Source organism: Oncorhynchus kisutch, linkage group LG15, assembly GCF_002021735.2.
Source record: "Oncorhynchus kisutch isolate 150728-3 linkage group LG15, Okis_V2, whole genome shotgun sequence".
NCBI lineage: Eukaryota > Metazoa > Chordata > Actinopteri > Salmoniformes > Salmonidae > Oncorhynchus > Oncorhynchus kisutch.
Window position 1 is genome coordinate 48,571,689 of NC_034188.2, and position 121,197 is coordinate 48,692,885.

General features: G+C 43.8%; 6 protein-coding genes across 7 annotated transcripts; 3 read left to right on the forward strand and 3 right to left on the reverse strand.

The window, feature by feature from the left end:
- Window positions 1-1,861: 1,861 nt before the first annotated feature.
- On the reverse strand, window positions 1,862-64,839 carry sik2b (salt-inducible kinase 2b). The gene is made up of 15 exons (XM_020502698.2): window positions 64,399-64,839; window positions 52,045-52,161; window positions 50,164-50,227; window positions 33,826-33,987; window positions 23,801-23,925; window positions 22,852-22,975; window positions 15,147-15,361; window positions 13,634-13,786; window positions 12,866-13,027; window positions 9,430-9,661; window positions 8,059-8,358; window positions 6,840-7,006; window positions 5,150-5,260; window positions 4,826-4,920; window positions 1,862-4,743 (listed from the first exon to the last, which is right to left on the reverse strand). Exons 1-15 carry the CDS (start codon window positions 64,534-64,536, stop codon window positions 4,173-4,175), a joined length of 2,736 nt encoding a protein of 911 aa, XP_020358287.1. The 5' UTR covers window positions 64,537-64,839; the 3' UTR covers window positions 1,862-4,172.
- Window positions 64,840-66,176: 1,337 nt separating this feature from the next.
- On the reverse strand, window positions 66,177-75,206 carry laynb (layilin b). Of its 2 annotated transcripts, none has more exons than XM_031790412.1 (7): window positions 74,916-75,206; window positions 73,676-73,973; window positions 72,758-72,915; window positions 72,168-72,212; window positions 71,541-71,627; window positions 68,087-68,117; window positions 66,177-67,769 (listed from the first exon to the last, which is right to left on the reverse strand). In XM_031790412.1, exons 1-7 carry the CDS (start codon window positions 74,989-74,991, stop codon window positions 67,439-67,441), a joined length of 1,026 nt encoding a protein of 341 aa, XP_031646272.1. In that variant the 5' UTR covers window positions 74,992-75,206; the 3' UTR covers window positions 66,177-67,438. The 2 variants fall into 2 exon arrangements, with proteins under 2 accessions (XP_031646272.1, XP_020358288.1); XM_020502699.2 differs by having other exon boundaries at window positions 68,087-68,201; window positions 74,916-75,202.
- Window positions 75,207-85,891: 10,685 nt separating this feature from the next.
- On the forward strand, window positions 85,892-90,594 carry LOC116353697 (zona pellucida-like domain-containing protein 1). Its single transcript, XM_031791405.1, has 11 exons — window positions 85,892-85,973; window positions 86,263-86,370; window positions 86,785-87,011; window positions 87,543-87,733; window positions 87,959-88,031; window positions 88,298-88,395; window positions 88,685-88,768; window positions 88,900-89,071; window positions 89,326-89,425; window positions 89,616-89,642; window positions 89,764-90,594. The coding sequence occupies exons 1-11, from the start codon at window positions 85,892-85,894 to the stop codon at window positions 89,922-89,924; spliced, it is 1,323 nt and encodes a 440-aa protein (XP_031647265.1). The 3' UTR covers window positions 89,925-90,594.
- On the reverse strand, window positions 90,592-92,424 carry LOC109905373 (uncharacterized). Its single transcript, XM_020502700.1, has 3 exons — window positions 92,211-92,424; window positions 91,970-92,069; window positions 90,592-91,743 (listed from the first exon to the last, which is right to left on the reverse strand). Exons 1-3 carry the CDS (start codon window positions 92,257-92,259, stop codon window positions 90,930-90,932), a joined length of 963 nt encoding a protein of 320 aa, XP_020358289.1. The 5' UTR covers window positions 92,260-92,424; the 3' UTR covers window positions 90,592-90,929.
- A 15,034-nt stretch (window positions 92,425-107,458) lies between these two features.
- Window positions 107,459-110,355, forward strand: LOC116353698 (multiple epidermal growth factor-like domains protein 6). Its single transcript, XM_031791406.1, has 4 exons — window positions 107,459-107,603; window positions 107,799-108,022; window positions 108,766-108,927; window positions 110,057-110,355. The coding sequence occupies exons 1-4, from the start codon at window positions 107,459-107,461 to the stop codon at window positions 110,267-110,269; spliced, it is 744 nt and encodes a 247-aa protein (XP_031647266.1). The 3' UTR covers window positions 110,270-110,355.
- A 476-nt stretch (window positions 110,356-110,831) lies between these two features.
- On the forward strand, window positions 110,832-120,347 carry LOC116353699 (uncharacterized). Its single transcript, XM_031791407.1, has 7 exons — window positions 110,832-110,952; window positions 111,058-111,147; window positions 112,222-112,399; window positions 112,678-112,840; window positions 113,052-113,240; window positions 114,560-114,734; window positions 120,202-120,347. The coding sequence occupies exons 1-7, from the start codon at window positions 110,832-110,834 to the stop codon at window positions 120,345-120,347; spliced, it is 1,062 nt and encodes a 353-aa protein (XP_031647267.1).
- Window positions 120,348-121,197: the final 850 nt, after the last annotated feature.

Here is a 121,197-nt window from a genome sequence, read left to right on the forward strand (position 1 = left end):
GAGAGAAGTGGCTTCTTTGCTGCCCTACTTGACACCAGGCCATCCTCCAAAAGTCTTCACCTCACTGTGCGTGCAGATGCACTCACACCTGCCTGCTGCTATTCTTGAGCAAGCTCTGTACTGGTGGTGCCACGATCCCGCAGCCGAATCAACTTTAGAAGACGGTCCTGGGGCTTGCTGGACTTTCTTGGGCGCCCTGATGCCTTCTTCACAACAATTGAACTGCTCTCCTTGAAGTTCTTGATGATACGATAAATGGTTGATTTAGGTGCAATCTTACTGGCAGCAATATCCTTGCCTGTAAAGCCCTTTTTGTGCAAAACAATGATGACGGCACGTGTTTCCTTGCAGGTAACCATGGCTGACAGAGGAAGAACAATGATTCCAAGCATCACCCTCCTTTTGAAGCTTCCAGTCTGTTATTCAAACTCAATCAGCATGACAGAGTGATCTCCAGCCTTGTCCTCGTCAACACTCACACCTGTGTTAACGAGAGAGTCACTGACATTGATGTCAGCTTGTCCTTTTGTGGCAGGGCTGAAATGCAGTGGAAATGTTTTTTGGGGGGATCCAGTTCATTTGCATGGCAAAGCGGGACTTTGCAATTCATTGCAATTCATCTGATCACTCGTCATAACATTCTGGAGTATATGCAAATTGCCATCATACAAACTGAGGCAGCAGACCTTGTGAAAATTAATATGTGTCATTCTCAAAACTTTTGGCCACGACTGTATAGGCTACAGTAGACTTGAGTGGAGCAATAGGAGGGAAATGCAGCAATGTGGGGGGCAGTGCACTAATGGGCGGACATGGCATCTCTGGGTTCACTCAACAAATAGCAAGGGCATCAGCCTAGTAAGGGGAGCAATGCTTGAACAAATCGAATAATAACCTCTGAAGCTTGTTTGTGTTGACAACAATCCAGGTAGCAACTGAGACGGACACCGATGGGAACGGGAACTGGTTGGTCTAGTTATAAGTGGAACTCCTGTAGGCGATCCTGATGTAATTCTAGACGAGAACCAAGAGGGATATAGACTACAGTCATGTTGAGAGACCTTTTTGGGAAAAGAGGAACCATTCACTCAGTCCGAGTCTCTATTCACACCCATTCCTGGGCCACCTTCATAAAGCATCTCAGAGGAAGAGTGCTGATCCAGGATCAAGCTTGGCCTTTTAGATCATATGAATATTATATTGACAGGGGGACCTGATCCTAGATCAGCAGCGTTATGAATACAGGCCCTGATTTACTCCACACCTAGCGATGACAAATGTACCGTGCTGTTGAGGGCGGACATTTCACTCCAGGAGTTTAGACCATTAACTCTGGTCCAATCATTTCGTTAATTAATTACTAGGACTGAGTCAATGGTGTTAAAAAGAACCCTGAACATATTTATCAACACCATAATGGACGCCACATGGCCATCGGTTAAGAGTGTTTTTACAAAACCCATGCCACATTACCGATCAATTTGGATGTTGAACCGAGTTTGGGTAATGAAGTGTTATTAATAACTGACAATGGAGACCTTGGATATTTTAGCTGAAACGATTTCAGGCTCATGTACTGTGTGACTCAACTGTTTATTATAAAAGGGCTACGTGTGATTCACCCATCCAGTTCATTACTTCACGCCTACACAGGTTATACTGGTACAATAGAAGATCCGCTGATGTCTCTATTTGGGCTGTTGTAATGGAATCTGAAATAGTGAGCTGTGTTTTGGGGAATGACAGTGCCTATTATTCAACCATGGCCATAAATAAATTCATCATTGGATCCAACGCAATATCTGCGTAGTCAGATTATTTTGGGAAAAAAGTAGATGAAGAAATACTCACACGCACGTTGTTCGAGAAACCTTTTTTTAATCTCAACAGCAAGTTAGCTTATGTGTGGTCAACATCAATGAAGGTAAATATAAAATTGGATTTTCTAAAGACAGGCATTTGTCAGCAGGAAGTGAAATTATGATACTGAAACACATCCACTCCTAATCTTAATTATTTTCTTTACATCTTCAACTATTACTTAGAAATATTGCTATAATACTTTTTTAAAATGGCATATACTGATGGACCAAAAAAAGCACTGTCAAGAAGCTAAAACCAAGAAGCTCCTAACTCCACATGGTGTGGTTGGACTGGGAAACGTCTGAGGGGACTTTGGTTTCGTACCTTTGTAAAAACCTGGGTCTACTTATTTCCGGAAAGGATACCCCAAAATAAAAACATAACGGGAATTAAAACTATAAATAAAACGCTAAAATACTCTAATCTTCAACAAAACAAGTAAAAAAAGGCACACTGAACACTATTCACACTCAACACAATATTTGTTGCATCTTGAGAGCACTCAAGTCTCTAAACCCCAATTTTTTTTCCCCCAAAGCACAATGAACAACCAATAGTGTTATTCTCTGCTCTTTCTTTGATAGAACCAAATGTTTTGTGTCCATTTATTGGGATAACAGAGAGTGAATGGTTCCCTCGCTTTTGTTTTAGTCTCCCGGGGAAGCAGCAGACTAGGCTAAACACCATTCTGACTACCACCACCACCACCTCGCTTTCGCTATATTTCCTTTTTTTATCTTGTAAAAGTGCTCCAGTAATTCAGCTTCCACAGACAATCCTGTAGTCTAGTCTATGGTAGTGTCCCAAATGGCAGCCCTCAAAAGCAGTGTAACTATGTAGGGAATAGGCTGCCATTTTGAGAAGCAGACTTTGCCTCGGACCTCGACCACTTCTGTTTTTCATCCTATTTCATGAAAAGTAGAGTTCTATGTCTTCATCAGAGACCTGTATGCTTCAAGTAGATTCAAAAGTGAAGTGTTCATTCTAAGCTTGCTGTGAGAGAGCCATTGTGAAACTTGACACAATTAATCCAGTGTTGTGTGACTAATGTTCCGTTCTTACATTTGTCTTTTCCTTCATCTCATTATATATATTTTTTCTACAGCAACCTTTAGGTTAGAGAAACACATTCCTTCAGAAACCCAGTAGTTATTTAGGTATATTACACCACAGAATCATGATTAGACATTTTCTACCTCAACACGGTTAGGCCCACATCAGCTGCACATCCCAGAAGGTATAAGGACAAGATCTGGAGATAAAAACCCTCACCTAACACTAGTGCAGCAAACTGATTTGATGGGACTTAACTTATTCCTTTTAGCGGCTAGTGAAGGGCTTCCCAAACTGATGTGTGGTTCGTTGGATATAACTACCCCATTTATAAGGAACGTGAACATAAATCATGTTTCTCTTCATTAAATATAGATTAGAGTACTGTTTATGCATTTCTCTCTTCCCTTTTATCTGCTTCGATGGGATTGGTGGGGGGGATTATCTCCCGATTACGTCATCGCTGTCTACGCGGTGATGAGCTGTCACTGTGGATGTTGGCTGTGAGTCATCATACTGGAATTCTCCCGAGAAACGTCACATTAAAGTACGACTTTCTGGTGAGGAAGTTGCCCGTGCGGCTCCCTAGTCCCAGATGGATATATTGCTTCAATATTGCCACGATAAAATATTGACGAACACTGCACTTATCATGCGCGCATTAATTCATTACTTTGTCTCTTGTTCGTTTCCTGTTTTACTATGTCAAACACGCAATGTGTCTTTGAGAGTTCTTGTCCTATTTCAATACAAAATAGCATGGTTGTCGTTTGGATTGTGCTTTCGGTAAGCCAAGTTCCATTGTGCATGTCTTCCAAACGACCAAACTGTGCTAAGTCCAGCTCTTCTCGACGAGGCTGCTGCGGCTGCTGTCAGCTTTGAGGCAATTTGTGTTCCTGTGGAGCGATATCACTTCACACGTGACACCTCCCATCATGGCAACATCCATCCACATATACCCAGCCAGCCAGCCATGCTGGCACGCCCTTATCGCCCAGGCAACCACCAGGCCTGGGTCCTAGCATAGGGCTGATGGGAACAGAGGAGTGGGAAGAAGGGAGATGGGGATGATTTTGGTAGAAAGGTTCTGAGGTCGGTTCACCACAACAAAAATAGTATTCATTGATACAAAAAAAAAAAAAAACACTTTCCCATGTACCTTGACCCCCATCTCCTCTCCATCATATCTACGACATAATGCTGTGTAGGTTTTCAACTGTCGGTAATACCGCTTTCTCCCCACAGTTCCACCGGCTTCAGTTCACCAGTACGAAGCCGTGCTGCGAGTCTACAGTCTCCATCATCTCGCTGTCCAGAAAGGAGTCCTGGAGTTCGGCGGGGAGTGCCAGCCCCTCGTACCCGGCCACAGGTGCCTCTCCTGGGCCAGGCGGGTGTGGCTGCCCGGGCTCCAGGGGGAACTCGTATTGTTCTGGATAAAGTGCTTCTTGAGGGGAGTGAAACTGTCCCTGCTGGTCACACAGCTGGTAGCTGTAGCCCAGGGCCTCGGGGGGGTGATTCTGCAGCTGGCCGGCCAGGCCGGGGGGCATGAGTACTGGGCTGAGGTGGGAGTGAGGGTGGGGGTAGTGGTGGGCCAGGTATGTGTCGTAGACCAGGTTGTTGCTGGGCTCCATGAGGGGGCTGAGGGCCTGGGTGTAGGGAGGGGAGGACTGGGAGCTGCCCTGCTGCTTGTGGGCCCCACCCATTGCCCCCAGCTGCTGTGGAGGGGCCCCTGGGTCCCCTGGATAGGAACCCTCTACTATCTGCATCTGGTTGAAGTAGGTTTGGAGGTGTGTCTGCTTCTGGAGGTACATCCTCTTCTGGTGCAACCTGAAGATAAAGCGATATAGGTTATAGAGACAACCAGGAAAACAAGAAGTCGGTGGGATCTGTTTGATAGCTAATAATGTACCTATGCTCCTGCAGCTGTTGCTCTAGACTCCGAGGATTCTCCTTACAGAAGAGCTGGCAGCTAGCAGGACTCACATTAGCCATGACACTAGCTTTCTGTAACGGAGAGAGAGGGACATATGAGGGATTCAATAACTATCTTACCAGTCTCAAAATGTGCCATCCATAATCATTGATAGGTATAAAATGACAGTGAAATTGAGAAAATCTTACAGTGATGCAGACAAACTAACATTTTATTAGTCATTGTTTAATTGTAATTGATTACTCCTTTAATAAATATTTGAGATACATACAGTATAAGACAGATTGAATGGTGTAGTACCTGTAGTCTGTGTGTGAGATATTGCGTCTCGAGACTTTGTCTTCGGGACAGTAGAGGTTGGGCACCACCCTGGTATAAAGCCAAGTTATCCTCGTGCTTGGATGCCTCTCCCTGAAACGCATAATACACACAGAAGAGTTCAGAGGAGGTTACACTCACAATCTCACTGGGTTACAGACGAAAAGCAGATCAAATTGTTGGCGACCAAATTTACCCGGAGGGGGAAAAAAACAATCCCGTTGTAAAAGATTGCTTTTTATTCAGTCAATGGAAATACATTTGACCGTCATGCTTATCGGTCTTTAGGTTAATTTGCTACATTTAGGGGAATTCATTTGGGAGTGTGCATTTTCGTTAGTCGCAATTTATCACACGAGCACAGCATACACAGCCTATTTTGAGCGGAATATCACTTGTCAGACAGCACTAGACCTGCTGCTGCGGTTCCTCAAGCACGTTGCTGCTGGAGTGAAGCATGCTTTTATAAGCCCAGTCATTGCACAATAATTCTATATGCAATCGCATGTTAAAAACAGTTTTGATCGCCATGATTAAAAAAGAGCTACTATTTTTATTATTCAACTGGTAATTGAAGCACGCCTTCCAATTCGCCATTCAAGTGCATAGGCAACGGTAGGCAGGCTATCAGCACATCACCCACCACTTTGCAACGTAAAGCTGGATGCAGTATGCATTTTGAAAACATATACAGTGCCTTGCGAAAGAATTCGGCCCCCTTGAACTTTGCGACCTTTTGCCACATTTCAGGCTTCAAACATAAAGATATAAAAAACACACACTCACACAGCTCCACTGAGTAATGAAGTCATTGCCACTCTTGTATACAGGGCCAGTGTGTTGCTGTTGTTGTTTTAATGTTGTTGCTGACTGTGTATAGTGATTGTGTGGGAAACAACTATAGGGACCTTGTGGACAGACAGGCATGCTGCCAATAAGCCCTTTCGACCACTAGGGCTTTGTCCCAAATGGCACCTATTCCCAATCCCTATTAGTGCACTATTTTCGCCCAGAGCCCTGGTCAAAAGCAGAGCACCAAATGGCTAGGGTGCCATTTGAGTCACAGACTAAGCCTCTGTGTATATACCACCACAACCAACCAACCAACCACACACACAGGCCTTGTGTTGACACGCAGCAACCACAGGACGCACTGTTCTAGGGCAAGGGAGATGGATGTACCGATTCACAGATGGATCGTGCCCTCTCTCTGTCCGTCTTAGCGGCCATTCAATTGACTCATTGTTGTTGCCCGTTTACAAGCGGCAGCCGGTACATTCTACTTCCCAGATTTGGCGATTCAGTTTCAGTCAGTCACACAGTTACTTCTAAGATAACTCGATTGCCTTTCTCTCTCACAGGCACAACACTTTCCCTCTAACCTCACTCTCCCTCTTTCTCTCGCTCCCTGAGCGAGTGAAGGCCCAGTGGGCACCAGTCATTGCTATGGGCAGCAGTATTACCTCAACAATGGCTGTATTCACTCTGTGCAGCTCCAGGGGCTGACTGACAGTCAACAAGGAGACAATTGGCCTCTTCGTCCGGACGGATCATTATATAACCAGCCTGGTCTGTGATTCACCGGCTGGCTGGCTAACTAATCACTGGTGAGGTCAGGAGTGGTGCTGCTGGGTGGGATCTCACTCTCGGTCACTGTGGAGCCAGTACTGACCTGCAGCTTGGGGTCCAGCAGGTTCTGCAGGTTTGCATGGGGCCCCAGGGTCCTCATGGAGGATGGGTCCTCCCCAGAGCCCATCTGCTCATACATCTGTTTGTTCAGCTCTAGGATGCCTTTGGTCCGCGCCAGGTTCTGGAGATGCTGCCGGAACGCAACCAGACCTGACAACAGAGAGTTGGGATTATAGCATCCAAACTAATTGTTATAACCTGGTTCCCTTGCATCTCCGACTGAAATGACATGGCCATCACTTCTAGCCCTACCTTCACCGCCTGCAGGGAGAGAGTATGTACGTCATGAGTGTGTGTGTGGGTGGGTGGGTGGTAACAGTGTGTGTGTAATGGTGATTGTAATAAAAATCCATCTCCGGCTCCTAAAAGGCTGGCTGACTGTTCATGATGGCGTGAACCATGGGACCTGACTCATCCTAATAATACGGCTATATAAAGATTTGAGAAGCTTCTCCACATCTCCTCCTTGCAGCAGCACGCAGAACCCAGCCGCTTCAAACAGCCATTACAAAGAAGTGGGGCTCCGGTGACTCTTAGCTCCTGCTGTGCGTGTGTGCAGACTGAAGAGGCAGCTGGGGGGAGGGGAAACACACACACACACACCTCCTGTATATACATTAAGCGCTATTAATTAAGTTACTTTACAGGGTGCTTTTTCTGCTGCTACGGAATTAAACATTAAAAACAGAGCTATGTGGGCCAAACCTTCAAAGCGCAGTCTGATTCACAAAATGAATCATCAGAGAGAGAGAGAGAGAGAGAGAGAGAGAGAGAGAAAAGCGAAAGACAGAGTGGGTGGGTGAAAGAGAAGAAAATAAAAGAGAATGAGAGCCAATTTCAGCTTGAAAATGTATGCGTACAGGGGTGTGAATGAGCTGCGGTTCACAGGGGTGTCGTGTCGTCTGTGCAATGATTAGAGACCGAGACCTTGATGATGGCGTCTCTCAGGGGCCTCATGTTCAGGGGTTGAGGGAGGACAAGATGCTCAGATGGAGACCTGAAGTCAATTGTATTTTTCATTTAGCAAATGACACCCCTATTCCCTGGTGTATATAGTGCTCTACTTTGGAGCAAAGTCACACCGGGTGTCTTATGAGACGGAGGCTGACGACAGAGAGAAAGATGGAGAAAGACGGAGTGAAAGAAACAGGAAGACGGAGAAGGAGATGAGTAAAGATCGAGAGACAACCAGTGGATCTCACCTTGTGTGAGGGAGGTGTCGGAAGCGCGGCGGCCCTCCCTGAAGCTGATGGGCGAGCGATTGTGGGCCTCCCTCCTTTGGGAGCTCAGGCCCTGCATGGTGGGGTTGGGGGGCCGCTGGCTCATGAAGGGGCCCTGGGTCATGTGGGGCCCCGAACTGTGGGTGTTGGCCAGGACCACCTCGCTGAGAGACGGAGCGTCCTCCAGCAGACCCAGGTCACTGTGCAAGGAGCCCATGTCGTAGCCCATGTCAGAGTCCACGCTGCCCAGGGACGGGTTGTGGCCCATGGTGAACAGTTTACCTGTTGGTTCACAGCAATACAGGGTTCAGGGTACAGGGTTCATTGACAGTACTACCGGTGTATTGGATATTGCTCTAATTAGGGCCACAGGTTTTTCCAGGTAGGCCTGGCACAATTATCATATAAACGTGTAACCGACACTATGGACAATAACCGTGAACAAAAAAGAAATGTTGTTGTCAAAATCGTTTTTCATACAGTCATGTTATGATAAGAGGGGATTCAACTTTACATTCAAGTAGATATAGTTTACCCAATAGGATGAATTTGATGATTATAATTTTTTTTTACATGAAGTGGGTAAAGTTAGCAATCATTTTACGAGCAGAACGACATGGTTGGGTGGAGACCCTTCATTTCGAAAAGCTCAAAAGCAGTCAAAACCAATAGTTAGAGACAAGGGTGTCACTGAAGCTGTCTTGTATTCATTAGGTATGTGATAGCTACATTTTCAAATGTATTAAGATGCATTACAAGCTAAAAAAATATATATATATAATAATTCTGAATATAACAGTGACCATTTGCATGACAATTAATCGTTACCCCAAATTCCATAATCGCCACAGCCGGGTAAGGTCGCTGGAAAGATTCCTGAGAGGTATGCTACAAAGCAAGACCAATGACTTAGCCAGTTAACTTACCAGAATATTCTGAAATAACTATTTATTTTTTAAGAAGATAAGCATGAAATGGGCATGGTCTAATTGCCTCAATAACCAAAACACACTAAGTTTAGCTTTCTTAAATTAACCAGAAAATCAAGTTATTTCAGTTATTAACCTGTTGATCCTGCTTTGTAGTGTACCCCTCTAGCCTCAGCTAGATACAATAAATAAATAAAACCAGTCCATCCACGCATTCATTTATCCATTCATCCACCTATGAACAAATGGGGTGCCTTTAAAATAACAATTTGCACTGGAAGCGCACATTTTCACCATTCACATACGCAATACTTTCTGGCTTAGCAGATCAACAACCCATCGTATGAACACAGGCCTATGTCCCCTATCTAGCCAATGACCTATATGATTCTCTAACGTCCCAAAGCCGTGGTCCAGTTCTGACCTTGGTTGATGACGGGGCCCAGCTGGTTAGTGACCTCGGACAGGGTGTGTCGGCGCTGGCCGAAGCGGGCCGTCTGGAAGGCGGAGAAGAGGTGGGCGGGGTCGTCTTCGGTGTCGGGCTCCTCCGTCTCTATGCCCTCGTCGATGGACGTCTCCATCATGTTACTGGGTGACGACGCGCTGGACTTGCGCAGCACTGTGGGGGGCAGGGGGTCCAGCATGCAGCCATTCACCTAAAGGCAAAGACCGGGAGAAGCACAGTGAGTTGTTTGCTGGAGCAATCCATTTACGAAATGTATTTCACAGGGACAGTGGACATTAATTCCCTTTCCACATCAATGCTCAAGTGCCAGCTGTTTGCAAAAGAGCTAATTTTCATCCCATAGTCCTTGGGAACTCGCTATAGAGTTCAAACTGGGTTACCAACACAGACTCTCAGGGCATTCTCTCTGGGGAGCTAACGTGAGTTTCCAGCACCCAGGCAAGGTCTCACCTAAACACTTCCATTACACTTTGCTCTCCCCATTTATCTTCATGCCTATGGGGCAGCATGAGACTATGACGTGAATGGGACCTCCTCGGTCTCACACACACACACGGTAAATGGCTCCTCTATTAATTCATGACCAGGCAGCTTTCCCCTAATGTGCACATCCAGAGGGCTCTCTCCACTTGTGTTATTGGAGTGGACAGCTCTGCACCTACAATCCTGCAAGGCTTGGGGACTGGATGAGTAAACCAAATGTGTCTGCCATTTCTTTCTACCCCCCCACCGTTGCTCAGACACTGTAAGAGGGGAGAGGGGAGGAAGTCTGGTATGCATGTACAGGAAGTATGCTTTGGCCGAAAGTGCAGCAAGAGACTCTTCCACAGAGACAGACGCAATCAGGCTCGCTCGTCACACACGCCTCTCGCTCAGTGTCTCTCTCGCACACAAATGTCTCCCTCTGACACAAATCTCTCACGCACTCGCACGCACACACTCGTCTGCCTCTCTGACACACCCCCCCGCTGACACGGATCATCTGGATGAGTTGCCGGGGTAACCAGAACCCCGGGCTCCTCCAGTCAGAGCCGCTTCGTACAATTCCTGAACCCAGTCCCCTGAAGCGTGCTAGGCCAGGAATGCTGCCTGTTTCTCAACACACTGGGGACGGAGAGGGGCTGGCTGCATGAACCCAGGCCACACCAGCCTATTACTGCACTAGTGCCTAATGTGCATCCAAAAGGGGCGGCAGGCAGCCTAGTGGTTAGAGCGTTGGACTAGTAACCGAAAAGGTTGCAAGATCGAATCCCCGAGCTGACAAAGTAAAAATCTGTCGTTCTGCCCCCTGAACAAGGCAGTTAACCCACTGTTCCTAGGCCGTCATTGAAAATAACAATTTGTTCTTAACTGACTTGCCTAGTTAAATAAAGGTGGGGAAAAAAGGCACACTATACCCTTATTAGTGCACTAGTTTGACCAAAAGTAGTGCACTAAAATAGGTAACAGGGTGCCATTTGGGATTGATTCCTAGTCCCTACAGTGCTTAGAGCCAGCAGGGGCTCAAAGAGTGAGGGAGGGCAGAGGGAACGGCCTCAACAAGCAGCATCCTGGTCATGTGTTCTGCTGGTGCTCCTGCTGCTGGTGCTCCTGCTGCAGAGATCAGGCTAGTTCCTTGTTTTTGAGGGGCCACGCCGTGTTCCCTCACCAAGATAACACTTGAGCGTTATTTTGATTTAATCTCTCGCAAGCCTGCTGGTTACACAGCATTTTTTAATGAGGGTTAATATATATTTTTTAAGTATAGTTCCTAAGTTAAGAAAAAAATTGGTTGTAAAAGTGATAAATAATGGTCAGAATAAAACTAAGGCAGCTGTTCAACACACAGCAGAAAGCAGGGGAATGGTAGATTGCTCAACGTAGAGTGCTGACGTCAGGAGCGAAGTCGAATGCTAAAGCCTGGCCAGGCTGGAAGAAAAGGTCACAGTCTGGCACAGATAAAGACAGACACTTAGCAGAGGAGGAGGAGGAGGGGAGTAAGGGAGAGAGTCTGGATCCAGACGTGCAGGGACAAGAGTACAGCAGATGTCACATGGTCCAACACTAAGTGTGTGTGTGCTCCTAGTGTGTGTGTGTGAGAGAGGGAGAGAGGTCTCTGATTGTGCCCGAGCTGTAAAGAACTGGCAGCTGTCATATCAGATGTGTGGCTCCAGCCAGTGACAGACAGACAGAGGGGAGTGAGTGTAGTGGCTTACGTAAACTAGCGAGGGGCAGCTGGCCTTGCGGTTACTGTTAGACCCAGCCAGCCCAGTGCCTAAGCCTTAATGGCTCTGGGGACCTGCTCACAGGGCAAGACCCATCCCTCCATTCCCCCTCTGATAACCAGGCTGTGGCTAGGGCAGGGTGCACAGACAGAGTGCATCTCAAATAGCACCCTGTTCCCTATATAGTGCACTACTTTTGACCATGACCCATAGGGAATCTATGGGACCTGATCAAATGTAGTGCACTATATAGGGAATAGAGCGCCATTTGGGATGCAGAAGAGAGAATGGGGGCCAGCCAAGTAGCATTAGCAGCGGGTCCAGGTCAGGAGGGGTCAGAATAGGACAGGGGATTTGAACGAGGTTAACACACAGACACACCGTCACGGTCCCAGCTTATGTACTCTCCCTGTGGAGCCCCGACCTCAGTGAAATGTGAGTCAGAGCTCTTTCATAACATAACTGTGACGCAGTTACCACCATCCATCACTCAGGCAGCATCCCATATGGTACCATATTCCCTTTATAGTGCACCACTGCTGACCAGGGCCCAGGTCAAAAGTAGTGCACTACTAAATAGGGAGTCGGGTGCCATTTAGGATGCAGACTCAGGTGGAACTAACTAGAAGTTCCCACACAAGGTATAAAAGGGGGTAAGAGGGGATTGGGGCTGGACTGTGTCAGTCCTCAGCTGATTTTGTGTTGTTGTTCTATTGAGTGCCAAACTGGCAACGCTCTGTTCTCTCGCTGCCTGGCTGTGGGGCGTTGGGGACAGCCTTGAACAAAGAGCCCCCTGGGGAGGAAAGGAGAAGGCAGCATGAGTGGGCTAAACTAAATTAAATACAGACAAGAGTCCCCTCTTGGATAACTCAACTGCAGTGGCCAGTCGGGGTTGGGGTGGCCTGGGGGGGAGGGGGGGGGGGAGGGGGGGGGGGAGGATCGGTCCTCTGTAGCGTCACCACTGCCCAGTTGCAATAAGTGCACCACAGGGTCGTGTTCAGTAGGAGAAAACCTTTTGAAACGTTTTCAAACAGGGGAGGTTCTCCCTGAGTTTGTTCAATATGAACGTAAATTTGTTTGTATCCAGCTGGAAAACTGGATAACACTCCACATAGTGGGTGTCCACAGGCCAGGGTGGTTCAGAATAGCTCGTAACCTTAGATTACATGTTGTTTGGCGTCGTGACTTACTTTAGGAGTGGCCACGTCCTCGACCATGAAGCTGTGCTCAGGCAGAAGAGGCGACTGCGGGAAGTTAAAGGCTTCGGCCGAGGCTTGGGGCAGGGCCGGGGAGCGTAGGAGACCCCGCACCCCCTGGGGCAAGAGACCCACCTGGGGGGAGCCACCGCTCGGCTGTAGGGGACATAGATGGAGGGGTACAGAGAGAGCGAGAGAGAATGAGGGAAGAAGATCAGGAGAAAGAGTTAAGGATAAAAGTTGGAGAGAGAATCAAAGAAAGAGAGGAAGAGGGTGAAAGGAATGGATAGAGAGCGAATCAAAGACAGAGGGTGAAAGGAATGGATAGAGAGCGAATCAAAGAAAGAGGGTGAAAGGAATGGATAGAGAGCGAATCAAAGAAAGAGGGTGAAAGGAATGGATAGAGAGCAAATCAAAGAAAGAGGGTGAAAGGAATGGATAGAGAGCGAATCAAAGAAAGAGAGGAAGAGGGTGAAAGGAATGGATAGAGAGTGAATCAAAGAAAGAGGAAGAGGGTGAAAGGTAACAGAAGAGAAAAAAAGGAAGTTGAATGGATAGAGGGGGGAAAAAAAGATGGCAGCGAAAGGAAGAGAAAAGACGCTTCATTAATGAATTAATGAATACATGATGTTCTTTGAAAAGCCAGGTGTGTGAATGGAAATGTCTTTGATCATTAGGACCACAGACAACCATACTAATGCACCACACAGACAGATCTGCTTTGTGGCGCTGAAAACCGGCGACGAAGATAGCGGGGGTTACCTTGACGACAGTCTGCTCGGCGCTGGTGCTGGGCCGGCGCTGGTGTACGTCAAGCCGCTGCTCCACAGGAAAGCTGCAGCGGTGGGATTTGAGACGCTCCACCAGCAAGTAGTAGATAGCAGCAAAGTGGTTGTAACTCTTGTTCTGGAGCGACTGGACACAGGGAGGGACAAACCATGTTAAAGCTGCAATATGTAACTTTTTGGGAGACCCGACCGACCAAATTCACATAGAAATCTGAGTTATAGATCTGTCACTCATTGAAGCAGTAGATTTGTTCTATGTGCACCACTTCTATGCATCCCGTACTTAAGTTTAGTTTTTTTTTGTTGGTAAAAAATATATTTCACAGCGGTTTAGATCAGTGGTTCCCAACCAGGAGTACTTGGCCTATCCACAGGGGGTACTTGAGAAGACTCAAGGCCTGCTGGTAAAATGCACGAGCGGGGAGTACTTCAGGGGTACATTGGACAGAGCAAAATGCAGTTGGTGGTACAGTAACCAAAAAAAGGTTGGGAACCACTGGTTTAGATGGTACAATGGAGTCTCTACACGACACTTGCTTGTTTTTGTCACAAACTGAAATAAGGCGAACTATTAGAATTTCTGCATAGTGCATCTTTAAAGGGATAGTTCAGTATTTTATAACTTGATGTTAGATTGTTCCTCACCCTGAATGTAATATATGGTTTGGTTTTCTTGAAACAGCCACTACACATAGGGCAGCATGTAGCCTAGCCGTTGGGCCAGTAAGTGAAAGGTCGCTAGTTCGAATCCCACTATCCTGGCATTGCAAGAGCCATGTTTTACCAGCTGAGCTAGAGGACCACAGCTGTGCCAACATCAATACTCATAATAGGGTGTGATTAAGAGATACAGCCAATATTCACTCTGGCACACTACTTTGAATCCGTGCACAACACCAGTATTTCTACTTGCACATCATCATCTGCTCATCTATCACTCCAGTGTTAATTTGCTAAATTGTAATTACTTCACTACTATGGCCTAGTTATTGCCTTACCTCCTCACGCCATTTGCACATACTGTATATAGACTTTCCTTTTCTCTATTGTGTTATTGACTGTACACTTGTTTCTTCCATGTGTAACTGTGTTGTTGTTTGTGTCGCACTGCTTTGCATTATCTTGGCCAGGTCGCACTTGTAAACGAGAACTTGTTCTCAACTAGCTTACCAGGTTAAATAAAATCTAAAATAAATAAAATAACACATTGCTTCATTCTCTTTAGTTTGCTAGTGTAGGGGCCGGTTCCAGACATAAGCGACTAAAAAAGGAACTCAGCCCGGGTCTCAAAATAGTGTTGTTTTGCCACGAGGTGGGTGCCGTCCAACCAAATCTTGCTTAGGGCCACCAAAAGGCTAAAGCCGGCTCTGCTAGCGTAGATATTGCCTGCGTTCTAAAATGGCACCCCTATTTCCTTTACAGTGCACTGCTTTTGACCAGAGCCTTATATAAGAAACAAGGCGCCATCTCTCTCGGTCATCTTTCACCTCAATTGTCTTGTGTTGGTCGATACCCAGGCTGTGCATGAGCCGCAGAACCTGCTCGCTGTACTCGCCCACGCCCAGGTCGCTCTCCTGCTGGTACAGCATGGGCCTCTGCACCGGCACGTCCAGTGCCATCCACTTGTGCTCCTTGATCTGGGCTACCGACAGACGCTTGGACGGGTCCAGCACCAGCATCCTCCGGATCAGATGCTCGCAGTCTGGGAGAGGGAGGACGAGAGGGAGAAGGGGAGAGAACAAAATAATAAAGACGGAGACAGAGAGAGAAAGGGGAAGAAAATGTATGTACAATCCCTGGTACTCAGAACCATTACAGAGAGCCCTCACTTGAGACATTGTCTGATGACAGAGAGGAGAGTGTTCTCTTGTCACGTCTGACTTTACACATTTTCCCCTGACACATCAGACCATACACAACAACACGCAGCCCGGGACAGTGATACTGAGTGTACTGTGTGTACCATGTACTGAGAGTACAGTGGGAAGAAAACCCTCATTTGAGTGAAGAGAGAGCTCCAGCTGAAACGTTACGTTGGGGGAAACAAAGCGGTTCTATTGAAGCAGGGCAGGCCACAGGGAAGGAGTGAAGGAGCGCCTCCACTACTCACGCTAAGAAAAACAAATGATCTCAGGCAGGAATGCACAGTGGGCTCGTCCCCTCTCCTTTCTCTAGCCCCCCCCCCCCCCCCCCGTTGTCCTCTTTCTATCCCCCTCTCATTCGTACTCTCTCTGACTTAACTCCATCCCTCTCCTTCTCCCTCGTCTCTCATAGAGGAGGATGGAGAGGACTCTTAACCTTCAGTTAGCGGCTAAATGAGCTTGACGTCACTAACCGCAGGGTCTTAATAGGATTACCGCCCACTGGGCTGAGGCTGTGCGTGTGTTTACATCTGTGTGTTTCTGTGCGCGTGCGCGCCAGTCTGCGTCTCTCCTCTTCTCACCTCTTCAGCCCGAGCAACCTACTCATCCTCATCCTTCGATCTACGGTCTTATTCATGATGACTGCTCTGCTGCCAAATGAGCACTTCTCTGGGAGAGAAAGCCAGCAAGAGAGGTATGAGAGAGAGAGGGATGAGCGAGAGAAAGAGAAACTATGTAATCCACATTGACCCTCTTCTTTTCTCTTTTGTACATTATGACACTACCATGGAAATATTCAGGGCTGGGACAGTTAACACTTCCTTTCTCCCCCCCCTGCTTTCTTTATCTCGGATTTATGTTACACCCAATAGCCCAGGGCAACTTCAATACTGACTTCAAAGAATGTACAGTACTGGAGGTAAAAACAAAGCAGTGTACTAACAGTACAGTGCTGCCTGATTTGTTATAGAGAGCCTCTGTACTGTACCGTACTGTGTGTGCGTGCGTGCGTGCGTGTAGCAGAGTGTGAGAACATGTAGGGAGGAAATGGAGGAGGAAACGGCACTCTGTTCTTCTCATCTGAAGCAAAAGGAGGGAACAGGACCGGAGCGGGCCAGGGGGCTGCAGGCAGGCAGGCGAGGGGGCTTAAGTAACACTCCTACATTCTCAACAAGGACTAAATAGTTCCCTGAACAAAGCCTGTTGACCCCCACAACAATAATATTAAGGGGTTAGAACTCCAGGGCTTAAAAACAAAGGTGTCATTGTACGCTATTGATTCATGTTCAAATTATGATTGGTGAACTTTATTTACGTACACAAAAAAATTCAACTTTTACATTACCGTGTAGTTTACCAATAAAATGGTCTGACAGGGATGTGGCCATACTCGGTATACATATCCCGAAAGAAAGAAATGATCTCACTCCAATACCTTTTTACAGAAAGTTAGCAAAAATAGATAGGTATTTTCCTTTCCATGGAAGCAAGATCTTGTCTATTTGTAAGGGGGGGGGGAGAGAAATCACCCTGATTAACTGTAGTCATATCCCAGTTTACCTACAAACAATAGTACGCAAGTATAAACACCACCGGACCATGCAGCCATCATACCGTTCTGTCTCCTAGAGATGAACGTTTTTTTTTTGTGCGAAAAGTGCAAATCGGAACAACAGCAAAGGACCCGATGAAGATGCTGGAGAAAGCAGGTACAAAAGTATCTATATCCACAGTAAAACGAGTCCAAAATCAACATAACTTGAAAGGCCTCTCAGCAAGGAAGAAGCCACTGCTCCAAAACCGCCATAAAAAATCCAGACTACGGTTTACAACTGCACATGGGGACAAAGATCATACTTTTTGGAGAAATGTCCTCTGGTCTGATGAAACAAAAATAGAACTGCTTGGCCATAATGACCATCATTATGTTTGGAGGAAAAAGGGGGAGGCTTGCAAGCCAAAGAACACCATCCCAAGTGTGAAGCACGGGGGTGGCTGCATCATGTTGTGGGGGTGCTTTGCTGCTGGTGGTTCTCTGATCCACTTCTACGCAAACGACACCATTCTGTATACTTCTGGCCCTTCTTTGGACACTTAACTAACCTCCAGACGAGCTTCAATGCCAGACAACTCTCCTTCCGTGGCCTTCAACTGCTCTTAAATGCAAGTTAAACTAAATGCATGCACTTCAACCGATCGCTGACCGCACCTGCCTGCCCGTCCAGCACCACTACTCTGGAAGGTTCTGACTTAAAATATGTAGACAACTACAAATACCTAGGTGTCTGGTTAGACTGTAAACTCTCCTTCAGCATCTCCAATCCAAAATTAATTCTAGAATCAGCTTCCTACTTCGCAACAAAGCATCCTTCACTCATGCTGCCAACCATACCGTCGTAAAACTGACCATCCTACTGATCCTCGATTTCGGCGATGTCATTTACAAAATAGCCTCCAACACTCTACTCAACAAACTGAATGCAGTCTATCACAGTGCCATCCGTTTTGTCACCAAAGCCCATATACTACCCACCACTGCGACCTCCACGCTCTCATTGGCTGGCCTTCGCTTCATACTCGTCGCCAAACCCACTGGCTCCAGGTCATCTACAAGTCTTTGCTAGGTAAAACCCCGCCTTATCTCAGCTCACTGGTCACCATAGCAGCACCCACCCGTAGCACGTGCTCCAGCAGGTATATTTCACTGGTCACCCCCAAAGCAAATTCCTCCTTTGGCAACCATTCCTTCCAGTTCTCTGCTGCCAATCACTGGAAATAACTGCAAAAATCACTGAAGCTGGAGACTCATATCTCCCTCACTAACTTTAAGTGCCAGCTGTCAGAGCAGCTCACAGATCACTGCACATCTGTAAATAGCACATCCAACTACCTCATCCCCATACTGTATTTATTGATCTTGCTCCTTTGCACCCCAGTATCTCTACAGTATCTCTACGCACATTCATCTTCTGCACATCTATCACTACAGTGTTTAATTGCTATATTGTAATTACTTCGCCACCATGGCCTATTTATTGCCTTACCTCCCTTATCTTACCTCATTTGCACACACTGTATATATGCTTTTTCTACTGTATCATTGACTGTCTGGTGCACTTCCCAAAATAGATGGTATCATGAGGCAGGAAAATTATGTGGATATATTGAAGCAGCATCTCAAGACATGAGTCAGGAAGTTAAAGCTTGGTCGCAAATGGGTCTTCCAAATGGACAATAACCCCAAGCATACTTCCAAAGTTGTGACAAAATGGCTTAAGGACAACAAAAGACAAGGTATTGGAGTGGCCATCACAAAGCCCTGACCTCAATCCTATAGAAAATGTGTGGGCACAACTGCAAAAGCGTGTGCGAGCAAGGACTTCAAACCTGACTCAGCACTGTCAGGAGGAATGGGCCAAAATTCACCAAATGTATTATGGGAAGCTTGTGGAAGGCTACCCTAACCGTTTAACCCAAGTTCAACAATTTAAAGGAAATGCTACCAAATACTAATCGAGTGTATGTAAACTTCTGACCCACTGGGAATGTGATGAAATAAATAAAAGCTTAAATAAATAATTCCCTCTAATATTATTCTGACATTTTACACAATAAAGTGGTGATCCTAACTGACCTAAGACAGGGAATTGTTACTAGAATTAAATGTCAGGAATGTGATAAACTGAGTTTAAATATATTTGGCTAAGGTATATTTCAGCACATTCCCAGTGGGTCAGAAGTTTACATACACTAAATTAGTATTTGGTAGCATGGCCTTTAAATTGTTTAACTTGGGTCAAACGTGCTTCATGGTTGGGATGGTGTTCTTCAGCTTGCAAGCGTCCCCCATTTTCCCTCCAAACATAATGATGGTCATTATGGCCAAACAGTTCTATTTTGTTTCAGAGGACATTTCTCCAAAAAGTACGATCTTTGTCCCCATGTGCAGTTGCAAACCGTAGTCTGGCGGTTTTGGAGCTGTGGATTCTTCCTTTCTGAGCAGCCTTTCAGGTTATGTTGATATAGGACATGTTTTACTGTGGATATAGATACTTTTGTACCGGTTTCCTCCAGCATCTTCACATGGTCCTTTGCTGTTGTTCTGGGATTGATTTGCACTTTTCGCACCAAAGTACGTTCATCTCTAGGAGACAGAATGCGTCTCCTTCCTGAGCGGTATGAAGGCAGCGTGGTCCCACGGTGTTTATACTTGCGTACTATTGTTTGTACAGATGAACGTGGTACCTTCAGGCATTTCAAAATTGCTCCCAAGGATGAACCAGACTTGGAGGTCTACAATTTTTTTCTGAGGTGGATTTCTTTTGATTTTCCCATGATATCAAGCAAAGAGGTACAGAGTTTGAAGGTAGGCCTTGAAATACATCCACAAGTACATCTCCAATTGACCCAAATGATGTCAATTAGCGCATCCGAAGCTTATAAAGCCATGACATAATTTTCTGGAATTTCCCAAGCTGTTTAACTTCTTGACGCACCCATCCCTTTAGCGGGATCATTTTCATCAACACCTGCTGAAATGCAGCGAGCCAAATTCAAATTAAATTACTACAAATATATAATTTTCATTAAATCACAAGTGCAATATAGCAAAAACACAGCTTAGCTTGTTGTTAATCCACCTGGCATGTCAGATTTCAATACAGTTTTCGGCGAAAGCATAACAAGCTTTTATGTAAGAACATCTCTCTCAGTAGACAAAATATTACAAACACTAGCAGCCAAGTAGATTGGTCACAAAAGTCAGAAAAGCAATACATTAAATCTCTTACTTTTGATGATCTTCGGATGTTTGCACTCACGAGACTCCCAATTACACAATAAATGTTCCTTTTGTTCCATAAAGATTATTTTTATATCCAAAATACCTCCATTTGTTTGGCGCGTTATGTTCAGAAATCCACAGGCTCGAGCGGTCACGACATCGCAGGCGAAAATTCCAAATAGTATCCGTAATGTCCACAGAAACATGTCAAACATTTTTTTTATAATCAATCCTCAGGTTGTTTTTAAAATATATAATCCATAATATATCAAACGGGACTGTCGCTTTTTCAATAGGAGAGAGAGAGACAATGGCTGCCCCACTCTGTTGCGCAAGCAAAACTCTGCGAACACCCAGCTATCCACTGACGCGATGTTATCTTTCTCGCTCATTTTTCAAAATAAAAGCCTGAAACTATGTCTAAAGACTATTGACACCTTGAGGAAGCCATAGGAAAAGGAATCTGGTTGATATCCCTTTAAAATGGAGGCAAGGCATCCAATGGAACAAAGAGCTTTCAGGAAAAACAGTACTTTCTGGTTTGATTTTACTCAGGTTTTCACCTGCAATATCAGTTCTGTTATACTCACAGACAATATTTTGACAGTTTTGGAAACTTTAGAGTGTTTTCTATCCTAATGTGACAAGTATATGCATATTCTTGTTTCTGGGCCTGAGAAATAGGCAGTTTCAAATGGGTACGTTTTTAGCCAAAAACAAAAATCCTGCCCCCTACACTCAAGAAGTTAAAGGCACAGTCAACTTTGTGTATGTAAACTTCTGACCCCCCGGAATTGTGATACAGTGAATTATAAGTGAAATAATCTGTCTGTAAACAATTGTTGGGAAAATGATGTGTCATGCACAAAGTAGATGTCCTAACCAATGTGCCAACACTGTAGTTTGTTAAAGATACACTTCTTGTTAATCCAGCCACTGTGTTAGATTTCAAAAAGGCTTTACGGCAAAAGCAAACCATGCTATTATCTGAGGATAGCACCCCATCAAACAAAGACAGACAATCATAATTCAACCCGCCAGGAACGACACGAAACTCAGAAATAAAGATATAATTCACGCCTTACCTTTGACGAGCTTCTTCTGTTGGCACTCCAATATGTCCCATAAACATCACAAATGGTCCTTTTTTCCCATTAATTCCGTCGTTATATATCCAAAATGCCCATGTATTTGGTGCGTTTGATCCAGAAAAACACCGGTTCCAACTCGCACCACATGACTACAAAATATCTCATAAATTACCTGTAATCTTTGTACAAACATTTCAAACAACTTTCCCAATACAACTTTAGGTATTTTTTTACGTAAATAATCAATACAATTTAAGACGGGATAACTGTGTTCAATACCGGAGGAAAACAAAGTGTAGCGAGCTTTTAAGTCGCGTGCCTCTATCAAACACTACACTTCACTCGACCCTCGTTCTGGACAGCCTTACTTCTTCATTACTCAAAAGAAAAACATCAACCGATTTCTAAAGACTGTTGACATCAAGTGGAAGCGAAAGGAACTGCAAGCAACTGCCTTAGAATTCTAGATTCCCAATGAAAACCATTGAAAAGAGAGTGACCTCAAAACTTTTTTCCTGGATGGTTTGTCCTCGGGGTTTCGCCTGCCAAATCATTTCTGTTATACGCACAAACATCATTCAAACAGTTTTAGAAACTTCAGAGTGTTTTCTATCCAAATCGACTAATATATGCATATCCTAGCTTCTGGGCCTGAGTAGCAGGCAGTTTACTTTGTGCACGCTTTTCATCCGGACGTGAAAATACTGCCCCCTAGCATGAGAGGTTAACAAGACATTTGTGGAGTGGTTGAAAAACAAGCTTTAATGACTCCAACCTAAGTGAATGTAAACTTCCGACTTCAACTGTATATATTTCCAAAAATAATATATGGGGGATTGGAAATGATGCAGCCAATTACATAGATGGAAGCAACAATCTATCTGCAATAGTAAAGCTGATCTACCGCCTAAAAAATAAATCTAATACAAAATATATATATATATATATATTGTATTGTGATGTCCCTGGCAATTCCCTGCCCTAGTAGTAGATGGGTTCCATTTTGGACAGGTGTTTCGAACAGGTATTTATGCAATGCAGTTGAGCCTCATGTCAAAAGTGGTCAATGTATTCCTTACATGCTAGACCCCTGTGCAGTGGTGAGACACAACAGAGTGGATTCTGAAGAGCTCCAAGCAGCCAGTTAAAGGGGTAATCCGGGATTGGTATATACATTTTTGGGGACTATTAAATTAACTATGTCGCCATTGATTCAAGGAGATAAAAATTCTACAGCCCCATCCCTCAGCAGTTTACCAAAACAAGCGGTGGAGTGACCATTTTGTTGTTTTTCATATCCCGTATTGCCCATTTAATGTCCTCTACTGGTATTCACCAACAAACAAAAACCTTTCTAACACAGACTGCTGTTTGGCTTCGGATGTGTTTTTCCATAGGAGCATTGGTGTTACTTCAGGCTTTTTTGGGGTGTAAGCACTATGTTATTGAGTCTCACCTTCTGTCATGAAGTAGGGGATGCGGAAGCGACCCTCCAAGACGCGCTGTCGGAGCACGGGCAGGGTGGGGCCATCGAAGGGCAGGGCGCCACACACCAGCACGTACAGCACCACCCCCATACTCTACATTGAGACAGCCAACCAGCAAGGCATGCACGCAGACAGACAGACACACACTAGGTCAGGGGCTGCAGTGGAAAAAAATCACTCACATAACTAGATCAATCATGTACAAAGGCACCTAGATGTATGCGAGGGCGAGTTCAATATGCCGTAAAACAGGGAGGGCTATAAAAAGAGGTTGGGAAATCTTATGCTCGCACATGATGTTTTCAGGGCACCTTTGAAAAAGAGGGTAGGTAGGGCTATTTGGTTTATGGCAAGATGTAATTATCATAAACTTATCACTGCAAGGCTTAGAGGGAAAGCAAACAATTGATCAGCAGACTAAGGTTGTTGATTCACAATCAGATCCCCCAACGCAATCATGTCCAGTATCTGTAAAAAAAATCTTGCCTCTCAGTTGAGAACTTTGGCTGCATCCCAAATGGCAACTTAATCCCTATACAGTGCACTGCTTTTGATAGGGCTCTGGTCAAAGGTAGTGCACTATGTGGGGAGTAGGGTACCATTTGGGACGCAGAACTTTGCCCCAGTTTTCTCTTTGTTTAATCTGATCGGAAGCACATTGGTTGGCCTCGCTATTGCTTCTAATGCCCATGATTAGAGTAGGTCCAGTTTCAAAGACAATGTACAGTCAGTTCTGTGACACTCGGTGTGTAATACCAAGGTACTAGTAGCAGTATTTGTGACTCATCGTAGAGCAGGTGTGTCCCCAAAATGGACAGCCCATTCCTTATATAGTGCACTAATTGGGAACAAGACCAATAGGGCACTATTGAGAGAATAGGGAGGCCATTTAGGATGCAAACAAGAGCATTGTCTTACCCAGATGTCCAGCTGGGGGCCCTCGTACTGTTGTCCCTCGAACACCTCCGGAGCGGCATAGGGTGGGCTGCCGCACCACGTGGCCAGGGGCTCTCCGGGCTGGAAGAAGTTCCCGAAGCCAAAATCTAACAAAGGGGAGAATGACACGGTTAACTTCATTATTACACACCTTCACCTTGAGTTTTTCTGACCATAGATAGTATGGAGGGTTCTGCCTGGGCACATTTGGCTGGCTGAGTAATTGAGCAACGGGTGGTAAGAGGTGAGGGAAGGATGGAAGGGAACGGCTCGGAACAGAGGGAGATGCAGACAGAACAGTGACTACTCAGGGAGAAAGAGAGCGAGGTAGAGGGAGAAAAAGCAGACGGGTCAGGGGATCAGAAGGTGGCTGAGTCACTGACTACCTATGCACAGGGGTAGCTTTAAAGCTAGCTCCAGATTAGAACAAACAAATGTGTGTGTGCATGCGGTCAAAATATAGTGTGCACTACTCTGGTCAAAAGTAGTGCACACTATTTAGAGAATAGGGTGTTCTTTAGGACGCACTGTAGAACAACCTGACGCTGCTTTTTTTTGCCAATGCGATATGTAATGCGCAATATGTAATGCGCAATATGTAATGCACTGAGCCTTCATGAGGTCATCTCCCAGGAGACTGACTTTAGCTCATAGAATGACTGTTCTGATTGTTCCAAGGAAGGGAGAGCGAGACAAACTTACAACTTGATCTTAATCATAACTCGAAAAAAAAGTCTGCCTTCCATTAAAATTCAACTTCCAACAACGTGTTGCCAAATCTTTTACCAGTATGAAGCTGCTCGCTTTTACTTTTGCAAATTGCCCCCACCCCCCTTTCATTCTCTATCTGTCTCACTCCCTCGCGTGTCTGTTCCTTATGTTTAAGATTCTATTTGAATACATTTCAGTGTCGTTGCCCTCGAGTATGAGAATGGAGAGACCGTTATCTGTGGAGCCCGACGGTGTTAAAGGACCCTGTTGTAACAACTAACATTTATCAGATGAATAACTAGCTATATAGCTATATAAAGCCAAGGGAAGAAGATGCGTTGCAACAAATACAAATATTAATTCTGGCTTACATAATGGGGGCAGGTAGTGTTGTACCTCGTGGCACAAAGCAGTGTTCAACAGCTTTTCAAATTGATTTAGTCTCTTCATTGCTCCGGCCAAATTATGCGCTCACCCCTCCCTGAGTGATTGTCGACCCCGTGAGATCCAATGTCCAAGATCAACCCGTAGCAGTGTCCCTGTCTGCATCCTAAACGCCAATCTATTCCATTTCTAGGGCACTACTTTTGACCAGGGCCCATTGGGAAGCCCATAGGCAGTACTTCAGACTAACATTTGACTAACACGAACAGGAAGTACCATTGACACAATCAATTTGGAAGGGTTCCGATGAAGTGGATGCTAAGCTACAGGACTGTTTCGCTAGTACAGACAGGAATATGTTCCCGTGATTCAAACGATAACATTGAGTAGTTTACCACATCAATCACGGACACTTATAACAAATCCCGCTAAGACTTCCGACGAGCCATCAAAGAGTAAAAATGTCAAAACAGGACTAAGATCAAATCCTGCTATGCCGGCTTTGACGCTTGTTGAATGTGGCAGGAATTGCTGCTGAGTTTCTCTTTGTAATCCGTAATAGTTGCGAGCTGTCCAGTGATGTGAGCATACCAGACAAACTAAATTCCTTCTATGTTCACTTTGAGGCAAGCAACACTGAACCATGCATGAGAGCACCAGCTGTTCCCGGACGAGTGTGTGACATTGTTCTCCGTAGCCGATGCGAGCTAAACCATTAAACAGGTTAACATTCACAAGGCTGCAGGGTCAGAAGAATTACCAGGACACATACTCAGAGCATGCGCTGACCAGCTGGCAAGTGTCTTCACTGACCTTTTCAACCTCTCCCTGACCCAGTCTAACATCTACATATTTCAAGCAAACCACCATAGTCCCTGTGCCCAAGAACGTCAAGGTAACCTGTCTAAATGACTGTCGCACCGTAGCACTCACATCTGTAGCCATGAAATGCTTTGAAAGGTTGGTCACAAGTTACATCAAAACCATCATCCCAGACACCCTGGGCCCACTCCAATTTGCATACCGTCCCATAGACGACACACTCTCTATTGCGCTCCACACTGCCCTCTCCCACCTGGACAAGAGGAACACCTACATATGAACGCTGTTCATTGACTAAAATCAAAATAACATTTTATTGGTCACAAACACATGGTTAGCAGATGTTAATGCGAGTGTAGCGAAATGCTTGTGCATTTCAAAATACAGTGCCTTGCGAAAGTATTCGGCCCCCTTGAACTTTGCGACCTTTTGCCACATTTCAGGCTTCAAACATAAAGATATAAAACTGTATTTTTTTGTGAAGAATCAACAACAAGTGGGACACAATCATGAAGTGGAACGACATTTATTGGATATTTCAAAGTTTTTTAACAAATCAAAAACTGAAGAATTGGGCGTGCAAAATTATTCAGCCCCCTTAAGTTAATACTTTGTAGCGCCACCTTTTGCTGTGATTACAGCTGTAAGTCGCTTGGGGTATGTCTCTATCAGTTTTGCACATCGAGAGACTGACATTTTTTCCCATTCCTCCTTGCAAAACAGCTCGAGCTCAGTGAGGTTTGATGGAGAGCATTTGTGAACAGCAGTTTTCAGTTCTTTCCACAGATTCTCGATTGGATTCAGGTCTGGACTTTGACTTGGCCATTCTAACACCTGGATATGTTTATCTTTGAACCATTCCATTGTAGATTTTGCTTTATGTTTTGGATCATTGTCTTGTTGGAAGACAAATCTCCGTCCCAGTCTCAGGTCTTTTGCAGACTCCATCAGGTTTTCTTCCAGAATGGTCCTGTATTTGGCTCCATCCATCTTCCCATCAATTTTAACCACCTTCCCTGTCCCTGCTGAAGAAAAGCAGGCCCAAACCATGATGCTGCCACCACCATGTTTGACAGTGGGGATGGTTTGTTCAGGGTGATGAGCTGTGTTGCTTTTACGCCAAACATAACGTTTTGCATTGTTGCCAAAAAAGTTCAATTTTGGTTTCATCTGACCAGAGCACCTTCTTCCACATGTTTGGTGTGTCTCCCAGGTGGCTTGTGGCAAACTTTAAACAACACTTTTTATGGATATCTTTAAGAAATGGCTTTCTTCTTGCCACTCTTCCATAAAAGGCCAGATTTGTGCAATATACGACTGATTGTTGTCCTATGGACAGAGTCTCCCACCTCAGCTGTAGATCTCTGCAGTTCATCTAGAGTGATCATGGGCCTCTTGGCTGCATCTCTGATCAGTCTTCTCCTTGTATGAGCTGAAAGTTTAGAGGGACGGCCAGGTCTTGGTAGATTTGCAGTGGTCTGATACTCCTTCCATTTCAATATTATCGCTTGCACAGTGCTCCTTGGGATGTTTAAAGCTTGGGAAATCTTTTTGTATCCAAATCCGGCTTTAAACTTCTTCACAACAGTATCTCGGACCTGCCTGGTGTGTTCCTTGTTCTTCATGATGCTCTCTGCGCTTTTAACGGACCTCTGAGACTATCACAGTGCAGGTGCATTTATACGGAGACTTGATTACACACAGGTGGATTGTATTTATCATCATTAGTCATTTAGGTCAACATTGGATCATTCAGAGATCCTCACTGAACTTCTGGAGAGAGTTTGCTGCACTGAAAGTAAAGGGGCTGAATAATTTTGCACGCCCAATTTTTCAGTTTTTGATTTGTTAAAAAAGTTTGAAATATCCAATAAATGTCGTTCCACTTCATGATTGTGTCCCACTTGTTGTTGATTCTTCACAAAAAAATGCAGTTTTATATCTTTATGTTTGAAGCCTGAAATGTGGCAAAAGGTCGCAAAGTTCAAGGGGGCCGAATACTTTCGCAAGGCACTGTAGTTCCGACAGTTCAGTACTGTCTAACAAGTAATCTAATAATCCCCAACAACTACCTAATAAAAAACAAATCTAAAGGGATAGAATAAGAATATGCAGACAACTATATGGGTGAGTGGCATAGGCAAGATGCAATAGATGGTAGAAAATACAGTATATACATATGAGATGAGTAATGTAAGATATGTAAACATTATTAACGTGGCAATGTTTAAAGTGACTAGTGAGTTTATGTAGGCAGCAGCCTCTCTGAGTTAGTGATAGCTGTTAATCAGTCTGATGGCTTTGAGATAGCTGTTTTTCAGTCTCTCGGTCCCAGCTTTGATGCACCTGTACTGACCTCGCCTTCTGGATGGTAGCGGGGTGACAGTGGCTCGGGTGGTTGTTGTTCTTGATTCTCTTTTTGGCCTTCCTGTGACATTGGGTGCTGTAGGTGTCCTGGCAGGTAGTTTGCTCCCGGTGATGCGTTGTGCAGACTGCACCACCCTCTGGATAGCCTTGCGGTTGAGGGCAGTGCAGTTGCCGTACCAGGCGGTGATACAGCCCGACAGGATGCTCTCGATTGTACATCTGTAAAAGTTTGTCAGGGATTTAGGTGACAAGCCAAATTTCTTCAGCCTCCTGAGATTGAAGAGGCGCTGTTGCGCCTTCTTCGCCACACTGTCTGTGTGGGTGGACCATTTCAGTTTGTCTGTGATGTGTACACAGAGGAACTTAAAATGTTCTACCTTCTCCACTGCTGTCCCTTCGATGTGAATTGGGGGTGCTCCCTCTGCTGTTTCCTGAAGTCTACGATAATCTCCTTTGTTTTGTTGAGTGAGAGGTCGTTTTCCTGATACCACACTTCGAGTGCCCTCACAACGCACCCTTGTGGGGCCCCAGTGTTGAGGGTCAGCGAAGTGGAGATGTTGTTTCTTACCTTCACCACCCGGGGGCGGCTCGTCAGAAAGTCCAGGACTCAATTGCACAGGGCAGGGTTGAGACGCAGGGCCTCCAGCTTGATAATGAGCTTGGAGGGCACTATGGTGTTGAATGCTGAGCTGTAGTCAATGAACAGCATTCTTAAATAGGTATTCCTCTTGGGATAAGGCAGTGTGATGGTGATTGCATCGTATGTGGACCTGTTGGTGTGGTATGCAAACTGAAGTGGGTTTAGGGTGGCAGGTAAGGTGGAGGTGATATGATCCTTGACTAGTCTCTCAAAGCACTTCATGATGACAGAAGTGAGTGCTACAGGGCGGTAGTCATTTAGTTCAGTTATCTTTGCCTTCTTGGGTACAGGATCAATGGTGGCCATCTTGAAGCATGTGGGGACAGCAGACTAGGATAGGGAGAGATTGAATATGTCCGTAAACATACCAGCCAGCTTGTCTGAGCATGCTGAGGACGCAGCTAGGGATGGTGTCTGTGCCAGCAGCCTTGTGATGGTTAACATGCTTAAATGTCTTACTTACATCAGCCATGGAGAAGGACCACTCCTTGACTGTTTGCGGGCCGCGTCGGTGGCACTGTAATTCCTCAAAGAGGGCAAAGAAGGTTAGTTTGTCCGGAAGCAGTACGTCGGTTTCCGTGACGTGGGTGGTTTTCTTTTTGTAGTCCGTGATTTCCTGTAGACCCTACCACATACTTCTCGTGTCTGAGCCGTTTAATTGCGACTCCACTTTGTCCCTATACCGACATTTTGCTTGGTTGATTGCCTTACGGCTGGATTAACTACACTGTTTATATTTGGCCATATTCCCAGTCCTCTTTCCATGGTTAAATACAGTGGTTCACACTTTCAGTTTCGTGCGAATGCCGCCATCCAAAGGTTTTTGGTTAGGGTCGGTTTTAATGGTCACAACATCTCCAATGCACTTCCTTATAAACTCACTCACAGAGCCAGCGTATGTATAGATTAATGTTATTCTCTGAGGCTGCCTGGAAGATTTCCCAGTCCATGTGATCAAAACAATTTTGAAGCGTGGTCAGACCAGCATTGAAATGGTTCTAGTCACGGGTACATCCTGTTTGAGGACGGTAGGAGCAAGATTGAGTCGTGGTCAGATTTGCCGAAGGGAGGGCTCCCTATAGCTCAGCATTCAACACGATAGTGTCCTACAAGCTCATCACTAAGCTCAGGATACTGGAATTGAACACCTCCCACTGCAACTGGATCCTGGAATTCTTGACAGGCCACCCCCAAGTGGTGAGGGTAGACAACACCACATCCGCCATGTTGACCCTCAACACGGGCCACTCAGGGGTGCGTGATTAGACTCCTCCTGTACTCATTTGAGATTTTAGTCACTTAGCAGACAGTGTTATCCAGAGCAGCTTAGTGCATTCATCTTAAGATGAACACCCCCCGTTTCTCTGTCCTGATAATGTTTTAGGGAGCCTGAGCACGCAGGTACGACTACCTGGCCTGCTGCTCGGTAATGTAGGAAAGGTTTTTTTAACATCCATTGCAAATGACAATATATTAAAACTATAATTCCTCACAGAAAGCTATTTAAAAAATACTTCATTATTGAAATGGAACAGTTCCATGAAAATGCACATATAAAATAATAACTGGCACACAGAACAGTAGAATAAATTGTAATCTTCCCCAACCTTGAAACTCATGCACCGTCTATGAAGTCTTTATAAAATAATTACCTTCATGTCCATGGTCGTATTTTTCCTATAGGCGACTTTGAAGCAAGGTAAGCCATGCCTCATAACATGAAACAAAACTGTCAGCTTTCAAACAATTACATATCATTTCAAAGTGCATACTGCCTCCAGCTCACATTGTAAAGTGGTGGGTGACACGCTGATATGACAGCCTGTTGCCTGCACTTTAATGGGAGGTGTGTTTCAATGAACAGTTGAGAAATAAAACGTAGAATTTTAATTGTGCACCAAAACTGTTAACAACATGCCTTTAGAATGGTTGCGCAATGAATTGGCTTATAAAAGCACGTGTTTTACTCCAGCAGCAATCAACTGGGAGCTGCAGCAGAAATCCCACTCAAAATTGTCTCTGTATGCTGTGCGCGTCTGATAGTTGTGCTGGATAAATAAGATAGGCCTACATTATGACTAACGGAAATACACAGGCCAATTTAATTCCTCTAAATTATGCAAATTACCCTATAGCCCGAAAAGCATGACGGTCAAATGTATTTATATCAACTGGTATTTCCATAAATGAATAAAAAGCATTTTTCTCCCAGTCATTTTGGACGGGAACAGATTTATTTAAATAGCCTTTTCATAAAGGCAAAAGCGGGCAATTGCCAGCTAAAGGAAACACTGTGTGATGTATACCAGACTGCACAGCACACACTTAACAGCAGCAGGGCAGCATTGCCATTGACCAGCCTATCTAAAAACACAAGGTTTCTTAACCGTCATCTAAAATGTACACGAATCCATCCCATGCACGTCTGGATTATAGTCTAGTAATACTGTGAATCTGGGTTTACTGAACGATAGTAATCTGAAATATGCTTCTCCCCCCTTTTTTTTATACCTCACATGACAAATTGGCTCTAGCAATGCAATTGCATCAAGGTTCAAATGTGACAATGAGAGGCAAAGGCATGGTATACGTACGTCTAGATTTAGCCTTGGCTTTAGCCTACATTTGAACTAGAGACAAAAGAAGCGGTCAATCCTACACCTCAAGCCTATAAGTAAGTTGTAGAGTTTGGGGCAGCAGGTAGCCTAGTGGTTAGAGCGTTGGACCAGTAAATGAAAAGTTGCTAGATCAAATCCCTGAGCTGACAAGGTAAAAATCTGTCGTTCTGCCCGAGACCGTCATTGTAAGTAAAAATTTGTTCTTAACTGACTTGCTTAGTTAAATTTTTACAATTTTTTTATAGACTAGGCGAGATAATGATATGACGGTGAGAGTCACGGCAAGGCAGTCTAAGGAAGGAGTGAGGGTTTATCAGAGGAGCTGACCCACTTTGCCGGCTGCATACTGAGCAGCACGGCTGGCTGACGTCAATGTTCCCAACAGGCCAGGGGCTCGCTATGTGTGGACGGTGGGCTGTGCAACGCCGCGCCCAGCCCCGATCACCCTGTGTCCCAAATGGATCCCTTTTCCCTATTAAGTGCACTACTTTTGAGCAGGGCTCTCTCAGCAGGGCTCTCTCAGAATAAAGTGTAATATGGGATGTAGACACTATCTAGACTACTTCCTGTTCCAAATATGGGGGGGGGGGGTCAACGCTAGCTAGTAGCCAACAGTGGTTGTGTGTTTATAATGAGGGATAATGCGATGTGTCCTTGCGCAAGTTGATACAAGTGCATAGAGAGCTCAGCTTACTATGGAGATTGATACAGCTGGGGAAATGTGTGTGTGTGGTTGAGTATTATCCTGTCTGAGGTACAAAAGCATACATTTTGGCCATATCAAATGACTTCCACCACTGGGGAGGATGAATGAGGGGGTGGCTGAATGATGATATAACACCTGCACCATGAACATGTTATTCTGTGTAGAGGGTGGCCTTTCAGCTTGGTCCATGAACAATAAAACAAGACATACTATGGGTGGGGGTGGGGGGGGGGGGGGTGAGCAGTGTACCCCTGTGATCAAACGTTGTTTTCTGCAGCAGCAGAACCAATCCATTTAAGAGGCTTCCTGATAAGTGCATGATCTGGCTGCTTCTTAGAACGTGCTGAGCTCGCTTACACACACACACACACACACACACACACACACACACACACACACACACACACACTCTTTGAAGTGGAAACAAAGGCAACACCCCCCGCTGCCTGGCACTTGGGTGACCTTTCCTTGACTGACCATCAACCACCACAGCACCACAGAGCTTCTGAGCGATTGACCACCAGGGCAGTTCTGGGTATACAAAAGGAGACCTTTAGAAAGGGGGACTAATGTGGCAGTAAATCCTCTTATTTGAGGATAAAACATGAACCACACAATGTCCTTCGGTGAGGTAAAACAGGGGTTAAATATCACTGGGGGAATATTTATCTGTTTCTCTGTGCAGTGAGTCTCTTTTAAATCCAGAGACTCGAACAAAACAACAAACTTCCTCATCTAAGCCAAGCAAAGCACAGGATGTACCAATGTTCTTGTGTGCCTGCCTGATGTATTTGTAATCCTAGGTTAATGTCGTTTCATTGGTCAGTTTCTCAAAATAAGTACCTTCCCCAACAATTGGATCGGAGTTATTGTGGTGGCGATATTGCCTTTAGTAATAACAGCAACCACCCGCCACCACTCACAACAACTGATCATCTTCTCTTACATCCAGAGAGACAAACTGGTTTGTGTTCATTAGACATCAAACAGAACAAAACTGACTAAAACCGAGGGACTACAGGGACTCATTTTCATTTTCAGCTGAAAAATGTTTGGAAACCATTTCCATTCCTGCCCTAATGAACACGGCCAAGGAAGGGAAAACAGGCTTCTTAGGAAGCCCCGGGCCACGTCTCTCTCTCCGGACTAGCCTAGATCTAACACCCCTGGAGCAGGAACAGGGGGACTCTGTGGGCATGCGCACATCGTATCACCGTGTCTGAAACTCAGAACACTCCTTCTCGCCCGGCACTCTCCCAGATGCTCGATGACATTTTTCACTGGCCCGCTCAAAATGCCATCTTCCTGATAATGCAACAGCAGCCCAGGGCTCTGTGCAGTACGGCCTAGCTTCAGCTCCCGCTTCCCTCATCTAGCTGGGGGACTTTGGTTACCTCTCAACACAGTGCAAATGGCCTGCTCTGGTCGTTAGACATTTCAGAACTGAACCGTCGCTGAGGTCATTGCTCCTGGCCATGTAATCGAACAGCAATGTTCTGATCAAAACAAGTTGTGAAGTTGTTCTCACTGCAATATAAAAGACTTGGTTTCTAGGCCTATGTCGATTTACAGGTTCTTCATGACTTTGTGAAACTCTCACACAGTCCATCCCGCTGGCAATTTCAAGATTATTCTTAGGTTACCCTGAAACACTAAGAGTAGGGTTGCAAAATTCAGATAACTTTGTCAAAAACGCCACAGGTAATTGGATCAGGAAAAAACAGACAAAACTTCTGGCTTTAATGCACCGACCGCCTACCTGCTATCTTGATGTTCATGTGTCCGTCCAGCAGCAGGTTCTCAGCCTTCAGGTCTCGGTGGACTATGTTGCGGTTGTGGCAGTACTCCACCGCTGACAGGATCTGCCAGAACTTGCGCCGCGCTTCCAGCTCGCTCAGTCTCCCGTGTTTGGCCAGGTAGTCTAGAGAGGGGGAGAGGGTCATAAGTTCAGCTGTTTTACATTCAAATCAGGGGTGGCTAGGATGCAAAGGCCTCAAACATGTAGACTTGTGTTCTCAAAGTCTTCTTCCTAGCTACGGCTTGCTAGACTACATATTAGACCAAATCCATCAGTGTAACTAATAGAATCACCACTCTGCTCATGCCTGAACAGTAATAGGCTAGTACAATTCCATTTGGGTTTGTTTAGCCAAATCCATGATTGTAGAGTACAATCACAGAGGCATGGAATACCTCAGCTCGCTCAACTACTCTTACAGTAACCACCCTTCTCCCAGCCAGACAGCCAGCCGACAGAGGATAGGACAGTGATGAGCCACAATCAGGAGCCTGGCCTGTGATTCTGTGATCGGGTTGATGAAGCAGAGTAAACATCCCCCCGCATGGATGTAATCATGCGGTCAGTCACCACACCCAGGAGTGCTGGGTCAGCCCCCGGGCCCTCAGCCAGCCAAGCCCACAGACCCAGCCCTAACAGGCCCAACTAACACAGACACTGCTCCGCTGGGTAGTAACAAACACATTATAGCCTATGCCTACTTTAACACACAGAAAACATTCAAAATGAAGGGATTGACCAATTTATTTCCTCATCAGCCAACTAGGAGGTAGGTTACTCAGAACTGGCCTGTTTGTGCATGAGGAAATAAAGGGCTCCTGAGTGGCGCAGCGGTCTAAAGCACTGAATCTCAGTGCTGGAGGCGTCACTAATACACACACACACACACACACACACACACACACACACACACACACATACATACATACATACATACATACATACATACATACACAAAGTCAGAAGTTTACATACACCTTAGCCAAATACATTTGCAACGCAGTATTTTTTTACATTTTATTTTACAATTCCTGACATTTAATCATAGTAAAAATTCCCTGTCTTAGGTCAGTTAGGATCACCACTTTATTTTAAGAATGTGAAATGTCAGAATAATAGTAGAGAATGATATATTTCAGCTTTTATTTCTTTCATCACATTCCCAGTGGGTCAGAAGTTTACATACATTCAATTAGTATTTGGTAGCATTGCCTTTACATTGTTTAACTTGGGTCAAACGGTTAGGGTAGCCTTCCACAAGCTCCCACAATAAGTTGGGTGAATTTTGGCCCATTCCTACTGACAGAGCTGGTCGTGTTTGTAGGCCTCCTTGCTCGCACATGCTTTTTCAGTTCTGCCCACAAATTGTCTATAGGATTGAGGTCAGGGCTTTGTGATGGCCACTCCAATACCTTGACTTTGTTGTCCTTAAGCCATTTTGCCACAACTTTGGAAGTATGCTTGGGGTCATTGTCCATTTGGAAGACCCATTTGCGACCAAGCTTTAACTTCCTGACTGATGTCTTGAGAAGTTGCTTCAAAATATCCACATAATTTTCCTGCCTCATGATGCCATCTATTTTGTGAAGTCCACCAGTCCCTCCTGCAGCAAAGCACCCCCACAACATGATGCAGCCACCCCCGTGCTTCACTGTTGGGATGGTATTCTTCGGGTTGCAAGCCTCCCCCCTTTTCCTCCAAACATAACGATGGTCATTATGGCAAACAGTTCTATTTTTGTTTCATCAGACCAGAGGACATTTCTCAGAAAAGTACGATCTTTGTCCCCATGTGCAGTTGCAAACCGTAGTCTGGATTTTTTTTATGGCGGTTTTGGAGAAATGGCTTCTTCCTTGCTGAGCGGCCTTTCAGGTTATGTCGATATAGGACTCGTTTTACTGTGGATATAGATACTTTTGTACCGGTTTCCTCCAGCATCTTCACAAGGTCCTTTGCTGTTGTTCCGGGATTGATTTGCACTTTTTGCAACAAAGTACATTCATCTCCAGGAGACCGAACGCATCTCCTTCCTGAGCGGTATGACGGCTGCGTGGTCCCATGGTATTTATACTTGCGTACTATTGTTTGTACAGATGAACGTGGTACCTTCAGGCATTTGGAAATTGCTCCTAAGGATGAACCAGACTTGTGGAGGTCTACAATTTTCTGAGATCTTGGCTGATTTCTTTTGATTTTACCATGATGTCAAGCAGTTTGAGGGTAGGCCTTGAAATACATCCACAAGTACACATCCAATTGACTCAAATTATGTCAATTAGCCTATCAGAAGCTTCAAAAGCTATGATGTCATTTTCTGGAATTTTCCAAGCTGTTTAAAAGGCACAGTCAACTTAGTGTATGTAAACTTCTGACCCACTGGAATTGCGATACAATGAATTATAAGTGAAATAATCGGTCTGTTGGACAGAATTGTTGGGAAAATTACTTGTGACATGCAAAATAGATGTCCTAACCAACTTGCAGGAACTATAGTTTGTTAACAAGAAATTTGTGGGGTGGTTGAAAAATGAGTTTTAATGACTCCAATTTAAGTTTATGTAAACTTCCTGACTTCAACTGTGTGTGTGTATATAAATATATAAAAATTGCTCATAAGAGGGAGAGGGAGTTACCTAACTCCAACGTCCCTGGCTGCTGCAATGTTGCGCAAAGAGCTGTATCACACTCTTCTGTCCTGACGTTTACGCTGCCTCTTTGAGGGACAAACAGGAGGAAACTATTTGGGCCACGCACCCTTTCCCTGAGACAAATGCTTACATTTGAATCTATTTTGGACTTGGCTTATCTTGTTTTGGTTGACAACTAGAATAGTCTACATGTAATTTTTTTTATATTTAAAAAACTCCCCATGTCCATCTCTAACGATCATGGACCCATCATGGCTCGATTCTGTTTATATTTCTTTAATCAGTATTCAATGATGCTAATAGTCTATGCGAGCGCACACAGCAGCTCCAAAAATTATTGTCGCTGCATAATCCACACTGAATTCCCTATCCAAGAGGTAACAGAGCACCAAGTCTGGGACCAAAAGGCTTCTTAACAGCGTCTACCCCCAAGCCACAAGACTGCTGAACAGTTCATCAAATGGTGCAAATAAGCATTTCACGGTAAGATCTACACCTGTTGTATTCAGTGCATGTGGCATTTAAAAATAATTTGTAACCATCCGCAAATGTCAAATCAAACTCGTTACGCCAATTACAACCTTCAAATCCTGCAGGCCCATGAACAGATATAATGGGGGAGAGAATTAATACTTCCTAATTCATCGTTTCTCATCCAGCCTCCTCAACAGCCTCTGGGGAACACGTTTCATGGCGGCCTCTTCACACCTCCAACCAGCAGGCAACCATGCATGCAGGCTTGTACTTCACACCCTCACATAGCATCGAGGGAAGGAGACGGAGAGGAATGAGCACCCATATCCCTCTACAGTAGGGCAAAATTAGGTTGAAGAAATTCAGGTGCCCAACCAGAGTTCGGGTTTTTAGAGTCCGAGTCATTTCAAGTAATTTAGGGGGGGGGGGAAGTCGATGTTCCCCACAATAACACCGTTGACCATCCTGTGCTTAAACAAGAGGGCTTGATAAAAAATTACAGATGGAGCAAGGGCAATAGCAAGCATTAAGCTGAATTATAATTCACTCATATACATAGAGATCATCATGCAGATGGGAATGAACACGGCTAAAGTTCCAGGAAACTGTGACATTATAGACAGACAGTGCTTCTGATAAATGGTTAACTTCAGAGGAAATGAGAAAAACATTACACTGATTAGAGAGGGTGTCACATTTCATATTGTTACCCCTCTTGACTGAGGCTTCTCTTTGTGGCGTGTCACTAATAAAAAAAATGTGAAAAACGCACTTGGCATGGGAATGTGGCGAGGTGCTCTGAATACAGAGACTGGGTGGGCTAGGGCTGCTGCAGCTACACAACACAGCTATGCGATAAACCTCTCTGCATACACCGAGTAGTAGGCCTACAGCGGCCTCTTGCTCTATCGTACCTGACCAATCCCTCGCTAGAGAAAGTTTGGACTTTGGATCCTGGATACCGGTCTGGCTGGAATTAGCTGACACCATGACATTGGACAATAGAAGTGTTGTTCACTGTGCTACATACTATTTCTATTGCGTTGAAATAGACATTACGAGAAACACAACACAGAGGTTGACATGATTTTTGAAAGTTAATAATTATGCTGTGGCTGATGTACTAAACCACCCAGACACATAAAATATACAGTCGTCCTTCTGAACTGAGCTGCAGGACAGGAAGGAAACTGCTTAGGTGTCACCATGAGGACATTGGTGATTTTAAACAGCTATAGAGTTCAATGGCTGTGATGGGAGAAAACTGAGGATGGATCAGCAACATTGTAGTGACTACACATGAACCTAAATGACAGAGTGAAAAGAAGGAAGCCTATACAGAAAATACACACATACAGAATACAAATATTCCAAAACATGCATGGCACAAGTCACTAAAGTAATATTGCAAAGCCTAAATGCAAAGCCTTATGTTTGGGGCAAATCCAAAACAACACTCAGCCCCCTTATTTTCCAACATGCTGCAGCATTGTATGTGTATGCCTGACATTGGTAAAGACTGGGGAATTATTCAGGATGAAAATAAATGGGATGGAGCTAAGCACAGGCAAAATCCTAGAGAAAAACCTGCTTCAGTGTGCTTTATACCAGACACTGGGAGAGGAATTCACCTTTCAGCAGGATAATAACCTACAACACAAATCCAAATCTACACTGGAGTGACTTACCAAGAAGACAGTGAATGTTCCTGAGTGGCCAAGTTATAGTTTTGACTTGAATCTTCTTGAAAATCTATGGCATGACTTGATCTCCAACACCTTGACATAGCTTGAAGAATTTTTAACATAATAACAGGCAAATATTGCATAATATAGGTCTGCAAAGCTCTTATGAGACTTACATCTGTAATCACTGCCAAAAGGTGTTTCTAACATGTATTGACTCAGGGGGGAATACTTAACTAATCAAGGTATTTGTGTGTTTTTTTTCTATTAAATCTTAATTCTTCCACTTTGACAGAGTATTTGGGTAGATCGTTAACACACAAAAGAATATGTTTAATCCCTATTTGTAATGCAACAAAATGTGAAAAAAAGTTAAAAGGGGGCGTAGACTTTCTATAGGCACTGTACTAGCTAGAAGGTAAACCAGCCCTGGCAAGCCAGACCTTCAGCTTCACTGTTAGCCTCATCTGTTCCTTTCACACACTAGCAACAGCGTTTGGTTCACTCCAGAGTGCTTCCGCTAAGGGCTAATGACACACAAAAAAAGCACATTCATCACACCAGTAGATGTATGAGTAATGCACTGCTTGAACGTCAGAAGGGGCAAGGAGGAGGATCGACAACATGGCAGCACAGTCAGGTGCACTCAGTCAAAGAAGTGTTGCATTTTGGGAAAAAGAGAGGGGGGGGGGGTGAATGATGAATCACAGATCTAGGACAGGGTGTTAAAAACAATGAGGAAAAAGCTCAGAAGAGCACCGTTCCAGGTCTGTTGGGGAGATGTGTAATCTTTTAACAGCTGCTCAGGTTTAGAAGAGATTGGAGAGCCGAGCGAGAGCAGGACCCGGCGTCCGTAAATTTCTGTGCTGGCCAGCATCCAGACAACCAAGCAGAGCCTGCCCACCGAACAAGGACAATAACGAAGCTCTCCTGCCTTCAACGTCTCAGCTCCAAATGTATTTTCCCGAAACTTCGTGCTGAAGTAAAGACGTACCCATAGGCTACACAATCCAACACTTACAGAGCATGCCCCAGGTCAAATCAGCCAGCAAAGAGATGATACTAGTGTCAGCTAGGTGAGTCAACAGTGTAGCCAAGCCTTTTCAGCTCAGAAAAAAAACAGATACCTACTGAGTAACAGAAGAAAAAAAACATTATAGACCCAACTATTGCAGCAGACAAAAGAAGTTGACAGGCAAAATTTATCTCGCCGGTGCACTCTATCAAGAAGACAGATGTGTTCAGGCCTAGTCAATAAAACCCACCCACCCACTCTCTGGCAGTTAATATGCATGGCCTACATTTTTTCACCCCCTTTCCAAATTCAAATGGACATCCCCTTCCTCTCTCCCCCCTCTCCTCTGCCTGGAGGTTCTGTTCCGCCGCTCCTTCTCATTATTTGTGGTTGACCCAATTTCTCCAGGTTTGTTCCACTCCTGCAGGGCTGGGTGGGTGGGTGGGTGAGGCTCACTAGCCAGCAGACAGGTTGGAATGGCTGCTTTCACTGTGTCCGGCACCCACTACCCTGCCAGACTCAAACTCCATAGGGCTGGGATGGATCGTAGAAATAGACCTATTGAAACAGTTTAAGTCATTGGCTTGTATAGGAATGTCTATTCTAGTAATTCTATGGGATGGACAGACTAGATCTGCTCCCAGACAACTAGCTAGTTGACACTCAGAGTCTAGGACAAAGCTGGATGGACACGGACCGAGAGCAGTGGGCTTATAAATAGGACTTCTAAACAGCGATTTCTTTTACATGTATTTTTTTATTTCATCTTTATTTGGGGAGGCTTGGGCAAGTTGCTGGGGGGGGGGGGGGGGTGCAGAGCTGTTGAAAGGGGTAGGGGTAGATGGGTGAAGTGCTTTCTGGTGATTGGGTGAAGAACTGGCTTTAAACGAAGCTACTTGACAGCCAGCTACTCAGTCAAGTTGTACAAATGTAGCTTGGTGGCTCTTTAGATTGATGTTAAGTGGAAGGGATGTCTGTTTATAGTGGAAGAAAACAGAACATTATAATCCTGTTTACTTACGTCAGCTATTGTGCTGCTTGCTGCGTGTCTGTCAATATCAGTGATGATGTTGATGCATTACCTAACCATATTACGCCGCGCAATCAGGACTTACAGCACAATAAGTGGGGACAAAATGGTTCTGTAATACCTAGACATGATCTGCGAAGCAATCTAAGGATTCTTTGAAATGAGGTTACCCAATGTACCGAGCGCACAATCAAGTCCAGTCTATTTCTATCATAATAGGCTGATTGCAAGACAAGTCTTCCAAGTGCCACAGAAGCCAATACGGCCCCGGAAAGAGTCCCAAATGGCACCCTATTTCCCTATGTAGTGCACACATTAAGGGCCCTGGTCAAAAGAAGCGCACTAAAAAGGGAATAGGGTGTCATTTGGGATGCGGCCCCGGAATCAATGCAGTCGTCTTTGTCCCATTCACTCGCCCCTACTCTGTATCCTTCATTATCAGTCGTGGTGAAAACAAGATGGCTGTTGTTAGAATCAACACCAGTGTCAGCTCTGAGCTTGGCCCTGGCATAACCCAGGCACGGGGAGACGCAGTGTCGAACACACAGTCTGTTTATTTAGTGCAGTATCGCTGCTTTGTGCACACACACGATGACCATCCAAAAGGCATCAACCGTTTGATTTGCTACATTTCCCTCCTCCTGAACCTCTGTATACATGCATTACTCTGACTTGGCAAAATCACACACCCTAAGATGTGAGAGTGTGTGTAAGAAAATAAAAAAAATGGAACATGAAAAACATAGTGTCTTCAGAAAGTATTCACACTACTGGATTTATTCCACATTTTGTTGAGTTACAGCCTAAATTTAAAAAAGGTATTATATTGAGATGTTGGGTCACTGGCCTACACACACACACCCCACCCATAATGGAATTATGTTTTTAGAAATTGTTACAAATGAATTAAAAATGTTAATCTGAAATGTATTTAACACCTTTGTTATGGCAAGCCTAGATATGTTCAGGAGTCAAAATTTGCTTAACAAGTCAAATAATACGTTTGCATGCAATAAAAGTGTAGAGGATCGGACCCTTTTTTTTCAACACTGACGTTAGTGGAAATGTGAAATTAATGTAGGAGAACACATTAGATCTGGTCAAATATAACCTGTTCCATCAGCTTTGAAATGCAAGAGAAATGCCATTATATCACTTAGGAGTCTAGATGTAATTTAGATTGCAGTGTATATGTGCAAAGTTTTACTGATCCAATGAACCATTGCATTACTGTTCAAAGTCTGGTCAATTGATATATTTTCAAGTACATAACTATAGAGAACATACACAAATGATATGGTAATAATCACATATGTGTGGGGGTGGGGGGCAGACACAACAGGGGTTCAAACTGTAGAACGGATTTTATCAAACAAAACTATGCTACATTTGATCTCTGGGACCCTCAGGATGACAAATCAGAGCAAGATTACTCAATGTAAGTACATTATTTACCTTCAGAGGTGAATGTATCAAACCAGTTGTTGTTGTGTACTCTCCTCAAACAATAGCATTTTTTCCCCACTGTAATAGCTACTGTAAAATTGTACAGTGCAGTTAGATTAGCAAGAATTTAACCTTTCCGCCCATATAAGACATGGACATTTTCTTGTTACTTACAGTGTCATGCTAATCACATTAGCGCATGTTAGCTCAACCGTGGGGAGGACACCGATCCCGTAGAGGTTAACAGGATTTCTGAATGACAACCTAATCTCTGTAGCATACGCATACAATTATCTGTAAGGTCCCTCAGTAGAGCAGTGCATTTCAAACACAGATTCAACCACAAAGACCAAGGAAGTTTTCCAATGCCTCACAAGGGCGGCACATATTGGTAGATGGGTAAAAATAAAAAGCAGACATGGAATATCCCTTGGAGTATGGTGAAATTATTACTTACACTTTGGACGGTGTATCAATACACCCAGTCACTATAAAGACACAGGCGTCTTTTCTAACTCAATTGCCAGAGAGGAAGGAAACTGCACAGATATTTCACAATGAGGCCAATGTTTGAAACAGAGTTTAATGGCTGTGACAGGAGAAAACTGAGGATGTCTCAACAACATTGTAGTTACTTCACAACAATAACCTAAATAAGTGAAAAGAAGGAAGCCTGTACAGAATAAAAATATTCCAAAACATGCATCCTGTTTCCAATAAGGCACTAAAGCAAAACTGCAACAACAAAAAGTTAGCTTCATGTCTGGAATACAAAGAGTTACCTTTGGGGCAAATCCAACACAGTGTCATTGAGTACCACTTAATATTTTCAAGCAGGGTGCCGGCTGCATCATGTTATGGGTATGCTCGTCATTGGCAAGGACTATGGAGTATTGTAGGATAAAAAATACAGTTAAGCACAGGCAAAATCATTGAGGAAAACATGGTTCAGTCTGCTTTCCAACAGACACTAGGAGACAAATTCACCTTTCAGCAGGACAAATCTAAAACACAAGGCCAAATATACACTGGAGTTGCTTACCAAGACCACATTGAATGTTCCCGAGTGGCCTAGCTACAGTTTGGACTTAAATGTGCTTGCAAATCTATGGCAAGACTTGAAAATGGCTGTCTAGTAATGACAGAGCTTGAATAATTTTCAAAAGAATAATGCGCAAATATTGTAAAATCCAGGTGTGCAAAGCTCTTAGAGACTTAGCCAGAAAGACTCACAGCTGTAATCACTGCCAAAGGTGATTCTAACATGTATTGACTCAGGGGGTTGAATACTTATGTAATCAAGATATACAGTGCCTACGGAAAGTATTCAGACCTCTTGACTTTTTTCACTTTGTTACGTTACAGCCTTATTCTAAAATGGATGAAATAAATACACCTCAGCAATTTACACACAGTACCCCACGATGACAAAGTGAAAAAAGGTTTTAGTATTTTTTCAAATTTAGAAAAATAAATAAACTTATTCACATTCAGACCCTTTGCTATGAGACTCAAAATTGACCTCAGGTGCATCCTGTTTCCATTGATCATCCTTGAGATGTTTCTACAACTTGATTGGGGTCCACCTGTGGTAAATTCAATTGATTGGACATGATTTAGAAAGGCACACACACAAACCGACACACACATAAGGTGTGCCAAGGTTGTAACGTCATACCCAAGAAGACTCGAGGCTGTAATTGCTGGCGGAGGTGCTTCAACAAGGTACTGAGTAAATGGTCTGAACACTTATGTAAATGTGATACTGCAGTTAATTTTTAATACATTTGCAAACATTTGATACAAGTTTTTGCTTTGTCATTGTGGGGTTGTGTGTTGATTGATGAGGAAAAAACGATTTAAATCTATTTTAGAATAAGGCTGTAACGTAACAAAATCTGGGAAAAATAAAGGGGTCTGAATACTTCCAAACACACTGTATTAGCGTTTAATTTTGTATAATTAAAAAAATATCTATATATTTTTTTTAAGTTATAAATTTTCTTCAACGTTGACTTGAATATTTTGTTTAGATCCTTGACAATTAAATCAATTTTAATCCCACCATGTAACACAACAAATGATGTACTTAATATCTGCCTACACTCATGTTACCAGCTCCATCATGGACAAGCAAAAAACTCAACCGCACTCTGTGCATCGTCAATGGGCATGGATAAGGCAGACAACGTTGCGGCGGGGCCTTGTCTCTTCATTTTGTTCACGGGTAAAGAAATGTCATCATTCACGTGTCAAGCAAGCACTCCCTTTGCTCCCTCTATACAAAAAATAACAGTTGAAGTTGCAAGATTACATACACTTAGGTTGGAGTCATTAAAACTCGTTTTCAACCACATTTCTTGTTAACAAACTATAGTTTTGGCATGTCGGTTAGGACATCTACTTTGAGCATGACACAAGTCATTTTTCCAACAATTGTTTACAGACAGATTATTTCACTGTATCACAATTCCAGTGGGTCAGAAGTTTACATACACTAAGTTGACTGTGCCTATAAACAGCTTGGAAAATTCCAGAAAATTATGACCTGAAAGGCCGCTCAGCAAGGAAGAAGCCACTGCTCCAAAACCGCCATAAAAAAAGCCAGACTATAGTTTGCAACTGCACATGGGGACCAAGATCGTACTTTTTGGAGAAATGCAACATCTCAAGACATCAGTCAGGAAGTTAAAGCTTGGTCGCAAATGGGTCTTCCAAATGGACAATGACCCCAAACATACTTCCAAGGCTGTGGAAACATGGCTTAAGGACAACAAAGTCAAGGTATTGGAGTGGCCATCACAAAGCCCTGACCTCAATCCTATAGAAAACTGAAAAAGCGTGTGCGAGCAAGGAGGCCTACAAACCGGACTCCGTTACACCAGCTCTGTCAGGAGGGATGGGCCAAAATTCACCCAACTTATTATGGGAAGCTTGTGGAAGGCTACCCAAAACATTTGACCCAAGTGAAACAATTAAAAGGCAATGCTAGCAAATACTAATTGAGTGTATGTAAACTTCTGACCCACTGGGAATGTGATGAAATAAATAAAAATATATCATTCTCTACTATTATTCTGACATTTCACATTCTTAAAATAAAGTGGTGACTAACTGACCTTAGTCAATTTCTTACTAGGATTAAATGTCAGGAATTGTAAAAACCGTAGTAAATGTATTTGGCTAAGGTGTATAAACCTCTGACTTCAACTGTACAAAAAATGCGAGAACCAGAAAATGCTGCTTATCTAACCAAGATGGCTGGTGGCAGCAGTGCTGGTTTATATTGGAGCAGACCAGAGAGCCTGGCGCGTCTGTTGGTGATAGAACATGCGCCTCCTACCGCAATGGTGCATCAAGATAGGACTTACAGAACCGAATTAGGTTATTTCTTCAGTTTTTTCCCTCCTTTCATGACCACTTTCTTATTAATTCTTCACAGCTAGTATACCTCTCGCCCAAATGTTTGTCTTCCACTTTTTAATGGGGCAAAGGTTAACCAACCCACTCACCTTGTGCACACCCTCAATCACACAGAACAAGAGGATCACTATACACAGCTCTGCACTGCCTACAGTACAACGATGTGTCATGCAAAACAACTCAAAATCACTTTACATAACCATTGGGAAATGGCTTGCGTTGGGAAGAAGGCCTGTCTGTGACATCCATGTACTGTAGAAAAGCTAACTTTGCTAACATGCTTTTCACATCTTGACCTACATCATACGATATTATCTTAGGTTTAGATTCCACCTTATATGGTGGGCATATAGAACGGACAGGTAAGCCGGTATCATCTCTGTACAGATACAGACAGGTATTGAAGAAAGCCTGTTGTTGACTGACTTCTAAACTGAATATGGAGGTCAGAGAAGCGCTATTAACCCGTGCCGCCTCCTTGCCCTCTCCCTGCTCCGGTGGGTGCCATCCAAGTGGCACAACAATGTAAACGATGGTCTTAGGACAAACTACCAGATTTGTTAAGTCAAAATATAGTCTAGGAAATCATCTCCAAATTCACTATCTACTCGACTCACAATCATAGAATTCTAATTATATGGTTTTAACACAATGGTTCTCACCTATCACAATCTCCACTGAAAGTAAGCTTTGGGGCAAGAAATGCAAATGGTGGGGAACTCAAGGGAACATTTAATCAAATCTCACAACGGGTGGAGGCATTCCTTTTCCCTACGGCCTGTCCTTCAACAGACAAAAGATTACGTAAAAGCCCATCAGTAACATTACAATGCATTTGGAAAGTATTCAGACCCATTGACTTTTTCCACATTATGTTACGTTACAGCCTTATTCTAAAATACCCCATAATGACAAAGCAAAAACTGTTTTTTTAGAAAATTAAGTAAATATCACATTTACATAAGTATTCAGACCCTTTACTCAGTACTTTGTTGAAGCACCTTTTGGCAGCGATTACAGCCTTGAGTCTTCTTGGGTATGGCACTACAAGCTTGGCATACCTGTATTTGAGGAGTTTTACCAATTATTCTCTGCAGATCTTCTCAAACTCTTCCAGGTTGGATACAGAGCATCGCTGCACAGCTATTTTCAGGTTTCTCCAGAGACTCCAGTCTCTGGTCCGGTCCACTCAAGGACATTCAGAGACTTGTCCCGAAACCACTCTTGCATCATCTTGCCTGTGTGCTTAGGACCATTCTCCTGTTGGAAGGTGAACCTTCGCCCCCCAGTCAGCGGTCCTGAGCGCTCCGGAGCAAGTTTTTAATCAAGAATCTCACGGCACTTTGCTCCATTCATCTTTCCCTCGATCCTGACTAGTCTCCCAGTCCTTGCCGCTGAAAAACATCCCCACAGCATGATGCTGTCACTACCATGCTTCCCATAGGGATGGTGCCAGGTTTCCTCCAGATGTGACACTTGGCATTCAGGCCAAAGAGTTCAATCTTGGTTTCAACAGACCAGATAATCTTGTTTCACATGGTCCGAGTGTCCTTTTAGGTGCCTTTTTAGCAAACTCCAAGTGGGCTGTCATGTGCCGTTTACTGAGGAGTGGCTTCTGTCTGGCCACTCTACCGTAAAGGCCTGATTGGTGGAGTGCTGCAGAGATGGTTGTCCTTCTGGAAGGTTCTCCCATCTCCACAGAGGAACTCTGGAGCTCTATCAGAGTGACCATCGGGTTTCTTGGTCACCACCCTGACCAAGGCCTTTCCCCCCGAATGCTCAGTGTGGCTGGGTGGCCAGATCTAGAAGAGCCTTGGTGGTGGATGATGGAGGCCACTGTGTTCTTGAGGACCTTCAATGCCCTCAGAACAGCCTCAATTCATCGGGGCATGGACTCTACAAAGTGTCGAAAGTGTTCCACGGGGATGCTTGCCAATGTTATCACCAAATACTTCCCACCGTTGTGTCAAGCTGGTTGGAAGTCCTTTGGGTAGTGGACCATTCTTGATACACGCGGGAAACTATTGAGCATGAAAAACGCATCAGTATTGCAACTCTTGACACAAACCGGTGCACCTGGCACCCATTACCACAGGGTTCCCGAACCTTTTCACTCAGGCCACCCTTCCAGCATTGGGGAACATTTTGCGCCACCCCTGTGTGCGTGCCACATTTATTTCTATGGGCACAAGCATGGTTCATGACACACCCCTCTGGTTGGCGGAGAGAAAATGTTGCCGGTTTAAAGCCTATTTCAAGCAATTCTACCCATTTTGGCATGGGCTGCAGAGAACATTCTACATTTTGCAATGTATAATGTGTATTCATGTGACATTTGAGTGACTACAACATTACAAATAAAATCTATGGGCTAAAAAACATTAGCTGACATGGGTTAGTTGATCCAGACATTTCTTACACGTTATAAAAGCTCTCGAACGTATGCAATGACTGACCAGACAAGAGGAACTGATGATGCACTACCCAATTTTGAAAGTGCACCTTGTGCATTCTACTATTACAGCTTTCAAGAGTATCTTGGAAGCCGGGCTGAGTTGCAAAAAATGCAATAACATATTAAAAAGACCCCCACGCCCCGCCAACACAGTTTGGGAACCACTGCACTACCATGCCCCTGGTTCAAAGGCACTTAAGTCTTTTGTCTTCCCAATTCACCTTCAATGGCACAGATACAGTGGGGCAAAAAAGTATTTAGTCAGCCACCAAATGTGCATGTTCTCCCACTTAAAAAGATGAGAGGTCTGTAATTTCCATCATAGATACACTTCAACTATGACAGACAAAATGAGAAAATAAAAATCCCCAAAAGTCACATTGTAGGATTTTTAATGAATTTATTTGCAAATGATGGTGGAAAATAAGTATTTGGTCAATAACAAAAATGTCTCAATACTTTGTTATATACCCTTTGTTGGCAATGACAGAGGTCAAACGTTTTTTGTAAGTCTTCACAAGGTTTTCACACACTGTTGCTGGTATTTTGGCCCATTCCTCCATGCAGATCTCCTCTAGAGCAGTGATGTTTTGGGGCTGTTGCTGGGCAACACAGACTTTCAACTCCCTCCAAAGATTTTCTATGGGGTTGAGATCTGGAGACTGGCTAGGCCACTCCAGGACCATGAAATGCTTCTTACGAAGCCACTCCTTCGTTGCACGGGCAGTGTGTTTGGGATCATTGTCATGCTGAAAGACCCAGCCACGTTTCATCTTCAATGCCCTTGACTGATGGAAGGAGGTTTTCACTCAAAATCTCACGATACATGGCCCCATTCATTCTTTCCTTTACACGGATCAGTCGTCCTGGTCCCTTTGCAGAAAAACAGCCCCAAAGCATGATGTTTCCACCCCCATGCTTCACAATAGGTATGGTGTTCTTTGGATGCAACTCAGCATTCTTTGTTCTTCAAACACGACGAGTTGAGTCGAGTCTATTTTGGTTTCATCTGACATTCTCCCAATCTTCTTCTGGATCATCCAAATGCTCTCTAGCAAACTTCAGATGGGCCTGGACATGTACTGGCTTAAGCAGGGGGACACGTCTGCCACTGCAGGATTTGAGTCCCTGGCGGCGTAGTGTGTTACTGATGATAGGCTTTGTTACTTTGGTCCCAGCTCTCTGCAGGTCATTCACTAGGTCCCCCCGTGTGGTTCTGAGATTTTTGCTCACCGTTCTTGTGATCATTTTGACCCCACGGGGTGAGATCTTGCGTGGAGCCCCAGATCGAGGGAGATTATCAGTGGTCTTGTATGTCTTCCATTTCCTAATAATTGCTCCCACAGTTGATTTCTTCAAACCAAGCTGCTTACCTATTGCAGATTCAGTCTTCCCAGCCTGGTGCAGGTCTACAATTTTGTTTCTGGTGTCCTTTGACAGCTCTTTGGTATTGGCCATAGTGGAGTTTGGAGTGTGACTGTTTGAGGTTGTGGACAGGTGTCTTTTATACTGATAACAAGTTCAAACAGGTGCCATTGATACAGGTAACGAGTGGAGGACAGAGGAGCCTCTTAAAGAAGAAGTTACAGGTCTGTGAGAGCCAGAAATCTTGCTTGTTTGTAGGTGACCAAATACTTATTTTCCACCATCATTTGCAAATAAATTCATAAAAAATCCTACAATGTGATTTTCTGGACTTTTTTTTCAAATTTTGTCTGTCATAGTTGAAGTGTACCTATGATGAAAATTACAGGCCTCTCTCATATTTTTAAGTGGGAGAACTTGCACAATTTTTTGGCCCACTGTACACAAACCATGTCTCAACTCTCTCAAGGATAAAGGATTTTAAGCCTGTCTCCTCCCCTCCATCTACACTGATATAAATATATTTAACAAGTTGCATGAATAAGGGATCATAGCTTTCACCTGGTCAGTCTATGTCATGGAAAGAGCAGGTGAAGTTAATGTTTTGTACACAGCATATAGGCTACAGCATGCAAGTACACAATATAACTAACAGGAGAGGAGAGGTGACAACGCATGACAAAAAATCTTTCAGATAAAATTGTTTGACATCGTTTCCAGTCGGGAATAAATTCACTTGGTACGTCTGCTTCACTTACCGAAAATCTCCCCGTTTTTGGCATACTCTGTCACCAAGTAGAGCATGTTCTTGGTCTCCATTACCTGTGAAAAAGGGAAGGAAACAATGAGTAAGCAATAAGCACAGAGCAAAACAGATTAAGGCCAACCTCAGCAATGACCTTGGTGCTGTTAAGATGTAAATTCATCTGATAATCCTCGTGCATAGATTCCTGGAAGTATTAGGCTGGCTGACGTGGGTGTACTGAGAACAGCAGAACAGTCTTAAATGAAAGGATCATAAAAGAACAAATGAATTAATAAACTTGCATTGATCAGCAGAGTAAATGTTGCAAATGTCACACCGTAAACGCTCATATATGATGCTCACAGCAAAAAAAGAATGCTTTATTTTTTGGAATTACAAAAATTACACATATGGAACACATGAGAGAATGGGAACGAAGTTCTGGTTGAAGGGCTCCGCTATTCCCAGTAGAGAGAGGGTACTGATAGTGCCAGAGGTGTGTGTGGGAGGACACCAGGGCAGCATCCCAAATGGCACACTATTCCCTATGTGCAAAGCATCCCAAATGGCACACTATTCCCTATGTGCACAGCATCCCAAATGGCACACTGTTCCCTATGTGCACAGCATCCCAAATGGCACACTGTTCCCTATGTGCACTTCTTTTTGACCAGGGACCTATGGGAAGTAGTGCACCACATTGGGAATAGGATGCCATTTGGGAAGTGACCTAGAATTAGCCAAAGAAAACAAAGGGATGAATAGAGATAAAAAAATATATAAACACATTATTTATTATTAACACAAACGCATCAGATACATTCACATAGAAATCCCACAAAGTGGTTATTTCATGTAAATTCCCATCTGGGCTAACTTACCCTTTACTCTGCACCATTTCTGACCAATATGCCCCTGTCTCCATGACTTTACCAAAAACCCTGTAGGGATAATCAATGTCACTTATCCCAGTGCTTTCCATAACATGCCGATCACATGGCACTTACTATCCAAATTCTGTCACAGTACTTGGTCAATGATGCAAATGGAGAAATTACATGGATTGTTATCCCATGCAAATGTCAACATTATAGCCTACAACTTCTCTGAGTTGTTGAGAACGCTTGATGGGGACAAATAGGCCATATATTGATGAAGGTGGGGATGAGGAGTTCATTGGAAACAGTGAAGAGCTGTGTATGTGACTGTGGGAAGCTTGAGCCTCTGAGTCCGCTGAGGGGGCATCCTGTGAAGCAAAGACCCCAAGACAAACTGAACAGGGGAAGGGGGGGGGGGTTGGTTGTTTGGAGATGAGAGAGCCGATGCCAAGCCTACTGCCCTCTGTTTATGAGGCCTGAAAGGAAATGACTAATTGACCCATGCCGTTTGTATGGAAGAGCTGTTGGAAATAATGATACACAGCAAAGCCTGGACCAGAGCCATTTGGTTGTGTAATAATAATTAACTGCTATTCACATTCCCAACGACCAAAGTGACCTAAAGTCTTATGTAAGAAAAGTGAAGTCTGGGGTGGGATTTTCGGGATGACTGGTAGAGGACCTCCTCTGATTGTGGCGCTTGACAGCTGAACATTGCTCCCCCCCCCACTGCTATTAACACGAGAGGCTGAACCCTACAATAAAGTTTGTGTGAAATTTTGTTAAGCACCTTGACACGTTGCTTGGTTGGTTAGTTATTAACTCCGTCAGACGTCAGTTCTGATATCTATGAAGGTCTAGGACTGTGAAGGCCAGATAGATTGGAGATGTTTGCTCACCCATTAGTAAATGTCCTGAATGACCATAGGCATTGCACATTTATACAAAAACCCAGGAGGAACAAATAAAAATGGATTATATTTTGAATACTGGTGTTTTAAAAAGGAGAGGTTTACCTGGTACAACTTGATGATGTGCGGGTGGTCCAACATTTTCATGATCTGTACCTCCCGGTAGATCTTCTCCAGGTTCACAGCGTCTAGTTGGCTCTTGTCGATGATTTTAATGGCAACCTGTAGAACACAGAATACAGTGATGAGTCCCTGGACAAAACATTCAAAAGGATTCCCTTGAGGTCTTTTTTGTGTAAAGGAATAATAATTAATATATATATATTTTTTTATGTGTAGGCATACATTTTAAAAGTGTTGCTTAGACTGAGGCAGATAATTCTAAGAAAGTACAAAAGCAAAAGCGGTAAAGCAGTAGGCCTAGCTCTCCCTAATATAATTCCACAGCACTCTTAAGTTCTTGCAAGGCGAGCACAGACAATAAAACTCAAACGCTATCCTTTGCACAAAAAACTGTTTGCTAGGGGAAATCATAAACAGCTTTTATATTCTGTCATCCACACTGGGTGAGAGGTAAGGGGGGCAGACACGAGCAGAAGCTGCTGGAAAACAGGCAATTTCTTCATCCTTGCAAGAGTTGATTAACAGTGTCCATGTCATGATAACATGCAATATCCCAAGCCTCGCTCTCTCATAAACAGCATTTCATCACCACCAGGACTTGAAGAAATCCAAGTGTCTGCAAGCTAAGCTCTGGAGTAAACGAAAATGAGTGGAGGCCTTTAAATCATTCTACTCTAATCTTACCCAATACAATGCTTGATTACATCCATATCACAGCACTAATGCTCCCTCCCTCTTCGTTATGAACAGAAGACATGTCCATCTTGATCACACCTACATCATTGCGCAAAATGGTACGCAGCATTATCTGGATATGTGTTCAACATTCACCTCCTGCTACCATTTCTGTCAAGCCGTCTACACATATTGTTTGATGCATACGTTCAATATTTCCAATGTATGCATCACACAGAAGGCACTGCAACTGCCTCTGCAAGGCAAACGCAGTGTTCCATTGGAAATGAATGTACTTCTGGTGTACCAAAAAACAAAGACGCTTTCGGAGTAATGAGGCGTTAGGCCTACTGCCAGCCCCTACAAGGAGGTCAAGTAAGGTCGGGGGCATTCTTGAACTGAGGACCTACTGATCACAAGATCACTAAGACGAGATGAGTAACGAGAGAGATTTGAAATCTTGAAAAGTCAAGAATCCAGGACAGTGGGCTGCTGCTAATACCATATCCAAGCAGTAAACACTAAACAGGGGCTGACGGTTTTGCTTTGCAATTACTAGTTATTTACAGAGTAGCCCCATAATGGACTAAAGGAGCCTAACGATACTCATTATAATCCAAGTACCTCAAAATATTCTAGTTAAAGGGGAAATGGCTTTGGAAGCCAAAACAGACAAATACTCCAACTAAATGTGAATTGATTCTCAAATGCGGTACGGTTATAGAAACATAAATCCCCCTACTTTCAAATCACATCAAAATAATTCCACAAACGCAAAAAGCACACATACACTCTACACAGTTTTAACACAGTTGCAGCCAATGGTATTTTTCATTGACAACACGTTTGTGGCATACGTCTTCTGTTTACATACAGGTGTGGAGACGCATATACAGTACCATTCAAAAGTTTGGACACCTACTCATTCAAGGGTTTTTCTTTATTTTTAATATTCTCTACATTATAGAATAATAGTGAAATAATATGAAATAACACATGGAATCATGTAGTAGCCCAAAATATATTTGTAAGCTATGTAACCTATTATTAAATAATGGCTATAAAGATACTTTTAGATTTGTATCATTTAGATAGAATATTGATTAACCACGACATTGATTTTGAGATATGAAGACTTATTATAAAATTAAATGAAACTGTTCCACCAAAATGTGCATCTGAAAAATCACAACTGGCACGCAGATCAGTAGAAATGGAACGATAATTTGACACTCCAAATGGAAAAGGTTGCCGACCGCTGGTGAAGCCTATTACCAGCGACTTCAGGAGTGCAAGGGACAAAATCTGGTCAAGAACAGTTTTTTTCTTTCTGGTTAGGCTATAGTGATCTCTGGCTCCCTGTTTTTTTGTAATTTGTATGTCTTTTTAAATCGCAGTGCCTAAAGCGTCAGACAAGCTCAGTAGCCTATGTATAGTTGATTTTATTCAAATATAGGGTGTGTGTCTATATATGGAAACATTTGTCACCATCTGGATGTCACCTTGACATGCCAATTAGCTAGCGTAACGAGATTGTATCGAGGTTCTTCCCACTGTTTCGCTTCACCGGGAAGATGTATCATGTTGCTGGCAGCAGCTAACGTAGCCAATTTGTTCCATCCCACTTGATTATATTTTGAGTAGGATAGCAGCCTACACAAAAAATAACTTGTAGTATTGGTAGTCACCGTGATACAGTCTACTGCTCAATGAGAGTTTGCAATGCAAGCAGGCAACAACATCACCGGGCACAGTGTGTCCTTAGTTCCTGCTTGACGGCTAATGCCGAGCCCTGCTGTCCTGCAGTAAGGAGAGGGAAGTAGCTAGATTGTGTGGCCAATATCATGCCAGGATGACAGCTAAAGCACATTTATTGTAGTGATTTCCACCAAAAATGTACAACTACGGCATTAATATCTATATAAAAATAAACAATTACCCCGATTGAAATGGAATGACTCTTTCAAGTCCCAACTTTGGCAGACAAGTTTCTAATTCTCATTGAACTCACAAGAATAAATTAGCTAGCTGGCAAGGGCTCATTAGCACAACTGACTGAACCGAATCCGTCCGTCCCCATTCAACTCTTGCTGCATGACGCACATTTTGGGCACCTGGCGTCTCCGTATAGCCTCTCCCAGTGCCCTACCTGTGCTAATTAGCTAGCTACAGTACCAGTTAAAAGTTCAGACACACCTACTCATTCAAGGGTTTTTCTTTATTTTTACTATTTTCTACATTGTAGAATAATAGTGAAGACATCAACACTATGAAATAACACATATGGAATCATGTAGTAACCAAAAAATCCAATCAAATTTTATTGGTCACATACATGTGTTTAGCAGATGTTAATGCAGGTGTAGAGAAATACTTGTGTGAAACAAATCTAAATATATTTTATATTCTTCAAAGTAGCCACCCTTTGCCTTGATGACAGCTTTGCACACTTTAGGCATTCTCTCAACCAGCTTCACCTGGAATGCTTTTCGAACAGTCTTGGAGGAGTTCCCACATATGCTGAGCACTTGTTGGCCGCTTACTTCCTTCTATGAATAATCAAGTACGCGTCCTCCCTCCAGATTGACAGGAGCGCTCCAAACAAAAAGACAATGAATAAATTGACAACTCGTAAATGGAATGAAATCATAATTTTAATCACAAGTGTAGTCTACTGTAGGTTGTGCACTCTAAAAACAACATGTCCACACCTACAATAACAATGGTAAGACTAGAATAATAATACACTGCTCAAAAAAATAAAGGGAACACTTAAACAACACAATGTAACTCCAAGTCAATCACACTTCTGTGAAATCAAACTGTCCACTTAGGAAGCAACACTGATTGACAATAAATTTCACATGCTGTTGTGCAAATGGAATAGCCAACAGGTGGAAATTATAGGCAATTAGCAAGACACCCTCAATAAAGGAGTGGTTCTGCAGGTGCTGACCGCAGACCACTTCTCAGTTCCTATGCTTCCTGGCTGATGTTTTGGTCACTTTTGAATGCTGGCGGTGCTTTCACTCTAGTGGTAGCATGAGACGGAGTCTACAACCCACACAAGTGGCTCAGGTAGTGCAGCTCATCCAGGATGGCACATCAATGCGAGCTGTGGCAAGGTTTGCTGTGTCTGTCAGCGTAGTGTCCAGAGCATGGAGGCGCTACCAGGAGACAGGCCAGTACATCAGGAGACGTGGAGGAGGCCGTAGGAGGGCAACAACCCAGCAGCAGGACTGCTACCGCTGCCTTTGTGCAAGGAGGAGCAGGAGGAGCACTGCCAGAGCCCTGCAAAATGACCTCCAGCAGGCCACAAATGTGCATGCGTCTGCTCAAACGGTCAGAAACAGATTCCATGAGGGTGGTATGAGGGCCCGACGTCCACAGGTGGGGGTTGTGCTTACAGCCCAACACTGCGCAGGACGTTTGGCATTTTCCAGAGAACACCAAGATTGGCAAATTTGCCACTGGCGCCCTGTGCTCTTCACAGATGAAAGCAGGTTCACACTGAGCACGTGACAGACATGACAGAGTCTGGAGACACCGTGGAGAAGGTTCTACTGCCTGCAACATCCTCCAGCATGACCGGTTTGGCGGTGGGTCAGTCATGGTGTGGGGTGGCATTTTTTGGGGGGTCCGCACAACCCTCTATGTGCTCGCCAGAGGTAGCCTGACTGCCATTAGGTACCGAGATGAGATCCTCAGACCCCTTGTGAGACCATATGCTGGTGCGGTAGGCCCTGGGTTCCTCCTAATGCAAGACAATGCTAGGCCTCATGTGGCTGGAGTGTGTCAGCAGTTCCTGCAAGAGGAAGGCATTGATGCTATGGACTGGCCCGCCCGTTCCCCAGACCTGAATCCAATTGAGCACATCTGGGACATCATGTCTCGTTCCATCCACCAACGCCACGTTGCACCACAGACTGTCCAGGAGTTGTAGGGAGGTGATACAGGCACGGAGGCCACACACACTACTGAGCCTCATTTTGACTTGTTTTAAGGACATTACATCAACGTTTGATCAGCCTGTAGTGTGGTTTTCCACTTTAATTTTGAATGTGACTCCAAATCCAGACCTCCATGGGTTGATAAATTTGATTTCCATTGATCATTTTTGTGTGATTTTGTTGTCAGCACATTCAACTATGTAATGAAAAAAAGTATTTAATAAGAATATTTCATTCATTCAGATCTAGGATGTGTTATTTTAGTGTTCCCTTTATTTTTTTGAGCAGTGTATATCTACTAAATATAATGTTGAATCCACCCTTAAGAAGTAGTAGTAAGACGATTATTACAACAGCAAAAAATGTGTTCACGGTTTATGTCCTTAATTGTCGGTTACACGATTCTACGATAATTGTGCCAGCCCTAACAACAAGTTATTTCTCCCTTGCCCATCGAAACAAACATTACTTTCTTTTACAAGTTTTAACTAGCACCATGCTGCTCTTTTTGCAAGCTAGCAAGCATAAACTAAGAAGCTGGGAAGGGTGTATCAGGAGGACTGACTGAACCGAATCCATTAAGCTCCACCCGACTCAACATGTCATCAATTTGGGCACTAGGTGTGTCCGTATAGCCTCTCCCTAATCCACCTGTCTTCCGTCTGTTTCCGTAAACAAGTGATGTAACATGGAAATACGGCCGTGTTTGAACCCTAACCCTATAAAAAGGTGTGTAGTAATTTAACCTTTAAAAAAATAAATAATAATAATTTCTTGCCGATATGAAAGATAAGTTCCTTATGTTTCCAGAACTGTACCACAAGGACGCGTGTTAACATTTAGAGCAAGCGTCGGGGCTCAACAAAAAACTCACCCATTCATTAGATTCTACCGTCAAAGGCGCTAAAGCAGTTTGCTCTCAAACTCTAGGCGGCATTCTGCCTTCTCTCTACAGTTTTCAGCCATGCATACGTCTTGCACAGATAAATAAAGCTATGGGTGCCTCCATCTGATGAAATGTCACTTCTGCTACACTTCCTGAGTTACACACAGGTGTTCGAAGTACGTGAGATACCGTAGCTAATTAGCACAGGTGGTCGCCTCGTCTTCCGTCTGTTTTCCATAAACAAATAACATTTTATTTGTCACACGCGCCGACTACAATACATGTAGACCTTAGTGAAATGCTTACTTACAAAACCTTAACCAACAATGCAGTTAAGAAAAATAAGTCAAAGATAACAAATAATTAAAGAGCAGCAGTAAATTAACAATAGTGAGGCTATATACAGAGGGTACCTGTACAGAGTAAATGGGTGGGCCTGGTCTGGGAAGCCATTTGATTAGCTGTTCAGGAGTCTTATGGCTTGGGGGGGATAGAATAACAAGTGCTGTAGCATGGAGATATGGCGTGTAGAATGGCGCCGGAGGGGATGCCTGACGTTTTACGTGCTCCTAACCAATTGTGCTATTTTGTTAGTTTTTCCGCATTGTTTGTAACTTATTTTTTCTACTTATTTTGTACATAATGTTGCTGCTACCATCTCTTATGACCGAAAATAACTTCTGGACATCAGAACAGCAATTACTCACCTCGAACTGGAAAAAAACATGTTTAACGAGTCCGACGTGAAGGATATACTGCTTTCTCAGGAACGGGCCCAAATCCCTGTCATTTGCGTGAAGAAAAGACGGGGGAAAAAGGGCAGAGGTCGGGCTGCCTTCTGAGAATTCGTAGGCGAGTGAGTAAACTCCCACTCCTATCCGTTCTATTGGCCAACGTGCAATCATTGGAAAATAAAATGGATGACCTACGATCAAGATTATACTACCAACGGGACATTAAAAACTGTAATATCTTATGTTTGACCAAGTCGTGGCTGAACGACGACAGATAATATAGAGCTAGTGGGATTTTCCATGCATCGGCAGGACAGAGAAGCTACGTCTGATAAGACAAGGTGCGGGGGGAGTGTGTCTATTTGTCAATAACAGCTGGTGCGAGATGTCTAATATTAAAGACGTCTCAATGTATTGCTCGCCTGAGTTAGAGCACCTTATGAAAAACTGTAGACCAAACTATCTACCAAGAGAGTTCTCATCTATATTATTCGTAGCCGTCTATTTACCACCTGAATCCCGCTTACAGGCAAAAACTAAAGCAGGAATTACCAGTGACTCGTTCAATACGGAAGTGGTCAGATTACACAGATGCTACGCTACAGGACTGTTTTACTAGCACAGACTGGAATATGTCAAATGGCATTTCGGAGTATACCAGTCATCGGCTGCATCAATAAGTACATTGACGTCCCCACAGTGACCGCAAGTACATATCCCGACCAGAAGCCAAGGATTAGAGAAAAAGTCTGCATTGAGCTAAAGGCTAGAGCTGCCACTTCAAGGAGTGGGACACTAATCCAAACGCTTATAAGAAATCCCGCTATGCCCTCAGACAAACAAAGCATCAATACAGGATTAAGATTGAATCCTACTACACAGGCTCTGACGCTCGTCGGATGTGGCAGGGCTTGAAAACTATTACGGACTACAAAGAGAAACCCACCCGCAAGATGCCCAGTGACGCGAGCCTACCAGACGAGCTAAATGCCTTTTGTGCTCGCTTCAGTGAGCACAAAAGTGACGCAAGCAACACTGTGACGCAAGCAACACTGAAGCATGCATGAGAGCACCAACTGTTCAGGACGACAGTGTGATAACGCTCTTGGTAGCCGATGTGAGCAAGACCTTTAAACAGGTCAACATTCACAAAGCCGCGGGGCCAGACGGATTACCAGGACGTGTAGTCAAAACATGCGCGGACCAACTGGCAAGTGTCTTGCCTGACATTTTCAACCTCTCACTGACTGAGTCTGTAATACCTACATGTTTCAAGCAGACCACCATAGTAATGTGCACAAAGAAGCAAAGGTAACCTGCCTAAATGATTACTGCCCGTATAACTCACGTCAGTAGCCATGAAGTGCTTTGAAAGGCTGATCATGGCTCACATCAACAGCATCCTGCAGGATACCCTAGACCCACTCCAATTCACATAACAAAACAGATCCACAGTTGACGCAATCTCAATCGTACTCCACACTGCCCTTTCCCAACTGGATAAAAGGAACACCTAAGTGAGAATACTGTTCATTGACTACAGCTCAGTGTTCAACACCACAGTGCCCACAAAGCTCATCACTAAGTTATGGACGCTGGGAATAAAACACCTCCCTCTGCAACTGGATCCTGGATTTCCTAACAGGCCGTCCCCAGGTGGTAAGGGTAGGCAATATCACGTCTGCTACGCTGATCCTCAAAACTGGAGACCCTTACGAGGTGTGTGCTTAGTCCCCTCCTGGTCTCCCTGTTCACCTACGACTGCGTGGCCAAATACAACTCCAACACCATCATTAAGTTTGCTGATGACAACAGTGGTAGGCTTGATCACCGACAACGATGAGACAGCCTATAGAGAGGAGGTCAGACACCTGACAGTGTGGTTGAAGAACAACAACCTCTCCCTCAATGTGAGCAAGACAAAAGGAGCTGATCGTGGACTACAGGAAAAGGCGGGCCGAACAGGCCCCCATTAACGTCGACGTGCTGTAACAGAGCGGGTCGAGAGTTTCAAGTTCCTTGGTTTCCACATCACCAACAAACTACCATGATCCAAACACACCAAGACAGTCGTAAAGAGGGGACGACAACATCTTTTCCCCCTCAGGAGACTGAAAATTTGGCATGAGTCCCCAGATCCTCAAAAAGTTATAAGGCTGCACCATCGAGAGCATCCTGACCGGTTGCATCACTGCATGGTATGGAAACTGCTCGGCCTCCGACCGCAAGACGCTGTAGGGGGCGGCCTGAGGGTAGTGCGTATGGCCCAGTACATCACTGGGGCCAAGCTTCCTGCATTCCAGGACCTAAACTCTGCAAAAAAAAGTGTCCCTTTTTCAGGACCCTGTCTTTCAAAGATTATTTAGATTTTTACAAATTGCTTCACAGATCTTCATTGTAAAGGGTTTAAACACTTTCCCATAATTGTTCAATGAACACGCACCTGTGGAGCGGTCGTTAAGACATTAACAGCTTACAGACGGTAGGTAATTAAGGTCACAGTTATGAAAATTTAGGACATTAAAGAGGCCGTTCTACGGACTGAAAAACACAAAAAGAAAGATGACCAGGGTCTCGGCTCATCTGCGTAAACGTGCCTTAGGCATGCTGCAAGGAGGCATGAGGACTGCAGATGTGGCCAGGGCAATAAATTGCGATGTCCGTACTGTGAGAAGCCTAAGACAGCACTTAAGAGAGACAGGATGGACAGCAGATCGTCTTTGCAGTGGCAGACCACGTGTAACAACACCTGCACAGAATCAGTACACCCGAACATCACACCTGCGGAACAGGATGGCAACAACAACTGCCCGAGTTACAGCACGAATGCACAATCCCTCCATCAGTGCTCAGACTGTCCGCAATAGGCTGAGAGAGGCTGGACTGAGCGCTTGTAAGCCTGTCATAAGGCAGGTCCTCACAAGACAGAAGTTGACCGATTAATCGGAATGGCTGATTAATTAGGGCCGATTTCAAGTTTTCATAATCGGAAATCGGTATTTCTGGACACCGATTTGGCCCCCAATTTTTTTTTTACACCTTTATTTAATCTTTATTTAACTAGGCAAGTCAGTTAAGAACACATTCTTATTTTGAATGACGGTCTAGGAATGGTGGGGTAACTGCCTTGTTCAGGGGCAGAACGACAGATTTTCACCTTGTCAGCTCGGGGATTCAATCTTGCAACCAAGACTGTACTCTCTGCTACCGCACGGCAAGCGGTACCGGTGCGCCAAGACCAGGACCAAAAGGCTCCTTAAAAGCTTCTAAGCACAAGCCATATGACTGCTGAACAATTAATGAAAAGCCCACTGGATCATTGACACCCCCCCTCCATTTGTTTTCTACACTGCTGCTACTCATAATTTATTATCTATGCATAGTCACTTCACCCTTATCTACATGTACAAATTACCTCAACTAAACTGTAACCCCAAACATTGACTCGGTACCGGTACCTCCTGTATATAGCCTCGTTATTGTATTGTGTTACTATTTATTATTATTATTTGGTAAACTCTTTCTTCAACTGCACTGTTGGTTAAGGTCTACAATTGTCGTATTTGGCGCGTGTGACAAATACATTTTGATTTTATCAATTTAACCTTTTGGAAATCGCTGATACGAAAGATACGGTCAGCGCACTTAACAAAACTCCCCTGCACAGAAGACGCCTTCGTCCAAAGACTTATGTGTAATGTAATGGAAATGAGAGTCATGATCAAGGACTATTAGCGTCTGTGAATAGTGTACACAACAGCTGCACACTGATTGTCCCAAGAAGAGGCAACAAAGTTATATTTTTATTGGGTTATGTAACCAATGCATTAACCCATGTTGCATGCCCTAGATATTTATATGATTGTTTACACCATGGTTGTTTACAACAGTGCAGGCTTTCCCAAACTTGGTCCCAGAGTCCCCCCTGGTTGCATGTTGTTTTTTTTCCCCCTAACACTACACAGCGGATTCAGGGGGGGGGGGGGGGGGGGGGGCAAGGACTATGGGGTGGCTTGTTGACCACATTATACATAACATTATACAAAACTGCACACAATTGTTAGTGAGAGTAATGAAGCAAGGTATTGATCCATGGTTAAAGAAAGGCAGTGTATTGCACAACATTGAGGTTGCCCTAACCCATCTGGACAAGAGGAATACCTATGTGAGAATGCTGTTCATCAACTACAGCTCAGTATTTAACACCATAGTACCCTCCAAACTCGTCATCAAGCTCGAGACCCTGGTTCTCGACCCCGCCCTGTGCAACTGGGTACTGGACTTCCTGACGGGCCGCCCTCAGGTGGTGAGGGTAGGTAACAACATCTCCACCCCGCTGATTCTCAACACTGGGGCCCCACAAGGGTGCGTTCTGAGCCCTCTCCTGTATTCCCTGTTCACCCACGACTGCGTGGCCATGCACGCCTCCAACTCAATCATCAAGTTTGCGGACGACACTACAGTGGTAGGCTTGATTACCAACAACGACGAGACGGCCTACAGGGAGGAGATGAGGGCCCTCGGAGTGTGGTGTCAGGAAAATAACCTCACACTCAACGTCAACAAAACAAAGGAGATGATTGTGGACTTCAGGAAACAGCAGAGGGAGCACCCCCCTATCCACATCGACGGGACAGTTTTAAGTTCTTCGGTGTACACATCACGGACAAACTGAATTGGTCCACCCACACAGACAGCGTTGTGAAGAAGGTGCAGCAGCGCCTCTTCAACCTCAGGAGGCTGAAGAAATTCAGCTTGTCACCAAAAGCACTCACAAACTTCTACAGATGCACAATCGAGAGCATCCTGTCGGGCTGTATCAGCGCCTGGTACGGCAACTGCTCCGCCCATATCCGAAAGGCTCTCCAGAGGGTAGTGAGGTCTGCACAACACATCACCGGGGGCAAACTACCTGCCCTCCAGGACACCTACACCACCCGATGTCACAGGAAGGCCATAAAGATCATCAAGGACAACAACCACCCGAGCCACTGCCTGTTCACCCAGCTATCATCCAGAAGGCGAGGTCAGTACAGGTGCATCAAAGCAGGGACCGAGAGACTGAAAAACTGCTTCTCTCTCAAGGCCATCAGACTGTTAAACAGCCACCACTAACATTGAGTGGCTGCTGCCAACATACGGACTCAACTCCAGCCACTTTAATAATGGAAATTGATGTAAAAATGTATCACTAGCCACTTTAAACAATGCAACTTAATATAATGTTTACATACCCTACATTACTCATCTTATATGTATATACTGTACTCTATATCATCTACTGCATCTTGCCATCTTTATGTAATACATGTATCACTAGCCACTTTAAACTGTCACTTTATGTTTATATACCCTACATTATTCATCTCATATGTATATACTGTACTCTATACCATCTACTGTATCTTGCCTATGCCGTTCTGTACCATCACTAATTCATATATATTTATGTACATATTGTTTATCCCCTTACACTTGTGTGTATAAGATAGTAGTTGTGGAATTGTTAGGTTAGATTACTCGTTGGTTATTACTGCATTGTCGGAACTAGAAGCACAAGCATTTCGCTACACTCGCACTAACATCTGCTAAACATGTGTATGTGACAAATAAAATTTGATTTGATTTCGATGAGATAATGTGAATCTCATGGCATGAACACACATGAATGAATCAGCTTCACAGTTAGGCTAACGTTGCCTAAATGTAAAACTGGGTGACACACAATTTTGCTAATCATAGACAGTTATAATTATCAAGTTTACATAATAGTTGGTAAATTTCTAGTCTTTTACTTTCTTCATGTAAGGTTCAGAATCTTTGCAAAAAAAAAGACTGTTTGCAACATAGTAAACTAGGTAGGTGTGAAATGGTCTAAACATGCCAATGTCAAATGTGAACCGAATGAGACAACTACAGAATAAATGTGCAAATATAACTTTAGATAACTAGCTAACTTACAACTGCAATGCAGGGGGCAAGTAACCACTAGCTTGTTAGTTGAAAGACAAGGTTAGTGCCCTTTGCAAGAGAATCACACGCTTAGCTCACTATTAACTAGCCAGCCAGCTAGCTAATTCTCAACACTCACCTCGGTCTTGGTAATGCGATGTCTAGCCAGCTTCACAACTGCGAAATTACCCTTTCCTAGAGTACGTTCGATATCGTAGAAGCCCACTCGGACAGGACCCCGGACCATCGGTTTTTGGTGATTGTCAGCCATGACCATGCTTTATTAAATGTGGTTTGGGGGTGAGGACCTAGGGACTCGCGACTTGAGCCTACAGATGTTGAAGGGAAAACAAACCGCCCGCTAAAATGTTGTCTATTCAAAATAGACAAAGTCCATTTCTCGGTCGCCCGGCCAGTTTGAACGTTAACGACCCTTCAGACCAACGACAGAATACATTTTACGGCTGTCACGCCACGTTCTCCAATACAATAGAGCTATACTGTTTCAGCTAGCTACCTATATTAGCTAAAGTACATGAGTTGAGTTGCAGGAGGCATCATATTCTCTCGTTGACGTACATTGACGTCAGAGCCATGGGGGTATTTGTACAGGGGGCGGGCCTCTGAAGCGGTTCCACGCCTCAGTGCCAATTCGTTTCCAAGCCAACCGGACCCACCTCTTACGTCAACCGGTTACATTGCTATTCTGATATCTGTTTGCTCGCCGCCCTGAGTGGAGGGTTGACTTTGAAGTTTGACCTGCAGGTGCATAGAAAAAGCTTTTGTTACTCTGAGTCAAAGTGCAGGGATTGGACTGGTGAATTATTTATGTACATTTACACTAGCACATTAATCCATGCATGCATGTTGTTTTGATGTGTGAAGGTGTGTGTGCAGCTGGTCTCTGACTATGTAATGTGTACATGCTTGTGCACAAAGCAAATGATGCATGCAAGTGATGCAACCACGAATACATTTTATTATAACTTTTGTTGGTTGCAATTGCCCTTTACGGCTGTGGTAAAATAATCATACATTTTGAGAAGAGAGTGTGAGATGCTTGCCAGGTTTCCCAGCTACGGACAAAACGGCAACATTAATTTGGATTATGCTGGATGGTGTTTGTTCTGCAATTCAGGGTTGTACACTGAACAAAAATATCTACAAAACATGTTAAGTGTTCCATGAGCTGAAATAAAAGATCCCAGAATTGTTCCATATGCACAAAAAGTGTATTTTTTCACAAATTTTGTGCACAAAATTGTTTACATCCCTGTTAGTGAGCATTTCTCCTTCGCCAAGATAATCCAACCACCTGACAGGAGTGGCATTTCAAGAAGCTGATTAAACAGCATGATCATTCATCAGGTGCACCTTGACCTGGGGACAATAAAAAAACACTCTAAAATGTGCAGTTTTGTCACACAATACAATGCCACAGATGTCTCAAGTTTTGAGGGAGCGTGCAATTGGCATGCTGACTCCAGGAATGTCCACCAGAGCTGTTGCCAGAAAACAGAATCTTAGTTTCTCTACCATAAGCCGCCTCCATCGTTTTAGAAAATTTGGCAGTACTTCCAACCGGCCTCACAACCGCAGACCATGTGTAACCATGCCAGCCCAGGACCTCCACATCATGCTTCTGCACCTGTGGGATCGTCTGAGACCAGCCACCTGGACAGCTGATGAAACTAAGGAGTATTTCTGTCTGTAATAAAGCCCTTTTGTGGGGGAAAAAACTCATTCTAATTGGCTAGACCTGGCTCCCCAGTGGATGGGCCTATACCTTCCCAGGCCCAGCCATGGCTGCACCCCTGCCCAGTCATGTGAAATCCATAAATTAGAGTCTAATGAATTTATTTCAATTGACTGATTTCTTTATACTGTATGAACTGTAACTCAGTAAAATAGTTGAAATTGAAGTTGTTGCATGTTGCCTTTATATTTTTGTTCAGTATATTTTTGTTCAGTATACATTTTAGATACATGTTATTAAGCCAAATCAATTGGTTTGAGAATAATACAATAATATGACAGAATATTAGCACATTGTTATCCTTTTTTTAACATACCCATTGCACATCTAGCGATCAACATAGAATTTGAGTGAAACTGCTGTAGTTCGAGACCAATGGAAAGACAGTTGAAATATGACATGAAACAGCACCATCTGCTGGTCAAACAAACAATATGGAAGCCATAAGTAAGTACTGTTTGCAATAGTACAGTAAAGTAAGCTATATCTTACCAAAGGTTTTACGGCTTATAAATGGTCTATTTTTCTTTCTTCTTGTACACAAAAACACAATAAAAGGCACATTATTATATATATTTTTTAAACAAAACATTTATTTGTAGCCAGAGCGGTGCACGATATCTGAAATATCACCCATATAGGCCTACAGGTCCAGCAAGTACATGTTTTGTTAATTAACCTATCGTGACAGCCTTACATGGAAAACTGTTGAGCGCAGCACCCCAAAAGCATCTGCTGTCACTGCTAGATTTCCTGTATGTGCGAGTTCCAGATGTGCTTTTGGTATTTCCTGTCCGACATCCTCCAAGAACACTCAGCTTTAGCTCGTTAAGACTACTTTTTCGCAAACACTCTAGTCAGGCCCACTTGAATCTACCATGTACGCAAAACATGTATTTTCTTGATTTTTCTCACAACATTGTGATAAATACAAGATTATAAGACGAAGACACAGGAATAGGCAAATAAACAAATGCTACACTCTGTTATTCAACCAGGACTTAACAAAGGCACATTATGACTTTAACCAGCCAGCTCAAACTGGTGTCATAGCAGTGGAGGCTTTGTTAAGTATCACTGGGAGGATCATCTCTCGCAGGCAGCCATTGCTCAGAGGTGTCGTGGGGTCAGACTTCTGTTATCCGAATTTCCGAAGATATTGTCCTGTTCCCTGACATCAACTTCCACACAGGAAACCTCAAATGGGGGTGACACCATAGGCCTTTTTGTACGGTTAGTGGGCATACCCTAAAGCGAACACTATATAATACCACACAGGATCTGTCCATCCTGTCTCGCATCACATGATGCCATACAACCCACCAGCAGGAGATATGAAAGATGAATGGAGACAAAAATAGTCAGATGCCCAGATGGCCCAGTGGACATGTGGTAAAGAGAGAGGCACTGCAGGGCCGCAACATTACTCATAGATCTCATTCTCCACCCATCCAGTCTCGTTGAGATAGTGCCGACCCTGGTTTTGCCAGTCCTCGTAGATATCGTTGGTCACAAAGCCACTCTCTGTCACTGTCTCCATGTTTGAAACATTCTCGTAATCATCACACTGGGAATCAAAAGAGGAGGCACAGAAGGACATCTTCTTGATTGATTCAGGTGCCATGCTCTCCAGTTCGGCTGGTTGAAGCTTGGTGATGTCCTGGTAGGCATAGGGTCCTTGGATGTTGCAGGCCGCAGTGGACATTGTACCCCATTGCTCTTGCTTAGGGTAGCTGTCTGTTGGAGACTTTCTCCTGCATAAAGAGTTACACTATCAGTTACAGAGGCATATAGCGTGCCACAAACACCTCCATCATTGCTTATTTCAAGTACGGCATTTAAACCAAACTCAAAACAAAACATCTCTTATGCTCTGTGACGTCTGATGTCGATTGTGTTTCACAAGCCCTCTTGCAAGCTCCCTCTGTTTTGCCCCTCTTACCCTTGTCATTTTTTACCTATAGATTCTTTTTGACATACTTTTAAATAATGTTTGGTGACCTTGACAGGAGCCTAAACATACAAAATGTATTATTACCCGTTATTATACAATGAAGCGAACAAGTATTACCTTTTGGCAGCCCGTTTATAGCAGAAGACTCCTGTAGCCACAAGCAGCAGCAGTAGAATAGGGATAGTAGCAAATAGAATGTAGGAGACATACAGGACATTATCTGAAAGAGATACTTGAAGGGAGAAAAAAAACACCAGAGGTAAGACAATGGCATTATAGCCTGGGCCCAGATCTGTTTGCGCTATCATGTCAACTCCTTGTCAGTCATTGTCAATTTATTTTATTTTATTTTTTTATTTTTTATTTTACCTTTATTTAACCAGGTAGGCAAGTTGAGAACAAGTTCTCATTTACAATTGCGACGTGGCCAAGATAAAGCAAAGCAGTTCGACAGATAAAACGACACAGAGTTACACATGGAGTAAAAACAAACATACAGTCAATAATGCAGTATAAACAAGTCTATATACAATGTGAGCAAATGAGGTGAGAAGGGAGGTAAAGGCAAAAAAGGCCATGATGGCAAAGTAAATACAATATAGCAAGTAAAATACTGGAATGGTAGTTTTGCAATGGAAGAATGTGCAAAGTAGAAATAAAAATAATGGGGTGCAAAGGAGCAAAATAAATAAATTAATTAAAATTAAATACAGTTGGGAAAGAGGTAGTTGTTTGGGCTAAATTATAGGTGGTCTATGTACAGGTGCAGTAATCTGTGAGCTGCTCTGACAGTTGGTGCTTAAAGCTAGTGAGGGAGATAAGTGTTTCCAGTTTCAGAGATTTTTGTAGTTCGTTCCAGTCATTGGCAGCAGAGAACTGGAAGGAGAGGCGGCCAAAGAAAGAATTGGTTTTGGGGGTGACTAGAGAGATATACCTGCTGGAGCGTGTGCTACAGGTGGGAGATGCTATGGTGACCAGCGAGCTGAGATAAGGGGGGACTTTACCTAGCAGGGTCTTGTAGATGACATGGAGCCAGTGGGTTTGGCGACGAGTATGAAGCGAGGGCCAGCCAACGAGAGCGTACAGGTCGCAATGGTGGGTAGTATATGGGGCTTTGGTGATAAAACGGATTGCACTGTGATAGACTGCATCCAATTTGTTGAGTAGGGTATTGGAGGCTATTTTGTAAATGACATCGCCAAAGTCGAGGATTGGTAGGATGGTCAGTTTTACAAGGGTATGTTTGGCAGCATGAGTGAAGGATGCTTTGTTGCGAAATAGGAAGCCAATTCTAGATTTAACTTTGGATTGGAGATGTTTGATATGGGTCTGGAAGGAGAGTTTACAGTCTAACCAGACACCTAAGTATTTGTAGTTGTCCACGTATTCTAAGTCAGAGCCGTCCAGAGTAGTGATGTTGGACAGGCGGGTAGGTGCAGGTAGCGATCGGTTGAAGAGCATGCATTTAGTTTTACTTGTATTTAAGAGCAATTGGAGGCCACGGAAGGAGAGTTGTATGGCATTGAAGCTTGCCTGGAGGGTTGTTAACACAGTGTCCAAAGAAGGGCCGGAAGTATACAGAATGGTGTCGTCTGCGTAGAGGTGGATCAGGGACTCACCAGCAGCAAGAGCGACCTCATTGATGTATACAGAGAAGAGAGTCGGTCCAAGAATTGAACCCTGTGGCACCCCCATAGAGACTGCCAGAGGTCCGGACAGCAGACCCTCCGATTTGACACACTGAACTCTATCAGAGAAGTAGTTGGTGAACCAGGCAAGGCAATCATTTGAGAAACCAAGAGTGTCGAGTCTGCCGATGAGGATATGGTGATTGACAGAGTCGAAAGCCTTGGCCAGATCAATGAATACGGCTGCACAGTAATGTTTCTTATCGATGGCGGTTAAGATATCGTTTAGGACCTTGAGCGTGGCTGAGGTGCACCCATGACCAGCTCTGAAACCAGATTGCATAGCAGAGAAGGTATGGTGAGATTCGAAATGGTCGGTAATCTGTTTGTTGACTTGGCTTTCGAAGACCTTAGAAAGGCACGGTAGGATAGATATAGGTCTGTAGCAGTTTGGGTCAAGAGTGTCCCCCCCTTTGAAGAGGGGGATGACTGCAGCTGCTTTCCAATCTTTGGGAATCTCAGACGACACGAAAGAGAGGTTGAACAGGCTAGTAATAGGGGTGGCAACAATTTCGGCAGATAATTTTAGAAAGAAAGGGTCCAGATTGTCTAGCCCGGCTGATTTGTAGGGGTCCAGATTTTGCAGCTCTTTCAGAACATCAGCTGAATGGATTTGGGAGAAGGAGAAATGGGGAATGCTTGGGCGAGTTGCTGTTGGGGGTGCAGTGCTGTTGTCCGGGGTAGGAGTAGCCAGGTGGAAAGCATGGCCAGCTGTAGAAAAATGCTTATTGAAATTCTCAATTATGGTGGATTTATCAGTGGTGACATTGTTTCCTATCTTCAGTGCAGTGGGCAGCTGGGAGGAGGTGTTCTTATTCTCCATGGACTTTACAGTGTCCCAGAACTTTTTTGAGTTAGTGTTGCAGGAAGCAAATTTCTGCTTGAAAAAGCTAGCCTTGGCTTTTCTAACTGCCTGTGTATAATGGTTTCTAGCTTCCCTGAACAGCTGCATATCACGGGGGCTCTTCGATGCTAATGCAGAACGCCATAGGATGTTTTTGTGTTGGTTAAGGGCAGTCAGGTCTGGGGAGAACCAAGGGCTATATCTGTTCCTGGTTCTAAATTTCTTGAATGGGGCATGTTTATTTAAGATGGTTAGGAAGGCATTTTTAAAAAATATCCAGGCATCCTCTACTGACGGGATGAGATCAATATCCTTCCAGGATACCCCGGCCAGGTCGATTAGAAAGGCCTGCTCGCAGAAGTGTTTCAGGGAGCGTTTTACAGTGATGAGTGGAGGTCGTTTGACCGCTGACCCATTACGGATGCAGGCAATGAGGCAGTGATCGCTGAGATCTTGGTTGAAGACAGCAGAGGTGTATTTAGAGGGGAAGTTGGTTAGGATGATATCTATGAGGGTGCCCGTGTTTAAGGCTTTGGGGAGGTACCTGGTAGGTTCATTGATAATTTGTGTGAGATTGAGATTGTCAATGAAAAGGAGCTGACATGATAGCGCAAACACACAGATCTGGGACCAGGCTAATGACAGTAAGTTGGCACCTCACTATGAATCATTTTGGAAAGAAACTTTGGAAAATAAATGAGGAGATCATTTATTGTATTTGGGACACAATTAAGCAATAAGGCATGAAGGGGTGTATACCACGGCTAAGGGATGTTCTTACCCACAACGCAATGCGGAGTGCCTGGACACAGCCCTTAGCCGTGGTATATTGGCCATATATCACAAACCCCAGAGGTGCCTTATTGCTATTATGAACTGGTTACCAACGTAATTAGAGCCGTAAAAACAAATGTTTTGTTATACCCATGGTATACGGTCTGTTATCAGCATTCAGGGCTCGAACCACCCAGTTTATAATGTACAATATTTCATAACTAAGGATCAAACTCGATAGACATGAAGAGTGCAGATGTTTTACCTGATGATTCAGACAGTCCTAGTTTTGTCTTCTCATCACTCACTTTAGCTGATGGGAGGATTGGTATTAAAGATATAATTGGGGCAACTGGAAAATAGATAATGAGCAAAACGTGTAAATAGACAGACACTGTAAATTGGATTGATATACAAAAACATCATATTGCCCAAATAAATGTGCAGACCAAAATAAGCAACATTTGTCTTCAACAGAGAAGAAAGATTGAGCATGTGTGATTCAGCAATGTGTAAACAAGTACAGGATGACTAATATGCAAATAAACTCTCTAGGAATAAACTCAATCATAGCAACAGTTTCAAGGAACTTCACTGGTAATCTGTAACTGTACAATAGCCTACTGTATTTGTCATGCATAGCCTCTATTATCTGGTAAGAGGATTGATTCAATGACACTGATGAGGTTTTTATGTTCTATTATATTATCTTCTATTATATTGTGATTCATAAATCTTTACCACTAGATGTCATCCTTTACATAGACACTTCGGAGATTGTGATGTCATAATGTTCAAACTGTTGATCTCAGTATCAACAAATCACTCATCTCAAGGATTCACATATTTGACCTTAAAAAAATCTTAATGTTAGTTGCAGGGGTGGGTTTACCTGTGTATAATGAATTCCACACCACAGTAAACACGGGTAACTTTTCTGTAAGAGAGAGAAAGAGAATCGTCAGCTGCAAAAGTATATGCACTATATTGACTGTGAATTATATTTTCTATGGTTCCTTGTTGATAAACTGGTATTCAATCAAAATCATACCATGCAATATTATCTCCTTCAGCGGAGATAAAATACAGGATTGAGATAGGATAAATGTAATGTAACATTGCCAAATTCATTAGTGCACACTGTTGCAATCCGTAACAAAAAAACTTGTCAACAAAAGAGATTCTAATTGGACAAATTCAGTTAGTCCCTCCCTGTTTAGACCCCTTTATTTCCATTTGCTGTCCGTTGAATACAACCCTTTTAATCTGTTCATGTCTAAATATGAACACTATCAAGGACACCGGGGCCATGTTTTGCAGGGCACAATGTTGTGGATCGTTCAGATAGAAAAACACGATGTGAAACAAACATAACTCTCTGACATGTAGAATAACAAATCATGTCAACTCTATTCATAACATTTCTATCTGCAATGTTCCACAACGTTTGTCTACTCAGAACGTGTCCAGGGTACAGTTCACCTTCGGAGTACTTGCAGACAAAATTGTTCCTGGTGTTGCAGTTGTCATCGTTCCACTGGAACATTAAGCGCCCCCCCTCGTCAGGGGGGGCAGAAGGCTGGTGGTACAGCACCACACACATCTCGTTGCCACACGATGGCTCGTCCCAATGCCAGTTTCTGCAACAAGCGTGTTTTCCATAGGTCAACAACTTTATCAGAGATCCTTTGATAGTCAACAGCATGCCTCTGAAAATGGACTCTCATCCTACTCATCCTACTGTTGGGGAGTAGAGAACTATGTAGTTCAACTAGTAATTGAACTACATTTTGCAGTAGCTTGGTGGTAGTTGAACTAAATTCAAATCAAGGTAGTGTTTTCAGTAGTTAATAACTTTTGCCATGTAGTGGTGTAGCTAACTACTGGAACTACACACTACTCTGCCTAATTCTCACTTGAAGCATTTTATTTTGTGATTAATAGGGTAAATAACATCTGTTAACATCTGACAACGGTGATCTGTTCTGGCAACTTGTCGTCTATGACATTTCCGATTTAGATATAATATTTTTTCATTAAGTAGTTTGGATGAAGTGAACTACTTTTTCAAAGTAACTTTAGTCAAGTCAACTATATTTTTTAAGGGTACCTTTAGTGTAGCTTAACTTCTTTCAGTGTGAAGTAATTGGTAGCTGGGTAAACTATATTTGAGAGTAGCTTTCCCAACACTGCCAATACCACAACATTCCTGATAATACAAATTGTACCGATAAAATAGCAATGACTCCAACATGTGTTAATCCCTGATGCTCTTTGATGACACTCAGATTACTGTGAGTCATGTGAGGTATCTCTATGGCCCTGTATTTTCCTGTGGTGTGCATGCCAACAGCTGCAGGGATCTCCTAGACTTGAAACCAAAGTAAAACACAAGAACACCTGAATCTGGCCTTGCTGCCATCCAGCCAGTAGTACTGCGAAGGGCATCCTATGGTAGTCACCCAGTGGCGTGGGCTTCTGTGCAGCCCGATCCAGAAGTCCCCATCAGTGGCCTGCAACTGTTGGATGAACCTCTCGACCAGACGCTGCTCATTGTCAGTCTCGATACTGAGGAGCTCTGCCCCATCCGTCCTGCAGGCCTGCCTGGCATCATCGAAGGTCACCCTCCGCCGTGGGTCCTGGAAGTAGTTGATCCTGTAGCAGGGTCGCTCTGTGCCACGCCGGCAGATCCTCTGGCCTACAGTGCATCGCATTGGAAAACAAGAAATTGCAAATCAAGAAAGCAAATCAAATTGCAAATTCAATTGGAAAATTGCAAATCTAAACGTGGGTAATAAATAACGTCAAATCAGAATGGTCATTCAGTGGAATAACATTGCAAGTTGTTATGTAAACTGTGAGGACATTTTTATTTTACCTTTATTTAACTAGGCAAGTCAGTTAAGAACAAATTCTTATTTTCAATGACGGCCTAGGAACAGTGGGTTAACTGTTTGTTCAGGGGCTGAACGACAGATTTGTACCTTGTCAGCTCAGGGGTTTGAACTTGCAACCTTCCGGTTAACAGTCCAACGCTCTAGCCACTAGGCTACCCTGCCGACATAAGGCACATGTATTAGCATATATGGATTACATGATAATAGGCATATGTGCAAGATCTTGATTTTATGTAGACCTATTGCCATATTTTCTTTATTATTAGGGCCTTTATTAATACTGTTGCAAACCACAGTGATAAGCTGTAAAGTAATATGGCCCACCTTGATATTTGCACCACCTTTATACTATTACATTCCACATTGGTCTTTTAAATCTGTAGCCTACTTCTGAGCATAATGGCCCATCTCAAAACGAATCATAGGTTCCCAACACACAAACCAAAACAAAGAGCCTGCTCTGGGCAATGTCTAGGCCTATTGAAGAGAAATATTGCAGTGACTGTTTTTGCCATCTAGCTTACAAAAGCACTCGATTTTGGGTGACATTTGAAGTTTCTATTTAAACATTTTAACGTTCCAAAATCTTTCTTCTTTCGTTGGGTACTACATAATACGATTTTTTTCGCACAATCAAAAGAGCGCAATATTGCAATGCATTAGATAACCGTTGGTTAATCATACAGTTACCTTTTGACAACGGGCTTTGACAAGTTTGACATTGTTTCCCTGTCAACACTCACCATTGTGTTCAAATTGGGTGAATCCTAAGTGGCAGAAAACGGCGAGAACAGTCCCGAGCAGTTTAACAAAATCCATTTCTTCATCTTCACTAAACTTTCGTGTAAATTCGAGAAAATCCGTAACCGCCCGTCAAAGCCTGAGAGAGGGGCGAAAAATCGCATATGGTCCAATCAGAATTAGGTCGAAGTATTTTTGCAGGATCCGGTAAAGCGTTTTTAAACCCCTCTCACTGCGAAAGGCTCATTATTTTGAGTAAATCCATCGAAGCTAAAAGGAGTAAAGGAGGAATGCTTGTCATACCTTGCTATGTTTTTTTTTGCACTCATAGGCATAATGAAATTAGGCTACTCCATGCTGCACCCACACAATAATCTAATCAAAGTCACATTTATTTGATAAGAATGGAAGAGAGACTGAAAAGATGTATTTGAGTGATATGCTATACTGATCACGAGAATTGTACATGTTTAGCAAACGTCTATTTCATACACGCACACGCACGCACACACACACTACTTTCATTGAATATCAAACATTCATATACAAATGTTCCTGCTATTATAGCCTAGATCTACTGTGTGCTGGGGGAAAGATTTGACAACCAAGGCAGGAAATAAGAAATAAAACAGTTAAGAGAAAAATTGGGAATTAATTATGTAATGGTCAAGCATTAGCCTGAGGAGAAGATTGTGTTCTTTCACTTGAGGAAATTAGGAAATTCTAGGGCCGGGTGGTGCGTGTTAATTTAGCCAGTAATGAGGCTACAACATGGAAAACTTTGGTGAGACTGTGTTCCAGGCAGCAAACTCCAGATAATACAAGACAGTTTTTTTTGTGAGGTTGTTTTGTGATTACCTACTGCATGATGGCGCTGACAGAGATGTTTGCCTCGCTCTGAGTCCTTTGAAAACTATGGATATCTATATATATATTTTTTAAAGTATTATTTCTTACATTGTTAGCCCAGAAAACAATGTCAATTTTCCTACATTATGACCTGAAATACGACTTTCCTGAAGCGGATCCTTTGTTCGGACCCCAACCTGGGACAGTGGATCTAATCCCAGAAGCTGAGCCAAAACAACATCGCCGCAGACGGAGCCTCCTGGTCAGGCTCCGTAGGCGTGCACACCGCCCATCGCTTCCGAGTATACTACTCGCCAATGTCCAGTCTCTTGACAACAAGGGTAGACGAAATTAGAGCAAGGGTTGCCTTCCAGAGAGACATCAGAGATTGTAACATTCTCTGTTTCACAGAAACATGGCTCTCTCGGGATGTGTTGTCGGAGTCGATTCAGCCACCGGGCTTCTTCAAGCATCGTGCCGACAGAGATAAACACCTCTGTGGGAAGAAGAAGGGCGGGGGTGTATACCAATAACATTGGATTTGATTTGATATGATAACCAGATAGCAATCACCCTGAAATCTGTATCAACATAACTTACACATTGTCAGTCAGTAAAAAAGCCGGTTTTATGCCAGAGCAGACCTGAGATAGGATTGAGTGTTGATGCTAATCTGGAAGTCTCAGAAAACCAACATCAGTCACTTCAGACTCTACCATAATAACACAGTTGGTTATTGCCTAGGCTACATGGGAAGGGGTTGGCTAACTTGGAAACAAATAGCAGAGGGTTGCCAGGTATGTTAAACCTGGAAAACTTAATTACCCCTATAGTGAACAGTTTTCAGTTAGTGTTTTGACTGTAACTATCAGAAATGGAAAAGTCCAGGGCTTGTGTTCATAAAGCGTTCTAGACACAGGAGGTTGATCGCACCTTAATTGGGGGGGGGGGGGGGGGGGGGGGGGGGGCTCATCGTAATGGCTGGAGCGGAATGGGTGGAATGGTATCAAACACATGGTTTCTATGCCTCCACCGGTCTTAGAGTAGGAGTACTGATCTAGGATCGGATTGCTTGTGAGGAGAGTTGATCGCAGTGAGTTCATGGGCTCAGAGGAGTGTGCAAAGCATTGGCCCCTGACAGGAAGCCAGAAGGGAGGAAAGGGAAGAGCTGTTTTTTCAACACCATATTTCCTTTCCCTGTCCTTTCTCATTTGTTTTTCAGGCACTTCCACTAATTTCCCTTTTCTCTCTAGAAAAATTATGCATAGGTCTATTGAAGAATATGAAGAAGAATGTAGAGGCTTTAAAAGGCTTAAAATAGAGTAATCAACAACAGTATAATACCCATTCCATGCAGCAAATATAACTCTCATCTCTCATCTAATAATATTAGTTACATATAGCCTAATGGAGTCAGAACATATTTTTTGCAATATTGTCAATGACAGATTATGCCCAAGCAGAATCAGGAAAGAACAAATACAATCTTCTATGAATGAAGACGTAGCATACGTTTTCTCATGTACCATAAATAGTTTTGTCGGTGTCCTGGAATTTGTATTTCATTTTTGTTTAACCTTTATTTAACTAGTCAAGTCAGTTAAGAACAAATTCTTATTTACAATGACGGCCTACCCCGGCCAAACCTAACCCGGAGAGTGCTGGGCCCATTGCGCGCCGACCTATGGGACTACCAATCACGGCCGGTTGTGATACAGCCTGGAATCGAACCAGGGTATGTAGTGACGCCTCTAGCACTGAGATGCAGTGCCTTCGACTGCTGTGCCAATGGAAAAACCTATTATCTCCAAAAAGTCAACTTATGTTTCTATAAAAATGTTAAAAATGCAGTCCTCCCGAGTGGTGCAGCAGTCTAAGGCACTGCATCGCAGTGCTAGAGGTGTCACTACAGACCCAAGTTCGATCTCGGGCTGTGCTGCAGCCGGCCGTGACCGGGAGAGCCACGAGGCGTCGCACAATTGACTCACCATCGTCCGTGTTAGGGGAGGGTTTGGCTGGCTGGGATGTCGTTGTCCAATCACGATCTAGCGACTCCTTGTGGCGGGCCGGGCACATGCATGCTAACTTAGCCAGCTGTACGGTGTTTCCGCCGACACATTGGTGTGGCAGGCTTCCGGGTTAAGAAGCATTGCGGCTTGGCGGGGACGTGTATAGGAGGACGCATGACTCTCGACCTTCGCCTCTCCCAAGTCTGTATGGGAGCGATGGGACAAGACTGTAATAAATATATAAATGCATTTATTTTCAGATACATTTCCATGTAGACTAGTCATGGACATTCACAATATTTTTTTATGACTTTTGTTGGTTCTAGAGTCATGTGCCTTTATCAATAAACGGAGGGGAATGTATGCCAAATATTTACATCGAAATAGAAAATACTATCCTATTTGGCCCAGCACACACAGAAGTCAGCCACAAGACCGAGACTCATCGCCTCTCTTCGTGCTGTCTCAATAAGTCATCAGCAGATGGTAAACCCTGCAACACATGCTTCCTGGGAGCAAATGAAGAGCTCAGACAAGCCAGGATGTGTTCCACAACACATTCATTTTATGTGAGGCACTTTTGTGCTGTCTGGCTGGCTCTGGGCCAGAGGTTCACTACTCGTCTTCCTGGAATGTAACTCTCTATCATGTCTCTTTATTGGTGACACGAGTCTTGGCCCCATGAGAGGGTCGTAATCTGAGCGAGGCCAGGGTAGTGTTACTCAAGTCAAGCAAAGGCATCCACTGTCTCTATGCGAGGGGGTCCACCTCTGGTGTAACTCAGGAATGGAATAGGCCTTTTTTTTTTACTTCAAGGCATCAGTTGATTTCTTTGACAGGGAAACAATGTACGTTATATAATGTTAAATATGGTCTTACTGGAGCTGATACAAGTCTGTGATTTGGGACTGCATTCTGGTCATTTTTAATAATCATATTTGAATTTGCAGGTATTTCCAAATAATAAGAGGACCAGTTGTGTCAAGTTGGCTGGATGTCCTTTGGGTGGTGGATCATTTTTGACACACAAGGGAAACTGTTGAGTGTGAATACCCCAGCAGCGTTGCAGTTCTTGTCACACTCAAACCGATGCGCCTGGCAGCTACTGACATACCCCTTTCAAAAGCGCTTACATATTTTGTTTTGCCCATTCACACTCTGAATGGCACACATACACAATCCATGTCTCAATTGTCTCAAGGCTTAAAAAAACTTATTTAACCTGTCTCCTCCCCTTCATCTACACTGACTGAAGTGGATTTAACAAGTGACATCAATAAGGGGTCATAGCTTTCACCTCGATTCACCTGGTCAGTCTATGTCATAGAAAGAGCAGGTGTTCCGAATGTTTTGTATACTTTGGTCCACGAGCACTGATAACAACCCAAACTTGGCCAGCAGATGACAGCAAGAGACTACTACTCTTTACGACAATCTTTTTTTTTTACTCATCACCGTGTCTTGACCATCATTGCATTGTCTTATTCAAGCAATGACAGTGACCAATAATCAAGCTATTTCTACTTTCATACTAGTTCTACTCCAACATCTCCAACACAAAAGAGTCTTCTCAAGGACACACCATGTACCATAACACTTAGATTGGCCCTTGTATGGCCACTTGGCCCTTGTATGGCCATAGAGCCGCCCCACAGTGGAGGTGTCATAATACCCATAAAACCTAGCGGTCAAACAGGGAAATGGTTCTAACAGTTTTTCCACCGTTTTAGACACACTTAAAACAAGGGCTGTGTTTTGTGTAGGCTCACCCTGGTGTGGCGTTTTGATAACCATGTAAATCTCTCCCGGACAAGGTGACTTTTATCAATATATTCGTCTCTATTTACTCTCAGATTATTTTAAAAAATCAGATTAGCATCAAAGTATACATCGTGCAAAACTACAAATCCCTGCAAGCTCCTGCTCCTCATATCTTCTCGATGCCTTTGCTAATATGTATTGTGTCAATTTCAAACTTGCACAAGACAGTTCACAGAATTCTGTCAATTTAAAGAAATCTATCTTCTTTATTCATTTCTACATTTAGCTAACATTAGATAGTTAAAATCCAGAGATTCCTACCCTTGCCTCGAGTCAGCAGTCTCGTCCAGATCACCATGGTATTTGTAGTTCTTTATGATAGCCACATAATTAGCATTTCAATTTTGGAAGGGTAAATACAGTTGAATGTATTGATAAAAGTAAAGAGATATTTGCATGGTTATCAAAAGTTCACACCAGGTGAGCCTACAAAAAACACAGCCATTATTTGAAGTGTTTCTAAAATCCCCTATGGGAGAAATGAATGGTGGAAATACGATTGGAACCATTTCCACGTTTGACCTCTAGGTTGTATGGGTATTATGACTCATACTATGGTACTCTATAATAGGTCCACCTTGCGAGCTGGCATGATGAGAAAGGAGAGATAAACTAGTTGCGTGACGCAGGGGTAGTCAACTCTGGTGGACAGGTACTATAATGAATTCTTGATCTCTCCACTATACCCTTTGTGAGAGTTCAGTTATCAGCCGGAGGGAGACGACACGACAGCACCCTCCTCAGGGGATAGGTACTCAGTGTAAAGCCAATTAGTACACAACTGGGCCCACTGATTGGCTTGGTGTCTCCCTCTATATAGGTGTAACAGGAGAGGAGCTCGGGGTGGATTGGGAGCAGACATGGGGACCTGTGAGGACGTCAGACTTTCCTACCGCAGAGAAAACGGCTTCGTCTAACGCATCTTGGCTCTATGTTAAACAAGGCAGGTTATAGATAGGGGGAAGAATTCCCCCTGTAAATATTATGTGTAGACGATAGTCTAAAGACGAGGGGAGTCGTTTGTTGTTTTGCGTTCCCTTTTTGGCCACGGCCTTTTGGTCAGCTGCTTAGTTTGTTTATTCTTTTCAATCAAATCAAATTGTATTTGTCACCCACGCTGAATACAACCTTACAGTGAAATGCTTACAAGCCCTTAGCCATCAATGTAGTTTTAAAAAAATACAACAAAAATGTAAGAGACAAGAATAACAAATAATTAAAGAGCAGCAGTAAATAACAATAGCGGGGCTATATACAGGGGGTACCAGTACAGAGTTAATGCCAATGTGCGGGAGCACCGGTGTCAAGGTAATTGAGGCAATAAGTACATGTAGGAAGAGTTATTAAATAAGTGACTATGCATAGATAATAACCGAGAGTATCAGCAGCGTTCCAGAGGGAGGGAGGGGCAATGCAAATAGTCTGGGTAGCCAATTGATTAGATGTTCAGGAGTCTTATTGCTTGGGGGTAGAACCTATTTAGGAGCCTCTTGGACCTAGACTTGGCAATACGGTACAGCTTGCTGTGCGGTAGCAGAGAGAACAGTCTATGACTAGGCTGGCTGGAGTCTTTGGAGTCTTTGACGATATTTAGGGCCTCCTTTGACACAGCCAGATATAGAGGTCCTGGATGGCAGGAAGCTTGGCCCCGGCGATGTACTGGGCCATACGCACTACCCTCTGTTTTGCCTTGTGGTCGGAGGCCGAGCAGTTGCCATACCAGGCAGTGATGCAACCCGTCAGGATGCTCTCGATGGTGCAGCTGTAAAACCTTTTGAGGATCTGAGGACCCATGCCAAATCTTTAAGTCTCCCGAGGGGGAATAGGTTTTGTCGTGCCCTCTTCACAACCTCCCTATCCAGTTGCATAGGGAGGTGTTCAGTCCCAGGGTCCTTAGCTTTAAGAATGAGCTTTGAGGACGCTATGCTGTTGAATGCTGCGCTGTAGTCAATGAACAGCATTTTCATATAGGTGTTCCTTTTGTCCAGGTGTGAAAGGGTAGATTGGAATGCAATAGAGATTGCATCATCTGTGGATCTGTTGGTGCGGTATGCAAATTGGAGTGGGTCTAGGGTTTCTGGGATAATGGTGTTGATGGGAGTCATGACCAGCATTTCAAAGCATTTCATTGCTACAGATGTGAGTGCTACGTGTTGTTAGTCATTTAGGCAGGTTACTTTAGTGTTCTTGGGCAAAGGGCCTATGGTGGTCTGCTTAAAACATGTTGGTATTACAGACTCAGACAGGGAGAGGTTGAAAATGTCAGTGAAGACACTTGCCAATTGGTCAGCGCATGCTTTCAGTACACGTCCTGGTAATCCGTCTGGCCCTGCGGCCTTGTGAATGTTGATCTCTTTAAAAGTCTTACTCACATCGGCTGCCGAGAGCATGATCACACAGTCGTCCGGAACAGCTGACTCTCTCATGCATGTTTCAGTGTTACTTGCCTTGAAGCGAGCATAAAGTTATTTAGCTTGTCTGGTAGGCTCGTGTCACTGGGCAGCTCTCGGGCTGTGCTTCCTTGCCACGTCCGACAAGCGTCTGAGCCGGTGTCGTAAGATTCGATCATAATCCTGTATTGATGCTTTGCCTGTTAGATGGTTTCGTTGGAGGGCATAGCGGGATTTCTTAGAAGCTTCCGGGTTAGAGTCCCCCTCCTTGAAAGCGTCAGCTCTATGTACGTACAGTCACTGTGCGGACGACGTCCTCGATGCACTTATTGATAAAGCCATTGACTGATGTGGTGTACTCCTCAATGCCATCGGAAGAATCCAGGAACATATTCTAGTCTGTGCCAGCAAAGCAGTCCTATGGTTTAGCATTTGTTCCATCTGACCACTTTTTTATAGACCGAGCTTGTAAGCAGGAATCAGAAGGATAGAATTATGGTCAGATTTGTCAAATGGAGGGCGAGAGAGCTTTTCACACTGTTTCAGCATTGGATTCTACCTTGTACAGGAACTATTTTGTCGGGTGAAAGAACCCGTTTAGTGACAATACGAAAGCTAAGGAACCACAACCACTGCCTCCGGTCTGTTCATTTCATGCCTCACACCTGTTTTTAGGGGGTTTTGGACTAGCTGATCTGTCACACCTCCTAAAGTCTACAGTATCATTCCCTTACCTATTCCCAGCATATTTTCTTTCCCAACTCAAATCAGCATCTTAAACAACCCTAATTGCCCTTGGTTATTGCTGTGACTGAGATCAAATTTCCGCCACCTTTGTTGAGCGCTGAGAATGGATATTGTAAAGAAGCACAATGGTGATTACTGTGTTGGAGTATGTTGTCACTACAGTATAATCCTGGCTGACATGTCTTGGTGTTTTTTTACACTGGTCATGTCTGGCTGGGACTTTTTCTAGCTCGTTTTCAGTGATGAATGTTACAGCTGCAATGTTTAACTTTGTGAAATGTTAGGTTTCCTGTATTGGTGATTGGATGGACGAATACCTGTATTAGAAAAACTGAATAGAGAAAGATTCCACGTTTAACAGCTACACTGAACAAAAATATAAATGCAACATGCAGCAATTTCAAAGACTTTACTGAGTTACTGATCATATAAGGAAAGCAGTCCATAGAAATACATTCATTAGGCCCTAATCTATGGATTTGCATGACTGGACAGGGGTGCAGCCATGGGTGGGCCTGGGAGCGCATAGGTCTACACACTTGGTAGCCAGGCCCACACACTTGGTAGCCAGGGCCCAGCCAATCAGAATTTGGTGTTTTTGCCACAAAAGGGCTTTATTACAGACAGAAAACTCAACCCCCCCCCTCAGCAACATGGGATGTTGCGTTTGTTGAGATGTTGTGTTTATATTTTTGTTCAACATATTATTAACCCATTCATTTTACATTTGAGTTAATTTTTCTGAATTTCTTTGTCATATCTGTGTTCCCTCTCTCAAACCACAAATGATATAGCAAAATACACATGCTACATTTTTTTCCTTTTATCTAGCTAATTCATTTCTTTCTTCGCATCATATAGCATGTAAGGCAAGCAACATGCATTTTATTACTATGGTATTTCCACATGTCCAATATTGTTCTTTCAGTCATTTCCAGAATCAATCAACCTTGATTATCCATTGATTTGAAATATTAGTAAACAGCTTAGCTTGAAACTACAAGGGTCCAAGATTATGAGTTTTGCATGATCTGGAATTGTCCCAGCAGCCATTAGGACCACATAAACAATTGTCATTGGAGAAATCTTGGGCAGAGGCAAAAAAGTGAAGGGACTGTCACCAAGTGAAGCATCCGTATAGTGTAACAAATCTCTTCTCTCGCCAAGGGGCTTTTGGCAGAAACATATTTTGATTCTATATTTCCCGCTGAACAATAGGCCTTCACAGTAGCAGTTGTAGCCTATAGCAAAGGCTACTTTCAAAGTAGCTCTTGGAACAAAATAGAATAGAGGGATGACATGCGAGTGAAATTAACAATGCCTATTTTTTGGTTCTGTGTGTTTCTTACCTTGTGGCTTCCGTTATCACATTTCCAGCATTCATAGTGTTTCATTCTCAAGACATGAATCCACTCTTCTACATAGGACATCCCAAGGGCCGCTTTGTCTCTCGTATAGACTTAACTTCTCACTTTTAGATGGAAGTTTGATAAGAAATGCAAAAGGAAACCCAGGGATTGTATGGCATTTTGATGAATAGGTTTTGTGTGGTGATTAATGTTGATCAAATTTGAACCGACCTGCCCCCTGTTCCAAACAAGGTTATGTAATGAAATGCCAATGCATGCCCAACCCGTGAAGATCTAAGGGCCTGTTTCTTAGACAGAGGTTAAGGCTGGTCCTGGGCTAAAAACCATGATCAAAGGAGAATTTCGTATTTTCTGGATCATCTCATTGGCTCAGAATTCATATTATTGCATATTCTACACAATATCGCAACCTATCAAATAAAAAATACAATTATAGTACAAGTCATTGATAAAGCCTACTCATTCAAGGGTTTTTCTTATTTCTTTTTTGACTATTTTCTACATAGTTTACGTTTTCACAAATATTCTACAATGAAATAACACATATGGAATAAGTAAGCATTTCACGGTAAGGTCTACACTTGTTGTATTCAGGACATGTGACTAATACAGTTTAATTTGATTTGAATCATGTAGTAGCCAAAAAAAGTGTTAAAGACCAAGTCCATATTATAGCAAGAACAGCTCATATAAGCAAAGAGAAACGAGTCCATCATTACTTTGAGATATGAAGGTCAGTCAATCCGGACAGTTTCAAGAACTTTGCAAAAACCATCAAGCTCTATGATGAAACTGGTTCTCACGAGGACCGCCACAGGAAAGAAAGACCCAGACTTACCTCTGCTGCAGAGGATAAGTTCATTAGAGTGACCAGCCTCAGAAATTGCAGCCCAAGTATTTCAAGAGTTCAAGTAACAGAAACAACATCAGCTGTTCAGAGTAGACTGTGTGAATCAGGCCTTCATGGTTGAATTTCTTCAAAGAAACCACTACCAAAGGACACCAACACGAAGAAGAGATTTGCTTGGGCCAAGAAATACGAGCAATGGATATTAGACTGGTGCAAATCTGTCCTTTGGTCTGATGAGTCCACAATCACCCGACCACAACCCAATTGAGATGGTTTGGGATGAGTTGGACAGCATAAGTGGGAACTCCTACATATGTTGAAGCCGGTTGAGAGAATGCCAAGAGTGTGCAAAGCTGTCATCAAGGCAAAGGATGGCTGCTTTGAAAAATATAAAATATATTTTGATTTAACACTTTTTGGTACCTACATTATTCCATATGTGTTATTTCATAGTTTTGATGTCTTCACTATTATTGTACAATGTAGAGAATAGTAAAAATAAATAAAAAGCCTGGAATGAGTAGGTGTGTCCAAACTTTTGACTGGTACTGTATATTAAAAAGTGATATATAGTTATTACTAGTTGTTTCCACAATTAGCAAATCACCGATGAATATTGCATTCAAGTGGGTTTATTAAAGTGTAAAAAAAAATCCTGTTGTTGAATGGAATGAATCTAATATGATAAAACAGATATGAATACAGTGTACAATATGTCCCTGAAAAGGAACAACACTCAATCGTTCTTAAAATATCCCCTATTTGTCTCCAAGAAATAGGAAATATCCTGTGCAGGTTAACCTTTGAGATCGATGTCAAACCCCACTGACATAGTCCTCTCAGTGGTTGTTTGATTGCTTTCACTTTAAAAAAACAAACAACCTTGGTGTGTGTGTGTTTGTTGATGGGATGGATGTGTGTTTCACTCCCATGTGATATTAGATGTCAGGGAGGACACCTGCAGTATATGAGACACACCCCACCACCACCTGCTCACACAAACACCTGCTCAGGAACCTCACAGGTAGGATGGGATGATTTGAGACTCAGCTCTCCTTGCTTTAGTTTTGAAAGGTCAAACCAAACTGATTTGGAGTAGGGAATCATTTTTGGGTGGAAGTTGATCATTTTAGACATGTAACAGATTTTCTTTGGTGGCACATTTGACATGTTTACTTCTTATGTGGGATAACAAACCTCAAAACCACCTCTGCTTTATCAACTTCTCTGCACTCTGTCCATGGATGCCGACTGTGGTTCTTTCTGTTCTGTGAATGTCCTCTGAGTGTGTCTCTCATCCTCTCTCTCCACAGTAGTTAAGATGCTCTCCCTGTGCTATGTCTCCGCTGTGATGGCTATTTTCCTCCAGCCTGCCCTCTCCATTACCTATAACTGTTCTGCTCTGTACATGAGGGTCCCAGGTAAGTCCTGAGGGTTGAACCTCGTGGCTATTCAGGGGTGGAATTCTCAATGTGAAAATCTCAGGGGGAACATTTTGAGCTGAACGATAATTGAGACACGGTGATCCGACAGTTGTGAGCTCACTGATTGATTCCCCCCAGTAACTTGCCTGGCTGGGCTGAGGAGACAGTGGATTGCGCAGTCAAGTGGAACAGAGTCAATAGGCATTTTAACGTCATAGATTTCGCCAGTGGTAACTTGTGGAATAGACACCGGCTGGAATGCACTTTTAACCAATCAGCATTCAGGATTAGACCCACCCGTTGAATGAACAGTGGTAAGATCCCTGAGTGATTCCCCCAGCAGCAACTGTAGTCTAGTAATGATTCTGTATATGTTTTAACCTCCACTCTCTCTCCTCTGTGGCCCCTCAGACAACAACGACTTGACGGTGGACTGCGGGGCCAGTATGATCAACCTGAAGGTGAACCTGTGTACGGCTCAGTGGGCAGGCTTCGACCCCGCCGGTCTGGCTCTGAATGGAGAGCACAACAAGAGCCAGTGCCAGGGCTCGATTGACACCAGCGTGGATCCGCCTGTCATACGCTACCAGCTGCCTGTCAATCACAGCCAGGCGAACCCCTGTCGACAGTCACTGCAGGTGAGAGGGTTACTTGACGTTCACTGTGACAGAGTGCCTTGGGTAGGTGTACATTTGAGGAAATCGGCATACTACAGTTAATGCACAATGAGAGAGTGACTTAGTTACGGTGTAAATTAGGACATCATTAGGATTTGGGCTTTTTGACTGTATGTAATGTGAACTGTGTCCAAGACTATCCCTCTGGTGGTTATTTGGGAAATAGCTCATGGAAATAGGAACATTGTGTTTAGCCTATTGTGAACTGTTCAGTTGTGTAAAAATGATACTACCTTACCTTATTATAGAATCGAATGTAAAACAAACCTAATATTGATGGGCTGTGTTTTGTGCACTAGCTAACTGTCTAATAGCAACGTGTTGATCCCCTATCAATCCAATCATCCACGATCTTACACTGATCCGTCATTGTGTGGATCCTACATAACTGATCTATCATTCATTGGGTCTTACATCAACAGCTGACTAGATTACCCCTTTCCCTTTCAGTCATCAATTCCTTAAATCCGTCATTCTGTTGATTGAGCCTAGATCTTGGACGAGGCCCCGGATGCCTCTGGTCCTTTCAACTTTTTCTCCAGCATCCAGTCGGTCATCATCACAGGTTACCTCAACACCCCCAAGTCCTCTGTGGGGATCATCAGTTACGCCACGGACCTCTACTATCACTTCTCCTGCCGCTACCCGCTGGAGTACCTTCTCAACAACACACAGATTGTAGCGTGAGTCTCGGTCCTCTAACTGGTCATCGGTAAAAATGTACTTTATTGATCCCCAGAGGGTGAATTGGGTTATATAGCTAGTGAGGTAGCTACGTAGATGTAGATAGATGGGGGTGGGGGGGTTACACATTTTGGTTACAAATGAATTCTGGTATCTTCGTCAGGTCAACTGACACTTTTTCTTTCTTCTCTAACGCCAGCTCTCTCCCACTCTCTCTATCTTAGGTCGTCAGTCTCAGTGGCCACCAGTGACAACAATGGCACGTTCATCAACACCTTGAGTATGAGTGTTTTTAACGTGAGTGCAGGATTCAATTTCGTATGTATAAAAAAATAGCATCCATGAATGGTCAGGGCTGTCTGAGAAGTATATAACATCTCAAGTACACTGTACCTGCCTATAGAATGTTATTATCAATGTAGCTATATCTTAGCGACATTATGAAGTGTTCATTTACTCGTATTTCACTCTACTATTAGTCTTTTGATTTGGATATTTACAGAATACATCTCACCTGTGATCTTCCTCACAACTCCTTCTCTTCTCTACTGTTTGTTGTGTAGGGCACTGATTATGGTTACCCATTGGTGGTTCCACCGACAGGACTTGAATTGCGTTCCAAGGTTTATGTGGAGGTCAAGGCCACCAACCTCACTGGGAAGTAAGACAACATTTTGTCTCTTAACTTATCTACTGGGTCAAATGTCAAGTCCACACTCATTTCATGTATAGTATTTTGTATTGTAGTTTTCCATATCCATTATATTCATATTTATTTTGTATATTCTATATTTTCATTATTGTGAATGGTGTACACTCTTTTTCTAACAAATTGACATGTCTCTCTCTCTCTCTCTCTCTCTCTCTCTCTCTCTCTCCCCCTCCCTCCCTCCCTCCCTCCCTCCCTCCCTCCCTCCCTCCCTCCCTCCCTCCCTCCCTCCCTCCAACAGTTTTAATCTTTTACTTGACCACTGCTTTGCAACCCCATCAGCGTACAACATGTCAAACAATGAGAAGCACGACTTCTTCACGGGGTTTGACAAAAACCATCCTCTCATCAATTTCAAATATAGAGATATTTGAATGATAAATTGCAGCCCAGAATATTGATCATAATAAGTATGTGCAAAATGACAAAGAGTTTTCTTATAATCCTTATTCACAGATGCACTGTTGATTCACGCTCAACCGTCACACAGAATGGGATTTCCACGAATTCCCGATTCTCCTTTGAGGCATTTCGCTTTGTGACACACAATAACCTGGAAAAGTCCAGTATCTTCCTGCACTGCATCCTTCGACTGTGTGAGCCCAGCAAGTGTCAGAAACTGGTTGATGTAAGTGGAGTTCACATACCTACACCATTTTTAAAGTATCTTGTTCTTTACAATTAGCACCATCGATAAAACAGTGTTGACCTTGACCCATCCCAGTAACCATGTCAAGAGATCGGATCTCTTGGTATAGTGGCTAACTTGTTGGGTTGACAGTCACTGGACCAGGGTTCCAAGTTCCGGTTGGCGCTATCCCCTGAATTCGCTGCAATGCCATAAATGGTTCATATAAGCATAAGAACTTGTCTTTGTTACAGGCTTGCAATAGCAGGGGAAAGAGATCACTGGAGCCTTTTGGATCCGAGTCAGCGGAATCAGCCACTGTTTCTGTGGGACCACTCTATACTAGCAGAGATGGTGAGACCTGGACTCATCCATTAATGATTTTGTTCAACATTATGTCTGAGATTCTGATATCCAGTAATAATGATCACAGGTAGCACTTAATTCACTGGAGTTTATAGAGATAATTGCTATTAGTACCACTGCTACTCAAATTCCATTTCAATTAATAATATGTTTTCCCTCCCTGTTGTTTATCCTACAGAGGAAAGACCTGCTGCGTTGGCATATAGTGAGTTAAATGTTTTTGCTAAATTAAAGTGTCAAATAATGAATATGTCTAGGTGGGAGAATAAACGTGTCATTTAAAGCACGCCCAAAACTATGCTCTACTTTTCCTCTGTGTGATCCAGGCAGCGGAGGGGTACAGTCAAGAGGTGACAGGGTTAACATCACAGGGCTGGTGGTAGGGATCCTCTTTGGCACTGCAGCCATAGCCCTGCTTGTCCTTGGCAGCTGGTTTGTCCTCAAGAAGTTCTACTGGGCAGGCGGTCTGTCCCACTCCTTTGACTGAAAGGTGTCTTGGCCAATGACCATCTACCAACCAACCTGTCCACCTCCGAGCTGCCCAATCTGCTTTGCCTAATAGGGTGTGTTTTAGATTTCTCGTGATGTCATTAATTTTGTAGCCAAAAACTACTAGAAGACCTTGAGTGTGTCCTAAGAAAATAAGTGGACACTAGTGTCTAATTCTCCTTTTGTTCATAGATAAAGTTAATCAATATCAATTACCTGTTACGAAGGAAAATGTGTAAACGCCTGAACCATCACAATACTTCACCTTTTGTACTAATATATAAGAATTTCTGAAAGTATGTTAAACGCTTGAGCAATAGTGTAGTAGATGAGGCAACATGAATACTTCTTAGAATTTGAATCATTATTCTGGAATGTGGGAACTGATATATTAACTATGGCATTTATCTGACTATTATTAATAGCATTGCCTACGACTCTATAGATATACGCACGGAGTCTTCCACAATGCTATAATATATATAATATATGATATGGGTTTGGGGGATTTTGTTTTGATATATACTGTACTCAATACAGTTGACTTGTAACCGAAGTGGGCGGGGTTTCGCAACCCAGTTTTCGTGTCAATCATGCTCCAATTTCAGACCTGCTACTACTGCTCTGTACATTATTGGAAAAAAAATACTAAATAAAGTTTAACATGAATTCATTGTTGTTTAATGGTGTCTGTTTTTTATGAGAATACAATACAAGTACTGAATATGAACTAGTCATTTACACTGTAAACTTCACACAAGCTTTATTTACAGTTGACAAAATAAAATGCCTTACAACAATCATCCACACGAAATAAACAACAGCAAAAACATAAATATACATGGATTACTTACTGTACTGTATATACAATGGTAGAGGAGTTGATATATATATATATATTAGCACAAGGAGCAGAAACAACAATATAGTTTAAATGTACCCAAAAACGGGACACCATGTTTTTTCTCTCTCATTTTGCTATGAGGAAAGTACTGTTCTGCTTTTACTGGACAGTGTGCAGAATGTCCTGGAGGAGAGCGCTTAGTTTCGCAGAGAAGTCCTCCTCCAATAAGCCCAGAGGTGGAGAGGGCGGCTCGCTGGGGCTCTGAGCCTGTGACTCCTGCCCCAGAAGGTGCTTCTCTATTCTGGCATGGAACAACTGGTCCTGTAAGGTGGCATTCTGGCAGAACTGCTCCATGCTGGTGAACACCTCTGCCCTGAGGGGGTGTGGAGCCAGCAGGAGACGGACCAGCTTTGCTTTCAGCACCCCCACCCTGCCCTGGACCTCCAGACTCAACGCCTGCACCTCCTGCCCCAGCCGTACGTTCACCTCCTGCCAGAAGTCCCCCTGGAAGGTACCATTGAGCTCCCTGATCATGCTGGATGTCTTGGTTTTGAAGTCCTGGATGACGGAGGTCATTTTGGCACTGCTGTCATCCAAGGTCTGGCTGATCCACTGCACGGCCTCCAGGTATAGGGTGGGTCCGGCCGCTGCCTGGCTTTCCGCAGCCTCCAATCCCTGAAAGTAGAGCCTGAGGTGGCTACACAGCTCCTGGCTGTTGCTGTTCACGGCGCTCTGGAGCTGTTTGATCAGTGGGGCCAGGCGATCTCTCACGCTGGCCAGGGTGGACTCGCTGGACTGGGTGTGGGCAGGGTACACGGCGAGCCTCTCCCTCAACTTAGCGAGCTCCTGGCGAAGGCGGGCGCGCAGCCTCTCGGACTCCAGGGTAAGCTTGTGCCTGATCTCGCTCACCATGGGGTTGGGGCTGTCTTGGGTGTACAGGTTGCTGCTCTCCACATGGCTCTTCCACATCCCACTGTTAACATACAGGATCAGTTAAAGCATTGTTATAAAGGCTGTTATGATGCTGTTAAAATACTGTTATAATACCATTACAAAGCTGTTAAGAGAGCATTATAAGCCTGTTATGGAACTGTTATAAGGCTTTGGACCGTTAGAAGGCTGTTAAAAGGCTCACCTGAAAACATGCATTTGTGTTTCATGATTCAATTATTTATGTTATATATTGTATGAGGACATACTTGACATCCTTGTTGAGGTCTGTCTTCTCATGAGCCTGATTGGTCATTATGTCCTGTAGGGCCTGTGATGCTTCTCTGCTGGTACGGTGGAGTGGATATGCTACAGTAGAAGATAGACGTTGACATACATTAACTCATTTTAAATCCCATTATTCTCTTTAAGACATCTGCTCTATATTATAAACACTAATCGATAGCAGATGCAATGATGTTTTTAATGGAAAGGAAAGAAAGCACAAACCTGTGGTTGTCAAAAACGACAAGGTGAAGATCACTACTTTGAGATGCATGTTTTTTTTGTTTTTTTTACACTGAGGATAAATGGGAAAATTAATTAGGATTTTTAACAGGAATCTTCAGACTAAATAGACCAAAAAAAACAGAAGTAACGCAAGATCAATAAGTGAGAGAGTGGCCTGTCCTTACCTATGTACTAGGTTTGGCAGAATGACTCTTCATCAAGACCGTGCTTATAAAGGGATGGGTCCTTCTTATCATTGGTTGTCCTAAACTCTGCCTGTGTCAACACACAACATGTGGAGGGTCATGTTGATAACGAATAGCACCCGACACAATGCACAAAAACACTCCCTGTCACAGACTGCACAAGCTCCAACATTCCTTGCGACATCGGTTTAAAGAATTTCAAATGATGTCATCCTGTAATAAGGGAAATATCGTAAAAGCATTGTGGTCATAAAAAGGAGTCATGTGGGGCGACAGGGTCAATATCAGGAAGAGTTTGCGGGTAGAGGAGGACATAAAGTTAATTCAATTCAACTACCATGGGGACAAATTATCAACAAAAAAAACAACACCTTGAATTATATTTAAATGCACTATTAAATGTATCCCCTTAGGTACACTACATGGCCAAAAGTACACTATATATACACACAAAAGTATGTGGACACCCCTTCAAATGAGTGGATTAGGCTATTTCAGCCACACCCGTTGCTGACAGGTGTATAAAATCGAGCACACAGCCATGCAATCTCCATAGAAAAGCATTGGCAGTAGAATGGCCTTACTGAAGAGCTCAGTGACATTCAAAGTGGCCACATTTTAGGATGCCACCTTTCCAACAAGTCAGTTGGTCAAATTTCTGCCCTGCTAGAGCTGTCCTGGTCAACTCTAAGTGCTGTTATTGTGAAGTGAAAACGTCTAGGAGAACACTTCCTGTCCCAATGCATAGTGCCAGCTGTAAAGTTTGTGGAGGAGGAATAATGTTCTGGGGCTGTTTTTCATGGTTCGGGCTAGGCCCCTTAGTTCCAGTGGAGGGAATTCTTAACGTTACAGCATACAAATGACATTCTAGACGATTCTGTGCTTCTTTGTGGCAAAACTTTGAGGAAGGCCATTTCCTGTTTCAGCATGACAATGCCCCTGTGCACAAAGCGAGGTCCATACAGAATTGGTTTGTCGAGATCGGTGTGGAAGAACTTGACTGGCCAGCACAGAGCCCTGACGCCAACAAACACATTTGGGATGAATTGGAACGCGAGCCAGGCCTAATCGCCTAACATCAGTGCCCGAATCAACTCTATATTAATACCCATGATTTTGGAATGAGATGTTTGACCAGCAGGTGTTCACATACTTTTAGTGTATGTCAACTTGCAGGTCTCTGAGATCCCAGGCCACCACACAGACAAGGCTATATAGTTTACATTTTTTAAATTTTATTTCAAAAGTATCAGGGGGCTTCACACTATTCACACACACAGTCCCAAAATACTCTCTACGCTCTACCTCGCCATGCTGGAGGTCCTCGCCATGCTGGAGGTCCTCGCCATCACCGTCAGTCATCCAGCATTTGTCTGTTGGTCGTTGGTTGCCAGTCATTCCTCTTTGTCCATGGTCAACAAGTGTCTGTGGCACCAAGCCCATGGTATGTTCCATGCTGGCGACAGAGGAAGACATGCATGAGCCATTCTGAACAGGAGTTTTTGACCACACTCGCATGTTTAGGGGTCGACCATCCCTTATCTGCAGGATAGAGCGTTGTCGACTCAGGTCGCTCTGGCTGCATGTGACGTGGTGACTAATGCTGGTAGTGGTCGTGGTGGCAGCAATGGTTTCGCCAGAACAAAAAGTGAGCCGAGAGGGGGGTGATGTGGGGGGCCTATGAGGTATGCATGAAAAAAATGTCACCTTTATAATACAGCATTGCATGCATTATCATCGCTTTGTGTGCTGGCATAGAGCATAGATCATAGAGCATAGATCATAGAGCATAGATCATAGAGCATAGATCATAGAGCATAGATCATAGAGCATAGATCATAGAGCATTTCATGCAGTTCTACATCATTTTAGATGATTTGAGACTTTAGCAGAATCATTTTTAATACCTCACAAATGATCAAAATGACAGGCTACTTTGACTGACAAACCGAGATCAATAAAAGCCTAGGTGTGTGGAGATCTCGTACAACATGAGGAAATTATAGCTCTGCCAAAAGCCTCGGTTTTACTTTGTGCAAAACAATGCTGTTCGCTCAATAGGCCTATTTGGAAGTTGATAACATATTTAGTAGCCTAAAGACAGATTTGTCTTCTCTGTTCACTGAGATATTTACCACACGTTCCCAACTGCATGCCATGTGATTGGGCTACACACAATTCACAGTTAAGCTATTTAAAAAAATATACACTGCTCAAAAAAATAAAGGGAACACTTAAACAACACAATGTAACTCCAAGTCAATCTCACTTCTGTGAAATCAAACTGTCCACTTAGGAAGCAACACTGATTGATAATAAATGTGACATGATGTTGTGCAAATGGAATAAGACAAACAGGTGGAAATTATAGGCAATTAGCAAGACACCCCCAATAAAGGAGTGGTTCTGCAGGTGGTGACCACAGACCACTTCTCAGTTCCTATGCTTCCTGGCTGATGTTTTGGTCACTTTTGAATGCTGGCGGTGCTTTCACTCTAGTGGTAGCATGAGACGGAGTCTACAACCCTCACAAGTGGCTCAGGTAGTGCAGCTCATCCAGGATGGCACATCAATGCGAGCTGTGGCAAGAAGGTTTGCTGTGTCTGTCAGCGTAGTGTCCAGAGCATGGAGGCGCTACCAGGAGACAGGCCAGTACATCAGGAGACGTAGAGGAGGCCGTAGGAGGGCAACAACCCAGCAGCAAGACTGCTACCTCCGCCTTTGTGCAAGGAGGAGCAGGAGGAGCACTGCCAGAGCCCTGCAAAATGACCTCCAGCAGGCCATAAATGTGCATGTATCTGCTCAAACGGTCTGGGAGGAGATCCCTCAGGAGACCATCCGCCACCTCATCAGGAGCATGCCTAGGCGTTGTAAGGAGGTCATACAGGCACGTGGAGGCCACACACACTACTGAGCCTAATTTTGACTTGTTTTAAGGACATTAAATCAAAGTTGGATCAGTCTGTAGTTTGGTTTTCCTCTTTAATTTTGAGTGTGACTCCAAATCCAGATCTCCATGGGTTGATAAATTTGATTTCCATTGATAATTTTTGTGTGATTTTGTTGTCAGCACATTCAACTATGTAAAGAAAAAAGTATTTAATAAGAATATTTCATTCATTCAGATCTAGGATGTGTTATTTTAGTGTTCCCTTTATATTTTTGGAGCAGTGTATATACAGGCCTACTCCTGGTGTATTATTCTGAATTATGGTCATTTATCAGGGGTGACGCATGATGAATGCAACGCTGGAGAGCAAATACCACACCTTGTTCATAGGTTACAATGTTGCGCAAACCATAAACTTGGACTGAACCAACATGAATTCATTCTTAGAATATTAGGCCGTTTCACATGACGTTATTTTAGGGGGCAGGAGAATTAGAGGCCTCAAGTTGAATGAATTTGATTAGAATTGCAAACAGTAGAAATATTGTGTTCATGCCACAAGATGTACTGGATCCTGACAAATGGGATCCGGAACAAAACTGTCCAAATTCAGAGGTGCCGGATCAAATTAAGCACTGGATTTAGCATTGGTGTGTTCTCCCTCCAGAAGCAGTCCCCAAACGGTCTTCGGTGGGGTTTAATCGGCAATTGGCATCCAACATTATTGTGCATTACCACCACCTACTCTACGAGTGTGGGCCAGAGAAACCAAAGCCTACCTGACAGCCCAGTTAATCTTAAAGTATATATATTTCAGACAGTATCTAATCATGTTCTACTTAGTAAGCTCTTTAAACTAATTTCCTGTATCCCCTTCTCCCTCACACTGGATCTCAGCCTCTTTCCCTCTCATACTGCCCGCACTGTATTAGTACATGCTCCAGTATCTATATTTCCTGGCAATAATCACACTTTCCTGTTGGATGCTTTCCTATCACATTTAAAGTCTTATTTAACCCGTAATCTTGTAAAAAAATATATTCTGCTCTTCTTTCTCTTCCTGCCATCCTCACTCTGTACTTGGAATAGATACCTGCCCTTACCTGCCCTTAGTCTGTTCCACTGCTCCCATAAGTTTGACACCTGTAACATCGTAATAGAGTCGGTACATACGCTTGTACAGGATACTTATACATCATAACTTCACTTTGTCGGGCAAAGACTCAACTTCAAAACTCAAAAGAAGAGAATGACTCTTCTGTTTCCCCAACTCTTGCCACCCTGTTTGTGGCAAGAGTTGGGAAACGACGAGATCACATACAGCGGAAATCTTTCCCCTCAGCTGGTCAACTTTTATATTTACTGTTACCCCAGTTACCACTCCTTTCATTGAGAGCGAAACAATTCACTTTTCTTGCCCCCATTTATTTTACTACGATGCTCCTTCTCCCTCGAACCAACAGAAATAATTATCACTAGACCACTTCTGGTTACCCTCACCGATTCCACATTACCCAAATCTTTTTCACCCACCGTGAAACCACAAACAGATCAGCCAAAAGGCAAGTGTCCACTTTTTCCATAAACTTCATTCCTACTGTCACAGACTCATCTTTTTCCTGACCCTCGGTGCATACCTCGGTCTTCGATAACTTCACCACATCTACCACCTCCGATATGTCACCCTCATTCACTTCCATTTATCCTCCTGTCTTCAGCTCCCTCTGCTTAGACTTTACACCATTCTTTAACAAACCATCTCCCCTTTTCCCACAATTTTTACCCAACTCAAGCTCACCCTATTCTTCCCCCTCTCTCTCTCTTAGACCTCCTCTCCCTCTCTTTTTCCCTCCTCCTTTTTCCAAGTATACAGCTCCTTACGATAATACTGCACTACTCCTGACAACCATTTTGTTATTGCTTTCTCTAGGGACTCCATTTCCACTCAATCTCCAAACTGGAGCTGCAAGCTCCCTTTTCAGTAGTGTGGTAGCTCGTTATTTCAATCATGCCCAGGTGTGGCAGACCTGGGCCAACTCAGTATCCAAGGAGACCAGACAAGGGGGAAGAGTCTACAATAAATCAATCATAAAATAAAAAAAGGAGGGAGAGGCACAGCAAACCATTGAAAATAATGTAACAGAGTAAAGTACACAAATGATGATAAAGGTCATTGCAAGCTCTAAATAAATATAAAATATATACAAAAAGGGCTGGCTTCCAATTGGGGGAAAAACAAGGGAGGGCAACATGTGACAGGCCCTTAACAACACTATCAGATATAGAATACCGAAGCCAACTAGGCTAAAGCTCAATGGTTGCTTCCCGCCAGTCCCTGTCAAATCAACAACTGGGTGAGCCTGGAAAAACTCCATTCTGAAGTTCATTCAGTTCATTCTATAAACTATTATACACGATTCTTGATTTTGGCTTAAATCCCCTCAGTCTCGGGTACACGAAGAGTACACAGACATGGAAAATAGACTTCTGTCAAAGAACTCACACTATCCGCTCCTCCTATGAAAACAATCGTAGTATATATTATCAGGTTCCGGCTGAACTTGGTTTCCATCTGACAAGAGTTCTCTAATTCTGGATTACTTATTTGGAACACTCAGGATCATGGTGGGTGGAGGCAGACTAGTCTTATTGTTTGTGAATGTAGCCTTTTTGAGACATAATCAAGCTGTTAAAACTCAAACTACATCCTCACAAGTACATAAAAAATGCCGGATCTTCTTCTAAGGCCGGATCTTATTGTTCTTATTGTATCTTGTTTTTACATGTTTTTACACTTCTCACGTCTGTGCTAATATGGCTAAAATTAGCTAGCTATGTAACCAACAACTGTAATAATGTATTTGAGAGACAACAAGTGCTTACTGGGCATATGTATATATGTTTTCAATAAACATTTGCAGACTATTTTTTATTTTATTTTACCCAATTTTGTGGTATCCAATTGTTAGTAGCTAATATCTTGTCTCATCGCTACAACTCCCGTACAGGCTCGGGAGAGACGAAGGTTGAAAGTCATGCGTCCTCCGCTACACAACCCAACCAAGCCGCACTGCTTCTTAACACAGCACACATTCAACCCGGAAGCCAGCCGCACAAATGTGTCGGGAGGAAACACAGTGCACCTGGCAACCTTGGTTAGCATTTACTGCACCCGGCCCGCCACAGGAGTCGCTGGTGCGCGATGAGACAAGGATATCCCTACCGGCCAAACCCTCCCTAACCCGGACGACGCTAGGCTAATTGTGCGTCGCCCCTCAGACCTCCCGGTCATGGCCGTTTACGACAGTGCCTGGGCACGAACCCAGAGTCTCTGGTGGCACAGCTGGCGCTGCAGTACAGCGCCCTTAACCAGTGCGCCACCCGGGAGGCCCGACTAAATATAGTTTACATGTTGTCAGTATCACAGGAGTTTGGTGGCACCTTGGGGAGAATGGGCTCGTGGTAATGGGTGGAGCGGAATAGGTGGAATGGTATCAAATACATCAAACATGAGCTGTGTTCAAATACCCATACTAACATACTGTATACTACATACTTAATGAGTACATACTATTCGTTTATTTTAGTATACTGTAAACTAACGGTATCCTTTCATTTGAGCGTATTAGAGCTTTGCCTGTCTACTGGAAGTTGATGCTGTTGCTATGCAACCTCTTACTAGCTTGATAGCGTAACAAATTACAAGCTAGACATTTTACGACTTCAGGTGTATTATTCAATTCAATCTGGAGTGCCAAAGTGTGCTCAGAGTGCGCTCTGGGGGTTCGTAAATTCAGAGCATTGTCAGATTGTCTGTTTGTAAATTCAGATTGTTTCATTCTCGGACTGTTCAGAGCGCACAACGACAGTCAAGTACCCAAGCTAACTGGCTAACTTGCTAGCTACTTCCAGACACAAATGAGAGAACACCTCACTCTGATGATCTGATGTTTACTCGCCCTGGCAGAGCTGGTTAGGCTGTTTTCATGTTGTCCAGAGCATTGGTGATTGTAACTGTGCTGCTGGCAACAATTTAATTACGCTTTTTAGACGACGTTTACTGACACCGGCCATATTCAGGCAACATAATGTGTAAGTTAATTTATTGGAAAAGTCATTACAATCATTAAGTCATTAAGTCATTACATTGCTCAACATTTTCTGAACATTTGTCATAATTAGTTAAAGCAATTAATTGGTATCCGCTCTCGTTGGACTTGAGGCTGCATATTTTTTGCCATTTTCTCCAAATCTTAAAACGTTGTGAAGCCTCGACCCTTTTTTAAAAAAGAATTGCATTATGGGCCCTGAAAGTATACTATATACTCCAAATACGTCACAACTATTACGGTTAGTGCGGTTAGTATGAGTATTCGAACACAGCTATGGATTCCAGGTGTTTGATGCCATTCCATTTGCTCCGTTCCAGTTGTTATTGTGAGTCGTCCTCCCCTCAGCAGCCTCCACTGGTCAGCATTCCTTTGATTGCAAGCCAAGCCTGTCTGTTTCGCCTCAACGTTGTGCATATATTGGTTTTATTGGATAACAACCCACCGATCTATATTACTCTCACCTCGTTTGAGCTCATCTGTTGCAATATCTCTATACGAGTCATACATATTTTATATATGAATGAGTATAACCAGTCATAATGTCCATGATCTCATACTACTCGTACTAACCGATGTAGAAAATGTATCACTAGTCACTTTAAACAATGCCACTTAATATAATGTTTACATAATCCTACATTACTCATCTCATATGTATACACTGTACTCTATACCATCTATGTTGTGCACTTGAGTGAGGACCCAAAAGCGATTTAACAAAAACAGAGTCCTTTAATGTAAAAACACAGGGAAGACATAGATCCTCTTCAGATGTAGAAAATGGCAAAATAGACAACCCTCAGAGAGGGCGACAAATGAAACAGAAAGTCCTTCTGATATTTACAAAAGAGTCCCCTTCTTAGCAGCAGAGGAGAATAGCTGGGTTGCGGCGACAGACTGCTGGTCTCTCTGGGTAGGCGCGGGTCGTAGCGGACAGAGGTACCTGATCACACGTAGCATCAGAAGAACAGGCAGATTCCGACAAGGGTGAAGCAAACAAGACGATAGTTTGGTTCTGGCATGAGAAACTCAAACGAGAATCTGACAAAGAAAGAAGCAGGAACAGAGAGAGAAATAGAGACCTAATCAGAGGGAAAAAGGGAACAGGTGGGAAAAGGGTGAACGAGGTAGTTAGAGGAGATGAGGAACAGCTGGAGGAGGAGAGAAAGAGAAGGTAGCCTAATACGACCAGCAGAGGGAGACAGAGTGAAGAGAAAGAACAGGAACAAGACATAATATGACAAGACATGACAGTACCCCCCCACTCACCGAGCGCCTCCTGGCGCACTCGAGGAGGAAACCTGGCGGCAACGGAGGAAATCATCGATCAGCGAACGGTCCAGCACGTCCCGAGAGGGAACCCAACTCCTTTCCTCAGGACCGTACCCCTCCCAATCTACTAGGTACTGATGACCACGGCTCCGAGGACGCATGTCCAAAATATTACGGACCCTGTAGATAGGTGCGCCCTCGACAAGGATGGGGGGGGGGGGGGGGGGACGAGCGGGGGCGCGAAGAACGGGCTTAACACAGGAGACATGGAAGACCGGGTGGACGCGACGAAGATATCGCGGGAGAAGAAGTCGCACTGCGACAGGATTAATGATCTGAGAAATACGGAACGGACCAATGAACCGCGGGGTCAACTTGCGAGAAGCTGTCTTAAGGGGAAGGTTTTGATTGGAGAGCCATACTCTCTGACCGCGACAATATCTAGGACTCTTAGTTCTACGCTTATTAGCGGCTCTCACAGTCTGCGCCCTATAACGGCAAAGTGCAGACCTGACCCTCTTCCAGGTGCGCTCACAACGTTGGACAAAAGCCTGAGCGGAGGGGACGCAGGACTCGGCGAGCTGAGACGAGAACAGCGGAGGCTGGTACCCGAGGCTACTCTGAAAAGGAGATAGACCGGTCGCAGACGAAGGAAGCGAGTTGTGGGCGTATTCTGCCCAGGGGAGCTGTTCTGACCAAGACGCAGGGTTACGAAAAGAAAGACTGCGTAAGATGCGACCAATAGTCTGATTGGCCCGTTCTGCTTGACCGTTAGACTGAGGGTGAAAGCCGGAAGAGAGACTGACGGAAGCGCCAATCAAACGGCAAAACTCCCTCCAAAATTGAGACGTGAATTGCGGACCCCTGTCCGAAACGACGTCTGACGGAAGGCCATGAATTCTGAAAACAGTCTCGATGATGATTTGTGCCGTTTCTTTAGCAGAAGGGAGCTTAGCGAGGGGAATAAAATGAGCCGCCTTAGAGAACCTATCGACAACCGTAAGAATAACAGTCTTCCCCGCTGACGAAGGCAGTCCGGTGATAAAATCTAAGGCGATGTGAGACCACGGTCGAGAGGGAATGGGAAGCGGTCTGAGACGGCCGGCAGGAGGGGAGTTACCAGACTTAGTCTGCGCGCAGACCGAACAAGCAGCCACGAAACGACGCGCGTCACGCTCCCGAGTGGGCCACCAAAAACGCTGGTGAATGGAAGCAAGCGTACCCCGAACGCCGGGGTGGCCGGCTAACTTGGCAGAGTGAGCCCACTGAAGAACGGCCAGACGAGTAGGAACGGGAACGAAAAGAAGGTTCCTAGGACAAGCGCGCAGCGACGGAGTGTGAGTGAGTGCTTGCTTTACCTGCCTCTCAATTCCCCAGACAGTCAACCCGACAACACGCCCCTCAGGGAGAATCCCCTCGGGGTCGGTGGAGACTACTGAAGAACTGAAGAGACGAGATAAAGCATCAGGCTTGGTGTTCTTAGAGCCCGGACGATAAGAAATTACGAACTCGAAACGAGCGAAAAACAGCGCCCAACGAGCCTGACGCGCATTAAGTCGTTTGGCAGAACGGATGTACTCAAGGTTCCTATGGTCAGTCCAAACGACAAAAGGAACGGTCGCCCCCTCCAACCACTGTCGCCATTCGCCTAGGGCTAAGCGGATGGCGAGCAGTTCGCGGTTTCCCACATCATAGTTACGTTCCGACGGCGACAGGCGATGAGAAAAATACGCGCCAGGGTGGACCTTGTCGTCAGAGAGGGAGCGCTGAGAAAGAATGGATCCCACGCCCACCTCTGACGCGTCAACCTCGACAACGAACTGTCTAGAGACGTCAGGTGTAACAAGGATAGGTGCGGATGTAAAGTGATTCTTGAGAAGATCAAAAGCTCCCTGGGCGGAATCGGACCACTTAAAGCACGTCTTGACAGAAGTAAGGGCTGTGAGGGGAGCTGCCACCTGACCGAAATTACGGATGAAACGACGATAGAAATTCGCGAAGCCGAGAAAGCGCTGCAGCTCGACGCGTGACTTAGGAACGGGCCAATCAATGACAGCTTGGACCTTAGCGGGATCCATCTTAATGCCTTCAGCGGAAATAACAGAACCGAGAAATGTGACGGAGGAGGCATGAAAGGTGCACTTCTCAGCCTTCACATAAAGACAATTCTCTAAAAGGCGCTGGAGGACACGTCGAACGTGCTGAACATGAATCTGGAGTGACGGTGAAAAAAAAATCTGGATATCGTCAAGGTAGACGAAAACAAAGATGTTCAGCATGTCTCTCAGGACGTCATTTACTAATGCCTGAAAGACAGCTGGAGCGTTAGCGAGGCCGAAAGGAAGAACCCGGTATTCAAAGTGCCCTAACGGAGTGTTAAACGCCGTTTTCCACTCGTCCCCCTCCCTGACGCGCACGAGATGGTAAGCGTTACGAAGGTCCAACTTAGTGAAAAACCTGGCTCCCTGCAGGATCTCGAAGGCTGAAGACATAAGAGGAAGCGGATAACGATTCTTAACTGTTATGTCATTCAGCCCTCGATAATCTATGCAGGGGCGCAGGGACCCGTCCTTCTTCTTAACAAAAAAACCCCCCGCTCTGGCGGGAGAGGAGGAGGGGACTATGGTACCGGCGTCGAGAGCTACAGACAAATAATCTTCGAGAGCCTTACGTTCGGGAGCCGACAGAGAGTATAGTCTACCCCGGGGGGGGGGGGGGGGGTTCCTGGAAGGAGATCAATACTACAATCATACGACCGGTGCGGAGGAAGAGAGGTGGCCCTGGACCGACTGAACACCGTGCGCAGATCGTGATATTCCTCCGGCACCCTCGTCAAATCACCAGGCTCCTCCTGTGAAGAAGAGACAGAGGAAACAGGAGGGATAGCAGACATTAAACATTTCACATGACAGGAGACGTTCCAGGAGAGGATAGAATTACTAGACCAATTAATAGAAGGATTATGACAAACTAGCCAGGGATGACCCAAAACAACAGGTGTAAAAGGTGAACGAAAAATTAAAAAAGAAATGGTTTCGCTATGATTACCAGAGACAGTGAGGGTTAAAGGTAGCGTTTCACGCTGAATCCCGGGGAGAGGACTCCCATCCAGAGCGAACAAGGCCGTGGGCTCCCTTAACTGTCTGAGAGGAATGTCATGTTCCCGAGCCCAGGTCTCTTCCATAAAGCAGCCCTCCGCCCCAGAGTCTATCAAGGCGCTGCAGGAAGCTGACGAACCGGTCCAGCGTAGATGGGCCGACAAGGTAGTGCAGGATCTTGAAGGAGAGACCAGAGTAGTAGCGCTCACCAGTAGCCCTCCTCTTACTGATGAGCTCTGGCTTTTACTGGACATGAAGTGACAAAATGACCAGCGGAACCGCAATAGAGACAGAGGCGGTTGGTGATTCTCCGTTCCCTCTCCTTAGTCGAGATGCGGATACCCCCCAGCTGCATAGGCTCAGCACCCGAGCCGGCGGAGGAAGATGGTAGTGATGCGGAGAGGGGGGCAACGGAGAACGCGAGCTCCTTTCCCCGAGCTCGGTGACGAAGATCAACCCGTCGCTCTATGCGAATAGCGAGTTCAGTCAAGGAATCCACGCTGGAGGGGACCTCCCGGGAGAGAATCTCATCCTTTACCTCAGCGCAGAGACCCTCCAGAAAACGAGCGAGCAAAGCTGGCTCGTTCCAGTCACTGGAGGCAGCAAGAGTGCGAAACTCAATAGAGTAATCTGTTATGGATCGATTACCTTGACATAGGGAAGCCAGGACCCTGGAAGCTTCCTCCCCAAAAACAGAACGATCAAAAACCCGTATCATCTCCTCCTTAAAGTCCTGATACTGGTTAGTACACTCAGCCCTCGCCTCCCAGATAGCCGTGCCCCACTCACGAGCCCGTCCAGTAAGGAGAGATATGACGTAGGCGATACGAGCTGTGCTCCTGGAGTAAGTGTTGGGCTGGAGAGAAAACACAATATCACACTGGGTGAGGAACGAGCGGCATTCAGTGGCCTCCCCAGAGTAACACGGCGGGTTATTGATTCTGGGCTCCGGAGATTCGGAAGCCCTGGAAGTGGCCGGTGGATCGAGGCGGAGATGGTGAACCTGTCTTGTGAGGTCGGAGACTTGGGCGGTCAGGGTCTCAACGGCATGTCGAGCAACAGACAATTCCTGCTCGTGTCTGCCTAGCATCGCTCCCTGGATCTCGACGTCTGAGTGGAAAGGATCCGAAATCGCTGGGTCCATTCTTGGTCAGATTCTTCTGTTGTGCACTTGAGTGAGGACCCAAAAGCGATTTAACAAAAACAGAGTCCTTTAATGTAAAAACACAGGGAAGACATAGATCCTCTTCAGATGTAGAAAATGGCAAAATAGACAACCCTCAGAGAGGGCGACAAATGAAACAGAAAGTCCTTCTGATATTTACAAAAGAGTCCCCTTCTTAGCAGCAGAGGAGAATAGCTGGGTTGCGGCGACAGACTGCTGGTCTCTCTGGGTAGGCGCGGGTCGTAGCGGACAGAGGTACCTGATCACACGTAGCATCAGAAGAACAGGCAGATTCCGACAAGGGTGAAGCAAACAAGACGATAGTTTGGTTCTGGCATGAGAAACTCAAACGAGAATCTGACAAAGAAAGAAGCAGGAACAGAGAGAGAAATAGAGACCTAATCAGAGGGAAAAAGGGAACAGGTGGGAAAAGGGTGAACGAGGTAGTTAGAGGAGATGAGGAACAGCTGGAGGAGGAGAGAAAGAGAAGGTAGCCTAATACGACCAGCAGAGGGAGACAGAGTGAAGAGAAAGAACAGGAACAAGACATAATATGACAAGACATGACAATCTACTGCATCTTGCCATCTTTATGTAATACGTGTATCACTAGCCACTTTAAACAATGCCACTTTTATATGTTCACATACCTTACATTACTCATCTCATGTGTATATACTGTACTCGATACCATCCACTGCATCTTGCCTATGCCGTCTGTACCATCACTCATTCCTATATTTTTATGTACATATTCTTCATCCCTTTACACTTGTGTGTATAAGGTAGTAGTTGTGGAATTGTTAGGTTAGATTACTCGTTGGTTATTACTGCATTGTCGGAACTAGAAGCACAAGCATTTCGCTACACTCGCACTAACATCTGCTAACCATGTGTATGTGACCAATAAGATTTGATTTGATTTGATCTGCAGCCATCACGTCAACACAGACGGTTTAACCATTGACTGCAGCCAGGTCACATCCTTCACTCATCTCATCCTGCTTGTATGTGTGTGAAAGTTCACCGCAACTGAGATATGTCCTGCAGCCCTCATCCTCCACATACAACACCCGTTCTGCCAGTCACATTTTGTTAAAGGTCCCCAAAGCACACACACATCCCTGGGTCGCTCGTCTTTTCAGTTCGCTGCAGCTAGTGACTGGAACGAGCTGCAACAAACACTCAAACTGGACAGTTTGATCTCAATCTCTTCATTCAAAGACTCAATCATGGACACTCTTACTGACAGTTGTGGCTGCTTTGCGTGATATATTGTTGTCTCTACCGTCTTGCCCTTTGTGCAGTTGTCTGTGCCAATATTTTTGTACCCTGTTTTGTGCTGCTACCATGTTGTGCGCTTCCATGTTCTGTTGCTACCATGTTGTTGTCATGTTGTGTTGCTACCATGCTGTGTTTTCATGTGTTGCTGCCAGCTATATTGTTGTCTTAGGTCTCTCTTTATTTGTATTTTTAATCCCAGCCCCCGTCCCCGTCGGAGGCCTTTTGCATTTTGGTAAGTCGTCATTGTAAGTAAGAATTTGTTCTTAACTGACTTGCCTAGTTAATAAATAAAAGGTTAAATAAATGAAATAAAATATTACACATCCCAGGCACACACTCAAGTGTATTCACACTCAAGCACACACACACACACACACACACACACACACACACACACACACACACACACACACACACACACACACACACACGTACCCATGCACATTCCTAGTGTACACACACACACACACACACACACACACACACACACACACACACACACACACACACACACACACACACACACACGCACACACACACACACACACACACACACACACACAGCTTTGCATTATACATTTTAGTTCTGTATTGTGGTTTCTAGGCGGTTGACCTATATTCAAACTGCTACTTTTTTTCATTGATATTTATTTGGTATGTGGTATTGATTTAGTACATGTGTATGCGTATGTGTACCACTTGATAAAAGCCAGGACAGGCCCGTTATCATGAGGAAGCAAAGGGTGAAGATGTTACCTTGGATTTTGAACACAAGCTGGCAGCCTTTCAGTACACAGGACAAAGTTTGACTGGATAAGCAGCAAAACAAGGTATTCATTTCTCACGACCACTCTTTGACCTGGCCACACAGCAAACAGAAGCCCCCTGAAAAACAATTTGCTAATTCTAAACATCCAATTCAAATCAATAGTAAATTCCTAGAATTTTGGGAGAATTGCAATGAACCGTAAAGCAAAGAGGTGATGATGTGACAAGAGCCAAATCACAATCTGTTCAATATCAGTTCATTGGTAGGATTGATATGAACAAAGCCTGTAATCAGACCTGGATGCATAGTGTTGCCATTTTCAACCCACCAGCCTCCCATGTTACCCTACCTCGCAGGCCTCATCAATTATTCAGTAGGCCAGGGAAAGTGCTGGTCTCCAGTCCCCCACTGAGTCTGGGACAGCAGTAGCAAGATAGTCCAGGACCGGGATGATGCTAAGGAAGGTAGGGCCAGGAGTATGCAGGCGGCCAACCCTGCTGTTTTGGTGCCTGTATGTCTTCGTGGAGGAGCACACTGTGTATGGCCACAACAGAACTGTGGAAACCAGGGAGATGGAGAGGCCATTTTGTGAACAAGGTAGACACACTGTATGTCTCTGCATGCTTAGATAGACCTGAGAATAATTATGAACCTATTTTGAGGCTATTGTGTTTTAGCTGTGTGTGGCATGAGAGACAAAACCTGACTATGCCACCTTGTGACAGCGCATGGAAACCCTTGGTGGTACACTACCACTACCATTTTGTGGTAAAACTCTATTTATTCAAACAGGATACTATTGTCCAGTGGGAAGTCCAACACCAGTGCCATGTCCGAAGGGTACCTTTGGGCCGACGGTTGGTGCTAGTTCCATGGACAGCTGTCTCAGCTGCCCAACCAACCACTACTGTCCGCGACCTGCTCTGACCTCAGGCATACCCTGTGGAGCCTGGGCACAGCAGCCCCTACCTGGCCAGGACAGATGTGTGTGTCTTGGAGAAGGGCAAACCTTCCAGGTGTGTGTATGTGTGTTTGTGTGTCTGTGTCTGTGTGTTTGTGTTGGTGTGTGTGTGTTTATGTATGTTCTTGTGTGTGTGTGTGTGTGTGTGTGTGTGTGTGTGTGTGTGTGTGTGTGTGTGTGTGTGTGTGTGTGTGTGTGCGCGTGCGTGTGTGCGTGCATGTGTGGGTGCAAAGCCCTTCTTTTATGTGTTGTATTGTGTATCAATGACTCTGTCCTGTCCGTCTTCCGTAGTATCAGGCACACAGGTTGCATGCAAGAACAGTTAACACAATATACAGTATATCCACTTGGTTCATGGGTTCAATCTGTAGCCCGCGGCTCAGAATGTTTCATATCAAGTTTCAACATAGCCGGAGTCTAATTTCCATCCGCGTCAGTCACCCGGTGACTGTTGAGCCTTCCACTCAGCAGCTCATGTTCAAAGGGGAAATGACTCTAGGTACTCTGAGTGACTTCCAGGTATTGGGTGTTGATCTAAGCGTTTTAATGTCAAATCAAATCAAAATCCAATTGTATTTGTCACATGCTTCGTAAACAAGTGCGTGGGGAGAGTCCAGTGTGTGTGCTTTGAGTCAAACGAGTTTTGCAAAAGGTCTAATGTCTATTTGTGTGCATGTGTGTGTTTGTGTGTATGTGTTGGTATGTGTTTGTGTATGATGTGTGTGTGTTGGTATGTGTGTGTGTGTGTGTGTGGGTGGGTGGGTGTGGGTGTGGGTGTGTGTGCACGTGCCAATTTAGGCCAGTGATGGGCAGTGCCCCTGTGCCCTAGGGTACCGCCTCATGGGCCAAGGGGACACTTGTTTGCACAGTGTCTATGATATTTGTAGAGATGGGAGAGCGAGGACACAACATGGAACCTGTCTGGACAGGCAGCAGTGGGCACAACACTGTACCCAGCAGGTTAGGAGAAGATAACTCACCCATGCATGCACACACACACACCCTGCACACACGTATACGCACACGCACACGCACACACACACACACACATACACAGAAACTCTACGTACTGTAGTTCATTGAACAAAGTACTGTGTGCAGTACAGGTGTGTTGATAGTACTTTTTTGATAACACAATTTGCTTTACCAAGACATGCATACAAAAACCGTGGAAACTGTTTCCATTGATACATTCTATTCTGTGTACAATGTACAGATAGACAATGTACAGATGGAACTGTGGCAACATGGGTGTCTACTCTGTACTAGTCCAACCAATCATTTACACATACAATAGATCTGTGGATCCCAAACTGGGGGCTTGCGGCCGCGAGTAAAAAAATATATTTTTTAAAGAAATCAGTCCAGCTTTCAACTTACTCTTGAAAGTTGTGACAGTATAATGCCCAAGATGCAATTGTAGTCCATAATCTGTTTTCCTTGTCAGTCATTGCATACTGTATCTTAGAGAGCTGTTTATAACTTGTCAGAAATGTCAAGATCAACTAGCCATTTGTAGGCTAACAATTTTTTGCTAGGTTTTTTTATCCCATAGATTGTGTTGTAATGCTTGAGACACTCAAATATCACATGAATACACATTAGACATGGCAAAATGTATAGAATTGCTAGAAAATAAGCTTTAAAGTAGCAAAATGTTCTCTTCACCAACATGAGGGTGTGAACAGTGCTTGTGACCATAGAAATAATTGTGGCACGTGTACACGTGCACAGTGGGGGCGCGGGATGTTCCCCAATGCTAGAAGAGGGGCCTGAGTAAAAAGGTTTGGGAACCCCTGACAGCGGGCACTGTTTTGAAGCCACTGTGCCTCTATCTTCGCACTCCACCACCATTGTAAAAAAATATTTTGGAAACCATCGAAATGCATTTATTAATGTCTACATTCGTTTTTGGCACGTTCATTCTATTATTCTATCATTGGCCCATATATAGCATCAGCAATCCAGGGTTTATATACATAATGGAGTCCAACGTAATGTGTAACCTTTTTCCCTTGACTGGCTGCCGCTCAGTCCCAGCCTTTTCCTAGGTCAACAGATCCCAAGTGTTACTCTCTTCCTCTCCCAGGTGTGTCTCTCTCCAGGGGACTACCAGGGCTTTGATGGGGCTCTGGGCCTGTGTCTGTGCAGGGAACCCCCAGAGAGAGCTGTGTGTGGGGGCTGGTGTAGGAGCAGGCCAAAGCTGGCACTGCATTTAGTGTGTGCTGCCGTAGACTTGCAGCTGGTATATAGCAACTCTGAAGGCCAGGTAAGCCATGATGACTTGAGCATGTGTAGGTGAAGAGTTGTATGGCAGACACATTATGCGCACATATTCACACAAGGCACCACACACACACACACACACACACACAAGGCAGCATATATATATCGCATGTATGCGACCAATAAAAATGTGGATTTGATACACACACACAGGTACAATTATTTGTCTCTCTGAAGTAAAACCATCAAGCGATGTCTGTCATTGAACAACCCCATGCCATGATTAGATAGTGAAAAAACACACTAATCTCTTTTATAATTTCTTTAAACAATAAAATTTAATTTACCAACATTTCTGAACATGGATATATAGCATTTTGGAACGAAACTAATCAATTACAAACACTTGATCCTGTCCCCTTATCTCCAAGCAACATCCATAGGACCATTTTATTGAAAAATGTATGGGTATACAGTACACTAGCTTGAGTTAAAACATAGCTTGTACAATCACAGACAATGTACGGAAGATGAACTGAATAAACTTGGAAATCACATACTAGGACATCATATGCTTGGACATCATAGAGTAACAACCTGACATAGTTATGAGTACGGTCCAGTGTTTTCTCTAACAGATGATCGTCTCCGGGAGTGTGTTGCTGGAGACCGTGTTCAAACGCTGGGACTCCCAGGGGACCTTGCAGTGTGACGGTCGCCACAATGTCTCCCTTCCTGTGTACACAGTGCAAACAAATGGTGAGCTCCTCGGATACAGTGTGGGCCCAGTTACAATAGGCCCTTAATACATGGTAGGACCAATAATAACAATGACTGTCTTTGTGTGTGTCTGCTTTTTTAAAGATGCAGGGTTCCTTGGTCTCCTCAATGACGTCCCAGCGGAGATTCGGAAGTTGTTTCCAGAGAAAAGCATGGGAATGCACATCTCTACAGGTTACCTATCATCAGAGAATGATAAAAAAAAACTATAGTGCTGTGAAAAAGTATTTTCCCTACTTTTGCACATTTTTTTATAATGAATGTTGTCAGATCTGCAACCAAAACCTAATATTAGATCAAGGGAACCTGAGTGGACAAATAACACGACAATAAATACTTATTGAATTTATTTTATAAAAGTTATGCAACACCCAATGCCCCGGTTTGAAAAAGCAATTGCCCCTTTACACTCAATAATTGGTCGTGTCACCTATAGCTGCAGTGACTCCAACTAAACGCTTCCTGTAGTTGTTGATCAGTCTCTCACATCGCTGTGGAGGAATTTTGGCCCACTCCTCCAGGCAGGAGGAGTTACTGTGGTAACTCAGTGACATTTGTGGGTTTTCAAGCATGAACTGCTCGTTTCAAGTCACAACATCTCAATTGGGATTAAGTCTGGACTTTGACTAGGCCATTCCAAAACTTCAAATTTGCTGCATTTTAGCCATTTTCATGTAGACTTGATTGTGTGTTTTGGGATCATTGTCTTGCTGCATGATCCAGCTACATTTCAGCTTCAGCTCACAGATGGATGGCCTGACATTCTCCTGTAGATTTCTCTGGTGCAGAATTCATGGTTCCTTCTATTAAAAAAAAGTTGTGCCGGTCCTGAGGCAGCAAAGCGTCCCCAAACCATCACACTACCACCACCATGTTTGACCGTTGGTATAAGGTTCTTACTGTGGAATGCAGTGTTTGGTTTTTGCCAGGCAAAGTTTTTGTTATTTGTAAAGTCAGGTTCCCTTTATCTAATATTAGGTTTTGGTTGAAGATCTGATAACATTCAGTATAACAAAAATATGCAAAATAAGAGAAAATCAGAAATGGGGCAAATACGTTTTCATGACACTGTACATGTTATCCTAATTTTACTGTCCCAACACACTTACTGATAAAATATTATCTCTGTGATTAATTCATTAATCCATCCATCCATCTATCCATTCCTCCGTTTGTTTCTTAGTTCCTTTGTTAATTTTTTCATTCATTAATTCAACCATCCATCCCTCCATGACTATTTTCTACCAGGTGACTCTGGTGTCAGAGAGGAAGGAGGGGCTGGGTCTGATTGGTCCAGCAGAGCAACCACCTGGGGAGGAACCATGAACTCCAGCTCTGTGGGGATTCTGAACCCTACTGCATGTCTACACCTACGGGACACACTGCTCTTCACTGTCACCAGACAACATTACCCTCAGTATGATGTGTAAGTCAATCAAACTGTGCTCCTGACAGTGGATTTTCTACACTTTGCTCTCAGAAATGAGTTTTTAATTTGCATAGGACTTCAAGATATGTTTTATAAAATGTCAAACCTCTTCATCTGGGACAGGGTGCTGTTGCAGATCCAACGCACTCCTGAAAGCATTACGGAAAAGCCACTATCTGCAACAATTATTTTGGCCTTTGCGCATCTTTCTATGAACCGTATTTTCTTTATCCTTTTTTTCTACTGAGCTTCAAGCTTCCTGTCTTGTTGTCCAGAGAGAACCTGTACAATACCAACCGTGACTTTGACTGGGGTCCTCTGAGACGGCTGGCTGAGGACCTGACACTGGCCAGGACACCACCGACACTCTTCTCATTGGTCTTCACTCAGCCTGGGGTGTACGCCTTCAAACTCAGCGATCATCAATACAAACACATGGTATTACCCTGTTTGCTCAAACGTGGCCTTAGAGGTTCTTACCTAATGAACAAAATGAGTGAAAGATACAATCGTTGTATAGTAATGCCCTGCTCCTCTTCATTCTTCTTTTATTGTGTTATGGTGTAACTTTGAACTGATAAAAGTGAAATCCATAAGCCTTCCCAGTATCTAAAGCCAATATGCTCACGTGCTCCTCTGCTCCTCACAGTATGTGAGGGTAATGCCAGCAGGTGGACAGTGCTATGAGGCTGGACCGTTCTTCCCCACTGTCCCCCATCATGTGACAAGAATGGGCATCGCCAAGAGACGACACCTGCTTCTACGCCCTGACTGGTTGGTGACAGGAGGACTGCTGCTTGGCGCTATGGTCATCCTCAGCCTGTGTGTGACACTGCTGGTGAGAGCACTTCTTGGCGTTGACAGGCACACACACATGCGTCCTCACAGGCATGCCTTGATTGCAAGCGCACACACACGTCCACAAACATTATTGGCAAGTGTATTTGGGAAATTTCAGTTTAGAATATGCATATGTGTAACAGTTAAGAACGTAGTTGAGAGTGGATTCAGTCGAGCCAAAGGGTTAGTTGAGTCACCCCTTCTTTCTAGGAAACTATACATAAAATGAATCATGTGACCAAATATTTAGGAAAAAAAGAGAGAAAGAAAAGTGGTAAGCAAGTTCGGTTCAAAAAACAGATTTTCACAAAGTCTGATTAAAATGTGTTGTGTTGTAGCTTTCATGATGCTTGTATCTAAACCAAAGCTGATCATTTTAATACTGTTCTATACATCAGTTAGAGTCTCTATAAGCTTATACAGTATATGCAGTCCTAAACCAAGCATGAAAGTGCATCTGTGTAGCTGTGTGGGCTAATATAGTCAAAATGGTTGCTGTGGGGCAGTGGTGGAAAGTACATACTGTAAGTAATTACTTTAAATTATTTTTACTTAAGTCGTTTTTTGGGGGGTATCTGTACTTTTAGATTTTTGACAACTTTTACTTCACTACATTCCTAATGAAAAGAATGTACTTTTTCTCCATACATTTTCCCTGACACCCACATACATTTTGACTGTTTAGTAGGACAGGAAAATGGCCAAATTCACGCACTTATCAAGAGAACATCCTTAGTCATCCCCCACTGCCTCTGATCTGGTGAACTCACTAAACACAAATGATTTGTTTGTAAATTATGTCTGTGTGTTGTAGTGTGCCCCTGGCTATCCATAATATAAAATTAAAATAAGAAACTTCGGCCGTCTGGTTTGCTTAATATAAGTCATTTTCTGTTAAGGTATCTTTACTTTTACTCAGGTATGACATTTGGGAACCTTTTCCACCACTGTATTTTTCCTTTCTGTATTGCACATGATGTTAAGTGTTCTATTTGTGACACTCAAGGTGCGGGTTGATGGTCACTAGACCTGGATACTGGATGTTATGGATTATTTTCATATCTGTTGATTGCAGCCAGAATGGAGGTACAAGGACACTGAGTATTCACTGTTCTATTGTATTGATGACATTCTGTGAACACTATGATTCTGTAGCAGGTGACAAATTCACTTCCTGTTTTGTGTTTTGACTTCCTACAAGCCTCTCGGGCTGCTGTTGACTACCTTTAAGATTCTAGTGGAGCAAAGGTCACGCACATTGTGCACACAATTCTGTTTTTACACACAAGTCAGACAGATTTGTATTCCCATGTGTAGATCTTGTTTCGGGAGTATGGTTGGCCAGAGAAAGTGGCCACCAGAGCCCAGTACCGTACACTCCAGCTCCAGTACCCCATGGAAGACTACGCCTCAAAGGGTTCCAGGGTGACGACATTAAAGAAGTACCACAGAAACCTCCAGGCCAGGATGACGGAGGCCTCTATACAGCCCGGTACAGTACAATATATCCTCCTCATTCCCACTCACTCTTCACCCACCATAGCCCATAGGCAAGCAATCTACCCAACCACCGTACTATAAAACATTCCCAGGGACCAGACCATAGTATAACAGCTTACACCTGTACCCTTTACTACCTTACACAACCCTGTTTACACAATGGGGAGACTGACCCTTAGACACCCAAAAGCCACAACCAATCACACTGGTGTGGTGCTTGCAAAATACCACCATTCACGTGCATGCTCACGCAATATCAACAGCCACACATACTACAACTGAAACCATCTTGATCAAGTTGGACAATCAGCCCAAATACGCTTAGATTTGTTATATTTAGGCAATTTATATTTGTTCAATTTATATTTGCAACGAAATCACTGCAGTGGTGTAAGAACAAGACCAGTATACAGAAAAATATGCTCAGTAGCTGATTCAGCATAATATAGAATGGAAAACTTGTTTTATGTGAACGAATGATATTGTAGACAGGACAATCAGTGCAAGACAGTACAATAGGGGCACAATGTTACAGTAATATCAGTAGCGTGGGTAGAATCACTGGGGAAGACAAGCCAGAAACAAAGCCATATTACAACCTATGTGTTGTGATAATCGCATTGTTTGCTGTATAACCTGTTTGTTCAATCACCCAATCAATCAAATGTATTTATAAAGCCCTTCTTACATCAGCTGATGTCACAAAGTGCTGTACAGAAACCCAGCCTAAAACCCCAAACAGCAAGCAAATGCAGGTGTAGAAGCACAGTGGCTAGGAAAAACTCCCTAGAAAGGCCAGAACCTAGGAAGAAACGAGGCTATGAGGGGTGGCCAGTCCTCTTCTGGCTGTGCCGGGTGGAGATTATAACAGAACATGGCCAAGATGTTCAAATGTTCATAGATGATGAGCAGGGTCAAATAATAATAATCACCGTGGTTGTGGAGGGGGCAACAGGTTAGCACCTCAGAAGTAAATGTCAGTTGGCTTTTCATAGCCGATCATTCAGAGTATCTTTACCGCTCCTGATGTCTCTAGAGAGTTGAAAACAGCAGGTCTGGGACAGGTAGCACATCCGGTGAACAGGTCAGGGTTCCATAGCCGCAGGCAGAACATTTGAAACTGGAGCAGCAGCACGACCAGGTGGACTGGGGACAGCAAGGAGTCATCAGGCCAGGTAGTCCTGAGGCATGGTCCTAAGGCTCAGGTCCTCAGAGAGAAAGAGAGAAAGAAAGAGAGAATTAGAGAGAGAGAATTAGAGAGCATATTTAAATTCACACAGGACACAGGATAAGGACTGACCCTGGCCCCCCGACACAAACTATAGCAGCATAAATACTGGAGGCTGAGGCAGGAGGGGTCGGGAGACACTGTGGCCCCGTCCGACGATACCCCCGGACAGGGCCACACAGGCAGGATATAACCCCACCCACTTTGCCAAAGCACAGCACCCACACCACTAGAGGGATATTTCCAACCACCAACTTACCATCCTAAGACAAGGCCTAGTATAGCCCACAAAGATATCCCCTACGGCACAACCCAAAGGGGGGCGCCAACCCGGACAGGAAGATCACGTCAGTGACTCAACCCACTCAAGTGACGCACCCCTCCTAGGGATGGCACCAGTAAGCCAGTGACTCAGCCCCTGTAATAGGGTTTGAGACAGAGAATCCCAGTGGAGAGAGGGGAACCGGCCAGGTAGAAACAGCAAGGGCAGTTCGTTGCTCCAGTGCCTTTCCGTTCACCTTCACACTCCTGGGCCAGACTTCACTCAATCATAGGACCTACTGAAGAGATGAGTCTTCAATAAAGACTTAAAGGTTGAGACCGAGTCTACGTCTCTCACATGGATAGGCAGACCATTCCATAAAAATGGAGCTCTATATGAGAAAGCCCTGCCTCTTCCTGGCGGGCCAGACAATAAGAAGACACAGTGGCAAAATAAATTCAATCACAACTTTGTTTCATCACAAAACCAGAGAGCAACCTCTGTCCACAAAGCATAGGACATGTAACAAACAGTTACATTACCTACAGCATAGTCAGGCAAGTTAATGTCTCCGACATTTTCGGACTACTAAACAACTATTGATTTAGAAACACAGAGAGTTACCGCAAGTTGCAAGGAAACAGGAGCTGCTTCCACTATTCCAGCACCATTTCAACTTCAATATTTCAACATAATCAAATCACCTACACTTAGTCTAATACAGCAATACCAAAAACAATTTAGTCCAATCAACATAAGCTAAATATGATGTGGCTGTCCATGGTTCTGATTTCTTTGTGTATGCATGCTTGCGTGCAAGTAGAAAAACATGTTGACTCACCCAGTTTGTAGAGAAACGCCAACGCCATCCTTCTCTCTTCCATGAGACAAAACGGTCTATAACTCGGTCATACATTACGCTTTTAGTTTTTGATGTCATAGGCTACCTGGCTAAAAAGCTCGCTCGCTAGCCTAACTTCCTTTCATGGGCAACGTTAGCTAGTTAACATTAGCCTACTACAACTAGCTACATATTGAACTTTTATCCTCTCAGGCCAGGGGCACAAAGTATGACTTTATGGTTGGATCAGAATCGCCATTAAAATCAATGGCCAGTACGGAGAATTAAGTAAAACTCACAAGTCCAAATCCCTAAGTTATGAAAGGGACAGTTTTAGCTAGTTAGCTAGCCTCCAGAGGACAACAACACAATGAGATGCAATAATTCTATTTTCTTCTGTATTTTGATGTTTTGCTCTCGATGTGATGTGAATTGTGTGAAATCCAAACTGGCTTCCCTTGACACTTTTTTTGGTGTGCCATGACCGTTCACAGTTGAGGTCAGTCAGTTTAGCTATTATTTTATACTTTATTTTATCAAGGGAGGCCAAATGTTCACGGGCTTCCCTTGAGTTCAATGGCTTCCCTCGCATTCAATACTATGGGCGGAAACGTCATACCAGACAGCATCAGATAGGCCTAGATTTGTGAAAGGTACTACACAGCGCAAAGACCCCCTTGCGCACTCAATGTCTGCCGAGATATGTTGAGTTTCCTTGTAGCCTATTGCCTGAATGTAAAACAATGTTCTGTCTGTTTGCTAATTCTCATGGCCTAAATAAATGTGTTCATATGGGCAGAATATTATTTATCGCCTATAGTAGAATGTTATCTATAGGCTATAGTATAATATTATCTACAGGCTATAGTATAATATTATCTACAGGCTATAGTAGAACACATTTTTATCAGTTATGAAAATCTGACATTCCATGTGAAAAAAAAAGATCTATAAAAGGCCGACATTTGGACGTTTCAATTAAAAAATACTGTCACATGACTATAGAAACTGAAACATAGTGATTTTGGAGACAGAAAGTAACAATAGGCTGTGATTAAAGGGTTAGACTATACACTCTTAGAAAAAAGGGTTCCAAAATGGTTCTGCGGCAGAACTCTTTTTGGTTCCAGGTAGAACTCTTTTGGGTTCCATGTAGAACCCTCTGTGAAAACGGTTCTACATGGAACCCAAAAGGGTTCTACCTGGAACCAAAATAGGTTCTTCCACGGGTTTTCCTATAGGGACAGCCTGAAGAATCCTTTTTGGTCCTACAGATGGCACCTTTTTTTCTAAGAGTGGCTCTCACCATTATCCTCATTATCATTATTGACATCATTCAAATTGAATCAAGTCACAATTAACAGCTTTGGTATTGGCATCAGTGAGCAGGCTTTGAGCAGCCACAGAAATACAATGTTTATGTAAAATGTCTGTATATCCCCCTAAATTTGAAGTCTAATATGTCCATTTAATATAAGAAAACATAACCAAATCCATTTGGCCTATGTCGTTTCATTTAGTCTCATTATGCTATGGAAAATGTAGGCTATTTCAAAAGTACAGAATACCATATTTTGAGTTGACTCTATTCTGTTCAACTTTAAGGAAAGGTCATTTTAATACTATTTTGATACTCACCTCAAGTCTTGATAATATGAATGAGAATGTAGTCCATTTTGTTTTGAAATCAGTATGTAAAGTGTAGGTCCCATGTTTCATGAGTTGAAAGAAAAGATCCCAGAAATGTTCCATATGCACAAAAAGCTTATTTCTCTCAAATTTGTGCACAAATTGAGGAGTATTTCTGTCTGTAATAAAGCCCTTTTGTGGAGAAAAACTCATTCCAATTGGCTGGGTCTGGCTCCCCAGTGGGTGAGCCGAGTTCCCAAGTGGGTGGGCCTATGCTCTCACAGGTCCACACATTCACTGCACCCCAGCCCAGTCATGTGAAATCCATAGATTAGGGCCTAATTCATTTCTTTCAATTGACAGATTTTCTTCCATGAACTGTAACTCAATTTTAAAAAATGTAATTGTTGCATTTATATTTTTGTTCAGTATATACAACATTCTGCCTATATGAACGAATGTATATATGCTTAGGCTACAATATGCCCATATAAAGGAATGTATATATAATATTTGTATCCATACGTGATTTAATGAAAAGCAGCAAACATAGGCATTTAATGAAATACTCATGAACACAATCTTGCAATAGTCTACAGCTGACTTCACACACAGCTTCCCCAGCACTTCACAGCTTCCCGGGTAAACTCGACATATTGTAGCCTCACGGGAATGAACGAGCTGTAGCGGTGCTTCAGGTGAGCTCTTCTCTTGCGAATTGAAGGAAAAGTATGATACCCTAAAGCCTGGCTTCCTTTGACACTCATGAACACATGCCTCTGAATACAGATATCAGTTAGTCACAGTGGGCCACATCCTGACTGGAGATCTGTGCACGTAACTCCGACTTTCATGTATATCATTCATGGGTATCAATTTGAGACTAAATTTGAGTTAAGAGCATGGATCTCAAGTTAGGATTCGGCTTACTAGTATTAATAAGCTAATAAAACAAAATACCTATTCAGGATTACCTCCCTTGTTGAATATTTATCTTTGTAGCCCTCATATACTGTATTTTTTTACCTTTATTTTACTAGGCAAATCAGTTAAGAACAAATTCTTATTTTCAATGACAGCCTAGGAACAGTGGGTTAACTGCCTGTTCAGGGGCAGAACGACAGATTTTGTACCTTGTCAGCTCGGGGATTTGAACTTACAACCTTTCGGTTACTAGTCCAATGCTCTAACCACTAGGCTACACTGCCGCCACATATATATGCTTATTCAACAAGGGAGGTTATCCTGAATAGGTATCTTGTTTTATTAGCTTATGAATACTAATTGGGAACACACTGGTTGAATTAACATTGTTTCCACATTAAACCAACGTGGAATAGATGATGACTTGACATATGTTCCCAGTGGGATTTAGCAAATGCTTTTGTCCAAAGTGACTTACATATGGGTGGCGCCAGCGGGAATCAAATCCACAGCCCTTGGTTTGCAAGTGCATACGTCATGCTAATCATTCTGTGTTGTATTTCATTCTGTGGTAGCCCTGCACTTGGAGGCAGATGAGTTCTGGGACTATGAGCATCAGGTGGACCTGGAGGCTTTCAGCACTAACACCTTCTACAGCATCCTACTAAAACACAGTGTGTCTGTCACCGCTAGACTGAGCCAGCTCAGAGGAGAGGTATAACCTTGCAGAAATGGAATAACAATAGTATTATAGAATTATAATGTAACTCTATAGGATTATATATATATTTTTTATAGATTGAGCAACATGATCTCACAAACTCACAGCTATTTGACATTTAGACTGTATGTACATGTATTTCTATAGGTAAGACAAACCTCGCACCAAACCTCTCACTCTCTCACCTTCCCAAGCCTCAAATATCCCGAACGCAAAGTCCAAGTAAATCGAGACAATGTCATATTGTACAGTCTTCTCATATTGTATGACATATTGGAATGCTTGTGTTTTTTTGGGTTACACCCGTTTTTCACCATATTCAGGGCCGGTCCTAGCCTTTTTGGGGCCCAAAGCACCTCATGGACAAAACATTTTAGTGGCCCCACTTTTAAAAGCGGAGAGAAGAAAATGACATTTTAAAACAAGTTTGCTGCAATTCTACAGATTTTTGTCATGGGGTGGAGAGAAGATTTGGGAATTTTATAAAAGATTTTATGCAATTCTACTCATTTTGTTATGGGGCACAGAGAAAAATATGCAGTTTTATCGCTCATTTCCATCAATTATACACATTTTGCCATAGAGTTGAGATACATTTTTATAGTTTTAAAGAATTTTCTGCAATTCTACAAATTTTTCCATGAGTTATGCCATGTCCTTTATTCCTTGGAGAGAGGGGTTACAGTCAAGGTGTGCCATTATCAACGGCAACCCTGGAGCAATTAGGGTTAAGTGCCTTGCCCATGTGCACATCGGCACATTTTTCACCTTGTTGTCTCGGGTATTTGAACTAGCGACATTTGGAGGTCAGAGCCCCTGCGCAAGTGCCCTGCATGCCTGGTTGGTCATT

What these genes read in the sequence shown, in the direction of transcription:
- sik2b (XM_020502698.2), bottom strand. Translation starts at nt 64,536, where the DNA reads ATGGTCATGGCTGACAATCACCAAAAACCGATGGTCCGGGGTCCTGTC. An exon ending in CGACACCTCCCTCACACAAG is followed by an intron (nt 7,007 to 8,058) that starts GTGAGATCCACT and finishes CTCTGTTGTCAG; the next exon opens with GTCTGGTTGCGTTCCGGCAG. An exon ending in CAACAGCTGCAGGAGCATAG is followed by an intron (nt 4,744 to 4,825) that starts GTACATTATTAG and finishes CTTTATCTTCAG; the next exon opens with GTTGCACCAGAAGAGGATGT.
- laynb (XM_020502699.2), bottom strand. Translation starts at nt 74,991, where the DNA reads ATGGATTTTGTTAAACTGCTCGGGACTGTTCTCGCCGTTTTCTGCCAC. An exon ending in GGCAGCAAGGCCAGATTCAG is followed by an intron (nt 72,916 to 73,675) that starts GTGTTCTTGTGT and finishes CGCTTGTTGCAG; the next exon opens with AAACTGGCATTGGGACGAGC. An exon ending in TGTCTGCAAGTACTCCGAAG is followed by an intron (nt 72,213 to 72,757) that starts GTGAACTGTACC and finishes TCTCTCTTACAG; the next exon opens with AAAAGTTACCCGTGTTTACT.
- LOC116353697 (XM_031791405.1), top strand. Translation starts at nt 85,892, where the DNA reads ATGTCAGGGAGGACACCTGCAGTATATGAGACACACCCCACCACCACC. An exon ending in AACAACACACAGATTGTAGC is followed by an intron (nt 87,734 to 87,958) that starts GTGAGTCTCGGT and finishes TCTCTATCTTAG; the next exon opens with GTCGTCAGTCTCAGTGGCCA. An exon ending in TGAGTATGAGTGTTTTTAAC is followed by an intron (nt 88,032 to 88,297) that starts GTGAGTGCAGGA and finishes TTTGTTGTGTAG; the next exon opens with GGCACTGATTATGGTTACCC.
- LOC109905373 (XM_020502700.1), bottom strand. Translation starts at nt 92,259, where the DNA reads ATGCATCTCAAAGTAGTGATCTTCACCTTGTCGTTTTTGACAACCACA. An exon ending in GTCGTTTTTGACAACCACAG is followed by an intron (nt 92,070 to 92,210) that starts GTTTGTGCTTTC and finishes CTTCTACTGTAG; the next exon opens with CATATCCACTCCACCGTACC. An exon ending in GACCTCAACAAGGATGTCAA is followed by an intron (nt 91,744 to 91,969) that starts GTATGTCCTCAT and finishes GTATGTTAACAG; the next exon opens with TGGGATGTGGAAGAGCCATG.
- LOC116353698 (XM_031791406.1), top strand. Translation starts at nt 107,459, where the DNA reads ATGCTAAGGAAGGTAGGGCCAGGAGTATGCAGGCGGCCAACCCTGCTG. An exon ending in GAGAAGGGCAAACCTTCCAG is followed by an intron (nt 108,023 to 108,765) that starts GTGTGTGTATGT and finishes GTGCCAATTTAG; the next exon opens with GCCAGTGATGGGCAGTGCCC. An exon ending in CACAACACTGTACCCAGCAG is followed by an intron (nt 108,928 to 110,056) that starts GTTAGGAGAAGA and finishes TTCCTCTCCCAG; the next exon opens with GTGTGTCTCTCTCCAGGGGA.
- LOC116353699 (XM_031791407.1), top strand. Translation starts at nt 110,832, where the DNA reads ATGATCGTCTCCGGGAGTGTGTTGCTGGAGACCGTGTTCAAACGCTGG. An exon ending in GTACACAGTGCAAACAAATG is followed by an intron (nt 110,953 to 111,057) that starts GTGAGCTCCTCG and finishes GCTTTTTTAAAG; the next exon opens with ATGCAGGGTTCCTTGGTCTC. An exon ending in CATTACCCTCAGTATGATGT is followed by an intron (nt 112,400 to 112,677) that starts GTAAGTCAATCA and finishes CTTGTTGTCCAG; the next exon opens with AGAGAACCTGTACAATACCA.